General features: G+C 44.0%; 7 protein-coding genes and 3 pseudogenes across 13 annotated transcripts in view; 6 read left to right on the forward strand and 4 right to left on the reverse strand.

Moving 5' to 3' along the window:
- The window catches only part of LOC115107107 (pleiotrophin-A-like), a 61,745-nt gene extending 46,227 nt beyond the window's left edge, over positions 1-15,518 (reverse strand). The window contains exons 1-2 of one of the 3 annotated variants that reach the window (XM_065008349.1): positions 1,479-1,682; positions 410-556 (exon numbers count right to left, since the gene is read on the reverse strand). The gene's annotated coding sequence lies outside the window, so the exon portion shown is untranslated. Of the gene's footprint in view, positions 1-409; positions 557-1,478; positions 1,683-15,382 lie in introns of those variants that run through there. The other 2 variants (XM_029630497.2, XM_029630496.2) reach the window with 2 other exon arrangements.
- Positions 15,519-30,784: 15,266 nt separating this feature from the next.
- LOC115107108 (zinc-binding protein A33-like) lies at positions 30,785-37,554 on the forward strand. 2 transcript variants are annotated; one of them, XM_029630498.2, is made up of 6 exons: positions 30,785-31,341; positions 31,520-31,606; positions 35,367-35,597; positions 35,787-35,809; positions 35,887-36,017; positions 36,115-37,554. In XM_029630498.2, the coding sequence occupies exons 1-6, from the start codon at positions 30,943-30,945 to the stop codon at positions 36,645-36,647; spliced, it is 1,404 nt and encodes a 467-aa protein (XP_029486358.2). In that variant the 5' UTR covers positions 30,785-30,942; the 3' UTR covers positions 36,648-37,554. The 2 variants fall into 2 exon arrangements, with proteins under 2 accessions (XP_029486358.2, XP_029486359.2); XM_029630499.2 differs by lacking the exon at positions 31,520-31,606.
- On the forward strand, positions 37,476-40,927 carry LOC135564009 (nuclear factor 7, brain-like; annotated as a pseudogene).
- Positions 40,928-41,758: 831 nt separating this feature from the next.
- On the forward strand, positions 41,759-44,343 carry LOC115106277 (E3 ubiquitin-protein ligase TRIM35-like). Of its 2 annotated transcripts, none has more exons than XM_029628845.2 (6): positions 41,759-41,916; positions 42,066-42,546; positions 42,756-42,851; positions 42,937-43,190; positions 43,272-43,393; positions 43,574-44,343. In XM_029628845.2, exons 2-6 carry the CDS (start codon positions 42,130-42,132, stop codon positions 44,116-44,118), a joined length of 1,434 nt encoding a protein of 477 aa, XP_029484705.1. In that variant the 5' UTR covers positions 41,759-41,916; positions 42,066-42,129; the 3' UTR covers positions 44,119-44,343. The 2 variants fall into 2 exon arrangements, with proteins under 2 accessions (XP_029484705.1, XP_029484704.1); XM_029628844.2 differs by having other exon boundaries at positions 42,101-42,546.
- Positions 44,344-44,799: 456 nt separating this feature from the next.
- LOC135563983 (protein mono-ADP-ribosyltransferase TIPARP-like) lies at positions 44,800-53,747 on the forward strand. The gene is made up of 5 exons (XM_065008351.1): positions 44,800-45,821; positions 47,926-48,094; positions 48,243-48,430; positions 52,076-52,354; positions 52,671-53,747. The coding sequence occupies exons 1-5, from the start codon at positions 44,944-44,946 to the stop codon at positions 53,122-53,124; spliced, it is 1,968 nt and encodes a 655-aa protein (XP_064864423.1). The 5' UTR covers positions 44,800-44,943; the 3' UTR covers positions 53,125-53,747.
- Positions 53,748-55,576: 1,829 nt separating this feature from the next.
- On the reverse strand, positions 55,577-100,123 carry LOC115107109 (tubby-related protein 3-like). 3 transcript variants are annotated; one of them, XM_029630503.2, is made up of 12 exons: positions 100,037-100,123; positions 79,772-79,813; positions 73,638-73,689; positions 65,198-65,360; positions 63,653-63,859; positions 58,844-58,977; positions 58,394-58,585; positions 58,049-58,161; positions 57,749-57,866; positions 57,539-57,637; positions 56,941-57,112; positions 55,577-56,787 (listed from the first exon to the last, which is right to left on the reverse strand). In XM_029630503.2, the coding sequence occupies exons 1-12, from the start codon at positions 100,054-100,056 to the stop codon at positions 56,654-56,656; spliced, it is 1,446 nt and encodes a 481-aa protein (XP_029486363.1). In that variant the 5' UTR covers positions 100,057-100,123; the 3' UTR covers positions 55,577-56,653. The 3 variants fall into 3 exon arrangements, with proteins under 3 accessions (XP_029486363.1, XP_029486362.1, XP_029486364.1); XM_029630502.2 differs by lacking the exon at positions 100,037-100,123 and adding an exon at positions 99,010-99,970; XM_029630504.2 differs by lacking the exons at positions 73,638-73,689; positions 79,772-79,813; positions 100,037-100,123 and adding an exon at positions 71,976-72,268.
- Positions 100,124-102,858: 2,735 nt separating this feature from the next.
- Positions 102,859-104,992, reverse strand: LOC115107112 (RAD9, HUS1, RAD1-interacting nuclear orphan protein 1-like; annotated as a pseudogene).
- A 61-nt stretch (positions 104,993-105,053) lies between these two features.
- On the forward strand, positions 105,054-110,648 carry LOC115107110 (forkhead box protein M1-like). Its single transcript, XM_029630505.2, is given in 10 exon segments — positions 105,054-105,214; positions 105,896-106,168; positions 106,171-106,410; positions 106,521-106,669; positions 106,896-107,090; positions 107,277-107,405; positions 107,574-107,630; positions 107,944-107,995; positions 108,120-108,289; positions 108,396-110,648. Coding segments are annotated over 9 exon segments (2,028 nt in total). The 5' UTR covers positions 105,054-105,214; positions 105,896-105,939; the 3' UTR covers positions 109,203-110,648.
- On the reverse strand, positions 109,960-115,710 carry LOC115107111 (cystine/glutamate transporter-like). The gene is made up of 12 exons (XM_029630507.2): positions 115,091-115,710; positions 113,300-113,426; positions 113,065-113,180; positions 112,844-112,969; positions 112,636-112,735; positions 112,494-112,538; positions 112,279-112,402; positions 112,073-112,176; positions 111,882-111,978; positions 111,573-111,722; positions 111,272-111,449; positions 109,960-111,129 (listed from the first exon to the last, which is right to left on the reverse strand). The coding sequence occupies exons 1-12, from the start codon at positions 115,323-115,325 to the stop codon at positions 111,065-111,067; spliced, it is 1,467 nt and encodes a 488-aa protein (XP_029486367.1). The 5' UTR covers positions 115,326-115,710; the 3' UTR covers positions 109,960-111,064.
- Positions 115,711-117,296: 1,586 nt separating this feature from the next.
- Positions 117,297-119,706, forward strand: LOC115106278 (peroxisome assembly protein 26-like; annotated as a pseudogene).
- Positions 119,707-136,694: the final 16,988 nt, after the last annotated feature.

Below are 136,694 nucleotides of genomic sequence, written 5' to 3' on the forward strand. Positions count from 1 at the left end.
TCCCACTGACCAAAGCTGGTTTCTCAAGCTCATCTCTCCACCTATTGCCTCATGTTTAATCTCCCAGCTCTTTCATTAGGAACACACCATGTGTTACTTCTAAAGCAATGAAGTGGCCAAAGCTCATTTAAATCTAGATCGAGACCAATGCTCTTTTGTACACAGTAGGAATGCTAGAGATGTTGGTTGAAGTTGGGGTTCCTATACCAGGGGTGAACATAACTATGGCAACACAGGCACAAGGTCTGCTCAACCATAGGAGTGCTACAATACCGATGCCCTCGGTTTCTCATTCCAGTCAGGCCTGACCCAAATTACAATATCCTGGGAAAAACACTGTCCCCGACAACACACATGCGCACGAACATGCACGGCCACGCAAAGAATACGCTCTGTCAAACACACTCACATACACTGCAAGCATAGGTCTTTATAAGAGGACACCAAACGAAGCCAATAAAATGATATCCTTGGAGAATGAAGGGTTATGTTCTGGTGGGCGTGCACCTCTGTAGAATTGGGAAGCTTGACTGATGGAGTGATTCAAGCAGTTGTGCTACAATATGAAGAAAAACAAAATATCATTTTAGACTAGAGGAAACATAGATGTTCTTAGAAGTCTTGAAGTTTGCAATGAGTCCTACAGCATGCTAAGTAGTTGGATAAATGCTACTTTTGGAGTTAATCCCTTACTGTAATGCAAACACTAAATATTACAGGGAGATGGTCAACACAAAGCCCTGCAGCTCTCTCTACTATTGTTATTTCCTCATGAGCTTGTTTTGAGCTTCTTGTTCTTTACCGTTTTATTTGTCTCACATACGAAGCCTGAAAGCGAAATATATCCAGTTTAAATGATAAATCCTTTGTAATTGAAAAAACAAGAGCTTTTATGTTCATATACCTGAGCCTCTGAGCCTTCCACCTTCAGAACTGAATAAACCATAGAAAACACATGGACAATCGAGATGGTTTACAGCAAAAGGGGATACAAAAACAACACCCATTACTTGTGGTGATTAGTATCTGCAACCATAAATTATAATCGAGATATCCAAGGAAAAAAACTCTCGAGCGATACTTTGGTTTGTCGCAGTGTTTAGTGTATTATTAGCCTGGGACGTGGCACGACATCCAAAACAAAGCAAGCCAGAGAACACTTACTACACAGAGAGTTAATAATGATGCTGCCAACTCAAAGACACCAGTTCCACTATCCCACAACACAAACATTCCCCCTACGCTCCTTCCGCTATCACTAATTGTCCATATCTGTCTAGGCTACAGTTGGACTCATCTGATTGAGTCTCGGCCCATTCATACTCCACAGCCTCCCAGCATTGCTAGTCCCTGTCTGCCTCTCACAGTTCTGAAATCTCCCTCCTCATCTCAGCCCCAATAGCTTCACACGCCACATCTCTCCTGGTCACCCAACTACCACCACACATGTGCACCTTGCTCCGGTTATAAGTACTTACTTTGAACTGGAGGTCTGGTGGTTGTTCCAACGCTTTGCAATAGTTTGTGAACTCTCCTCTTATCTGCTCCTCACCCCTGCTGTCAGTCACTCTCTAATTCTCTCTCTCTTCCTCCCTCTCTTTCTTTCACTTACTCTCTCACTCTTGTCTCTCCACAAAGCTGTTTTCTCTCTCTCTCTCTCTCTCTCTCTCTCTCTCTCTCCCCCTCTCTCTCTCCCTCTCATTTCTGTTGCTGAGAGAGGAGGGCGTTCTTAAAAGCTTGGTTTCCTGACTCGTGATCAGGATCTCATTGCCACAAGGTCACTCCAGGGACGGCCCGCTTGGCAGGGGAGCAGCACTCAGAGAGAGAGCGAGAGAGAGAAGAGAGAAAGAGGGGGTAGAGAGGGAGGCAGGAGGGAGGAGAGGGAGCACTTAGAGCCAGAACTGGAGCTATGGAGTCACACTGGGGACAGAGATAGAGCGAGAGAGAGAGAGAGAGAGAGAGAGGGAGAGAGAGGTTGGGTTGGGTTGGGTTGGGTTGGGGTGGGGTGGGGCTAGCTACAGATGGGCTCTGACAGGATAGCCCCAGTCATCTAATATACAGTAGTTATATAAACAACATAAAGAACAACATGGACAACAGCATGGAGAACAGTACCCATACAGGAAGAAATACATTTCAATATATTTAACGTCACATAAAATGTATTTCAAATACACTAACGGTTAAAAGTTTGGACACACCTACTCATTCAAGGGTTTTTCTTTATTTTACTATTTTCTACATTGTAGAATAATGGCGAAGACATCAAAACTATGAAATAACACATTTGGAATCATGTAGTAACCAAAAAGTGTTCAACAAATCAAAATATATTTTACATTTGAGATTATTCAAATAGCCACCCTTTGCCTTGATGACACAGCTTTGCACACTCTCTCAACCAGCTTCATGAGGCAGTCACCTGGAATGAATTTCAATTAACAGGTGTGCCTTCTTAAAAGTTCATTTGTGGAATTTCTTTCCTTCTTAATGCATTTGAGCCAATCAGTTGTGTTGTGACAAGGTAGGGATGGTATCTTTTGATCGGTAGTGTACATGTACATACATTTGCATCTTTGCTCAAATGCATGTAATGACTGACAATATTCCAGAAATGAATGACAGTGACACCTAGTCTACAGGGTGGTCAAAGTGGTTCCTATGTCAGCTTCTTAAATTACTGATTACGTATTGATCAATGGTGATAATTATTTTTGGTCCACTAAGCCCAAAATTGTTATGGTAAGTAATATAAGTTTGATTTCACCTAAATTTAACATTCTGTCATAAAGAGCACGTTCAACTTTATAAAATGTTCCCATCTCAAAAGAAAACATGTATTACTGTAGTAAGAGCCTCTCTTCAGCTTAATTAAATAATGACAAAAAAGCGAAGCTATTTTTATAATTTTTGTATTTGAGTTATCGGTTTAATTAAATAAAAACGATTCTTCGTACAACACTCCACAATATGTCAAAATGTTGGTGTAAGTCTTGTGCTTCCAATGAGTGGTATTATATGGATCTACAGTGGATGATTAGCTAGGTTATGTTGTGTTTGTATCCAAGTGGGGAGTGGGAATTTACCACATTTGGGGAAAATCCACTTGAACGGCCCTCAAACTGGTAATTACTAGTTAAATCAGCCACGAATCCCTTTGTGACAGGGGGAAAGGAAGCTCGTTGACTGCAGCAGGGAGAGGCAATTGAATGGGTAACAGGATTGATTTGTTATGTTCAACTCACTCAGTTTTTTTTACCATAAAGCACCAGAAAATGGCCAAAAAGAGTAGAACCAGCTCACCTGCTTTTACACTATGATTTGACCCATACCTTTTAAAAAGGAATAGTTTCTTAAAACAATTCAGTTCATGTAACAGTGTTGACCTTAAAATGAGGGACAGATGTAAATTAATCACTAATCACTTGAAATAAATACAAATCTTCAGAAATAACTTTCTGTCAAAGCAACGAAATAACTAGGGCTTTACAATGATGGTGAAAACTATTTTGTATTTTGTGGGGTTCGTGGGCTAAAATCTTCCTAAAAGTCTGAGGGTCCACGGAGAGACATGTCAAAATTCAGAATTTTGTCACTTTAGCCTTTATTGAAAATCATTGAAATATTTCCCGATGTATTTAACATATATTGTGATATAGACTTTACATACATACATATACATATATATATATATATATATATATATACATTTTAAATACATTCCATAATATATTTTGGAATGCATTTCTACTGTGTTAAATAAAATACAAATTATAAATTATTTGGCCAATTTTTTATATTTAATGTATCCTTAAAAGGTATATAAAAATATATTTTAGATGTATTGTTATTTCGATATGATTATAGTCAAAATACTATTGAGTAATAGGAGTTTGGATCAGGTAGACTTTAACTGGTATCATTCTCAATCAACAGCACTGTACTTCTATCGACTACAACTGCATTCGACAAAGTAACTTTCTGAAAACTCTCCCTCTTCTCAACTAATTTCAGTTCTAATTTGCTGTGGGATCCTCTTAATGGTGGCACTTTAACAAGTTGTAGGAGGATAATCACGTCCGCTGCAGAGCAGATGGCTCCAGATGACCTTATAGGAAGCGTCGCCCCCTGTTGCAGCTGGTTCCGACCGGTTTCGACAGATTACAGCACACTGAATCAATAACGTGTCATTAACACTGGATATTCCACAGCCCATGTACAATACTGACGTCAGACTAACACTGCCTATACAGACAGGCATGCGGGCACAAATAGACACACACACACACACGTTGAAAAAAGGCCTTTGATGCTGGTTTCGAAGTATTTATCAGAATGTTTGTTGAATGTCTGTTGTATCAATCCACGTTCTCATTTGAAATCAAATATCTGCTTGAAAAGATCTAATCTCTTTATGGAATTTATTTAGATTGCTGGAAAGTGCCTTTCTCTACGTCATTAGACAAAGGGAAAGGACTGAGTATTGTCCAATCTATAGAGGAGGACCCACCCTGTGTTGCTGGTAGAGGAAGAGGAAGCTATGCACTGCATTACATGCTTAAAATACCAATTTGAAGCATCAGCTCACATGCAGCCTCTTCTATCGGTGTCCCACTATAGTTAAAGTAACTCTTTAATTTGAGACATTCATCAGGAGAACATCATCAGTGGTCATTCGCCAGTATGAGTCATGGTCCCAGGTGGTAATATGCCACTCCACCATCCCCTTCCTTCCTTCTCATATTCCTCTCATCAATAATGAACTCACTCCATTTGGTCCCCTCCCCTAAGTGTGTTATATGTCCCATTATGTCCCTCTTGAGCTCTTTTAATGGTGCCATTTTCATCAACTTATTGAATGAGAAATGAGACTCGATGAATTTGAGACGCGATGAAAAAGGTCTCGGTCAACACCAGCCGTTTTATTCTATTCATTCAACCCAGAACAACTGTGGATTCACCATTATCTCAGGGCACCGCTCTCAAAAACACAATTCACAAGCAGAGGACGTTGAAAATTGCTCTCTCCGGCAGGACCAGTTCCTACCTCATTGTTTTTCATCAGTTTAAAGTGGTTGTTGGCCCTATGAACCTGGCAGAGTATAAGGGCTTTTTGTACCATTAAGTTAGCCCCATCCCATCCCTGTGTCACGACTTCCGCCGAAGTTGGCTCCCCTGCCTGTTCGGGCGGTGCTCGGCGGTAGTCGTCACCGGCCTACTAGCCGCCATCGATCCCTTTTTCGTTTTCTGTTTGTTTTGTCTTATTAGTTGCACCTGTGTCTATTTGTGTTTGCTTGATGGGCTTCCTTATTTAAAGTTAGTATACCCGCCCTTGTTTTGTGCGGGATTATTCTTGTGTTACGTGTGTGTTTTATTAGGTGTGTTCGTGCTCTGGACCTGGTACCCTGTGTTTTGGGTTGGTCCATATTCTTCCGCGCCCTGTGTTGTGGGCATTACTTTTGGTGCCGTATTAAAGTGCACTTCTTCCTGTGGAACTCTCTGCTCTCTGCGCCTGATTCTTCCTCACACACCTAGTCCCGCGTGACACCCTGTTTCTACCATTGGGTTAGCCCCATCCCACCACATCCCTGTTTCTACCATTAGGTTAGCCCCATCCCACCACATCCCTGTTTCTACCATTAGGTTAGCCCCATCACACCACATCCCTGTTTCTACCATTGGGTTAGCCCCATCCCACCACATCCCTGTTTCTACCATTGGGTTAGCCCCATCCCACCCCATCCCTGTTTCTACCATTAGGTTAGCCCCATCCCACCCCATCCCTGTTTCTACCATTGGGTTAGCCCCAACCCACCACATCCCTGTTTCTACCATTAGGTTAGCCCCATCCCACCCCATCCCTGTTTCTACCATTGGGTTAGCCCCATCCCACCACATCCCTGTTTCTACCATTGGGTTAGCCCCATCCCACCACATCCCTGTTTCTACCATTGGGTTAGCCCCATCCCACCACATCCCTGTTTCTACCATTAGGTTAGCCCCATCCCATCCCATCCCTGTTTCTACCATTGGGTTAGCCCCATCCCACCCCATCCCTGTTTCTACCATTAGGTTAGCCCCATCCCACCACATCCCTGTTTCTACCATTAGGTTAGCCCCATCCCACCACATCCCTGTTTCTACCATTAGGTTAGCCCCATCCCACCACATCCCTCCCACCACATCCCTGTTTCTACCATTGGGTTAGCCCCATCCCACCACATCCCTGTTTCTACCATTGGGTTAGCCCCATCCCACCACATCCCTGTTTCTATCATTAGGTTAACCCCATCCGACCCCATCCCTGTTTCTACCATTGGGTTAGCCCCATCGCACCCCATCCCTGTTTCTACCATTAGGTTAGCCCCATCCCACCACATCCCTGTTTCTACCATTAGGTTAGCCCCATCCCACCACATCCCTGTTTCTACCATTGGGTTAGCCCCATCCCACCACATCCCTGTTTCTACCATTGGGTTAGCCCCATCCCACCACATCCCTGTTTCTACCATTGGGTTAGCCCCATCCCACCACATCCCTGTTTCTACCATTAGGTTAGCCCCATCCCACCACATCCCTGTTTCTACCATTAGGTTAGCCCCATCCCACCACATCCCTGTTTCTACCATTAGGTTAGCCCCATCCCACCCCATCCCTGTTTCTACCATTAGGTTAGCCCCATCCCACCACATCCCTGTTTCTACCATTAGGTTAGCCCCATCCCACCACATCCCTGTTTCTACCATTGGGTTAGCCCCATCCCACCACATCCCTGTTTCTATCATTAGGTTAACCCCATCCGACCCCATCCCTGTTTCTACCATTGGGTTAGCCCCATCGCACCCCATCCCTGTTTCTACCGTTAGGTTAGCCCCATCTCATCCCTGATTCTACCATTAGGTTAGCCCCATCCCAACCCTGTTTCTACCATTAGGTTAGCCCCATCCCATCCCATCCCTGTTTCTACCATTGGGTTAGCCCCATCCCATCCCTGTTTCTACCATTAGGTTAACCCCATCCCACCACATCCCTGTTTCTACCATTAGGTTAGCCCCATCCCACCACATCCCTGTTTCTACCATTGGGTTAGCCCCATCCCACCACATCCCTGTTTCTACCATTGGGTTAGCCCCATCCCACCCCATCCCTGTTTCTACCATTGGGTTAGCCCCATCCCACCCCATCCCTGTTTCTACCATTAGGTTAGCCCCATCCCACCACATCCCTGTGTCTACCATTGGGTTAGCCCCATCCCACCCCATCCCTGTTTCTACCATTAGGTTAGCCCCATCCCACCCCATCCCTGTTTCTACCATTGGGTTAGCCCCATCCCACCACATCCCTGTTTCTACCATTGGGTTAGCCCCATCCCACCCCATCCCTGTTTCTACCATTAGGTTAGCCCCATCCCACCACATCCCTGTTTCTACCATTAGGTTAGCCCCATCCCACCACATCCCTGTTTCTACCATTAGGTTAGCCCCATCACACCACATCCCTGTTTCTACCATTGGGTTAGCCCCATCCCACCACATCCCTGTTTCTACCATTGGGTTAGCCCCATCACACCACATCCCTGTTTCTACCATTAGGTTAGCCCCATCCCACCCCATCCCTGTTTCTACCATTGGGTTAGCCCCATCCCACCCCATCCCTGTTTCTACCATTAGGTTAGCCCCATCCCACCACATCCCTGTTTCTACCATTGGGTTAGCCCCATCGCACCACATCCCTGTTTCTACCATTAGGTTAGCCCCATCCCACCCCATCCCTGTTTCTACCATTGGGTTAGCCCCATCCCACCACATCCCTGTTTCTACCATTGGGTTAGCCCTATCCCACCCCATCCCTGTTTCTACCATTAGGTTAGCCCCATCCCACCACATCCCTGTTTCTACCATTAGGTTAGCCCCATCCCACAACATCCCTGTTTCTACCATTAGGTTAGCCCCATCCCACCACATCCCTGTTTCTACCATTGGGTTAACCCCATCCCAACCCTGTTTCTACCATTAGGTTAGCCCCATCCCATCCCTGTTTCTACCATTAGGTTAGCCCCATCCCACCACATCCCTGTTTCTACCATTGGGTTAACCCCATCCCATCCCTGTTTCTACCATTAGGTTAACCCCATCCCATCCCTGTTTCTACCATTGGGTTAGCCCCATCCCACCACATCCCTGTTTCTATCATTAGGTTAACCCCATCCGACCCCATCCCTGTTTCTACCATTGGGTTAGCCCCATCGCACCCCATCCCTGTTTCTACCATTAGGTTAGCCCCATCTCATCCCTGATTCTACCATTAGGTTAGCCCCATCCCAACCCTGTTTCTACAATTAGGTTAGCCCCATCCCATCCCATCCCTGTTTCTACCATTGGGTTAGCCCCATCCCATCCCTGTTTCTACCATTAGGTTAACCCCATCCCACCACATCCCTGTTTCTACCATTGGGTTAGCCTCATCGCACCCCATCCCTGTTTCTACCATTAGGTTAGCCCCATCCCACCACATCCCTGTTTCTACCATTGGGTTAGCCGCATCCCACCCCATCCCTGTTTCTACCATTGGGTTAGCCCCATCCCACCCCATCCCTGTTTCTACCATTAGGTTAGCCCCATCCCACCACATCCCTGTGTCTACCATTGGGTTAGCCCCATCCCACCCCATCCCTGTTTCTACCATTAGGTTAGCCCCATCCCACCACATCCCTGTTTCTACCATTGGGTTAGCCCCATCCCACCACATCCCTGTTTCTACCATTAGGTTAGCCCCGTCCCACCACATCCCTGTTTCTACCATTAGGTTAGCCCCATCCCACCACATCCCTGTTTCTACCATTGGGTTGACCCCATCCCAACCCTGTTTCTACCATTAGGTTAGCCCCATCCCACCCCATCCCTGTTTCTACCATTAGGTTAGCCCCATCCCACCACATCCCTGTTTCTACCATTGGGTTAACCCCATCCCATCCCTGTTTCTACCATTAGGTTAACCCCATCCCATCCCTGTTTCTACCATTGGGTTAGCCCCATCCCATCCCTGTTTCTACCATTAGGTTATCCCCATCCCACCCCATCCCTGTTTCTACCATTGGGTTAGCCCCATCGCACCCCATCCCTATTTCTACCATTAGGTTAGCCCCATCCCACCACATCCCTGTTTCTACCATTGGGTTAGCCCCATCCCACCACATCCCTGTTTCTACCATTGGGTTAGCCCCATCCCACCCCATCCCTGTTTCTACCATTAGGTTAGCCCCATCTCATCCCTGATTCTACCATTAGGTTAGCCCCATCCCAACCCTGTTTCTACCATTAGGTTAGCCCCATCCCATCCCATCCCTGTTTCTACCATTGGGTTAGCCCCATCCCATCCCTGTTTCTACCATTAGGTTAACCCCATCCCACCACATCCCTGTTTCTACCATTGGGTTAGCCTCATCGCACCCCATCCCTGTTTCTACCATTAGGTTAGCCCCATCCCACCACATCCCTGTTTCTACCATTGGGTTAGCCGCATCCCACCCCATCCCTGTTTCTACCATTGGGTTAGCCCCATCCCACCCCATCCCTGTTTCTACCATTAGGTTAGCCCCATCCCACCACATCCCTGTGTCTACCATTGGGTTAGCCCCATCCCACCCCATCCCTGTTTCTACCATTAGGTTAGCCCCATCCCACCACATCCCTGTTTCTACCATTGGGTTAGCCCCATCCCACCACATCCCTGTTTCTACCATTAGGTTAGCCCCGTCCCACCACATCCCTGTTTCTACCATTAGGTTAGCCCCATCCCACCACATCCCTGTTTCTACCATTGGGTTGACCCCATCCCAACCCTGTTTCTACCATTAGGTTAGCCCCATCCCACCCCATCCCTGTTTCTACCATTAGGTTAGCCCCATCCCACCACATCCCTGTTTCTACCATTGGGTTAACCCCATCCCATCCCTGTTTCTACCATTAGGTTAACCCCATCCCATCCCTGTTTCTACCATTGGGTTTGCCCCATCCCATCCCTGTTTCTACCATTAGGTTAACCCCATCCCACCCCATCCCTGTTTCTACCATTGGGTTAGCCCCATCGCACCCCATCCCTATTTCTACCATTAGGTTAGCCCCATCCCACCACATCCCTGTTTCTACCATTGGGTTAGCCCCATCCCACCACATCCCTGTTTCTACCATTGGGTTGGCCCCATCCCACCCCATCCCTGTTTCTACCATTAGGTTAGCCCCATCCCACCCCATCCCTGTTTCTACCATTAGGTTAGCCCCATCCCACCACATCCCTGTTTCTACCATTGGGTTAGCATCCCACATCCCTGTTTCTACCATTGGGTTAGCCCCATCCCACCCCATCCCTGTTTCTACCATTAGGTTAGCCCCATCCCACCCCATCCCTGTTTCCCCATACCATTGGGTTAGCCCCACCCCATCCCTGTTTCTACCATTGGGTTAGCCCCATCCCACCCCATCCCTGTTTCTACCATTAGGTTAGCCCCATCCCACCCCATCCCTGTTTCTACCATTGGGTTAGCCCCATCCCACCACATCCCTGTTTCTACCATTAGGTTAGCCCCATCCCACCCCATCCCTGTTTCTACCATTAGGTTAGCCCCATCCCACCACATCCCTGTTTCTACCATTAGGTTAGCCCCATCCCACCACATCCCTGTTCCTACCATTAGGTTAGCCCCATCCCACCACATCCCTGTTCCTACCATTAGGTTAGCCCCATCCCACAACATCCCTGTTTCTACCATTAGGTTAGCCCCATCCCACCACATCCCTGTTTCTACCATTGGGTTAACCCCATCCCAACCCTGTTTCTACCATTAGGTTAGCCCCATCCCACCCCATCCCTGTTTCTACCATTAGGTTAGCCCCATCCCACCACATTCCTGTTTCTACCATTGGGTTAACCCCATTCCATCCCTGTTTCTACCATTAGGTTAACCCCATCCCATCCCTGTTTCTACCATTGGGTTAGCCCCATCCCATCCCTGTTTCTACCATTAGGTTAACCCCATCCCACCCCATCCCTGTTTCTACCATTAGGTTAGCACCATCGCACCCCATCCCTGTTTCTACCATTAGGTTAGCCCCATCCCATCCCTGTTTCTACCATTAGGTTAGCCCCATCACAACCCTGTTTCTACCATTGGGTTAGCCCCATCCCATCCCTGTTTCTACCATTAGGTTAGCCCCATCCCAACCCTGTTTCTACAATTGTGTTAGCCCCATCCCATCCCTGTTTCTACCATTGGGTTAGCCCAATCCCAAATCTGTTTTTACCATTAGGTTAGCCCCATCCCATCCCTGTTTCTACCATTGGGTTAGCCCCATCCCATATCTGTTTTTACCATTGGGTTAACCCCATCCCATCCCTGTTTCTACCATTGGGTTAGCCCCACCCCATCCCTGTTTTTACCATTATGTTAGCCCCATCCCATATCTGTTTTTACCATTAGGTTAGCCCCATCCCATATCTGTTTTTACCATTGGGTTAGCCCCATCCCATATCTGTTTTTTCCATTGGGTTAGCCCCATCCCATATCTGTTTTTACCATTGGGTTAGCCCCATCCCATCCCTGTTTCTACCATTAGGTTAGCCCCATCCCATCCCTGTTTCTACCATTAGGTTAGCCCCATCACATCCCTGTTTCTACCATTAGGTTAGCCCCATCCCACCACATCCCTGTTTCTACCATTGGGTTAGCCCCATCCCACCACATCCCTGTTTCTACCATTGGGTTAGCCCCATCCCACCACATCCCTGTTTCTACAATTGGGTTAGCCCCATCCCACCACATCCCTGTTTCTACCATTAGGTTAGCCCCATCCCACCACATCCCAGTTTCTACCATTGGGTTAGCCCCATCCCACCACATCCCTGTTTCTACCATTAGGTTAGCCCCATCCCACCCCATCCCTGTTTCTACCATTGGGTTAGCCCCATCCCACCACATCCCTGTTTCTACCATTGGGTTAGCCCCATCCCACCCCATCCCTGTTTCTACCATTAGGTTAGCCCCATCCCACCACATCCCTGTTTCTACCATTGGGTTAGCCCCATCCCACCCCATCCCTGTTTCTACCATTGGGTTAGCCCCATCCCACCACATCCCTGTTTCTACCATTAGGTTAGCCCCATCCCACCACATCCCTGTTTCTACCATTAGGTTAGCCCCATCCCACCACATCCCTGTTTCTACCATTGGGTTAGCCCCATCCCACCACATCCCTGTTTCTACCATTAGGTTAGCCCTGTCCCACCACATCCCTGTTTCTACCATTAGTTTAGCCCCATCCCACCACATCCCTGTTTCTACCATTGGGTTGACCCCATCCCAACCCTGTTTCTACCATTAGGTTAGCCCCATCCCACCCCATCCCTGTTTCTACCATTAGGTTAGCCCCATCCCACCACATCCCTGTTTCTACCATTGGGTTAACCCCATCCCATCCCTGTTTCTACCATTAGGTTAACCCCATCCCATCCCTGTTTCTACCATTGGGTTAGCCCCATCCCATCCGTGTTCCTACCATTAGGTTAGCCCCATCCCATCCCTGTTTCTACCATTGGGTTAACCCCATCCCATCCCTGTTTCTACCATTAGGTTAGCCCCATCGCACCCCATCCCTGTTTCTACCATTAGGTTAGCCCCATCCCATATCTGTTTCTACCATTAGGTTAGCCCCATCCCACTCCATCCCTGTTTTTACCATTAGGTTAGCCCCATCCCATATCTGTATGTATGTGTGTGTGTGTGTGTGTGTGTGTGTGTGTGTGTGTGTGTGTGCGTGCGCGTGCGTGCGTGCGTGCGTGCGTGCGTGCGTGCGTGCGTGCGTGCGTGTGTGAGCGTCTATCTGATGAAACCAAACGAAATCCCCCGTTAACCCCGTTGTGCCGCTCCCTCTTTGACATATGGAACACCTACCTACCCGAGGCCCAGAGACCCGGCTGTCATTCGCTCTGTCATCTCCCAGACACAAATACGTTGGCTGGGAGAAAATTGCTGAGCAGAGAGCAATATTGTTGGGGAAACATCGCTAAAATGGAGCATACGGCAGAAAGGGAGAATAACTTTTTTGTTTTCTTCATTCTTGTAAATGTTCCATTTCTGCTATGTGTCTGAATGGAAATTGAGATTGAACTTATTTCTGGGTCGAAAGGAGTCTAAACTCCTCTACCTTGATGGAAGGAAGAGTCCATTCCGAGTGGAGTGGAAATGACATAAATCAGCCACGCAAACAGAGCCATGCTGACAGCTAACACTCTGGCCATTGCGGACAGGTAACTGCATGCCTCTCGATCAGACTAGCACAGAGACAGGCTGGGTTGCCACTGTCTGGCAAGCTAGTCCTCTCCAGTGTCACACAGCACAGTAGAACAGCAACACACTGTGTTTAGATAGAACACATGAGATCCATCTCTTCTGTCTGGATCCATACTACACAGTGGCCCTCATCCAATTCATCTTTTCAACTTTAGGTCCAACAGACAGCAAGAGAACAAATGGAGACAATGTCTAGACCAGTCTCTGACCGTCTGCATGATTGAAAGTTTTGACCTAAAATGTATGGTCCAACTTCAGCATGTGGACGTCATGCCCCCCCACACCCCCATCTAAGTTCTCTTACACACACACAAACAGGCTGACTTCATACAAACACATTTGGAGCACCTCTGGGGCACTGGCAGAGACTGAGATCGAACAAAACCAAGAGGGGAGTGGCCTAGGGAATGGAACCCATCAATACAGGTGAAAGTGATGGCAATCTGTTGACCCAATCATTGAGGAGTTCTCAGGGGGTAACTCTGTTCTTCACTACATGTCACCGTGGAGCGTCTAAAATCTATCAGCCTGGTGATTAAATGTCAGTGTCCTTCGGTGCTCTTTGGATCCATTTATTTTTTATCTATTAAGACGCTCAGAATCCAAAGACATCTGCTCTTCACTTCATAATTGCCTCCAGGACAATGGCCAAATGAGTATCTGGCTGACTACGTTAATCGCCAGCTACGGTGAGCTCCAAAAGTATTGGGACAGTGACACATTTATGTTGTTGTGGCTCTGTACTTCAGCACTTTGGATTTGAAATGATACAATGACTATGATGTTAAAGTGCAGACTGTCAGCTTTAATTTGTGGGTATTTTTATCCATCTTGGATACACTGTTTAGAAATGACAACACTTTTTGTACATAGTTCCCCCATTTTAGGGGACCAAAAGTATTGGGACAAATTCACTTATATGTAAATAGTTAAGTGTTTGGTCCCATATTTACTAAATTTAATGACTACATCAAGATTGCGACTCATTTGCTGTTTGTTTTGGATGTTTCAGATTATTTTGTGCCCAATAGAAATTAATGGTAGATAATGTATTGTGTCATTTTAGAGTCACCTTTATTGTAAATAAGAATAAAATATGTTTGTAAACACGTCTACATTAATATGGATGCAACCATGATTACGCATAATCCTGAATGAAATGTGAATAATGATGAGTGAGAAAGTTAGAGGCATAAATATCATACCCCCCCCCCCAAAAAAAAAAAATGCTAACCTCCCCTGTTATTGTATTGTAATGGTGAGAGGTTGTCTTGGGATATGGTATTTGTGGGTCTTTAACTTTCTCCCTCATCATTACTTTGGAGCACACTGTATGTGATTTGAGGGTCTGTTGGCTAGCAACCAGGCTGGATGTGTCACAGGATCCAATCCTGAAAAACCACACACAATCTGACAGGTTGGCAAACATGTCAAAGACGAGGCCACTCAGTTCCATGTTGTTGGATGTTTCACTGTCTGGAAAACAAATAGGTTCACAATACAGTCTTTTCTTATCGGGATCAAGTCCTCTCCAACGCAGTTTAAAATCCAACATTTTTTTATGGCCCTTATTAATTCAAAATGAAGTAATGAAAGAAATTCTATTATGCCAATTTAATTTCAAAAGATTCTCAGCTGCATAAAAAAATCATGAGCTCTCGGCTGAGTATGAATATTTATGCGTCTGTGCCACTGCTTATAAAAGTAAAGAGGGTTTTTCTAAGCCACCCAAGACAACCCTTATCAGCATGATGTTTCCCTATAATGAAAGCCTTCGCAATGCACTTTCTGAGGAACAATTCATCGTTCTATATTATGCAAAAGTCTTTCAGGTCGACGTGTACTCTTTCTTGAATATACTACTACTACCACAACTACTACTAATATACGTACTACTACTATCACAACTACTACTACTGCTGCCTCATTGTATCATATGAATAGGATGCCCAGTTCAAAGTGAATTTCTCCCTGTGTCAAGGGATTTTACTACACAATGTATTACAGTTTGAACTAAATATTCCTAACTGAATGTACCTCTGATACTGATCCAACTGAAGCCTTCTCTCTTGTACCCACTCAGACAGCAGACACCATGAATCCTGGTCTAGTGCACCCAGTGAACTGATTCCTGATGCTTCTGACAGCTCCTGATGTGCTGCCCTTCTCCCCTGTCTCGAGAACCCAGAGCCTCGAAAGCCCTGGCTGTTTCAGGTTGCAATTGGATGGAAGGAAAGTTAATTTAGCCCTGACAATTAATCTGCAGGAGCCAAACACCCTGTCTGGCTGTTGAAGTGTGACAGCGCTGGGAAGCAGCAGCAACAGCCAGCCTGGACGGGTGCGATCTGTCTCTCAGCTCGACACTCTCACCCAGTCGCCATGCGCTTTCCCACCTACAGACACTTCACATCAGAAACTCATGCATTTTTAATGGCTTATTTCAATGTGCAAGGATGCCATGTGTTTGTTCTTATTAATGGGTTTTCAATCATATGCAGCAGAACTATAATTCTAAATGTTTTATTTGAGGGTCAATTTTGTAAACAAAAATGTATTTTGCAGTCAAACAAAGTTAAACAATAGCTTCCTGCAAGAAAAGAGGTTGTATTAATTAAATCCTCCAGTTCTTTGTTTTTTGGCATTCGAATACAAGTTCTACTTCAGTCTTCTGGGATCGGGAGGATGATGTACCTACACTAAAATAATGACTAGAGCTGCACGCACCGCAGGACTGGGTGTGAGAGGGAGAGAGGGAGAGGGGAGAGAGGCAGAGTGTGAAAAGAGAGAGGGTCAGAAAGTGAGAGGGGGGGGGCAGGTCTTGCAGTATTGTATCACTGCTTATAATTGAAATCTATACCCTGAGGTGACGAAAAACCTCTGTTAGATATGTGATTTATATGTGTTCTATCTTCCAGACTTTTCTTGATCACACTCGAAGATTTCTCCCCCAAAAATCTCAAAATAATCTGGTGAAATATTGAAAACAACTCATATTTTGTTTGTGTGCTCTGATTATGAATCCTCTGTTTAGAACAAACTTCAGACATGTTTGTGCATTATTCTGTCCTATCACAATGTCATATCTCGCTCTTTCTCTTCTTTCAAAGTACATTGTAAACATGACAAATCCAGTGAAGAAGAAGAATTTTCCTTTTCACATGTATCTGCAGTGTTGTGTTCTCGGGCTCAAGCTAGATTTAAATACATACATCTAATTACTGTGGAAGTCTGAACTGGAGCCATGTGGTAGAAATGCTTCTCTCTGTCATTCTAATAAGAAGATAATGGTTACACCTCCTACAGTGTAAATTGTAACTAATGTACAGTATGCACCCTACACATCCCTATGTCATCTTGGAATGCCCTTGATTGGCCCATGTGACTATACCAGTCCCTTCATAGCAACAGAGGAAGTGAGCCATTCATAGAGAATAGGGTTAAAAGTGCTCCCAGTTGTCTGCTGCACGTCACACGGACACAGACAGACAGTAGCATTAAACCGTGGAGGAGGGAAACCTCTCTGTGTTTCTCTGAGCGAACTGTCAGTGATCTTGGCAGCAGACTGAACACTGAGATTAGTGCCAGTGAACACTGAACAGAGAGTTAAGGTGGATCAAGCCTGATTAGGGCTGCTACAGATGATGGAACCTTGGGCCCTCGGGAGCATTCCACAAGCTCTGTGTTTGGTTTGGTCAGTTTGCTCTTTCTTTGTCATTTTTGTCTGTTGCCACTGGGTTTGTCTGCTTGCTCTCAGGTCTAGCCTTTTATCTTGCCTATGTAAAGTGCTGGAGAGCGAGACAGAGATGGGGCTGTGACCAGGAAATGAACCCCTCTATTCAGTATCACCTGAGGACATTGAGGAACTGTCTCTCTCCGAAACATTCATGTTGATAGCTGCTACGTGGCAGAAGATGCAGATTAGACATTACCCTCCTCACCCCACCCTTCCCCCTCCATTCCTGCCACAGAGGGAGACAGAACAGTGACCGGTAAATGGTGTGATACACTCCTTTCCATGAAGTTTATATTGAGAGCAATACCCCCAAAATAAAACACTTCTGTCTCACTCCAGCTGATCACTGGACATCAGTGATAGGAGAGAGGGGCCTGTAGTGGAAATCGATTGGAAAATAAATTACCACAGGCAGCATAGACCTCGCCAGAGGCCTGAGGAGAAAGAGGATGAATCTCCATTCCTTCTAAACTCCTTTGTGAGACAAATGTAAAAAACTATTTAGAAAATAATACTAATAAAGTTATAAGAATCCAAACCTAGCTAACGTTAATAATCAGATGGGGACGACATCAAGCACTGGCGTTGTTTATGGCTTTTTTTTCACTACTAGGGCATGCTGCTTCTTCAGCAGGCACTGAATTGTTTTTGATTGGCACGGGGCATCAGGCCCTCATTCGGGGTGGCAGGGTAGCCTAGTGGTTAGAGCGTTGGACTAGTAACCGGAAGGTTGCGAGTTCAAACCCCTGAGCTGACAAGGTGCAAATCTGTTGTTCTGCCCCTGAACAGGCAGTTAACCCATTGTTCCTAGGCTGTCATTGAAAATAAGAATTTGTTCTTAACTGACTTGCCTAGTAAAATAAAGCTTCTTTTTTTTATTCTCCTCTCCCAGCCTCCTCTCTAAATCAATGGAGTGTATAAACAGATCAGTTTAGTGGGCTGGTGCCTCGCTGTTCACAGGTGCTCACTGTCAATCCTGCCAGTACAAAAGTAAATACAAATCCATAGCATTGACACACAGCAATGCCTCGGTAATCTGTAATCAGTCTTCCTCAACCAGCAGTTTGGGTTAGATTCAAGACCGGACTCGAGCAGATTCATGGTAATGGATACTGTAACATCAAACCATTACAATGGAAATTAACATTATTGGTGGATTGTGTTTGCATTCAGATGTCAGAGTTTAATTTGACCTACACTACTATTCAAAAGTGTGATCTGTTTCACCTGCCCTTGCAATTGTCTCCACCTCCTCCATGTGTCGCTTATTTACCCCGGTGTATTTATCCCTGTGTTTCCGGTCTCTCTGTGCCAGTTCGTTTTGTATGTTTCCAAGTCAACCAGCTTTTTTTCCCGTTCTCCTGCTTTTTACATTCTCCTTTTTCTAGTCCTCTCGGTTTTGACCCTGGCCTGTTTCTGGACTTTGTACCCGCCTGCCTGACCATTCTGCCTGCCTAGACCACGAGCCTGTCTGCCACTCTGTACCTCCTGGACTCTGATCTGGTTTTGACCTTTTTGCCTGTCCACAACCATTCTCTTGCCTACCCCTTTGGATTAATAAACATTTTAATACTCCAACCATCTGCCTGCTGTTTCTGCATTTGGGCCTTGCTTTGTGCCTTGATAGAAATGTCCTTGTTTTTGAAAGAAAAGCACATTTTTGGTCCATTAAAATAACCACAAATTGATCAGAAATACAGTGTAGACATGGTTAATGTTGTAAATGACTATTGTAGCTGAAAACGGCATATTTTTAATGGAATATCTACATAGGGTACAGAGGCCCATTATCAGCAACCATCACTCCTGTGTTCCAATGGCACGTTAGCCAATGGCACGTGTTAGCTAATCCAAGTTTATCATTTTAAAAGGCAAATTTATCATTAGAAAACCCTTTTGGAATTATGTTAGCACAGCTGAAAACTGTTGAAAACTGTTGTTTGGATGAAAGAAGCAGCCTTATTAAATAGTACCCACAAAACACCAGTCTCAACGTCAACAGTATAGAGGCGACTCCGGGATGCTGGCCTTCTAGGGAGAGTTTCAAAGAAAAATCCATATCTCAGACTGGCCAATAAAAATAAAAGATTAAGATGGGCAAAAGAACACAGACACTCGACAGAGGGACTCTGCCTGGAAGGCCAGCATCCCAGAGTCCTCTTCGTTGCTGACTTTGAGACTGGTGTTTTGAGGGTACTATTTAATGAAGCTGCCAGTTGAGGACTTGTGAGGCATCTGTTTCTCAAACTAGACACTCTAATGTACTTGTCCTCTTGCTCAGTTGTGCACCGAGGCCTCCCACTCCTCTTTCTATTCTGTTTAGAGCCAGTTTGCGCTGTTCTGTGAAGGGAGTAGTACACAGCGTTGTACCAGATCTTCAGTTTCTTGGCAATTTCACGCATGGAATAGCCTTAATTTCTCAGAACAAGAATAGACTGATGCGTTTCAGAAGAAAGTCCTTTGTTTCTGGCCATTTTGAGCCTGTAATCGAACCCACAAATGCTGATGCTCCAGATACTCAACTAGTCTAAAGAATAACAGTTGTATTGCTTCTTTAATCAGAACAACAGTTTTCAGGTGTGCTAACATAATTGCAAAAGGGTTTTCTAATGATCAATTAGCCTTTTAAAATGATAAACTTGGATTAGCTAACACAACGTGCCATTGGAACACAGGAGTGATGGTTGCTGATAATGGGCCTCTGTACGCCTATGTAGATATTCCATTAAAAATCAGCCATTTCCAGCAACAATAGTCATTTACAACATTTTTTTTTTTTTTACCTTTATTTTACTAGGCAAGTCAGTTAAGAACAAATTCTTATTTTCAATGACGGCCTAGGAACAGTGGGTTAACTGCCTGTTCAGGAGCAGAACGACAGATTTTGTACCTTGTCAGATCGGGGATTTGAACTTGCAACCTTTCGGTTACTAGTCCAATGCTCTAACCACTAGGCTACCCTGCAACATTAACAATGTCTACACTGTATTTCTGATCAATTTGATGTTATTTTAATGGACAAAAACTGTGATTTTCTTTCAAAAACAAGGACATTTCTAAGTGACTCAACTTTTGAACGGTGATGTATATTGTCACAGCAAAATATTCCTTCAGCAACAGGATTGGAAAGTTTAGTCAATATTGTTGCTTGATCGGTGGTTAAAACTATTAGCTGGACAAAAAAGTAGGATACAGGAAAAGTACAATACTGTTAATATAACCATGTGTTAGTGTGAGTTTTCAGTGAATTAATGGAAATCACAGAAGCTCATCTGCATATCTGGCGGCTGAGAAAAATTCTCAGCAACAGAAGAGTGATCAAATTAAGATCCTATCTCTGTAGTTGTGTTATCTATAGGTACATGTATGGAGGTGGATGTATAGCATCTGGTGAGTGATGTCATCACTCAGAACACCTCTGGTAGGACTAAGAAAAACAAAGGTTATGAAACAACCTGGGACGTCAGAGTGAGTGACATAATCTCTAATCTAATGGCACTGCTTCCCAGCTAATCCCACATAATCCATTGTAATTACGGACAATAAAAAGGCAACTCTTTAAACACGGATTTTAACTTTGATCACAATATTCAGAGCTCATTTCGATTATTAATGAAAATCTATTCACAACTCAAATTTGAACGCTTTGAAGTGCGCTGGGTGTGCATTAATTTCCATGGCAATATGGAATATTGTAAAGATTACACATGATTGTACAATAGAACTAAATAAAGGCAGATTTAGCTTTAATCAGTTTGATGAGAATGAAGTACCACAGAATTGCTTTATTTCATTTCATTTGAAACTTCTCTCAGGGCTGAAATATACTGTAACTACTGTTATTAATATATCTAGTATTATTACTAGAGTTAATATCCGTGCAGGATACTGGAACTTGACGTGTTCCCATCAAATTTCAGTGGGGTCACCCGTGGTCAAAGAGGGTGGCCATTTCGATTTCACTACGCCTTTCTTCCTCTGGTTTTCAATTTGCAGGTGTTGTTAGAATGATACACTGTTTGTGTTCAGTAACAGCTTTAATAAGTGATTTTTGCATACTGGGGGTCAGACAAGGCAGCGTTCCAGACACATTGACATGTTTATTAGTCTGTTAGCATACAGATGAGGTCGTCTGGTGCTGGCGGTTCTGTGCTCTTCTCTAATGAGGTTGAGAGGAGGTCTGCTCTGGGCAGGGGAGTTCAACACCGCGTTGACCTTTACACCCCACACAAAAACCCATCACAAGGGTATGTGTCTGACGGCAAACAACCATCCCACCATCCACCCAGCGGACGCCATACATCAATCACCCTGTAAGTGACGAGACTGTATCAGAGAGGGAGGTCACTATGTGTGTCAGAGACTAGCCTGGTGCCACATCTGTTTGTGCTGTGTAGCCTACTATGGTGGTTGTTATGCCTGCTATGCTTGCAACACCTGGCATATCAACAACCATAGGAGTTGGCTATAGAGCACAAACAGATCTGGGACCAGGGCTAGGCAGAGACAGAGAGAGCAGTTGCAGCAGTCCTCTCTCTACAGGCACTGATAACCCAAAGAGATTTGCATCACTGTTGTCACGATGATCATGTCACCTCCCTCTCTGCTCCACTGTCTGAGCAGCAGTCAACTGCATCCCCCAGAGCTGCCTCACAGCAATGAAACATCATCCTCTGATGTCCATAACTACAAATGGAATGCCACTTACCTGACACCTATAGGGCCTACTACCGTTTCTGTAAACCATTGCATATGTATATTTTACTCCCCCTCAATGGCATTGCATTAGAAATAGAACAGCCTCCAATTCCTCTTGGCTAATGGACAGGTTTTTTTGTCACCTTGAATGGAGAAATGTATTTTGCATCTTTATGGGCCGCGTTGAAGACTCGTAAAATATACGATTCCGGCGATCGCTAGACTCAACAGTGCCATTATCCATAGTTTTGTTTTTCAAGTATGGTTATGGATAAAAACGCTGCCAAACTCTCAATAACGCATGACCTTCTCTGGGCACCATGGACACCAACAAAACAATTATCTCGCTTCGTTTCCCCCGTCTCTCCGCATCGGCTCATACATCATTGTTTCTCAAAATTGAAACCCTAGCATTAATTTGAGCTGCTGCAGGGCTGGCTCACGCTCCCCCCCTTCCCCCCCAGATCAATGGTTGATTGCACTGCTACTATTTTAAACAACAACCCGCCTCTCCTATCTCTGCTCCTCTCAGGGCCAGTCCACTCCTCCAGTCCCAGCCCCAGTCGATACAGATGGCAGTCAGATTATGGCCGTCGTTTATCACGTTACAGAGGGTAAAATAGGAGACTATCTTTAATAACCAGCTATTAGAATGATGAAAGGGGACTTTGTTGTTTTATGAACGGTGCAGACACACGAATACACACCTGATGTGTAGGTACTTCGGCATCTTCCATCTGTGACAGTCACAGACTGGAGCCGTCACATGCTGGATGGTCGATGGTCTGTTATGAGCAAGAGAATGAGGGACTACAAACCAGGATTTAAGACTATAGCCCCAATTCTATTTTCTTGTCATTTTCCTCAAATACAATTATTACGAAGCCTTCTAACTTCCTCGAAAACTCAATTTATGTCCCTCTGAAAGGCACTGGGCGATAAAAAATAGACCTTATTAGTTTCTCTCCACTCTCTGCCATCTTCTCTTTAATGGACTGGTTCCTCGCTACTTTTATGGACACATTAAAACATGTCAACAACTAAAAATCATTAGGTCTTAGAGTTGACATTTACTGGCAGCAGTTCTGCAAGTCATTCAGAGACACATCCCCGGTCCCCCTCGGTAGAAATGTCAGATGAATAAGGTACAAAACTAGGGACATCATCCGCACGGTTGTTAAATGACACAATGAAGCGATGCATTCCCCTGCCGTAGCCTGGCAACGGGACCATGTCTGTCCAGCGTCCACCCACAGAGAAGGAGTAAGGGGATGGGCTGGTTGCCGTGAGTGACGGCATCCCGTTTCATTCATCAGCTCCACTTTGGCTCCTTGCATGACAAAGAGGATGTAGGCTACTGTACACTGATGACTGAAACTCTAAATGGACTTGAGCTATGAGTAACTGTCGGTTATACCAGGGCACCACAGTGACGCACCTGTTATGTCACCTGCATGCCTAATCCTCGTTATCTATAGGTTAAAACTCCCTGATGACTCACTCCAACCTTCTACTTCCTCATTGTTTACTGAATGGTACTTTCTCTGCCCTCAGCAGCTCAAAGTATCCTGGGATTTCCTACGCTAACACACTAGTATGACGGGTCAGTGCTTAAAGACTGGGCTGATGCACTTTGGGGAGCTAATTTACTGAATGTTACTTTCTCTGCCATCTCCACTCAGTAGGAGGCCAGCGCACCAACTGATCAAATTTAAAACCACTAAGAAATGACTAATAAAAAGCATTAGAACCCCACAATGGCTACGAGCCTGAAGCATTTGACATGGGACAAAGGGTTGTTGGGACCAATGTGAGCTGTATGAGTTGTAATGTGATGAGGGATGCAGGAGAGCGGCTGTGAGGCTGGGACCGACTGCTAAGATTAAAGGATTATTTGCATTCTCGGTCCTGCAAGCAAATCAAAGAGGTTTTATTAATTAAATCTCCCCCCATGATCAGGATGGGAAAACGACATATGCAGAGGCCTCACGTCATCTCTTACTCTCAATGTAATCACATATAACAGTGATGTCTCAGAGGAAGGTTCATGTATTGTTACTGAACGGCACCATCTACTATCCACGGTCTCCAAGGACCCCATCCTGTCATGAATCAACCCCACCCAAGTCACGCTATTTCCAGCCAGCGGCAGCGGATGTGTCCCTGAACTCCAGCTCTGAGACGGATGCACGTGGCTGGTAGAGGTCAATGGAGGATTATATAGCGCCTTATAACCATTCCCATCTTGTATATGCCCCGCTAGCACACAGTTAATGAGGGCAGGATCCTTTCTCCCAGGGCAGCTCTTAATATCCCCTATCATTGGGACAGAGGCCCTGTTGTGCCATGATGGAGCATCACAACCATCCATCTTGGCTCTAAAAAGACTCCCAGTTTCCTCTAGCTACTACCTCCTTATCTGCCTGTGGTGTGAAGCTGGTCCTCTTCTCTTCACTGTGTGGCCCAGAGCTTAGAGCCTATCCCAGCAAACCACAGTGGATTAGGCCCCTCACCATTGACAATTACCATTTCTGCACTGTAGGCCATGTGACCTACTTGGAGACGGTCAATCTGTGACATTGGTTTGGCACCAACCTTTCAGATCAGCCCTAATAGAATGGATGCTACCCTAAACACCGTATTCTGGAGATGTCTACGGGATGTGATGTAGTGCCTGCGTCTGTGATCTGAATCACATTGTAACGTTTCTTATCTCTCCAGAGTGGGTGTTTCCATAATTGTCCCCAGTCACCATTTCAGGACATTGATGAAAGAAAAAAAATCCATAACATGAAACACAATTTCAGGAAGATGATTGTGAAAACCTTCCTTACACCAGGAGCGCTTTCCTCGCTCGCACCATCACGAAGCCAGAGAAAAAACTAAGAACGATTTGACAACCTTGTAATCACTCTCTCCCTCAGCTAGAGTTTAAAGGAAAGCTTGGGAATAAAAAATGAAAAGAAGAATGAGATTGGGGAGGGGAGAGTGGGTGTTGTATTGACCCGTCAGGTGTGGGTTATTGAATTGATGTTGCTCCTTTAAACTCTATTTGCAGTGGTGGAGGTGGAGGTATGCAGGGCTGCACACCCAATAACAGCTGGGCTCCCAGTGAATCCTGGAGATCTGGAATGTGAGGCCTGGCGACCTTCCAGAGCTCCAAGGAGGATAAAGTCTGAGTCCCAGGCTTCTTACCATTCTCTCCAAATAAGATTGACCTCACCTCTCATTCGTCCCCATGCAAGCCGTGGGCAAGACGTGTGTCTGTGTGTGTGTGTGTGTGTGTGTGTGTGTGTGTGTGTGTGTGTGTGTGTGTGTGTGTGTGTGTGTGTGTGTGTGTGTGTGTGTGTGTGTGTGTGTGTGTGTGTGTGTGTGTGTGTGTGTGTGTGTGTGTGTGTGTGTGTATTCCAGTGGTCAACACACATTTGGCCTCTGAGTAAGAATCCATAAATAAAATGGCTTCTGGGGAAACTTTCTAAACTGAATATTTTTTTCTTGTTTTTTTTCCCCATTGGTTTCATGTCTGTCTGAGATTGTTGTCAAGAGTCCCTCCACCAATACAGAGAAGGGAGAAAAGAATCAATATGACCGAAAAGGTAACTGGTACTTGGTAAGCAGCCAGCCTGGCCAGTCTGGTGATATTGTGCATTTCATCCAATTTATACGGAGGTCTCAATTCATATGTGAAAAGCAGAAATGAAATTCTCCTCTGATTAAATGGATGTGCTTGAGGTTTATTTCCTTTGACGCCCGTGGTCCTCTACTACTCAGAACGTGAAGGGAATGGAAATGATTGGTCGACACGTCACACAACAATTTCTTTCTGAATAGGAAATATTGATAAAGCATGACATACAGACCAAGCACCATGGTCTTCTTCCATCTCGGGGCTGTAACAATTACAGTTGTGTTTCAACTTGAGGATATTCATCTGCTAATGTCTTCCACTATTTACCCAAGGACTACTCTACAGGCCTGTTCCGTTGGTAGTTATTCACTGTGATCATTTGAGGAGCTCTCTCCCTTCATCTCCATCTCTCTCGCTCTTCCTTCCCCTCTACACTTTGCTCTCTTCAGTCCATAAGCACCCTAATAACTAATGGTCCCTCTTCTCACTAGTTACCGTCCACCATTACTGCGTAGCACAGCAGATTAATAGCCTATTGAATCGGTTTACACGAGGCTGCAATAAATGTGACACCGTTATACTATATTGATAACAACATTTAATATGCTCTCAGAGCCATCGGCATCAATACCTTCTGTCTCTCCAGAGGACAAGCTACAGGAAGGAGATCCACAGCAGAGTGGCATTGAGACATCGAACCCAGAGGAGGTGGGCATTTAGGGACAGACACTGGGCCCCAGCACCCTGTTCTCTCCCAGGACACGTGGGAGCAGTGCCTGTGTTATAGTACTCAGTCCAGGTTAGAGACTTGACTACAACGCTGGGCAGTGCTCAGCACACTGTCATACTGTGCTGTCAGCTTAAGAGAAAGAGGACATTTTGGGACAGGCACGGGGAACCACGAACCTCTCCTCTCCCCAGGATCCTTGGCGGAAGTGCGCCGCACACTCACACTTTGTACCGTGGAGAAACACTCTTTTCACCATTTGATCAGGAAATGACTTTTTCGCTGCAGGTTAGAAGAACTTGCGCAGCAGGTTAGGGTGATTAATGTAGCAGGTTAGGAGACAGAAATCCTGTCTTAACCTGCTACGAAAATCCCTTCGTATCCAAGGGGTATGAAAAGAGTCTGTCCTATGTACTATCAGCTCTGTAACACCCTGATAGAGGTGTGAGACTGGTGGAGGGGTCCTGATACTCTCCAGAAGGCATCTGTCACTGAGACGAGTCCCAGGGAGGATAGTAAGAGGGAACACTGCATGTCAAACTGCCCAAGCTCATTAGAACCTAGAGGGATTGACAGCCATTCTCAGACCCAATGAGGCTCCTAGTTGCCTGGCTGCCTGGGAAAACATTGAACGGTATGAGAGAAATAATGAATCCCTAAGCCTGCGTCCGTCGCACCGCCTCCCTGCCACTCTCCATCTGAGAGAGAGAGAGAGAGAGAGAGAGAGAGAGAGAGAGAGAGAGAGAGAGAGAGAGAGAGAGAGAGAGTCAGGAGACAATATTTAGTTGAGGCTGTTGAAATTGCTTGCTAATAAAATGACAGTAACCCTTGGTGTCTCACATATTTGAAGCAAATTGGATTAACTTTAAGACAATTTTCCATCTAGATTTAAAAGTATGTAACACATAATAACAGCACATCTCATCGGGTGACCTGTTTGTATACTTATACACGACTAAGTAACAGTACAATGTACGTAGTTTGGAATGTGTTTCAAAGTAACAACTGTTACTGACATCTAGTGGTAATGTATTGTTCTCACAACACAGGTACAGCAGGTACTTCACTAGTTTAATTAGAAGTTTTATTATTGTTGTTTTATGTCACTCTAGTCTGTACAATATATTTCCTAATAGATATTACAAAGGTGACAGCTACATATTCACTGTATATACAGATACCAGTTGGTTTGACAAGAAAATACTTATTGTCTGACTGTTAGATTGTCATAATGTGGGTTGGTAGCACAGGAGGTTGGTGGCATTTTAATTGGGGAGGAAGGGCTTGTGGTAATGACTGGAGCGGAATGGGTGGAATGGTATCAAATACATCAAACACATGGTCTGATGACATTACATCCGCTCCATTCCAGCTATTATTAAGAGTCATTCCTCCTCTCAGCAGCCTCCACTGGTTGGTAATATTGTGCATATACCCCTGAGTCAGAGCCTTAGTTTCTGTCTGGAGCAAGCACAGTGAAATGTGACTGTAAGTTTTGGTTTTGTTGCCTAGCAACTCTCCATAATGAGAATGACATATAGAAACTGCTGGTCATTGTGGGTGGAGTCCATTTCAACACTATCAACCTGCACTTTGATCCAGCAAGCCACCACAACTTACATTGCCAAGTTGATCGATCCTAACATCGAACCAGGAGGGCATTTTGGGGCAGACACTGGGCCCCAGCACCCTGTTCTCTCACAGGACACTTGGAGTCAGTGCCAGTGTTGTAGTACCCGAGTCCAGGTTAGGGACTTGACTACAACGCTGGGCTGTGATCAGCACACTGTCATACTGTGCTGCTTAAGAGCTTAAGAGGAAGAGGACATTTTGGACTAGGCACTGGGAATCAGCACCCTCTCCTCTCCCCAGGACCCTTGGGAAGTGCACTGCACACTCACATTCTGTACAGTGGAGAAACACTCTTTTCACCACTTCGATCAGGAAGTGACATTTTTGCTGCAGGTTAGGAGAACTTACGCAGCAGATTTGGAGAACTAACGTAGCAGGTTAGGAGACTGAGTTAAGGTTAGGAAAAGGGTTAAGGTTAGGGTTAGCAAAAATGCTCTCCTAACCTGCTACGAAAATGACTTCGTATCGAAGTTGCGTGAAAAGAGTCTGTCCCCTGTACTATCAACTTGGATCCCAGATAAGGCTCCAAGTTGCCTGGCTAACTGGAAGAATGGAGGACAGTATGAGTGAAATAATCACTAAGCTTGCGTCCATCGTGCCGCCTGCCTGCCACTCTCCATCTTAGAGAGAGAGAGACATACAGACGGGAGACAATATTTAGTTGAGGCTGTTGGAATTGCTTGCTAATAAAATGACAGTAACCCTTGGTGTCTGACATATTTTAAACAAATTGGATTTACTTTAAGACAATTTCTCATCTAGATTTACATGTAATAACAGCATATCTCATTGGATGACCATGTCTGTATACTTATACTGTTACGACTTCCGCCGAAGTTGGTCCCTCTCCTTGTTCGGGCGGAGTTCGGCGGTTGACGTCACCGACCTTCTAGCCATCACCGATCCACTTTTAATTTTCCATTTGTTTTGTCTTTGTTTCCTACACACCTGGTTTCAATTCCCCCATTACATGTTCATTATTTAACCCTCTGGTTTCCCCCATGTTTGTGTGTGTGTTTGTTTTATTGTAAGGCTGTATTCTGACTGCTGGTATTATAGTTGCCGGGTTTTGTTGTTACGCCCGTTTATTTCGTGGTACCGGTATTTTTCCAGCACCATAGTATTGTGTTTTGTACTGGTGTTTTCCTGAATGAAATACCTTGTCCACGCATCTCAGCTCTCCTGCGCCTGACTCCTTTCACCAGTTACCCACAGCCTTGACATATACACTATTAAGTAATACTACCATGTCTTCACCAGGAGTAAGTAACAGTCTACAATGTAGTTTTGCTCATTGCAATGTCTGGATTCTTACTGATATCTGGGCTCTGGCTGGGCCACTCAAGGACATTGAGACACTCTTGCGTTGTCTTGGCTGTGTGCTTACGGTTGTTGTCCTGTTAGAGGGTGAACCGTCGCCCAGTCTGAGGTCCGGAGCGCTCTGGAGCAGGTTTTCATCAAGGATCTGTCTGTACTATGCTCTGTTCATCTTTCCCTCGAACCGGACTAATCTCCCAGTCCCTGCCGCTGAAAAACATCCCCACAGCATGATGCTGCCACCAACAATCTTCACCAAGGGATGGTGCGAGGTTTTCTCCAGATGCGACGCTTGGCATTCAGGTCAAAGAGTTTAATTTTGGTTTCATCAGACCAGAGAATCTTGTTTCTCATAGACTGAGAGTCCTTTTGGTGCCCTTTGGGAAACTCCAAGCTGGCTGTCATGTGCCTTTTACTGAAGAGTGGCGTCCGTCTGGCCACTCTACCATAAAGGCCTGATTGGTAGAGTGCTGCAGAAATGGTTGTCCTTCTGTAAGGTTCGCCCATGTCCACAGATGAACTCTGGATCTCCTTTAGAGTGACCATTGGGTTCTTGATCACCTCCCTGACCAAGGCCCTTCTCCCCTGATTGCTCATTTTGGCCCGGGTTGCCAGCTCTAGGAAGAGTCTTGGTGGTTCCAAACTTCTTCCATTTAAGAATGATGGAGGACACTGTGTTCTTGGGCACCTTCAATGCTGCCGAAATGTGTTGGTATCCTTCCCCAGATCTGTGCCTCGACACAATCCTGTCTCGGAGCTCTACGGACAATTCCTTCGAACTCTTGGCTTGGTTTTTGCTCTGACATGACTTGTCAACTGTGGGACCTTATATAGACAGGTTTGTGCCTTCACAAATCATGTCCAATCAACTGAATTTACCACAGGTGGACTCCAATCAAGTTGTAGAAACATCTCAAGGAGGATCAATGGAAACAGGATGCACCTGAGCTCAATTTCAGGTATCATAGCAAAGGGTCTGAAAACTTATAAATATTGTTTTCTTCCAACTTGTTCAAGTGAATTGAACTCCCTTTAAACGTTGTTGATTGACAGATTATACATTTTTTGTCATCTACTGCCATTTCAAGTTCTCACAACTAGATGAGGATATCATTCTACACAGAGTATATATAGTACACAGTAGTTTATACAGAATATCTATACAGAGACAGACAAACTGAACACTTGCAAACTTGAAATGACATCATTTTGATCTGAAACACCAGAGTCCAGATTGAAGAATTCACTTCAATACATAATGCGAGAGAGAGAAAGACTGCAATAGCATTTAGTTGGGGAATTGTTTGTTAGTAAGATGACCTGTACCTTGGTGTGTTGAAAGACAGGTTCAAAGTAAATTGGCTATTTTCCGACTAGATTTGAAAGTGCACTACATATAATAGCAGCATATCTCATTGGCTGACCATGTCTGTATACTTATACACTATTAAGCAACACTGCTATGTCTTCACCAGCAGTCTACAATGTAGTCTTGCAATGCTTTTCACAGTAATAACCGTTACTCTTTGCAATGGCTAGACATCTAGTGGTAAAGTCCTTGTTTGATTTAACATATTTTTTATTGTTGTTTTATATCCCTCTAGTGTGTGTTATATTACTCATTATTTCTGGTTGGTACATTACACACACCTGAGTTTCTGCCAGGATGCAGAGGGAAATGTGATAGTTCTGGTTTTGGTTTCATTTCCTGGAATATGAAAACGTAACTGTGGGTGGAGTTTTAGTCTGTATCATGTCTTTATAACCAGTATAACCTGCCCCCTGCGCTACAACTCAGTTAACCTGCTTTATGGATTCTAGCCTTAACCAAGACAGAATAGCACACAGAGTGATACATTATAATGGAAGCCAGCTTGTCTCTCCTGGAGGAACACCTCTCTTGTCCCGTGTGTTGTGACATATTCAGAAACCCCGTCGTCCTCAAATGCAGCCACAGCTTCTGTGAGGAGTGTCTCCGGAAATACTGGAAGGACTTGGAGATTTTCCTGTGTCCTGTATGCAGGAGAGAGTGTTCTCCTGAGGAACCGAGCCAAAGTTTGTCCTTAAAGAGTCTCTGTGAATCGTTCCAGAGAGGAAGTGAAAAGGAGAAAGGATCTCAGGATATCTGCCAGCTGCATGGAGAGAAACTCAAACTCTTCTGTTTTGATGACAAACAGCTCATCTGTGTTGTCTGTCACATATCAAAGAAACATAAAGGCCATGACTGCTATCCCATTGAGGAGGCTCTGCCTGATTTGAAGGTGAGACAGATTTCAACATGTTTGCCTTTATTTAACTGATAATTGTGTGATTTGATTTGTTAACTTTGCCCTTGTTTAAAGAAAAATGGATCCCTCTGTGACTGAATAAAGACATGACTAGCTGAATACTGTACAATGAACGCCTGGTTGATCAATTTCACTTTTTATGTCATTCTAGAGTGAAATCAAGGCTCCTCTGCAGAACAAATTGGGAAAAATGACCACCGCCAAACTGGAAGAGGAAAACTGTGTGGAACACTTAATGGTAGTTCACAGTAATACATTATTTCTAGTAAACGGAACGACTTGATTAGTGTAGTGTCAACAACGCAGCCAATGCCAACTAGCCTACTTAGTCAACAACGCAGCCTCTGCCAGCTAGCCTACTTCAGCAGTACTGTATCATTTTAATCATTTTAGTCAATAAGATTCTTGCTACGTAAGCTTAACTCTCTGAACACTCGTGACGTGTAGTCCACTTGTCATTCCAATCTCCTTTGCATTAGCGTAGCCTCTTGTGTAGCCTGTCAACTATGTGTCTGTCTATCCCTGTTCTCTCCTCTCTGCACAGACCATACAAACGCTCCACACCGCGTGGCCGCGGCCACCCTAATCTGGTGGTCCCAGCGCGCACGACCCACGTGGAGTTCCAGGTCTCCGGTAGCCTCTGGAACTGCCGATCTGCGGCCAACAAGGCAGAGTTCATCTCCGCCTATGTCTCCCTCCAGTCCCTCGACTTCTTGGCACTGACGGAAACATGGATCACCACAGACAACACTGCTACTCCTACTGCTCTCTCTTCGTCTGCCCACGTGTTCTCGCACACCCCGAGAGCTTCTGGTCAGCGGGGTGGTGGCACCGGGATCCTCATCTCTCCCAAGTGGTCATTCTCTCTTTCTCCCCTTACCCATCTGTCTATCGCCTCCTTTGAATTCCATGCTGTCACAGTTACCAGCCCTTTCAAGCTTAACATCCTTATCATTTATCGCCCTCCAGGTTCCTCGGAGAGTTCATCAATGAGCTTGATGCCTTGATAAGCTCCTTTCCTGAGGACGGCTCACCTCTCACAGTTCTGGGCGACTTTAACCTCCCCACGCCTACCTTTGACTCATTCCTCTCTGCCTCCTTCTTTCCACTCCTCTCCTCTTTTGACCTCACCCTCTCACCTTCCCCCCTACTCACAAGGCAGGAAATACGCTCGACCTCATCTTTACTAGATGCTGTTCTTCCACTAACCTCGTTGCAACTCCCCTCCAAGTCTCCGACCACTACCTTGTATCCTTTTCCCTCTCGCTCTCATCCAACACTTCCCACACTGCCCCTACTCGGATGGTATCGCGCCGTCCCAACCTTCGCTCTCTCTCCCCCGCTACTCTCTCCTCTTCCATCCTATCATCTCTTCCCTCTGCTCAAACCTTCTCCAACCTATCTCCTGATTCTGCCTCCTCAACCCTCCTCTCCTCCCTTTCTGCATCCTTTGACTCTCTATGTCCCCTATCCTCCAGGCCGGCTCGGTCCTCCCCTCCCGCTCCGTGGCTCGACGACTCATTGCGAGCTCACAGAACAGGGCTCCGGGCAGCCGAGCGGAAATGGAGGAAAACTCGCCTCCCCTGCGGACCTGACATCCTTTCACTCCCTCCTCTCTACATTTTCCTCTTCTCTCTCTGCTGCTAAAGCCACTTTCTACCACTCTAAATTCCAAGCATCTGCCTCTAACCCTAGGAAGCTCTTTGCAACCTTCTCCTCCCTCCTGAATCCTCCTCCCCCCTCCCCCCTCCTCCCTCTCTGCAGATGACTTCGTCAACCATTTTGAAAAGAAGGTCGACGACATCCGATCCTCGTTTGCTAAGTCAAACGACACCGCTGGTTCTGCTCACACTGCCCTACCCTGTGCTCTGACCTCTTTCTCCCCCTCTCTCCAGATGAAATCTCGCGTCTTGTGACGGCCGGCCGCCCTACAACCTGCCCGCTTGACCCTATCCCCTCCTCTCTTCTCCAGACCATTTCCGGAGACCTCCTCCCTTACCTCACCTCGCTCATCAACTCATCCCTGACCGCTGGCTACGTCCCTTCCGTCTTCAAGAGAGCGAGAGTTGCACCCTTTCTGAAAAAACCTACACTCGATCCCTCCGATGTCAACAACTACAGACCAGTATCCCTTCTTTCTTTTCTCTCCAAAACTCTTGAACGTGCCGTCCTTGGCCAGCTCTCCCGCTATCTCTCTCAGAATGACCTTCTTGATCCAAATCAGTCAGGTTTCAAGACTAGTCATTCAACTGAGACTGCTCTTCTCTGTATCACGGAGGCGCTCCGCACTGCTAAAGCTAACTCTCTCTCCTCTGCTCTCATCCTTCTAGACCTATCGGCTGCCTTCGATACTGTGAACCATCAGATCCTCCTCTCCACCCTCTCCGAGTTGGGCATCTCCGGCGCGGCCCACGCTTGGATTGCGTCCTACCTGACAGGTCGCTCCTACCAGGTGGCGTGGCGAGAATCCGTCTCCACACCACGTGCTCTCACCACTGGTGTCCCCCAGGGCTCTGTTCTAGGCCCTCTCCTATTCTCGCTATACACCAAGTCACTTGGCTCTGTCATAACCTCACATGGTCTCTCCTATCATTGCTATGCAGACGACACACAATTAATCTTCTCCTTTCCCCCTTCTGATGACCAGGTGGCGAATCGCATCTCTGCATGTCTGGCAGACATATCCGTGTGGATGACGGATCACCACCTCAAGCTGAACCTCGGCAAGACGGAACTGCTCTTCCTCCCGGGAAGGACTGCCCGTTCCATGATCTCGCCATCACGGTTGACAACTCCATTGTGTCCTCCTCCCAGAGCGCTAAGAACCTTGGCGTGATCCTGGACAACACCCTGTCGTTCTCAACTAACATCAAGGCGGTGGCCCGTTCCTGTAGGTTCATGCTCTACAACATCCGCAGAGTACGACCCTGCCTCACACAGGAAGCGGCGCAGGTCCTAATCCAGGCACTTGTCATCTCCCGTCTGGATTACTGCAACTCGCTGTTGGCTGGGCTCCCTGCCTGTGCCATTAAACCCCTACAACTCATCCAGAACGCCGCAGCCCGTCTGGTGTTCAACCTTCCCAAGTTCTCTCACGTCACCCCGCTCCTCCGCTCCCTCCACTGGCTTCCAGTTGAAGCTCGCATCCGCTACAAGACCATGGTGCTTGCCTACGGAGCTGTGAGGGGAACGGCACCTCAGTACCTCCAGGCTCTGATCAGGCCCTACACCCAAACAAGGGCACTGCGTTCATCCACCTCTGGCCTGCTCGCCTCCCTACCACTGAGGAAGTACAGTTCCCGCTCAGCCCAGTCAAAACTGTTCGCTGCTCTGGCCCCCCAATGGTGGAACAAACTCCCTCACGACGCCAGGACAGCGGAGTCAATCACCACCTTCCGGAGACACCTGAAACCCCACCTCTTTAAGGAATACCTAGGATAGGATAAAGTTATCCCTCTCACCCCCCCCCCTGAAAAGATTTAGATGCACTACTGTTCCACTGGAGGTCATAAGGTGAATGCACCAATTTGTAAGTCGCTCTGGATAAGAGCGTCTGCTAAATGACTTAAATGTAAATGTAAATGTAAAGATGCAGTGCATTCAGAAAGTATTAAGACCCCTTGACTTTTTACAAATGTTGTTACGTTACAACCTTATTCTAAAATGAATTCAACAGTTTTTTTCCCTCATCAGTATTCAGACCCTTCACTCAGTACTTTGTTGAAGCACCTTTGGCAGCGATTACAGCCTCAAGTCTTATTGGGTATGACGCTACAAGCTTGGCATGCCTGTATTTGGGGAGTTTCTCCCATTCTTCTCTGCAGATCCTCTCAAGCTCTGTCAGGTTGGATGGGGAGCATCGCTGCACAGGGAAACTAAAACAAAACATGGATTGCTGTCATACTTTGTCCATAGACTGCTTCAGGGTATAGAAACCAATATGTAAATCTGTCATTTGGGTGAACTATCCTTTTAAGTTTCCTTCTTGTCTATGGTAGGTCCAGGGCCAACTTGGAGAGGAGCAGATAAGGGGGGTGTTTAAGAAATTTTACCAGTTCCTAGAAGAAGAAGAGGCTGCCAGGATAGCTGCTCTGAAAAAGGAACAACAGCTGAAATATGAAGTGATGAGAGAAAGAATGGAGAAGTTGACCAAGAATATCTCAATGCTTTCTGAGACTATTGAAGTTATCAAAAAGGACATGGAGACAGATGATATCACATTCCTGCAGGTATGTGGGCCAGTATTATTTAATTTATGTCAATTGGTGGTGAATACAACTGTTTCACAACTGTCAATGGACACACCTGTAAGCTATGAGGCAAATAAGCATATTTACAATGATTGACAGGTTTATGGACTTTTATTTCACAGCCACCTCATACTGTAACAGTGTCATTTGTCCTTGTTGTTTTTATAGAACTACGAGGCCATTCTTGTCAGGTAAGTCCCATTTTATTTGATCTCCATACTTTTCCATTCCATTGAATGGAATCACTAAAGTTTAGTTATTACCCTAGAGCCAAGTGCACACCTCCAGACACTGCTGCAAATGCTGAGATGGGGCCAGGAGCATTCATTGACATGGCCAAGCATGTTGGATGTCTGACGTTCAAAGTCTGGAACAGTCTGATTAAGATTGTTGACTACTGTAAGTCTAGGGTATTTCACAATTCAATTCGCCAACATTTGTGAACAGAATATATCTTTCAATAGTTCTGTGAAATGATTTATCTGTATCTCCTTAGATCCTGTAACCATGGATCCAAACACAGTGTCCACAAAGCTCATCCTCACTGATGACCTCACCACTGTGACGTGCTGTGAGGAAAAGCAGAGTCTTCCAGACAATCCTGAAAGGTTTCATGTAGGAGTGTTGGGGTCTGAGGGCTTCATTAAAGGCAAACATTTCTGGGACGTTGAGGTAGGAGACAGCGATAACTGGTCTCTGGGAGTAGCCAAAGAGTCCATCGTGCGGAAGAAGCTAGTAAAACTGGATCCTGTGAGTGGATTGTGGACCATCAGATATATTAATGGGAAATACAGAGCAGGTGTGAAATCACGCCAAGAGATCAAGGTAGATGAATGCCCACAAGTGATCCGAGTATGTCTGGACTGTGACAAGGGGGAGGTCACATTCTCCGACCCCACTATGAGCAATACTCTGTACACCTTCAAACACACATTTACTGAAAAGCTGTTCCCATACTTTAGTATAGGCAGTCTTAAAAGCCCACTGCGCCTTTGTAAGAGACCCCTCACTAAGGTAACTGTGACGTGAGCTGGGGCACGAGGCAAATCTGCTCATTGGCCGCTGCACTGCGGATTCCCTCGGCTCCAGCTTCTCCAACCTAATGTGTGTTTGTGTATGTGTGTGTGTATATCGGAGGGGTTGTGGGGAAAAGCAGAAGATACTAAAAAGCAGAAAGGACAGATTAAAAGTAAATGGGATTTACTGTAGGACTATTTTCAGACTAGAGTTGAAATGATGTAACATATAATAGCAGCATATCTCATTGGACGACCATGTCTGTATACTTATAAACTGTTAAGCAATACTACGATATCTTCACCATCAGTAAGTAACAGTCTACAATGTAGTTTTACAATTCGTTTCACAGTAATAACTGTTTCTCTTTGCAATGTCTGGACACTTACTGACATATAGTGGTAGTGTATTGTTCTCACAACACAGGTACTAATTGGCACATCACTAGTTTGATTAAATAACAAAAAGGTCACTAGTCTGTACAGTGTATTTCCTAATAGATATTGGAAAGGGGACAGCTGCATATTTACTTTACTATGTATTATATGATATGTGTAAAAGCTGCTATGACAAGATAAGACGTATTAATACATGGCTGTGTTAGATCACTCATTATTGTTGGTTGGAACACTACACACATCTGGGTTCCTGCCAGGACACAGAGGGAAATGTGGTAGTTTAGTTTCCTGGAATATGAAAACTTAACTGTGGGTGGAGTTTTAGTCTGTATCATGTCTTTATAACCAGTATAACCTGCCCCCTGCGCTACAACTCAGTTAACCTGCTTGATGGATTCTAGCCTTAACCAAGACAGAATAGCACACAGAGTGATTCATTAAATTGGCAGCCAGCTTGTCTCTCCTGGAGGAACACCTCTCTTGTCCTGTGTGTTGTGACATAAATAAAACTCTTACTGATAGTTGTGGCTGCATTTCGTGATGTATTGTTGTCTCTACCTTCTTGCCCTTTGTGTTGTTGTCTGTGCCCAATAATGTTTGTACCATGTTTTGTGCTTTTACCATGTTGTGTTGCTACCATGTTGTATTGTCATGTTGTGTTGCTGCCTTGATATGTTTTTGTCTTAGGTCTCTCTTTATGTACTGTTATGTTGTCTCTCTTATTGTGATGTGTGTTTTGTCCTATATATATATACACTGCTCAAAAAAATAAAGGGAACACTAAAATAACACACCCTAGATCTGAATGAATGAAATATTCTTATTAAATACTTTTTTCTTTACATAGTTGAATGTGCTGACAGCAAAATCACACAAAAATTATCAATGGAAATCAAATTTATCAACCCATGGAGGTCTGGATTTGGAGTCACACTCAAAATTAAAGTGGAAAACCACACTACAGGCTGATCCAACTTTGATGTAATGTCCTTAAAACAAGTCAAAATGAGGCTCAGTAGTGTGTGTGGCCTCCACGTGCCTGTATGACCTCCCTACAACGCCTGGGCATGCTCCTGATGAGGTGGCGGATGGTCTCCTGAGGGATCTCCTCCCAGACCTGGACTAAAGAAACCGCCAACTCCTGGACAGTCTGTGGTGCAACGTGGCGTTGGTGGATGTAGCGAGACATGATGTCCCTAATGTGCTCAATTGGATTCAGGTCTGGGGAACGGGCGGGCCAGTCCATAGCATCAATGCCTTCCCCTTGCAGGAACTGCTGACACACTCCAGCCACATGAGGTCTAGCATTGTCTTGCATTAGGAGGAACCCAGGGCCAACCACACCAGCATATGGTCTCACAAGGGGTCTGAGGATCTCATCTCGGTACCTAATGGCAGTCAGGCTACCTCTGGCGAGCACATGGAGGGCTGTGCAGCCCCCCAAAGAAATGCCACCCCACACCATGACTGACCCACAGCCAAACCGGTCATGCTGGAGGATGTTGCAGGCAGCAGAACGTTCTCCACGGCGTCTCCAGACTGTCACAAACTGTCACATGTGCTCAGTGTGAACCTGCTTTCATCTGTGAAGAGCACAGGGTGCCAGTGGCGAATTTGCCAATCTTGGTGTTCTCTGGCAAATGCCAAACGTCCTACACGGTGTTGGGCTGTAAGCACAACCCCCACCTGTGGACGTCGGGCCCTCATACCACCCTCATGGAGTCTGTTTCTGACCATTTGAGCAGACACTGACTTAACTGACTTGCCTAGTTAAATGAATTTTAAATAAAAAATAAATATACATCACCCTTGTCGTCCTCAAATGCAGCCATGGCTTCTGTGAGGAGTGTCTATAGAACTACTGGAAGGATATGGACAATCTGCTGTGTCCTGTATGCAGGAACGAGTGTTCTATTGATGAACCTAGCCTAAGTTGTGCCTTAAAGAGTCTCTGAGAATCGTTGCAGAGAGGGAGTGAAAAGGAGAAAGTATCTCAGGACAATTGCCAGCAACATGGAACTCTTCTGTTTTGATGACAAGCCGTTCATCTGTGTTGTCTGTCACACATCAAAGAAACGTAAAGGCCATGACTGCTGTCCCACTGAGGAGGCTCTGCCTGATTTGAAGGTCCGTTTGTGAAAGTATCTGTTCCCTTTGCTTTTATTTGAACTGATCATTTAAATCACATTCTGTGACTGAGTAGAGAGTGACTGGCTGGATTAAAAGACTGGTCTGTGTAACATACATTTACCATGTTTACAAGAATCACTTTTCATTTATTTTTAGAGAGAAATCCAGCGTGTGAGTTCCACTTTGAAGAAGGAATTAGAAAGCATGAACACAGCCGGTATCTACCATTTTTTTTTTTAAGTTTTGAAATGTAGAAACATTTGAGCAGTGTTCAAGTTTGGTCAAGTCCATTATGGTCAAGTCCAGTGTGGAGAGGAGCAGATAAGGGGGGAGTTTAAGACACCACCAGTTCCTGGAAGATGAAGAGACAGCCAGGACAGCTGCCCTGAGAAAGGAAGAGCAACAGAAATGTCAAGCGATGCGAGAAAGAGCTGAGCCGTTGACCAAGCAGATTTCAACCCTAAAAGAGACTATTCAAATGATCAAGGAAATGGAAGTTGACAATATCACATTCCTTCAGGTAAGGGTAAAGATGTTTTAAATAACAAAGATGTAAATTCCCAACATGAGCTCATGAACTCACTGCAAAAACGAATGTTCGTCTAAAGGACGCAAGTGTCACACTGCTAGTCTACAGTCAAATGTCGTATAACGCCTTGAAATTATCAACCAGGTCGGAAATTACTGGTGAATGAGTTCACAACTGTAAATTAGTTATTTCTCTGTGAGTTTTTTCTCAATTATCTCAGTGTCATCTGATATAACATAGTGAAATATGTCCTTCTTTTGTACAATTACAAGGCCATAATAAATAGGTAAGTCGTAAATGAAGTCCCCTTTCATCCCTACTAAATACATGTTACACTCCATTTACAACAGCACTGATGTTTTCTTATTCCCATAGAGCCGAATCCACAGCAACAGACACTGCAGATGCTGAGGTAGTGTCCGGAGCATTCATTGACATGGCCAAGCATGTGGGATCTCTGAAATCCAAGGTCTGGAAGAAGATGCTTCGGATCGTTTACTATAGAAAGTCCAAGTTTTTCACAAATGTTGGTTTTTAATATCTTACTGTAGCAAATAAGGCCACAATACTTTGGAAATAAATGTATTTTTTCAATAGTTATTTGAAATAGTTTTATCTCCCATTACACCCACACACTTCAATATTAAAGTACAATATGAAAGTAAAATAAACTTTCCCCTTAAAGCTTCAGTGACCATTGATCCAAACAGCGTCTGCAAGGCTCATACTGACTCATCACCTGACCACTGTGACATACAGTGAGGAGAAGCAGAACATTCCAGAAAATCCTGAGAGGCTTAAAATGGGAGTGTTGGGTTCTGAAGGGTACAGTAAAGGCAGACATTTTTGGGATGTAGAGGTAGGATAAAGTGATAACTGGACCCTGGGAGTAGGCAAAGAGTCCATTGTGTGCAACAAGTCACTCAAAATGTAGATTGTGGAGCATCAGATATATTAGTGGGACATATAGAGTATGTGTAAACCCAGACATCCAGATCAAGTTGGATGAGAGCCCACCAGTGATCAGAGCACGTCTGGACTGTGACAAGGGGGAGCTGACATTCTGCGATCCCACTAAGAGCACTACTCTGTACACCTTCAATGATACATTCACTGAAAAAGTGTTCCCATACTTTTACAGTACCAATCAATTGGTCCCACTGCGCCTTTTGTCAGTTAGCCCCAACTTTGGGCAGAATATAAACATGAGTGGAGACAGGTTGCTAAGTTTATAATATGTGGGGACAAATATCTACTAACATGTTATTTAGTTGATGTATCAACTGTAGGGACCCCATTGTGTGAACTTTAGTTGAATCCAGTTCCATGTAAATAGCTGTAAGACTTGCCTCAACACAAAGCATAGTATGGGTATAAGTAGTGTAATCTAATTTATGCCAATGGAATGTGGTATGGTAACAACTGTCTATCTCATAATGCTTGTACAAGTGTTTAAAACAGTTGTTACAATATGTAAAATATGTAAAGTACAGTCAGCTATCTAAATAAATATTAAAAGTTTCTATTGCATTTCATGTTGTGCTTTTCTATTTAACTGAATGTACCTTCTTAATTATATAAGTGGGTTTAGCTCATTTAATTCATTAACACGTTATAAAATAAAGTTTCAATTTGCTACCATTGCAAATATTCACCACTAGATGGGGATCTCCAACTACCGGTATACAGTAGAGACCACTGTTGCTCAATGCCACACTGTAAAATGGGTCTATAGTCAGAGTGGGCCTACAACAAAAATGTTCATATCAATGGAGTAAATACATCCCACGGCAATGACATTAACATTCAAATAGTAGTTGATTTATATTATGTATGTGTAGTGCTCATGGCTTGACAACTCATTAGTGAAACATTACTTTTAATATGAATAAATAATTTGTTTACAAAGACAACAATGACAACAAACACAAACATTGGAGTAACAGTCTAGTACCACCAAATAATGAAACCAAAGTGAGCACAAAGTGGAACTGGTGGTAAAGTGTTAAAGAATGGTCTGCCTGGCTCCACCCCGATAAGGATGTGTCACACCATAACAGGAAGAAGGAAGTCAAAACAACTCTTGACGTCGCAGATAAAACAAGGAGCTAGTTACGTGTATTGGTTGCGTTCTGCTGTAGACGTGCCTTGGATATCAGGCGAGTGTCAATGTAACGTGTTCTATTAAAGCACTCCCAAACTAAACATCGACTTGTCCTAGGCAGTAAGTATGGCCATTTTGAAGTTCAGGCAGTATGTTGTTGAGCCCAAATATTTAGTTGGGTAAAGTTAAAGTAAATACTGTACCTTACAGAGGCCATTAGCTAACTAGAAAAAACAAGGGCCCACTCTGTGTTTGTCTAATGCCTGCAGCTCTGTGTGTCCCTTTGCCCTACATTCCCTTCCAGAGGAACAGTCACTTTCGTGTGAAGAAGGCATGGCCGCTCGATTCTCTGTCCCAGAGGAGGACCTCTGTTGCCCTGTGTGCTGTGACATCTTCAGGGACCCTGTGGTCCTCAAGTGCAGCCACAGTTTCTGTGCAGCCTGCCTACAGCAGTACTGGTCTGGGAAGGGCTCGGCCCGAGACTGCCCTCTCTGTAGAAGGGAGTTTGTGGACGAGCCGGTGGCCAGCCTCACCCTGAAGAACCTGTGTGACTCCTACATCCAGGAGAGTGGAGCGCTTGGGTCTACAGGAGAGCTGTGTGAACCGGGTGAGCTGTGCTCCCTGCACGGGGAGAGGCTGAAGCTGTTCTGTCTGCAGGACAAGGAGCCCATCTGTGTGGTCTGTCACACCTCCAGGAAGCATAAAAACCATGAGTGCTGCCCGGTGGGAGAGGCTATAGGCGACATGAAGGTAATCTGTTGTTGTGATAGGCAACCCTATAAATATAAATTGAGTTCTCTAGCTAGCATTTTATGAGTTCAGAGGTGAACATGAAGGTAAAGGGGAAAATGCTGTGATCTAATCTGTTTTATGCCTTCTGCAACTGTTTGCCTTTGAAGAACTGATATGTTTTGTTTACTCTATTCTTAGTCCAATTGTCTTTTTAATGTTCTTTGTAGGAGGATATGAAGTCTGTGCTTACTTGTTTGCAAGAGAAGACAGAGGCTTTTGACAAAATGAAGCAAAACTATGAAAATACAGTGACACACATTCAGGTAGTGTTGGTGGTTGGCCATAGTATGAAATAAATCAAACTCTCTCATATGTTAACACACAATCCTAACAAAGGTCTCATTTCAGGTCCAGGCCCGGTTTGTGGCAAAGAGGATTCATGAGGAGTTTGAGACACTCCACCATTTCCTCCAAGCTGAAGAGGCTGCTAGGCTTGCAGCTCTGAAAGAGGAGGAGGAGAGTAAGAGTGAGATGTTGAGGCAGAGTATGAGGGAGATGGACAGAACCCTGGCCTCCCTCTCTGACACAATCAGAGCCATGGAGGAGGAGATGGCTTTGGAGGATACTTTTTTTCTCCAGAAATGCAAGCAGACAATGAGAAGGTGAGTACATTACAACCCCTGGTGGGTTCACTGTCTACAGACAGTGATGAGTACTAACTCCTACTTGTTCTGGCTGTATAGTGCTCAGTGCAGCACACTGCAGGACCCAGATATGGTCTCTGGAGCACTCATCGATGTGGCCAAGTACCTGGGCTCACTTCAATACAAAGTGTGGGAGAAGATGCAAGGGATTGTTAAATACAGTGAGTACTAACTGCAGAGTGTTGAACATCACTCGGTGTCAAGACTAGTCTATTTCATTACATGATAGACTGAAACCTTAATTTTTTAAGCACTTAAAGTGCTTCTTAATGTGTATTGACACAGTAATTACAGTGGTGAGAACCACTACATCATGGTAACTGGATATACTTTCTCCTCAGCGCCAGTGACTCTGGACCCCAACACGGCTGCCCCCTGGCTCCTGCTGTCTGAAGACCTCACCAGTGTGAGGGACAGCGACGACAAACAGAAGCTTCCAGACAACCCCGAGAGGTTTGACCCTGACACAGGCGTACTGGGCTCTGAGGGCTTCAGCTCAGGAAAGCATGCCTGGGACGTGGAGGTTGGAGAGAACAGCGCCTGGGTCCTCGGTGTAGCCAAAGAGTCCATCCAGAGGAAAGACAAGGTCTCCTCCGTACTGAAGAATGGATACCTGTCCGTGTACTTTTACCACAAGATGTACTTTGCAGGGACCTCACCTCTGACACGACTCAATCTGAAGAAGAGCCCTCAGAGGATCAGAGTGCAGCTAGACTGGGAGAAGGGGAGAGTGTGCTTCTCTGACCCAGCTGACAACACGCAGATCTACACTTTCAAACACACCTTTTCTGAGAGGGTCTTCCCCTATTTCTGGGTTGGCTGTAAGCAGTTTCCTCTGAGGATTGAGCCATTAGAGGTCTCAGTGAAAGCTGTAGATCACACCTGAGAATGTGTTGGCGCATGGAATTATCTGTCTCTAGTGTCTTTCTTAATGTTGATTTTTATGTCATGAGAAACATCTAATGGATAAATAATATTTAAATATTTGCCACTCGTTGCCTTTAAATTAACACTTACATTTCATTTAATGGACACTTGTTGACATTTATTTTATTGTGTAGTATGGAATAAAAGTTTCGTTTTCTGTGTGGAATAAAAATGGAACATCAGACTTACTGTGGTGATATTTTATTATAAAATACTAAGATAAACTAGTATTTATATGCAGTCGTCATCAATTTCAAATAGTTGGGCTAAACCATTCCTGTAATAACACTGTCAAATGGTTTCCCCTGAAATCTATAAACAATCCTGTAAGAATATTGTTTGAAGACGACTTCCAGATCTTTTTTAGGATTCAATTTAAATGTATTTTAAGTTACTCACCAATCAATACATTTTTTCGCGTAAAACAAAACGTGGACAGATTCATTAGGCCTGAAACACTGCAAGTTAACAGGTAAAAAGTAAGTTCATGTTCTGTTTTTGCATTATGCGATGCTAGTAATTTAGCTAGTAAGAAACACGACGAAAAGCATCGGCAAAGTCTCAAGCATTCGTATTAATTAGTACCTTTATATTAATTCTACTTTATCTCTATACGCGTTTTTAGGATTCTAGCAAATTGGATTTTGGTTATGTTATGTGTTGCTTTTAAAAGTATTAGGCTTTTGTTTTGTCAGAGACTCGGGATATGATTGGGACATTTTAGTCCTTCATGTACCATGCTATGCCAACATAAACTGACCATTTACCCTCAAAAATATTGAAGATGACTGACCTTTCATCAATCAAAGGGAAGAAGAGGGGACCTACAACCGTGATCACAGAGGCCTGTCCAAAGTCTCCCAAGGTCAGTTTCCTCACTCCTTCTCTACTGCTCATGGAGGTCCCTTCTGACACCAACACCAGTCTGCCAGTGTGGGACGCCATTCACTCCCAACAAGTGGACGTTGTCTGGACTGTGACACCATACAGTATCAATGTCCGCTTCACTCCTCTCCCCTCCAAGTCAGGGCAGACTACTAGTGCCAGCAATACTCTTATCTGCTCTCCTGGCAAAAGCAGCAGCACCACCAGGATCATCCAGTTGTCGTCAGGCCCATCCTCAGCCCTAAGCCAGACCCAAATGATCATCCAACCTCTACCACAACAAATGACCCCAACCAAAATCCCCCCCAGTGTGCTCCTCACCTTTCCTCAAAGCACCCTCTTTCCTCAACCTGGAGCAATCACCATCTCACCTCACAAGCCCCAAAACATGACACCGGGCCCAGTCAAAACCACCTCTCTCATCCTCCCCCTGCCTGTCATCATCACCCAGCCACAGCCTGTCCACCAGCCTACCACCCAAGCCCAAACACAAGCCAAAGCCGCTAGCACTAATCGGCCCCCTGGTCCATCCAAGACGGCAGTCAGTCTGACCTTCCACACAAACACCTCCGGCGACATCCAGATCTGCGACCACTTTCTCACTTACTTCTGCAGGACGGGGAGCAACTGCAAGCAGCACCACACGCCATACCCCTTCCACTGGCAGCTGTGGGGCATCAACAGTCACCAGTGGGTAGACTTCACCCCCCGCGCCCAGGTTAATCTAGAGAGGGCCTACTGCAATGTCAACCGGGAGGAGATTGGAGTCAAGGAAGGGTGAGTAGTACAGGTAGTAGATGTTAATCATAAAACTGTCCATCAGTCCTCAAAATCTGTGATTTCCATACTTGTTGTCATTCATAGCTCCATAAGTACTGCTGAATTTTAATCACACAATAGTTTATCAATCAATGTATAAAATATTGCACATTTACAGAGTTTATGAAGAAGAAAAATACAGGAACTGAGACTCACCCACACACACACAGGGGAAGTGCCAGAGATGACATTAAGGATTTGATACCGTTTTTTTTAACGTAGCGCTACTTGCTACCCCACCATAACTCTTAACGTTATTTTGCTATGATTAGAGCTGGTTATTGGCAGATACCTCACGATACGATACTTAGGTGCCAATATGATATGTATTGCGTTTCGATACTGTGATTTCAAGCATATTGCTCACGATGTCTGCTGTAGAAGGGACAAGAGAAAACATGAGAGAACAAGTTCCGACCAGTCGTGAAAATAAAAGTGCTAAAAAAAATTGGTCTCCCTTTTTAAAAAGAAGATGGAGAACTATGAAGGAAAAATATTGAAATGTTGGTGCAGATACAGTGCCTTCAGAAAGTGACTTATTCTTTGACTTATTACACATTTTGTTGTGTTACAGCCTGAATTCAAAATGGATTCAACTGATATTTTTTCTCACCAATCTACACACAATACCCCATACTAACAAAAAGTGAAAACATGTTTTGAGATATTTTTGCATATGAAAAACAGAAATATCTCATTTACATAAGTATTCACATGAGTCAATACATGTTAGAGTCATCTTTGGCAGCGAATTACAGCAGTGAGTCTTTCTGGATAAGTCTTTAAGAGCTTTGCACAACTGGATTGTATATTTTTTTTATTCTTCAAGCTCTGTTGGTTGTTGATCATTGCTAGACAGCCATTTTCAAGTCTTGCCATAGATTTTCAAGCCGATTTAAGTCAAAACTGTAACTATGTCACTCAGGAGCATTCAATGTCATCTTGGTCAGCAACTCCAGTTTATATTTGGCCTTGTGTTTTAGGTTATTGTCCTGCTGAATGGTGAATTTGTCTCCCAGTGTCCCAGTAATTTTGCCTGTGCTTAGCTCTATTCCATTTCTTTTTTATCCCCAAAAACTCCCTAGACATTGCTGATGACAAGCATACCCATAACATGATGCAGCCACCACCATGCTTGAAAAATATGAAGAGTGATGTGTTGTTTTGGATTTGCCTGAAACATAATCCTTTGTATTCAGGACATAAAATTAATTTCTTTACATGCCACATTCTTTGCAGTTTTACTTTAGTGCCTTATTGCAAACAGGATGCATGTTTTGGAATACTTGTATTCTGTACAGGCTTCCTTCTTTTCAGTCTGTCGTTTAGGTTAGTATTGTGGAGTAACTACAATGTTGTTGACCCATCCTCAGTTTATGATCACAGCCATTATACTCAAACTATTTTAAAGTCACCTTTGGCCTCATGGTTTCCTTCCTCTCCAGCAACTGAGTTAGGAAGGACGCTTGTATCCTTGTAGTGACTGGGTGTATTGATACACCATCCAAAGTTTAATTAATATCTTCACCATGCTCAAAGGGATATCCAATGTCTGCTTTTTTAATTTGGACGCATCTACCAATTGGTTCTCTTCTTTGTGAGGCATTGAATCTGTGTTTGAAATTCACTGCTCGACTGAGGGACCTTGCAGATAATTGGATGTGTGGGGTACAGAGATGAGGTAGTCATTCAAAAAATAATGTAAAACACTATTATTGCACAGTGATTCCATGCAACTTATTATGTGACTTGTTAAGCAAATGCGTACTACTGAACTTATTTAGGCTTGCCATAACAAAGGGTTTGAATACATATTGACTCAAGACATTTCAGCTTTTTATTGTTGTTTAATTTATAAAACATAATTCCACTTTGATATTATGGGGTATTGTGTGTAGACCAGTGATACAAAATATCAATTTAATACATTTTGAATTCAGGCTGTAACACAACAAAATGTGGAAAAAGTCAAGGGGTGTGAATAAACTTCTGAAGGCACTGTATATTGTCAAAAAGTTCTATCCCGATACGTAACTGTATCTAATTCCCCCCCCATCACTAGTACGGATATGTTCACCCTGCACTTTGACAACATGACGTTGAAGGACGGGGAGAAATACGACCGGGTCAGAAGACTCCAGAACACCACAGACCCAACCAAGAACCCTCACCTCTACACCAGGTGGTGCTTCTTCTGGTGGAATAACCTCAGCTGGACAAAGTACAAAGACGTGAGTGCTTCAAACCCCTCTCTCCTACCTAATGAACTTTCGCTATGGCGGACTGGGTTTTGTTCATGACAAAAGATAATTCCCTCACAAATGGTTACCTCTGTTTCATGTTCATGTAGGCTTTGACTTACTGGGTTGTCTTGTTAAGGATGTGTCCAAGATCCTTCTGGACAAGAGGGATGCTGGGGAGCTGGAGTGTCGTTTGCACATCTTAGCGGTGGAATACAAGGTGGACTTCATCAGTATGATCCAGACCAACATCACCACAGGGTTTCAGCGGGCCATCCGACTCAGACCCTTCTACCGCTCCCTCAAGTCTCTGAGAGCACATTTGAGGTACGTATCCATGTTTTGTTTTAACCTTGAGCTGGTTGATTGGTTCAGTTACCTTACTTTCTAGGCTCTTTTTAACTGTGTTCAATTATCTTAAATCTAATTTACATGCACTTGTTTGTTATACACTACATGGCTACAAAAGTATGTGGATGCTCATCGAATCTCTCATTCCAAAATCATAGGTATTAAAATGGAGTTGATTCCCCCTGTCATGTAGTGTCATATGGCAGTCTCTATGGGGGTGCCACAGGGTTCAATTCTCGGGCCGACTCTTTTCTCTGTGTATATCAATGATGTTGCTCTTGCTGCGGGCGATTCCCTGATCCACCTCTACGTAGACGACACCATTCTATACACTTTCGGCCCGTCATTGGACACTGTGCTATCTAACCTCCAATCGAGCTTCAATGCCATACAACACTCCTTCCGTGGCCTCCAACTGCTCTTAAACGCTAGTAAAACCAAATGCATGCTTTTCAACCGATCGCTGCATGCACCCGCTTGCCCGACTAGCATCACCACACTGGATGGTTCCGACCTTGAATATGTGGACTCCTATAAGTACCTAGGTGTCTGGCTAGACTGCAAACTCTCCTTCCAGACACATATCAAACATCTCCAATCGAAAATCAAATCAAGAGTCGGCTTTCTATTCCGCAACAAAGCCTCCTTCACTCACGCTGCCAAGCTTACCCTAGTAAAACTGACTATCCTACCGATCCTCGACTTCGGCGATGTCATCTACAAAATGGCTTCCAACACTCTTCTCAGCAAACTGGATGCAGTTTATCACAGTGCCATCCGTTTTGTCACTAAAGCACCTTATACTACCCACCACTGCGACTTGTATGCTCTAGTCGGCTGGCCCTCGCTACATATTCGTCGCCAGACCCACTGGCTCCAGGTCATCTACAAGGCCATGCTAGGCAAAGCTCCGCCTTATCTCAGCTCACTGGTCACGATGGCAACACCCATCCGTAGCACGCGCTCCAGCAGGTGTATCTCATTGAGCATCCCCAAAGCCAACACCTCATTCGGCCGCCTTTCGTTCCAGTACTCTGCTGCCTGTGACTGGAACGAATTGCAAAATCGCTGAAGTTGGAGACTTTTATCTCCCTCACCAACTTCAAACATCAGCTATCTGAGCAGCTAACCGATCGCTGCAGCTGTACATAATCTATTGGTAAATAGCACACCCATTTTCACCTACCTCATCCCCACAGTTTTTATTTATTTACTTTTCTGCTCTTTTGCACACAAATATCTCTACCTGTACATGATCATCTGATCATTTATCACTCCAGTGTTAATCTGCAATATTGTAATTATTCGCCTACCTCCTCATGCCTTTTGCACACATTGTATATAGACTCCCCTTTTTTTTTCTCTACCGTGTTATTGACTTGTTAATTGTTTACTCCATGTGTAACTCTGTGTTGTCTGTTCACTCTGCTATGCTTTATCTTGGCCAGGTCGCAGTTGCAAATGAGAACCTGTTCTCAACTAGCCTACCTGGTTAAATAAAGGTGAAATAAAAAAATAAAAAAATATTATGTCTTGTTCCTGTTCTTTCTCTTCACTCTGTCTCCCTCTGCTGGTCGTATTAGGTTACCTTCTCTTTCACTCCTCCTCCAGCTGTTCCTCATATCCTCTAACTACCTCGTTCACCCTTTTCCCACCTGTTCCCTTTTTCCCTCTGATTAGGTCTCTATTTCTCTCTCTGTTCCTGCTTCTTTCTTTGTCAGATTCTCGTTTGAGTTTCTCATGCCAGAAACAAACTATCGTCTCGTTTGCTTCACCCTTATCCCGTCCCGTCGTGTCGGTATCTGCCTGGCAAGTGCATCCTGTACTCAGCTAACTGTCTTATCGTTTGTACTGTGTCCAGTTCATCTGATGCTACGTGAGATCAGGTACCACTGTTCCTCTACGACCCGCGCCTACCCAGAGAGATCTGCAGCCTGTCGCCGCTAACCCAGCTATTCTCCTCTGCTGCTAAGAAGGAGGCTCTTTTGTTATTATCAGAAGGACTTTTTGTTTCATTTGTCGCCCTCTTTGCGGGTTGTCTATTTTTCCATTATCTACATCTGAAGAGGATCTATGTCTTCCCTGTGTTTACATTAAAGGACTCTGTTTTTGTTAAACCGCTTTTGGGTCCTCACTCAAGTGCATAACACCCCCCCTTTGCTGCTATAACAGCCTCCACTCTTCTGGGAAGGCTTTCCACTAGATGTTGGAACATTGCTGCGGGTACTTGCTTCCATTCAGCCACAAAAGCTTTAGTGAGGTCAGGCTCAGATGTTGAGTGATTAGGCCTGACTCACAGTCAGCATTCCAATTCATACCAAAGGTGATTGGGTTGAGGTCAGGGCTCTGTGCAGGCCAGTCAAGTTCTTCCACACCGATCTCGACAAACCCTTTCTGTATGGACCTCGCTTTGTGCACAGAGGCATTGTTATGCTGAAACAGGAAAGGGCCTTCCCCAAACTGTTGCCGCAAAGTTGGAAGCACAGAATCGTCCAGAATGTCATTGTATGCTGTAGCGTTAAGATTTCCCTTCACTGGAACTAGGGTGCTAGCCCAAACCATGAAAAACAGCCCCAGACCATTATTCCTCCTCTACCAAACGAGTTGGCACTATGCATTTGGGCAGATAGCGCTCTCTTGGCATTGAACAAACCCAGATTCGTCCATCAGACTGTCAGATAGTGAAGCGTGATTCATCACTCCAGAAAACACATTTTTACACTGCTCCAGAGTCCAATGGCATTGCGCATGGTGATCTTAGGCTTGTGTGTGGCTGCTCCGCCATGGAAAGCCATTTTGTGAAGCTCCAGACGAACAGTTATTGTGCTGACGTTGCTTCCAGAGGCAGTTTGGAACTTGGTAGTAAGTGTTGCAACCGAGGACAGATGATTTTTACGCGCTTCAGTGGTCCCGTTCTGTGATCTTGTGTGGCCTACCACTTCGCTGAGCTGTTGTTGCTCCTAGAATTTTCCACCTCACAATAACAGCAGTTACAGTTGACCGGGGCAGTTCTAGCAGGGCAGAAATTTGACAAACTGACTTGTTGGAAAGGTGGCATCTTATGACAGTGCAACGTTGAATGTCACTGAGCTCTACAGTACGGGCCATTCTACTGCTTATGTTTGTCAATGGAGATTGCAAAATGTTATACACCTGTCAGCAACGGGTGTCGCTGAAATAGCCGAGTCCAAAGGGGTGTCCACATACTTTTGGTCATATAGTTTAACTCATAATTGGGGCCTGGAGAAATTCTCCACTCTTTTTAAAACCAGTAGTTTTGTCCTACAGCACCAAAAGGTTGATAGTGTCATCTCAAGCCACCTGTTGGCATTTAGACCCTGAAGGGGACGCATCTGTGTGGGAGGGGCTAGAAAGATACTCCTGACCTGTAAAATGACTAACCACGACTAACCATGTGTTCATTATGTTGAAATGTGTTTGGAAGAGGCTGTAGTGTCATCAGTAAAATGATTGATTGAACTGCAGGTTAATGTCATAGGTCAGGTGGTAGAGCATTTTTCCGGGTCCTACTCATAATGCTGGAATCACACCATATTAGTTGAGGTTCATCAATAATATGAACTACATTCACGAAAACAATAATCTACTTGATTTGTATAGGACAGGTATCCTGCTGGATGGTCTGGCCAGCACATCCACCGAGCCTTCCCCGGCCAACTTCAGTGTAGACCCTCTGGGGGAGTTCAGCACCTGGTACCCCCCAGTGTGGACCCCTAGCTCCGCCCCAGACCAGGACTACAGCATGGTGGATGTGCCGGCCAACACCCAAGCCTTCCAGAAGGTCCACAGCCTGTTCCACAAGACCCTGTCAGAGACCCGGGTGGAGATAGTCAGCCTCCACCAGATCCAGAATGTTCTCCACTGGGACAAGTTCCAAAGGTGTGGATGGGGACTCCCTCTGGCCCTCTTTGATATGTTTTCTATCCTTACGAGAATAGCCATTCATTTTCCTCATGTACTGTGTATATGACCGTCATGTGGGATAGGGATAAAGGATAGGGAAAAGGTAGATAACACGGTGCGACATTACATCACACAACAGATCAATTTCATTTTATTGATAAGGGTTATCCAAAGGAGATGAAGGCTTTTTATTTTCCTGCTCCATTTGACAATGAATAAATGTAATACTGATAAAAAAAACAATTGAATTTAAGATGAATTCATACATTAGGTGGCATTGTTTGTGTTGTAGGTACAAGGAGCACATGCGGAAGCGCGGTGACACCAAGGAAGACGGGGCTCTGGAGAGGCACCTGTTCCACGGGACCGTCGGGGACTTCATTGAGGACATCTGCCACAACAACTTTGACCCGCGCGTCTCGGGAGTCAACGGGTTCGTGTACGGCTACGGCTCCTACTTCGCCCGCGACGCCTCCTACTCCAACACATTCGCTGCAGTGTCACCTGACGCTGGGGTCCGTCACATGTTCCTGGCCAAGGTGCTGGTGGGAAAGGTGAGTGTGGGCAAGTGCAAATACCGCCGGCCGCCACCTGTCAGATCCACGAAGGAGGACTACAACCTATACGACACCTGTGTGGACCAGCTGGTCAACCCCACCATCTTTGTAGTTTTTGACCGGTGCCAGTGCTACCCCTACTACCTGATCAAATACAAAGAACTGCTAGTGGTGGACGTTAATGAGTAGGTTTGCCCTGGGAGAGCTATCGTTGCTGCCTGTGACGGTAACTGTTGTTGTTCACTGGATGTTCATTCCACACCAGACCGTAATGCAGCACCTTGCATTAAGGTGAAAGACAGCATTGAGAATAGATCAGTCAAAACTGCATCAAACTAAATGTTTGTGTATCCAGTCCAAAGGATAATGTTCAAAGCCTTCCAAAGACTTGGAATGTCTTTAGAATAAAAATGTGTTTTATGAAGTTTTACAATTACCGTTTTTACAGTAAGTTTCTACAACGTCCCATTTTAAAATGGAATTCTAAATGTAACACAAACAAGTTTGATATATTTTCGAAATGTTTTAATAATGGAAACAATTGTAATTTGATAATGTAGAAAGAAGAAATTATAAGTTCTAGATGTTGCTTTCAAAAAGGTTCGTTATAAACTGTAAAGTCGTTATGTTATTGACAATAAATGGGTTTACTGAATACATCAGGAGCAGTCGGTTCAGTTTATGATTACGGAGGACGATTTCTATTACAGAATATTGGATGACTGTCATTCATATTCCATTCACCCAGTTTAATGTAACATCGATAGGTTTAGGCTACTACATGATACTAACATTTTCCCTGTACCCATCATGAGGTTGCTACAACCTAGCCTACAAATGAAAGCAAAAATAAATTGCTAAAAGGCAACAAATTAGAAGTTTTGGAATGGCCTAGTCAAAGTCCAGACCTAATCACAACTCAGATGTTGAGGCAGGACATGAAACGAGCAGTACATGCTTGAAACCCCCCAAATGGCACTGAGTTACAGCAGTTCTGCATGCAAGAGTCAACCAAAATTCCTCCACAGTGACGTGAGAGACTGATCAACAACTACGGGAAGCGTTTGGTTGGAGTCATTGCAGCTAACTGGCACAACCAGTAATTGAGTTTAAGGGGGAACTTACTTTTTCCCACAGGGGCATTTGATGTTGCATAACTTTGTTTATGAAATAAATTAGACAAGTATGTAATTGTGTTATTTGTTCACTCAGGTTCCCTTTATCTAATATTAGGTTTTGGTTGAAGATCTGATAACATTTAGTATCAAAAATATGCAAAAGTAGAGAAAATCAGAAAGGGGGCAAATAATTTTTCACAGCACTGTAGGTGCAAATAAATGTATTTTACTGAATACATTAATTACTTAAGCTTACAGGGGGAGTCTTGTGCACTTTACAATATCTTCATTTATTCTATTTACAGTCATATTTCTGAAATTCAATCCCCCAAAAAAATGGTCAGAAAGTTAAATTATGAATGGAATGCAATTCCCCATAAGTATCTTGTAGTAAAACGTTATATTTCTCTCTTTTATATATTTTGTACAAACAAACCCTTTCCCTCTTTCTAACAGTACATCTTGTGAATTAACTTTGTTTCCCGACACTGTCACACATAATCAGTGTTAGTCTTGTTTGGACAGGAATCAAATGCATCCTGCAGGTTACCCAGGAATGTTCCTAATCCTCCAAGAACAAGAATCACACTACTGGACAGAAGCATCTCTATAGCACATCCATCCAGCTGAAACTTTAATCAAGGGTGACTTTTTCATGGTGCAAAATAGTTCAAACCTGTGCAAAAAATACTGTAAAAGTAATAATCTGGCATTGTGACTTTTCTTCAGCAACGAGCGCTGTAAAAGGCCACTATTTATGCATTTTTCAGTGTACTTAAAATTACTTTAAATAACTTGTTATGGTCATCTTTATATTTATTTTTGCACAGATTTGAACTATTTTGCACATTAAATGTCACCCCAAAAGTAATTTCCCACTGGGCATAGACCATCGTGAAATCAACCAAACATTTGACCCAGTCATTGGATTTAAACGTTGGGAAAAAAAAAAAAGACGCAATTCCTTTTTGCAAATCCAATCAGTGTTCCACGTTGATTCAAAGTCATCACCTCAAATGTTGGGGTTGAAATGACGTGGAAACAACATGGATTCAACCAGATTTCGCCCAGTGGGTTCTCAATGACTTCATGGTACAGTACAAGTGTAGTCTGCTGAACAGTTACAGTACATATAAATGTAGTATTATTATTCAATCTGGTATAATTTTAAATGTGTAGATACGTTTGGCATATAATGTAGACTGAGTACAGGGCGACCGTTGTCACTTCGAATCCAAACGGAATATTCCTCTATTGTTTGGATTCCAGGCTCTATTGTTTGGATTCCAGGCTCTATTGTTTGGATTCCAGGCTCTATTGTTTGGATTCCAGGCTCTATTGTTTGGATTCCAGGCTCTATTGTTTGGATTCCAGGCTCTATTGTTTGGATTCCAGGCTAACTCTTTTGGATTCCAGGCTAACTCTTTTGTATTCCACACATTGAAATGACATTTAGGCTGATATTTTATGATATTTGAAAATGAGCACTATGTCCAAACATTAAAACATATCTTACATAAAACTATAATAAAATCCTTTAATCGTGCTTGCTGGGCAACTCTATTGACTTTCCCGTGAGGTTTTAACTTGACATGGGGCTAAGACATCACAAAATGACATGTACAAAGGTATTGCAGTAAGAAATGTTCCCTTCCAAACTCCTCGGAATGCTACTGAGATACGTTAGTAAAAGTGTGTTTTTAAAACAAGAAAACAGATGAGGACACATTGGATGGATATGCAGGCAAATAAATTAGATTATGAGAAATGTATCTTCAAGAGGAAGAAAATTAAAAAAGGGTTGAAATAGTTTAACGTTAGAGTTATTGAACATCTTGATGCTGCAAAAAAAGAATCGCACAACAGTGATTGTGGAAGGCAACAGAATGTAAAATGGAGTAAAATGACACTTGGAATCAACATTAAAGGCAACTTTAAAAGCATCTGCTAAAAACTCAAGTTCATCAGACGTGTTGAGGCCTATAAAACATTCAAATCTGATATAAATCAAAGACACCATCTCCTGTGACCTGGTCTAGTCTGTGTTAGAAGTCCTGTCCCTAACAGGGAGTGTTTGGTCTATGATGCTTGGTGTCCTTTTTCCCTTTCAATCAATTTCAATACACATAAAATCACCAATATACAACAGCTAAAGCAACAAAAAGCAATACAAACTCATTGAAACAGAACTACAGATAAATACAAATAAAAACAAAGGCGCCTTGATGATTTGACAAGTTTCCCTTTGTGGACGGACGGTAATTTCATTTTTCTGCCAATAAGGAAAATCCTATATCCTCCACCCAAATCGACTTGCTTTTGTGCTCTCTCTCACACACCCAGTCTCTTCATCCGCTCTCCAAGTCAGCATGATTCGGGTGCCATGATTGGATGTACCACGTAGGGGTGGGAGGTCATAGTTCATGATTATTTCCATAGTGGCAGACTGCTGGCGAACTGACTGCTGACTGTACAAGGAAGGCGCTGAATCCTGTGACGGGGAGGGGCGGTGTTGTGGAGTTGGCGTTGTCCTGGAGGGGAGGGAGTAGGTTGAAAAGGCCATGGAGGGAATGGCGAGTTAGGAGTCGTGATGGGGTTGGTCACTCGCAGGCCAGTTTGCTGTCAAAACTGGACAGGCCAATGGCGAAGGCTTGCAGGGCACACATGGGGTAGTTGTAGTCTAAGGTGAATACGTCCTCGGCCACTCTGCCAAACTGCATTACGATGTAGTCCGCTGAGGGAAGAGAGAAGAGACGACTCAATAATGTGAAATCATTATTCCATTCTACCCAAGGAGAGGGAGTGAGAAATAGAGAGTGAAAAATAGCGAGAGAAAGAGAAAGAGAGGAGAGAAAGAGCCGAGGGAAGCACTGACGGATCGACTCACGATCGTTGTCATGGACGATCTGAAAGTTCTTGACGGAGGCCTGTGTGACGCGGCCGTGGAAATTGAGCACGTAGGACTGGGTGTCGTCATTCCACACAGGGGCCTTGTTGTGCAGCTCGATCAGGTTCTCCACTGAGTGGTTCTGCCACTTACTTAGAAGGCTGTCCTGCTCCTGGAAACACACAGACAACAGGGTTGTATTCATTAGGCACTAAACAGAAGAAATAGGACTGAAACAGGGAGTGACAACCTTGACTTACCCAATAAGAACGCTCTATTTAGTTTTCCGTTGCGTGCCCTAATGAATACGACCCAGACATCCAAACCATCTAATCTGACATCACTCCCCAGTGACCACATCTCACAGCCCTTAGTGGGTTAGCCTCAGTTTCCATTACATGATGTTGACTTCAATACTCACTCCATTATTCAGATTGTGCTAAATTATTTTCTATTTCAAGATGTAAGAATGCCAGAGTCTTAAATCAATCATGCCCTCTGACACGCCCCTCTGCCTTACTGTGCATAACAAGTACAGTGACTACAAATGTTAGAAGAAGTGATTGGAGTTGTACAGTCCCATGGGGCTGATACATACACTGTTTGGACGGACGGGAACCCTCTCAAAGTTCATGTTCATGCCTGGGATGATGACGGTCATCTTGCGGGGACCTTTGAACCCCAGAACGTTGGTCTCCTGCAGAGAGAACACAGGAGATCAGAATGTCACAGAATGTCACACAACCTTACAGGTTCAATTATATTTGTGTGCGTGTGTGTGTGCGTGTGTGTGTGTGTGTACACTCACATAGCAGATGGCTGCGAGTTCCTGTCGTGTGTTGCTCTCCTCCAGCAAAGCTCCAGGGTTCTTACAGGGGTTGGTGCCTTGGTCATATACCGTGAACTTGGTCCCCATCAGGTTAGACCTGCAGGATGACCAGACCAATCACATTAGAGTCTACAATGTCCCTCCAGCACTCACAATCCCACTTCACACCCAATAGGGTTATCAGATGCAGCCGAGGGCTCAAAACAATATGGAAAATGTTCATCAGCAAAGATTTAGAATTATATTTAGAGTTGTGAGACGAGTGAGATATGGTCCTACCTCAGTTTCCCCATGAAGCTCTCTCCCTCGCGTGACAGGTCCGTGGCGTCCACTGAGATCAGGTAGTTGGACGTCTTGCTCTTTTTTCTTTTCCTCCCAGCCAGAAGAAACAGCTGGGTGAAACAAAGAGAGTAAACTCAGGGTGAGAGGGAAACTCACAAACCATCATTTTAATCACCGCAATCAAAACAGGTGTTACTTTTACTTTATATTCTCACACCATTTCAAATGTAGCTATTGAGGAAAAGAAAATTAAACAGGCCTGTGAGAGAAGATGGTAAAATAAACCCATCTAGGTCTTGTCTCCATGTTAATCCACTATGACAGGATGTGAGGTCAATGTACCTTCCTGCCGTCCTCTCTCTCCATGTGCATAAAGTAGGTGGGGTACAGGCCGCGGTCCATTCCCTTCTTGTCCCGGGATATGCGGCACTTGACGGTGATGCCGCGGGGTGCGGGACGCACCACAAACTCCTCCAGGTTGTCCACTTCGATCAGGGTGCTCTCCGCCGTGGGCGACCCCGGTGCCACGTACTCCTGTGAGGGGGGGGGGGGACACACACACACTGCTACATCACAAAACATACCGGCCATTCGCCGTTATAAAGGAGATACGGTACAGGAGTAGGGAGGACAACATTCATCTGCCATCTTGTTGTTTCAGTGTCTTCAAGTAACAAGTTGATTTGCCATGTGTAATGAACACATTAGAAATCTCACAAGCCATAGCCACATAGCTATGTGTGTGCACCTAATGATATAACAGGACAGAGACAATTGTACGGTTGGACTCACTGTGTTGGACTTTGTGCTGGAGGCAGACGCAGGCCGGGTTGACTCTGGGTTGGGGGACAACGAGCGTGTCCGGTCTTCGTCACCGTGTTCCTCATCCTCACTGGCCTCTTCGTAGTTCATACTGCCTGACAGACCTGGTCAAGGGAGAAAGAGTGCACTATGGGAGATGTGGCCCACAGCTTATTGGTTGGGATCAGGAGTAGAGGTCGACCGATTAATCGGAATGGCCGATTTCAAGTTTTCATAACACTCGGAAATCGGTATTTTGGGACACCGATTTGCCAATTATTATTATTTTTTTATACCTTTATTTAACCAGGCAAGTTAGTTAAGAACACATTCTTATTTTCAATGACGGCCTAGGAACGGTGGGTTAACTGCCTCGTTCCGGGGCAGATCGACAGATTTTCACATTGTCAGCTCGGGGGATCCAATCTTGCAACCTTACATAGTCCAACGCAATAACGACCTGCCTCTCTCTCGTTGTACTCCACAAGGAGACTGACTGCCTGTTACGCGAATGCAGTAAGCCAAGGTAAGTTGCTAGCTAGCATTAAACTTATCTTATAAAAAACAATCAGTCATAATCACTAGTTGACTACACATGGTTGATGATATTACTAGATATTATCTAGCGTGTCCTGCGTTGCATATAATCTGGCTGAGCATACAAGCATCTAAGTATCTGACTGAGCAGTGGTAGGCAGAAGCAGGCACGTAAACATTCATTCAAACAGCACTTTTGTGCGTTTTGCCAGCAGCTCTTCGTTGTGCGTCAAGCATTGCGCTGTTTATGACTTCAAGCCTTTTTTTCCCCTCTTTATTTAACTAGGCAAGTCAGTTAATTAAGAACAAATTCTTATTTACAATGACGGCCTAGGAACAGTGGGTTAATTGCCTGTTCAGGGGCAGAACGACAGATTTGTACCTTGTCAGCTCGGGGGTTTGAACTTGCAACCTTCCGGTTACTAGTGCAACGCTCTAACCACTAGGCTACCCTGCCGCCCCTATCAACTCCCGAGATGAGGCTGGTGTAACCGAAGTGAAATGGCTAGCTAGTTAGAGCACGCTAATAGCGTTTCAAACGTCACTCGCTCTGAGCCTTCTAGTAGTTGTTCCCCTTGCTCTACATGGGTAACGCTGCTTCGATGGTGGCTGTTGTCGTTGTGTTCCTGGTTCGAGCCCAGGGAGGAGCGAGGAGAGGGACGGAAGCTATACTGTTACACTGGCAATACTAAAGTGCCTATAAAAACATCCAATAGTCAAAGGTTAATGAAATACAAATGGTATAGAGAGAAATAGTCCTATTATTCCTATAAAAACTACAACCTAAAACTACAACCTAAGACTCATGTTAAAAGGAACCACCAGCTTTCATATGTTCTCATGTTCTGAGCAAGGAACTGAAATGTTAGCTTAAAAAAGTGCAATATGTGCAATATGGATTATTTAAACCAAATTGAACATGTTTCATTATTTACTTGAGGCTAAATTTATTTTATTGATGTATTATATTAAGTTAAAATAAGTGTTCGTTCAATATTGTTGTAATTGTCATTATTACAAAAAATAATAATAATAATCGGACGATTAATCTGTATCTGCTTTTTTGGTCCCCCAATAATCGGTATCGGCGTTGAAAAATCATAATCGGTCGACCTCTAATCGGGAGGACCCATGGTTCTCTATGCAGACAGGAGAGATCATCTCAGATGCCCAGCCAAGATACAACTCCTCCATATCTCCTCAGTAATCCCATAGGTTCTTATTGCCATGACTTTTAGATTATTTTCTCCTGGGATCCAAAGGGATTAGCCTGCATGTAATGGATATGGGCAACGTATTTCTTCAAATGTATGCACATTTTGCTTTTGATCACATAGCCTTTAATTTGTTCCAACTAAGTCATCATACTACCTCAGTTGAAAATATGAACTGATGCAATATTTCTGCAATCGGAAAAGGCCACATATTACAATATGCAGCTAAAATTGCTCTTTGAAATATTTAGTAGTCCCGAAAAAATTTGAGGAGACAACCTAACCTCAAAACAGCTGGCAGAGGATAGGAAGGAAAGTGGAAGCGAAATAGTGCTGAGTAACTGTTGAGACCCATTGAGGAAGAACTTTTCTGGATAGACGAGACTACAGACGAGACTACCCAGTAACCAGGTTACGATAGAAGAGACCTGTTATGAACCTCTAGCCATCCCAGCAGCCTTCATTATCCCCAGACACCACTGTTAGTCCACTTCAGAGCCCTATACATTTCCACATTGGAAAGAATACTGTTGAAATACAAGACAATAGATTCTCCATCTTCAGTGTGTTTTATCCATCACTGAGAGCTGGTTTCCTGGACCCAGATTAAGCCAAGTCTTGTACTAAATGCACGTTAAGCATGCTTTTCAGTCCAGGAGTAATCTGTGTCCGCGAAACCGGCTCTGATTGTCCAATGTAAAGGGGTTAGTTAGTTAGGCAGAAATCCTATTGAGAGATACCAGCCAGACAGACACAACACGGTGTGGTCAGACAGGCCTCTGTGGGAGCTGCTCTGGACAGGTGTCAGTAATGCTGCTAATTGGATTTACCAGCCGTGACTCTGGCTGGTGCTGTGGAATATTTTAATGAGAAAGCATTTTTTTAGGTGTAAAAGCATAATTCAAAGTGAGAATGGGAAAAATGTCCGCTCTCAATGTGTTCCATTGTTGATGATACAAGAAATATGAAATGTTTTTCTTCGGTGTGGCTTGAGGCCAGAGTATAATACCTAGCACTTTACATCCAAAGACTAGGTTATTATCAGTAACTATAGAATTCACTGTTGTTGTATCCTCCCTCAGTTTCACCTCTGCTCCATAGAGTTAGTGCTACAGAGAGAGAGGAAAGGAGGGAGGGAGGCAGAGAGACAGAAACCCAGCAACCTTCACTTCAGCCCTGTCACCATGGGAACGGCAGGCTGCTCTCTACTACCTGACTGGAGTAGTTTCTCCCTGGCAGACAGTGGGCTCTCTGGCCCCTCCTCCGGCCCCTCCTCTGGGCCCTCATCCACTGCACCAACCAACTGGACCACCCTGTCGTTGGCGGGGTCAGAGAGGGGGAGGGGCTGAGAGAGATGTCCCACGCCTCTGCAGACAGACACATATGTATTGGCCAACGTGGCTAGAAACAATATGTACACAGTGGTGTTCACTCCATCTAGCCCCAGAGATGTCTAAATGTCAGGGTACTGACAAACATGAAATACAGACCGCAAATGTCAGCTACATTCTAATAGTGACTCAAAGGCATCAATTAAAACAGCACACAAAGTTTGGAAATGGAAATGTCAACGCTCAGGTTGCAAAACCAAAACTTGCCAGGTGATCATTTCAACGGCTTTCTCTGTCTCACAGCACATGGAGAACTTGGGAACTCACTGACCAGTTTTGATTGAATAGCGTCCCCAAGTCAAATCCAAATGGAGGCAGTAGGCTATTACTAATCTTTTGCCGTTTCCATTTCAATTCATTTCCACTGGGAAATAAGAAAGCATGGGCAGACAGATACTATCTAAAGGCACCTGAGGACAGGCTGTATCTCAGTAGCACTAAGCAGACCAGGCATTCATTCATGATGAAGGTTTGCATTATTGAGAGGGGAGTGTCACCTCTGCCCTCTTGTTGCTGTCCAGGAGAAGATCCTTAAAAACTGAGGCTAATGCAGTAATACACTGCCCTTAATCTGGGTCTCAGGTTTAACTAGGTAATACATCACTCTCCCGGATATAGACCTGGCTATCTTAATTTAGTTTGTCATTTAGCACAGTAACAGTACAGAAGGATATTGAATTAGTCTCAGGAAATGAAAGAGATTTCAACACTCTTCGTGGACCAGCCAGAAGGAGGGGAGGTGAGGTGGCATAAATAGGTACTGTGGTAGGTGGATGCTACTCTTGCCCTTTACACATGATAAAATGATCAAATTCTCACTGTGTCACAATCAACATTGCCCTCCGCCATCTCTCTAACTGCACACTGCAGCAACACAGCCCTGGGAGGAGAAAGTCTCCCAGAGCAGGGAAAAGGTTTTAGCACTGCGCAATGCCTTTTAATGAGGGTAACTGAAAGAACAGCAGCAACAGCTGCAACAATAAACCACAACCTTCATAGTTCTTGAAACTGTCCCCGAACAATGATGTCGACCAGATACGCTCCCATTTCTCATCTGTCCTCCTTTCATTAGCTTCTCGCCCCCTACCTCTCACTCTATCCTGCATTTCTCTCTCTCTCTCAGTTCAGCCTGTCCTCTCACGAGACTACAAAGTGCCTCTACCAGCCCAGAGGTGTGAAAGAGACACTTATATTGAGTGCCCTGTCGGTGTAGCCCGCCAGAGCAGCAGACGGGATGTGATCTCTGAAGCTGCTTGGTATTCGTGTGCTGAGGCGACCCAGAGGATGTATCAGGGTAGATGACGATGAGGATATAAATGACTGACTTGCATGTGTACACACTCTCCTAGGTCTTCTGTCTACAGCACTACTACGTATGAGACATTGTCTGTGCAGTGGAGGTCATAGGGCTAGGACTATTTCCTGGTCACATGGTCTGACCATAACTAGGCCCCGGTGTATTTCCTGGTCACATGGTCTGACCATTACTAGGTCCCGGAGTATTTCTTGGTCAGGTAAGGTGTTCAGGAACCCCCCCCAGCCTTACCTACTGACAGAGCTCTTTATAACACTGTACTTTAACACTCCAACCTTCTGTCCAAACTGGCTGTCCTGACTCCCTGTCCTGACTCCCTTCTCAAGCTCCCCCCCCGGCTCACCTCGTTTCTGCAGCAGCTCGTGGATGTCCGTCTTGGGCTCCAGCAGAGTCTCCGTGTCTCCGTCCCGGTCTGGCTCCTCTGCGGGGGGAGACTGGGGCAGCGGCTGGGACAGGGACAGGGGCTGGGACTTGCTCACCGACAGAATCTGGATCTTGGCACCCAGGTCTGGGGCCTCAGAGCCCATGAAGGCAGCAGGGCCGTCGATACCTGCAGGGTGGGGTGCATTCACAGACGTTTTAGAATTATGTTAATGACTTTGTCCTGCTTGTCTGTGTGTTTGAGCACCCAGCTGTTTACTTCTCCAAGAGCTGTTCTGTATTCCTGTCTATGCTTCCCTGAGGTGATTTGATTTGTACCTACTCCTTATTACTTAGCTGTCTGCTTGCAGCTGCGTTTCTCTGTAATACCTCTCCTCTATGTTCATGTCAGAGCTTAGCCTTGTGCCATGGAGTGATATGCTGCACTGAGCAGGTGGCCCTTTTCTTGCCTGGGAGTCTGAATGCTGCTCTGCCTCTCTGAATGTGAATCTCTCCTCCCCATCTGAAGGCCCCTCTGAGCATCAGAGAACAGCTTCCTGGGTGTCTCCTCCACTACCTTAAACAGTCGCTTCTCCACATGTCCCAAGACTGAGGGAGGCGTTATTAGACACACACACACGCACCACACACACACACGTCATCATATTAGCTTCCTGATTGTTTGTAGGAACATTGTATTGTATCTCAGTAAGTGAGAGACTAAAATATATTGCATGCCAATGTATAGGTGATTGGTATCAGAAGTGGGACACACCAATGTTTATGATCCTATTCTACCTACCAATTTTACCTACCTCTTCCCCATACTGTTTATATTTATTTACTTTTCTGCTCTTTTGCACACCAATATCTCTACCTGTACATGACCATCTGATCATTTATCACTCCAGTGTTAATCTGCAAAATTGTAATTATTCGCCTACCTCCTCATGCCTTTTGCACACATTGTATATAGACTCTTTATTTTCTTTTTTTTCCAACTGTGTTATTGACTTGTTAATTGTTTACTCTCTGTGTTGTTGTCTGTTCACACTGCTATGCTTTATCTTGGCCAGGTCGCAGTTGCAAATGAGAACTTGTTCTCAACTAGCCTACCTGGTTAAATAAAGGTGAAATAAATCAATCAAATATAAGCACCTTTTCTCTAGTCTTGTAATTCCTGACTGGTCTCCTCTACCTCGATCTGGAAAGCCACTCTGCTCCTCCAGAGTGAGCTCCATGACTAGCTCCTCTTCCTGCTTTCCTGGGCCCCACCTTCTCCCACCACTCCCTCTCACTGTCCTCACCTGATATACTGTCCTCACTCTGGACTGGAAAGCAAATTGATCATTAAAGTATTCTTCTTCACAGCCAACACCAACAACTGTCTATCTCTTGACTGTAGACTGGGGTTCAATCGCTCAGCACTGATCCTGCTTCCTCAGACCCATTACTTTATCCTGATGGTGAGAGCTGACCCCGGAAAAACTAGCTAATACAGTAGCTAACCCCAAGAACCAAGGCTCACCATCCATGATGACATCGCTGGTGATGCTGAGGCGTGACTCCACCAGCGGGGCCTGCTCCTCACTGCGCCGAGGCCTGGAGCGCCTGGGCCGGGCCTCTGGGTTGGGCTGCACCATCAGAGGCTCCTGCCGCTTCCGCCGCTGCTTCTGCTCCAACAGCGCCCTCTGTGGACGGGAGGGGAATTACGACAGTGAGAGTTTACCATGCAAATATTGTCTGTATGTCCCTACCTGCCCAAGACTGACAGCTGGACTGACAGCTGGTGATAAGGCTCTAGTGTTCCTCTCTCTCTGGACCCTATCTGTATCTGTCCAGGTATACCTGGCCTCTCTTCCCCACAGTCCATGAGGACTAGAGGTCGAACGATTAATTGGAAAGGCCGATTAATTAGGGCTGATTTCAAACTTTCATAACAATCGGAAATCGGTATTTTTGGACACCGTTTTGGACAACAAAAAAACATTTTTTTACACCTTTATTTAATCTTTATTTAACAAGGCAAGTCAGTTAAGAACGGTGGGTTAACTGCCTCGTTCAGGGGCAGAACGACAGATTTTTACCTTGTCAGCTCGGGGACTCAATCTTGCAACCTTACAGTTAACTAGTCCAATGCTCTAACCACCTGATTACATTGCACTCCACGAGGAGCCTGCCTGTTACGGGAATGCAATGGAAGCCAAGGTAAGTTGCTAGCTAGCATGAAACTTATCTTAGAAAAAATAATCAATCAATCATAATCACTAGTTAACTACACATGGTTGATGATATTACTAGTTTATCTAGTGTGTCCTGCGTTGCATATAATCGATGCGGTGCGTATCGTTGCTCCAATGTGTACCTAACCATAAACATCAATGCCTTTCTTAAAATCAATACACAGAAGTATATATTTTTAAACCTGCATATTTAGCTAAAAGAAATCCAGGTTAGCAGGTAATATTAACCAGGTGAAATTGTGTCACTTCTCTTGCGTTCATTGCACGCAGAGTCAGTGTATATGCAACAGTTTGGGCCGCCTAATTTTCCAGAATTTTAGGTAATTATGACATAACATTGAAGGTTGTGCAATGTAACAGGAATATTTAGACTAATGGATGCCACCCGTTAGATAAAATACGGAACGGTTCTGTATTTCACTGAAAGAAAAAACGTCTTGTTTTCGAGATGATAGTTTCCGGATTCGACCATATTAATGACCTACGGCTCGTATTTCTGTGTGTTATTATGTTATAACTAAGTCTATGATTTGATAGAGCAGTTTGACTGAGCGGTGGTAGGCACCAGCAGGCTCGTAAGCATTCATTCAAACAGCATTTTAGTGCGTTTTGCCAGCAGCTCTGCTTCAAGCCTATCAACTCAGATTAGGCTGGTGTAACCGATGTGAAATGGCTAGCTAGTTAGCGGGGTGCGCCCTATAGCGCTTCAAACATCACTCGCTCTGAGACTTGGAGTGGTTGTTCCCCTTGCTCTGCAAGGGCCACGGCTTTTGTGGAGCGATGGGTAACGCTGCTTCGAGGGTGGCTGCTGTTGATGTGTTCCTGGTTCGAGCCCAGGGAGGAGCGAAGAGAGGGACGGAAGCTATACTGTTACACTGGCAATACTAAAGTGCCTATAAGAACATCCAATAGTCAAAGGTTAATGAAATACAAATGGTATAGAGAGAAATAGTCCTATAATTCCTATAATAACTACAACCTAAAACTTCTTACCTGGGAATATTGAAGACTCATGTTAAAAGGAACCACCAGCTTTCATATGTTCTCATGTTCTGAGCAAGGAACTTAAACGTTAGCTTTTTTACATGGCACATATTGCACTTTTACTTTCTTCTCCAACACTTTGTTTTTGCATTATTTAAACCAAATTGAACATGTTTCATTATTTATTTGAGGCTAAATTGATTTTATTGATGTATTATATTAAGTTAAAATAAGTGTTCATTCAGTATTGTTTTTAATTGTCATTATTACAAAAAATAATACTAATAATAAATCGGCCAATTAATCTGTATCGGCTTTTTTGGTCCTCCAATAATCGGTATCGGCGTTGAAAAATCATAATCGGTCGACCTCTAATGAGGACACCATCCCTTTCCCTCATTAAAACAGATAGACTGTACTTCCTGTACTGTACTTCCAGTACTGTACTTCCAGTCATTGCTCAAACACTAGATAGCATTGGCTGGCGAAACTACCGCTAACTTCCTTCCTACTGGATGCAGAGACATAAAACTGGTATCCACGAGTTCATCTGACTGGGGAAGAATTACTTTATGATGACTTCCTCATCATCAAGCCAGACACTCATCTATATTCAACCTTATACAGACAGCCTTAGACCTTATCCAGATCACTCAAAATGCTGAGAACCAGACAATCAGTAACGACTCTGTCCTTATCAGACACTTTGTGGTGGTGGTGTTGTTTTGAAAAACAGTGCTCTCTCTCAGAGTTATCTTAAGCAATACGACAAAACAAATTAGCAAAAAAACTAATTATCGTGGCTTGCCAGCTTCCGTTTCAGGGGTGTCAAACAAGATGCATGTTCCTATGGTAACCGTGTCAGAGTGTCCTTGATAGACTCCACATTCTTTGTTGTTGTCTTTCACCACTCCCACTGTTGTTGAGGGAGAGGACAGAACATGATGGCCATTCAATGTGAATCACAAACCCCAGATGGCTTTGTAAACAACACACACACAAGCGTCATGACCCGACCTGGCAAATCATTCAGCCACAGTAAAATGTCATGTTTTCTTCCTTCAGAATCTTTGAGACTAAATTGGAAGGCAGAATAAGCAACTCGCATAGAAACAGGACAGGTGAGGTAAGGTTGGCTAGGCTATATTTATCTCATAGTAAAGGTCACAGAATAATGGACCTTTGTATCCTAGCAATACCACTAGAGGAAATGGGACATAAGAGAGTTAGCTACTCAGTGAAGGAACCTTCAGCAACAAATCCATTGAAATCAATTTAGAAAAACCTTTTACATGGGTCCTGGACAAGTAAGCCTAGACTGTTGTAAAAGATGCTGAGACAAAGTAACAGAGTGCTTGACATACAGTGCAAACAATTCAAACTACTTAGTAAACCTAGAGTTGGAAATGCTGGCTGAGGCTCTGTTCAGCACGGGGAAAGAGAGACTGGAGACAGTGACAAGGCAGTGGGATCATTAGAGCTGACATTGTCACAGCCATCACAAACACTCTGGGAAACTAGGGACAACAGCGACGAGGGTTGGTCCCCTTTAGATTTCTGGCTAAACAATACACAGCACAATGTCTCTATGAATAAAAAAAAAAAGCTTCACACTAGAGAAATGGTCCATTTCCATGAATTATGGTGACATTCATCAGTTGGCCCTGCAGTCCTGGTCTCTGGTCAAAGTAGGCGATGGGTTACGTAACTGCTTCAATTAGTGGGGAGCATCAAAACAACAAGCGGTGTTTAGTGACGAACTGGGCTGGAAAGAGACGAGAGGTCCTTGTCTCTCTGAAGCCTCATTGATTAATCACCACTACAGAAAGGTTTTATTACTCAGGGCTAACGCAACACACACATTCAGGGCCAATGCAACACAGGCGCACCCACAAAAGCACAGACACGCACGCTCATACATACACACACACACACACACACACACACATGCTCGTGCACACACACACTACCATGGCCTGCTTCTATTTGACACCTGAATCTCAAGGTGCACCTGAAAAATTATATTCATTAAATACCCAAACTTGGTCTTTGATTCAAATTAAAATAAGACCAGATGAAAGGCCTCTGGGAGCTTAATGGTTTCAACTTGGAGTCTGATGGTTTACATTTCGAACAGGCTTTGTTTTAAAGGGACACTTTGGGCTTTTGGCAATGAAGCCCTTTATTTACTTCCCCAGAGTCAGATGAACTCATAAATAGCATTTTTATGCCTCTGCATCCAGTATGAAGGAAGTCAGAGGTAGTTTCACGAGCCAATGCTAACTAGCGTTATCCCAATGACTGGACGTCTATGGCATCTACTAGCATGCTAGCAATTACCATAGACTTCCAGTCATTGCGTTAACACTAGCTATCAATTGCGATAATGCTAGTTAGCAACTTACATCAAACTGCACGTAGAGACATACAAATGGTATCCACAAGTTCATCTGACTCTGGGGAAGTAGATAAAATCCTAAAGTATCCCTTTAAGAGGGGAACTGGGTTCGCCTCTTCATTTTCTTCTAAGGCTAAAAATAGCAGACAAATGAATAAAACATCTGAATGGATTATCATAATGAAACAGACTGTTAATTTGGACACAGGATACAGATTCCATGTAAACAAGAAACAAAAGCCCCACAATGCTTCACGATGAGATCCTATTTAAAAATGTTATCAAGAGCCACACATCTGACCCAGGAACTGATTAAACTTTGAAACTCTTTTGTCTAGTTTCTTCGTCTTCCCTCTTTGCTCTGGCACGCAGTCGTCTTCCTGTGTAAACTGGCTAGCAGTCGCCTTCCAGTGTAAACTGACTAGCAGTCGTCTTCCTGTGTAAACTGGCTAGCAGTCGCCTTCCTGTGTAAACTGACTAGCAGTCGTCTTCCTGTGTAAACTGGCTAGCAGTCGTCTTCCTGTGTAAACTGACTAGCAGTCGTCTTCCTGTGTAAACTGGCTAGCAGTAGTCTTCCTGTGTAAACTGGCTAGCAGTAGTCTTCCTGTGTAAACTGACTAGCAGTCGTCTTCCTGTGTAAACTGGCTAGCAGTAGTCTTCCTGTGTAAACTGGCTAGCAGTAGTCTTCCTGTGTAAACTGGCTAGCAGTCGTCTTCCTGTGTAAACTGGCTAGCAGTCGTCTTCCTGTGTAAACTGGCTAGCAGTAGTCTTCCTGTGTAAACTGGCTAGCAGTAGTCTTCCTGTGTAAATTGGCTAGCAGTAGTCTTCCTGTGTAAACTGGCTAGCAGTAGTCTTCCTGTGTAAACTGGCTAGCAGTAGTCTTCCTGTGTAAACTGGCTAGCAGTCGTCTTCCTGTGTAAACTGGCTAGCAGTCGCCTTCCTGTGTAAACTGACTAGCAGTCGTCTTCCTGTGTAAACTGGCTAGCAGTCGTCTTCCTGTGTAAACTGGCTAGCAGTCGTCTTCCTGTGTAAACTGACTAGCAGTCGTCTTCCTGTGTAAACTGGCTAGCAGTCATCTTCCTGTGTAAACTGGCTAGCAGTCGTCTTCCTGTGTAAACTGGCTAGCAGTAGTCTTCCTGTGTAAACTGACTAGCAGTCGTCTTCCTGTGTAAACTGACTAGCAGTCGTCTTCCTGTGTAAACTGGCTAGCAGTCGTCTTCCTGTGTAAACTGGCTAGCAGTAGTCTTCCTGTGTAAACTGACTAGCAGTCGTCTTCCTGTGTAAACTGACTAGCAGTCGTCTTCCTGTGTAAACTGGCTAGCAGTCGTCTTCCTGTGTAAACTGACTAGCAGTCGTCTTCCTGTGTAAACTGGCTAGCAGTCGTCTTCCTGTGTAAACCGGCTAGCAGTAAACTGTCTGGGAAATTCTTGCCAGCCTTATCATGTTTTATATCATGTGTAAGCTGTTTTTCTCTCACTGGTGTGATATTGATCTGTAACTAAGATGATATTGCTGCTGGAATCTTAGCAATGGCCACTCCTGGATGTAACTAATAATAACGTTTTTACAGAACGGTTACCTCACAAAAACTCACAGCAGTAGAGCAGAAACGGAACTGTCTCACTCGCTGACAGAACTCATCAGTGGCCACGACACTTCACTTCACTGAATTAACCCTATCCAAACTGAACAGAACTCAAACCTAGTTCCTAGCTTGCTTGGACTACAGTCTTAGCACTTATTTTTCTAACTTGAACGTTGAACAGTTATACAGCTGTCCCCATAGGAGAACCCTTTAAATAACCCTTTTCGGTTCCAGGTAGAACCCATTGAGTTCCAGGTATAGAAGGATTCTATAGATAATCCTTTCTATAGAGGGTTCTACCTGTAACCCAAAAGGTTTCTACCTGTAACCAAATAAGGATGATCCTATGTAGACAGCCGAAGAACCCTTTTGGAACCCTTTTTTCTAAGAGTGTATAATCCGAACATAGAGTATGGCCGGAAAATGAGGAATAGTTATGCTTTAGGCTACTCATTGTTCAACTATTTGCATATTCAAACAGCAACATAATGAGTTGATATAATCTGTTGAATAGGCTATTTCTTCCCAGTACACCACCATTACACAGATCATACCTCTAAATTATAAAACATGAGAATCTTTTTTTTTAAACTGGAGAAAAGAACGTAGGCTACTAGAAACAAAACTGCCCTACAATTAAAACAATCCATTGTATTACTGTCAATTTAAAACAAAAGACTTAAGAGGATAGGATATGAGAAAAGGATATGACTCAATACACTGTTTCATTCACCGTCCTGAGGCTGTGGGAGCAAGACATTGTACAGGCCTAAAACAAGACACAGGAGGCTAATGAAAATAGCAGACTAGGAGATATCCCACATCCACGGAAGTGTGTCCCACCAGAGACAGGCTATAACAATGATATCACCAGGATGAGCTGAAATCAAATGCTCGCAGACATGCACAGTACACACACGCAAGCATGTACATATGCAAACACACACACACATACATACACACAGAAATATACACACCAAAATACACTCACGCAAGCATGTACCTGTGCACAGACAACTTCCCATGTTACTCTCAGATCAAAATAGTCAACCATAAATGACATAAACAGAACAGAGAATAAGAGGTGCTGACCCACCCTGTCCATTAGTGTCCGGAGTGAGACAGAGAGTAAAAGTGAAGTGCAGAAGTTTCTCTGTGGAGCTCAGGGTTCCATGCTCTGTGAGACCCCGTCACGTCTAAACTCTCTCCCACCGAGCAGCACTCGTGCCGGGCATGCCTCTGTCTCCCTGCCCTCCACTACCCCTGGATCAGGCTTTCAGATCAGACAACTAACACGAGGATAACCACGCAACACCAGCTTCCCTCTCACTCCGAGTCCGTGTCTCCTCCTCAGCCTGTGAGAGAGTGTGAGTGAGAGAGAACTAGAGTGTATGTGCGTGTCTGGGTGGTCACTGTAACTAACTGAATCAGCGGTGTTACTCACCCCAAGACAGAGTGGGGAAGAAAGAGAGAATGAGTGAGATGGAGAAAGGGAGGGAGGGGGATAGAGGTGCTGCAAGTGTCTGTGTTTGTGTGTGGGTTGGTGTTTCTGTCCTTGTGGGAACCTAAAATCCTCAAAAGTCCCCACAAGGATAGTAAAACAAGAAAAATTATCCTTTGTGGGAACATTTCCCACATCCTCATGAGGACAAAGGCTATTTTAAGCGTAGGGGTTAGGTTTAGAGTTAGGGTTAGAATTAAGGTTAAGGTAAGGGGTTAGTGGTTAGGGTTAGGTTTAGCGTTACAAACTTTATAAGTCTTTTTAAAACTCAAATACACTACAAGTGTGCATTTCCTGCTGTGCAGGAAAATCCTCAGCAACAAAAGCAACAAATTAAGATCCTACATCTGTAGGCATACAGCTCACTACACAGACTGTCTACTGAAACCCTTCTACGGTTATTCCCTACATAGTGCATTACTTCGTTAGTGCACTACTTCTGACCAAAGCCTATGTAGGGAACAGGTTCCATTTGGGACGCAGGCATCGAGTCAGTCTATGTGCCTACCAATCATCTCATCCATCTTTTACTCCATTGTGTGACTGTTGCTTAAGGCTGGTTTCTTAAACCAAATCAGTCAGTTTCACTTTAAAACAGCGTGGGTGGTGATAAGGATACTGCAGGCAGGAGGGATTGTAAGGAACAATCATCAGACACGCAGACCAGGAAGAGCTGTTCGCTGAGAAAGGAGCAGATTGGTGCTTTATCTCTACAATGAGTGCTAAAACAATTCACTTCCGGAAAAATATGTTTCTTTCTGCTAATTGGACAAATTGTACTGCCTTCGAAAATAAAAGAGTTCAAAGACACCCTGTTTTCCCTCTGTTTCATGACAATCAGCCGTACTGTGCTGATGGTCGGAAATACAAATGCTATTACAAAGCCAACTAAATTCATAGCCTGAGTGACACCGGAGGCAGAAAACCAGGTCATTTGTACACTCGCTGCCAGTCAAATGTTCAAGCTTGACAGGCTCACAGCTATAAACATGGACTGAGACCTCAAAAACAATTCTGACAAAAACATGAAAAGACACCAAAAACAACCAAAACGCAAAATGCCTCTAGATATAAATAATATGGACTAGTCTGGTCATTTCTGCATCATAAATAGAATACTCCTGACATATACCCTGAACAAGTCTATGGGAGCTGTAATGTCTATATGGGAGCTGTAATGTCTATAGAGTGGCTATGTGTGTTGAACAGGTGCTGTAACTAGTTAAATTAAATGTGTTTAATAAAGTTAGTCATTACCTGCTTTTCCAGCTTCTGCTGCCTGAGGCTGGTGCTGTCATCATCAAGGGCACTGAGAAGAGACGAAAGACAAAATGGTTACTATCCACTCATAACTCATATCTGACTGAGACATAATACAAGTGGTTCTGTGGTTAATACCAATCTGTTAGGGGAACGGCACCTCAGTACCTCCAGGCTCTGATCAGGCCCTACACCCAAACAAGGGCACTGCGTTCATCCACCTCTGGCCTGCTCGCCTCCCTACCACTGAGGAAGTACAGTTCCCGCTCAGCCCAGTCAAAACTGTTCGCTGCTCTGGCCCCCCAACGGTGGAACAAACTCCCTCACGACGCCAGGACAGCGGAGTCAATCACCACCTTCCGGAGACACCTGAAACCCCACCTCTTTAAGGAATACCTAGGATAGGATAAAGTAATCCTTCTCCCCCCTTAAAAGACCTAGATGCACTATTGTAAAGTGGCTGTTCCACTGGATGTCATAAGGTGAAAGCACCCATTTGTAAGTCGCTCTGGATAAGAGCGTCTGCTAAATGACTTAAATGTAATGTATGTAAATGTTATCTGGGTCTCATCTGTTATCTGTTATATTTACAATAAGAAACAATTTGCTACAGTGGTCACTAATGAATGCACCTCTGATCGAGGTTGGGTGGTATGCAGATTTCTATACCGCTTCTGTACCATACCGGGGTATTTGGTATTACCGGAAGTGCACACAGGGGGCCTTATTTATTTTTGAAAAAGGTATTGAAAATCATACCATCGGTATATCTACAGTTGTCAGTTGGAAGTTTACATACACCTGAGCAAAAAAAAACATTTCAACTCAGATTTTCACAATTCCTGACATTTGATCCTCGTAAAACAAATCCCTGTCAGTTAGGATCACCACTTTATTTTAAGAATGTGATATGTCAGAATAATAGTAGAAAGAATGATTTATTTCAGCTTTAATTTCTTTCATCACATTCCCAGTGGGTCAGAAGTTTACATACACTCAATTAGTATTTGGTAGCATTGCCTTTAAATTGTTTAACTTGGGTCAAACGCTTCGGGTAGCCTTTCACAAGCTTCCCACAATAAATTGGGTGAATTTTGGCCCATTCCTCCTGACAGAGCTGGTGTAACTGAGTCAGGTTTGTAGGCCTCCTTGCTCACACATGCTTTTTCAGTTCTGCCCACACATTTTCTATAGGATTGAGGTCAGGGCTTTGTGATGGCCACTCCAATACCTTGACTTTGTTGTCCTTAAGTCATTTTGCCACAACTTTGGAAGTATGCTTGGTGTCATTGTCCATTTGGAAGACCCATTTGCGACCAACCTTTAACTTCCTGACTGATGTCTTGAGATGTTGCTTCAATATATCCTCATAATTTTCCTTCTTCATGATGCCCTCTATTTTCTGAAGTGCACCAGTCCCTCCTGCAGCAAAGCACCCCCATAACATGATGCTGCCACCCCCATGCTTCATGGTTGGGATGGTGTTCTTCGGCTTGCAAGCCTTCCCCTTTTTCCTCCAAACATAACGATGGTCATTATGGCCAAACAGTTCTATTTTTGTTTCATCAGACCAGGCGACATTTCTCCAAAAAGTACGATCGTTGTCCCCATGTGCAGTTGCAAACTGTAGTCTGGCTTTTTTTATGGCGGTTTTGGAGCAGTGGCTTCTTCCTTGCTGAGCGGACTCTCAGGTTATGTCGATATAGGACTCGTTTTACTGTGGATATAGATACTTTTGTACCTGTTTTCCTCCAGCATCTTCACAAGGTCCTTTGTTGTTGTTCTGGGATTGATTTGCACTTTTCGCATCAAAGTACATTCATCTCCAGGAGACAGAACGTGTCTCCTTCTTGAGCCGTATGACGGCTGTGTGGTCCCATGGTGTTTATACTTGCATAATATTGTTTGTACAGATGAACGTGGTACCTGCAGGCGTTTGGAAATTGCTCCCAAGGATGAACCAGACTGTACAGCACTCTGAGGTCTTGTTGATTTCTTTATATTTTCCCATGATGTCAAGCATAGAGGCACGGCATTTGAAGGTAGGCCTTGAAATACATCCACAGGTACACCTGCAGTTGACTCAGATGATGTCAATTAGCCTATCAGAAGCTTCTAAGGCCATGACATCATTTTCTGGAATTTTCCAAGCTCTTTAAAGGCACAGTCAACTTAGTGTAAACTTCTGACCCACTGGAATTGTGATACAGTAAATTATAAGTAAAATAATCTGTCTGTAAACAATTGTTAGAAAAAATACTTGTGTCATGGACAAAGTAGATGTCCTAACCGACTTGCCAAAACTATAGTTTGTTAACAAGACATTTGTGGAGTGGTTGAAAAACGAGTTTAAATAACTCCAACCTAAGCATATGTAAACATCTGACAACTGTAAATTCCCCGGTATATGGTATATTGGCGCCCCCCCTTGGGTTGTGCCGTGGCGGAGATCTTTGTGGGCTATACTCGGCCTTGTCTCAGGATGGTACGTTGGTGGTTGAAGATATCCCTCTAGTGGTGTGGGGGCTGTGCTTTGGCAAAGTGGGCGGGGTTATATCCTTCCTGTTTGGCCCTGTCCGGGGGTATCATCGGATGCGGCCACAATGTCTCCTGACCCCTCCTGTCTCAGCCTCCAGTATTTATGCTGCAGTAGTTTATGTGTCGGGGCTAGGGTCAGTTTGTTATATCTAGAGTACTTATCCTGTCTTATCCGGTGTCCTGTGTGAATTTAAATATGCTCTCTCTAATTCTCTCTTTCTTTCTCTCTCTCGGAGGACCTGAGCCCTAGGACCATGCCTCAGGACTACCTGGCATGATGACTCCTTGCTGTCCCCAATCCACCTGGCCGTGCTGCTGCTCCAGTTTCAACTGTTCTGCCTGCGGCTATGGAATCCTGACCTGTTCACCCGACGTGCTACCTGTCCTAGACCTATTATCTGACCATGCTGGTCATTTATGAACATTTGAACATCTTGGCCATGTTCTGTTATAATCTCCACCCGGCACAGCCAGAAGAGGACTGGCCACCCCTCATAGCCTGGTTCCTCTCTAGGTTTCTTCCTAGGTTTTGGCCTTTCTAGGGAGTTTTTCCTAGCCAACGTGCTTCAACACCTGCATTGCTTGCTGTTTTGGGTATTAGGCTGGGTTTCTGTACAGCACTTTGAGATATCAGCTGATGTACGAAGGGCTATATAAATACATTTGATTTGATTTGAAAATGTGATATATTGCTCAAGCCTACCCTGTTGTCACTTACATCAATGACACTAATGATTTTCAATGGAATTCCACCAGGGGGCATCGCTACTGTGAATAATAACTGTGGACAAGGCACCGAAATGTCCTGGCAGAACTAGAATTGAACGTTACCAAGGTGTTCGCTTGAAAAAGCAGTTACACTGCTGCACATAACTAAGACTGACATACAGGATTACTGTCATACCTTAGGCTATAACTGTTTGAGCTTAGCCTGACTGCATGATCTGCACACTGTAAAAAAACATGTAGTTGTTAATAAATATAATTTTGTCCAGGAGTTGTTCATGACCACAGAGGCTAACTTGAAGAGAAAAGCTTAGGGCTCAAGCTACAAAACGCCTCACTTTCCTGGTGAGGTCAAAAATGATACTGTATCAGGACTGTATAATGCAATAGAACAACGCATCAGACAGCAGCACTACTGTGCTACAAAGCAACAGCAAGTCTAGATCTAAAACACAGTTCTCCATAGAGTCCTGTCTCTGGCCGTCATAGTGGTGGCTGTTGTTTGGGACTACTTTTCCTGGACTACTGTGAAAAGGCCCGCTGGGTACATGTTGCTAAGCTACAGTGGAGAAGGAGAAGAAGGTGGGAGTAGCAGTGGGAGTCTATTCAGAGGCACAGAGCGAGTTAGAGGAACCCACCGCTACTCTACCCAGCCACAGACATAACCTACAAGACACTCTCACTGACAGACATAATCTACAAGACACTCTCACTGCAAGAACACAGCGTATGTGGGGAGGGGGGGTGATGGAGGATGGGGAGTGTGTGATGGAGGGATGGGGGAGATTGTGATGTAGGATGGGGGAGTGTGTGATGGAGGGATGGGAGAGTGTGTGATGGAGGAGTGTGTAATGGAGGGATTGGGGTGATGGAGGATGGGGAGTGATGGGGGTGATGGAGGATGGGGAGGGATTGGGGTGATGGAGGATGGGGAGTGATGGGGGTGATGGAGGATGGTTGAAGATTGGGAGGGAAAAAAACAAGGTTCTGCCACCACCTGCTGAAATCTCTCAGAACAATTTAACATCTCTGGGCTTCACTAATTTCTCTGTCAGTCCACATGCTCACACCATCTGTTGCTGTCAAACAGCCTCGGCTGTATTATACCCTTTACATCTCCCATTCAGACAGAGCGTGTTACAGGAGCAGGACAAGAAGAACTTCATTAAGCACAACTATCTACAGTAAATAACAATCTCTCCATACCACTGATTCTCTCTCTATCTCCATGAGGATATAAGGGCCTCATTATGTCATCATCACCATTTCTGAAGGACCCGCACCAAATGCCAAGAGGAATAGAAAGCAGGATGATCATCTGCTGAGAGGCAAACATCATCCGTCTATTACGTGAACTCAGATTATTACAGACAACAACACCGATGACTTGGCCACGTCCTCCAACATCCTCAGAATGATGGATTCAAATCATTAGGCTAAGTAAGTAAGTAAATTACTACAGATTGAAATTCCACATTCTGTGGCAATAAGAAATACCAATGTCATCGAACCAATGAGTTTTGGACCTGACTTGGCGAGTTGCTTGTCTATTTATTCAACAACAACCCGTTTGGTCAGCTTAACATTAATGATCAGTCATCTCAGAGGCTGTAGAGCACTCTGTTTTAGTATACTGATTGTTACAGCCCTCTTTGAGTCTAATCAGCCCAGTGCAGCGCTATCCATACAGGCGTGCATATCTGTCCACAGGGAAACCATTACATGGCTCTGAGCAGGTGTTGGTGACGGTAGTGACGAGTGAAGGATGATGGGAGGTGTTAATTACACATCCGGGATGGTCATTACACTCAGAATAAAAAGGTGCTATCTAGAACCTTAAAGGGTTCTTTGGCTGTCCCCATAGGAGAACCCGTTGAAGAACCCTTTTTGGTTCCATGTTGAACCTTTGCTATAGACGGTTCTTAATGGAACCAAAAAGGGAAGAACCCTTTTAACCCTTTTTTCTAAAAGTGTAGGGTGTCCAGAGGAGGAGCGGAGGAAGAGCAGGGGAATCTTTCTTTTCAACAGCTGTCCAGCTAGGGACCTGGGTGGAGACGCAATGGGAATACTCTCCACTGGGGAAAGGCTGGAGGCTTGGTGGGTATGGTTACTATCAAAGGGTGTTTGACCTCTTTTGGACTGGGGGAAAAAACATAGTTGGGATACTGTCATTAAATGTGCCGGCCTGTAAAACTGACCCTTTTTAGGTGGCTCTAACACCCGAAAAGTGTCCCCATTCAACCCTAGAGGTAGAAGAGTGACTGTGTGTGGCCACTGTGGACATTCCTTGATTCCATTCATCTACTTGACACCACAATCAATATGGCTATCCATCTCCCAACACTCAACCTAGTCTCTCTGACAACACAACAGCTCTTTCTAGTAGACCCTTATCCAGACTGTTCTGCACAAATTTCACTTCACCGGTTGCACTACAGGGCCTTTACCTGGCACTCACAAAAACAGAGCATTTCTGAAGTAGTCTGTCAACTGACCTATTGGACAATACTATTGAGTAAAAAAAATATTCTTTGACCATGAAATGACTAGTTGATGGAAGCTGTGGGTGCCTGGGTGGGTGGTTAATCACAGGTATTTTAATTGATGAGTGCTAAAGATGTAGGATCTTAATTTGAGCCAGTTTGCTACAGCAGTATAATAATATTGCAGCAACAGGAAATGTTCATTCTTATGTGGTTTATAGTTATTGGACATTTTTTGTAGGGGTGATGCATTTTTCGTAAGGGAAAATAAAGTCTGAAATTTCAAAGTGGAAATTACAAACTTCAGCAGCCTCAAATATACTCCAAGTTTTAAATCTCCTGCATTGGGTGATCAAGTTAAGATCCAACATCGGTGCTGCTTACCTTGCTGTTGAGGTAGAGGAGAAGCTGGCGGAGCTGGAGGGTCTTCAGAGCCATGGGGTTTTCAAACAGGAACACAGGACACAGAGAAGAATAGAGTTAGCAAGAGATCAGTGACACCAAAAAGAACCATGCTAAAACGGGATGCTTTGGTACTGTTCTGACAGTACTGTTCTGACAGTCTCTACACGTGTGTAGTCCTTCAGCTTGAGAAGCACATGATCTTTCAAGCTTACAGGGAAATGGAAATCGATCCCCAGTCCATAACACATAATAAGCTATATATTTTTCATTTATCTAAAATAGGCCTACCTGAGCTAGCAGACATAGAACAGACAGTGGCCTGTACAGTAGTACTACAAATTAACACCTATATGACTGTGGCGTGGTCACAGCCCCCCAGACAGTGAATGAACACCTATATAACTGTGGCGTGGTCACAGCCCCCCAGACAGTGAATGAACACCTATATGACTGTGGCGTGGTCACAGCCCCCCAGACAGTGAATGAACACCTATATAACTGTGGCGGGGTCACAGCCCCCCAGACAGTGAATGAACACCTATATGACTGTGGAGTGGTCACAGCCCCCCAGACAGTGAATGAACACCTATATGACTGTGGCGTGGTCACAGTCCCCCAGACAGTGAATGAACACCTATATGACTGTGGAGTGGTCACAGCCCCCCAGACAGTGAATGAACACCTATATGACTGTGGAGTGGTCACAGCCCCCCAGACAGTGAATGAACACCTATATGACTGTGGCGTGGTCACAGTCCCCCAGACAGTGAATGAACACCTATATGACTGTGGCGTGGTCACAGCCCCCCAGACAGTGAATGAACACCTATATAACTGTGGCGTGGTCACAGCCCCCCAGACAGTGAATGAACACCTATATGACTGTGGAGTGGTCACAGTCCCCCAGACAGTGAATGAACACCTATATGACTGTGGCGTGGTCACAGCCCCCCAGACAGTGAATGAACACCTATATGACTGTGGCGTGGTCACAGCCCCCAGACAGTGAATGAACACCTATATGACTGTGGCGTGGTCACAGCCCCCAGACAGTGAATGAACACCTATATGACTGTGGCGTGGTCACAGTCCCCCAGACAGTGAATGAACACCTATATGACTGTGGCGTGGTCACAGTCCCCCAGACAGTGAATGAACACCTATATGACTGTGGCGTGGTCACAGCCCCCAGACAGTGAATGAACACCTATATGACTGTGGAGTGGTCACAGCCCCCCAGACAGTGAATGAACACCTATATGACTGTGGAGTGGTCACAGCCCCCCAGACAGTGAATGAACACCTATATGACTGTGGCGTGGTCACAGCCCCCCAGACAGTGAATGAACACCTATATGACTGTGGCGTGGTCACAGTCCCCAAGACAGTGAATGAACACCTATATGACTGTGGCGTGGTCACAGCCCCCCAGACAGTGATTGAACACCTATATAACTGTGGCGTGGTCACAGCCCCCCAGACAGTGAATGAACACCTATATGACTGTGGCGTGGTCACAGCCCCCCAGACAGTGAATGAACACCTATATGACTGTGGCGTGGTCACAGTCCCCAAGACAGTGAATGAACACCTATATGACTGTGGCGTGGTCACAGCCCCCCAGACAGTGAATGAACACCTATATGACTGTGGCGTAGTCACAGCCCCCCAGACAGTGAATGAACACCTATATAACTGTGGCGTGGTCACAGTCCCCAAGACAGTGAATGAACACCTATATAACTGTGGCGTGGTCACAGCCCCCCAGACAGTGAATGAACACCTATATGACTGTGGCGTGGTCACAGCCCCCCAGACAGTGAATGAACACCTATATGACTGTGGCGTGGTCACAGCCCCCAGACAGTGAATGAACACCTATATGACTGTGGCGTGGTCACAGCCCCCCAGACAGTGAATGAACACCTATATGACTGTGGCGTGGTCACAGCCCCCAGACAGTGAATGAACACCTATATGACTGTGGCGTGGTCACAGCCCCCATACAGTGAATGAACACCTATATGACTGTGGCGTAGTCACAGCCCCCAGACAGTGAATGAACACCTATATGACTGTGGCGTGGTCACAGCCCCCCAGACAGTGAATGAACACCTATATGACTGTGGCGTGGTCACAGCCCCCATACAGTGAATGAACACCTATATGCCTGTGGCGTGGTCACAGCCCCCCAGACAGTGAATGAACACCTATATGACTGTGGCGTGGTCACAGCCCCTATAAAGTGAATGAACACCTATATGACTGTGGCGTGGTCACAGCCCCCCAGACAGTGAATAAACACCTATATGACTGTGGAGTGGTCACAGCCCCCCAGACAGTGAATGAACACCTATATGACTGTGGCGTGGTCACAGCCCCCATACAGTGAATGAACACCTATATGACTGTGGAGTGGTCACAGCCCCCCAGACAGTGAATGAACACCTATATGACTGTGGCATGGTCACAGTCCCCAAGACAGTGAATGAACACCTATATGACTGTGGAGTGGTCACAGTCCCCAAGACAGTGAATGAACACCTATATGACTGTGGCGTGGTCACAGCCCCCCAGACAGTGAATGAACACCTATATAACTGTGGCGTGGTCACAGTCCCCAAGACAGTGAATGAACACCTTTATGACTGTGGCGTGGTCACAGCCCCCCAGATAGTGAATGAACACCTATATAACTGTGGCGTGGTCACAGCCCCCCAGACAGTGAATGAACACCTATATAACTGTGGCGTGGTCACAGCCCCCCAGACAGTGAATGAACACCTATATGACTGTGGCGTGGTCACAGCCCCCCAGACAGTGAATGAACACCTATATGACTGTGGCGTGGTCACAGCCCCCCAGACAGTGAATGAACACCTATATAACTGTGGCGTGGTCACAGCCCCCCAGACAGTGAATGAACACCTATATGACTGTGGCGTGGTCACAGCCCCCCAGACAGTGAATGAACACCTATATAACTGTGGCGTGGTCACAGCCCCCCAGATAGTGAATGAACACCTATATAACTGTGGCGTGGTCACAGCCCCCCAGACAGTGAATGAACACCTATATGACTGTGGCGTGGTCACAGCCCCCCAGACAGTGAATGAACACCTATATAACTGTGGCGTGGTCACAGCCCCCCAGACAGTGAATGAACACCTATATAACTGTGGCGTGGTCACAGCCCCCCAGACAGTGAATGAACACCTATATGACTGTGGCGTGGTCACAGCCCCCATACAGTGAATGAACACCTATATGACTGTGGCGTGGTCACAGCCCCCATACAGTGAATGAACACCTATATGACTGTGGAGTGGTCACAGCCCCCCAGACAGTGAATGAACACCTATATGACTGTGGCGTGGTCACAGCCCCCCAGACAGTGAATGAACACCTATATGACTGTGGCGTGGTCACAGCCCCCCAGACAGTGAATGAACACCTATATGACTGTGGCGTGGTCACAGCCCCCCAGACAGTGAATGAACACCTATATGACTGTGGAGTGGTCACAGCCCCCCAGACAGTGAATGAACACCTATATGACTGTGGCGTGGTCACAGCCCCCCAGACAGTGAATGAACACCTATATGACTGTGGCGTAGTCACAGCCCCCCAGACAGTGAATGAACACCTATATAACTGTGGCGTGGTCACAGCCCCCCAGACAGTGAATGAACACCTATATAACTGTGGCGTGGTCACAGCCCCCCAGACAGTGAATGAACACCTATATGACTGTGGCGTGGTCACAGCCCCCCAGACAGTGAATGAACACCTATATAACTGTGGCGTGGTCACAGTCCCCAAGACAGTGAATGAACACCTATATAACTGTGGAGTGGTCACAGCCCCCCAGACAGTGAATGAACACCTATATGACTGTGGCGTAGTCACAGCCCCCCAGACAGTGAATGAACACCTATATGACTGTGGCGTGGTCACAGCCCCCCAGACAGTGAATGAACACCTATATGACTGTGGAGTGGTCACAGCCCCCCATACAGTGAATGAACACCTATATGACTGTGGCGTGGTCACAGCCCCCATACAGTGAATGAACACCTATATGACTGTGGCGTGGTCACAGCCCCCCAGACAGTGAATGAACACCTATATGACTGTGGAGTGGTCACAGCCCCCCAGACAGTGAATGAACACCTATATAACTGTGGCGTGGTCACAGCCCCCCAGACAGTGAATGAACACCTATATAACTGTGGCGTGGTCACAGCCCCCCAGACAGTGAATGAACACCTATATAACTGTGGCGTGGTCACAGCCCCCCAGACAGTGAATGAACACCTATATGACTGTGGCGTAGTCACAGCCCCCCAGACAGTGAATGAACACCTATTTAACTGTGGCGTGGTCACAGTCCCCGAGACAGTGAATGAACACCTATATAACTGTGGCGTGGTCACAGTCCCCCAGACAGTGAATGAACAGCTATATGACTGTGGCGTGGTCACAGCCCACATACAGTGAATGAACACCTATATGACTGTGGCGTGGTCACAGCCCCCCAGACAGTGAATGAACACCTATATGACTGTGGAGTGGTCACAGCCCCACAGACAGTGAATGAACACCTATATAACTGTGGAGTGGTCACAGCCCCCCAGACAGTGAATGAACACCTACCTATATGACTGTGGCGTGGTCACAGCCCCCATACAGTGAATGAACACCTATATGACTGTGGAGTGGTCACAGCCCCCCAGACAGTGAATGAACACCTATATGACTGTGGCGTGGTCACAGCCCCCCAGACAGTGAATGAACACCTATATGACTGTGGAGTGGTCACAGCCCCCCAGACAGTGAATGAACACCTATATGACTGTGGCGTGGTCACAGCCCCCCAGACAGTGAATGAACACCTATATGACTGTGGCGTAGTCACAGCCCCCAGACAGTGAATGAACACCTATATAACTGTGGCGTGGTCACAGTCCCCCAGACAGTGAATGAACACCTATATGACTGTGGCGTGGTCACAGTCCCCCAGACAGTGAATGAACACCTATATGACTGTGCCGTGGTCACAGCCCCCCAGACAGTGAATGAACACCTATATGACTGTGGAGTGGTCACAGCCCCCCAGACAGTGAATGAACACCTATATAACTGTGGCGTGGTCACAGCCCCCCAGACAGTGAATGAACACCTATATGACTGTGGCGTGGTCACAGTCCCCAAGACAGTGAATGAACACCTATATGACTGTGGCGTAGTCACAGCCCCCAGACAGTGAATGAACACCTATATGACTGTGGCGTGGTCACAGCCCCCCAGACAGTGAATGAACACCTATATGACTGTGGCGTGGTCACAGTCCCCCAGACAGTGAATGAACACCTATATGACTGTGGCGTGGTCACAGTCCCCCAGACAGTGAATGAACACCTATATGACTGTGGCGTAGTCACAGCCCCCCAGACAGTGAATGAACACCTATATGACTGTGGCGTAGTCACAGCCCCCCAGACAGTGAATGAACACCTATTTAACTGTGGCGTGGTCACAGTCCCCCAGACAGTGAATGAACACCTATATGACTGTGGCGTGGTCACAGTCCCCCAGACAGTGAATGAACACCTATATGACTGTGGCGTGGTCACAGTCCCCCAGACAGTGAATGAACACCTATATGACTGTGGCGTGGTCACAGTCCCCCAGACAGTGAATGAACACCTATATGACTGTGGCGTAGTCACAGCCCCCCAGACAGTGAATGAACACCTATATGACTGTGGCGTGGTCACAGTCCCCCAGACAGTGAATGAACACCTATATGACTGTGGCGTGGTCACAGTCCCCCAGACAGTGAATGAACACCTATATGACTGTGGCGTAGTCACAGCCCCCAGACAGTGAATGAACACCTATATGACTGAAGCCCCCAGACAGTGAATGAACACCTATATGACTGTGGCGTGGTCACAGCCCCAGACAGTGAATGAACACCTATATGACTGTGGCGTGGTCACAGTCCCCCAGACAGTGAATGAACACCTATATGACTGTGGCGTGGTCACAGCCCCCAGACAGTGAATGAACACCTATATGACTGTGGCGTGGTCACAGCCCCCAGACAGTGAATGAACACCTATATGACTGTGGCGTGGTCACAGTCCTGAATGAACACCTGACTGTGGCGTGGTCACAGTCCCCCAGACAGTGAATGAACACCTATATGACTGTGGCGTGGTCACAGTCCCCCAGACAGTGAATGAACACCTATATGACTGTGGCGTGGTCACAGCCCCCAGACAGTGAATGAACACCTATATGACTGTGGCGTAGTCACAGTCCCCCAGACAGTGAATGAACACCTATATGACTGTGGCGTAGTCACAGTCCCCCAGACAGTGAATGAACACCTATATGACTGTGGCGTAGTCACAGCCCCCAGACAGTGAATGAACATTGATCAAGTGCTGTGTATTTGCTTAATCCGCCACAGGGTATCATCATTCTATACTTTAATCTGAGAATACACTGTGTCCTCCACCTCTATCAAACTTGGAGGACACAGTCTTTCTGTCCACTTCACAGGTATCTACGCGGTAATCAATGTTTCATAACACTGACACTATGCTGTAAAAGACTTAATGACTGACAAGCAAACAAGACGCAGGCCAGTAATAGCCTATTACTTTGTCACGAACAAGATTTAGGATACCCTCCATGTCATGGCATTGTCCTCGGTCTGTTGGTGAAAAAGCTTGAGAATAGGATGAGACTCCTGCATTCAGATGACAATATGATGCAGTTCCAAACGTGTCTCTGGAACTGAGCATAAAATGAGAGACTTTATTATCAGGCGAGAGACAAGGGAGAAGCGTATTATCAAACTGCAATAAAATTATTCTCATTCATATATTTCACAGCTTTGGACTAATTTAAATCATGTTTTAAAGTTCATCGAATAAAGTACATTTAATTTCCCCTTCGGCAAATGACTTTCCGGGGTTAAAAAGAAAGACTGAACGAAGTCTAATTAAACTTCTATTTCCCCGGAGGTTGGAGAGAATGGCTTCAGTTCCAGTTCAGCGAGTGAAATCACAAGAGAGAGGGATTATTCAAAACAGGGTGATGACATGGGTGAGATTAGACTGTTTTTGATTCCCTGGCAGTCAGATCAGCTCTGCGTCAAGTTAAAGCTAGAATTTGGGATTCATTTTTTTTGTGTGAAACAGCAGCCCTGCTATATACCAAGAATTGAAATGACCATTAAAACAGATTTCCAGATTGCAGATTGTGCCTTTAAGGAAGCCAGACGAAAAGACACCAGCTGAATAAATGATCAACGCATGGTGAGGTATAGAGCATGAATAACACTGTTTAACTAGGCCTAGGATATTATAGGACTCATACAAGCAAAACGACAGTTTTCTCAACACAAGCAACTTCAATCAAATTCTTTCATGTCAGGTACTTGGTCAAATATTCTTAGCACGTCCTTAGAACAAACAGCTGTAAAACAAAACCTCACAATATAACATGTTAGAAAGAAACTTGTTACAGTACAAGAGGTGGAGCTCTGAATAAGTAACGACAATGCACCAGACACAACATGAGAGTGGGAGAGACCCTTAAAGGTAAACTTTCTTTTTATTAGCCCACTGTTGACACTGCATTTGGCCGGTGACACTTTGCTTCTTGAAATTCCAATATCTTTAAAACTTCACTGCTGACATACAAAACATTTTGGGGCTGTATCAACAGTGGGCTCATGAAAAACCACTCAAAAACAACCTTTTGGTGTTTGTTTCCCTTTAACAACAGGTAAGCCATTCAGCCCAAGGAGAACAGAGAACCGGGGTGTGGGTAGGAGGTAAGATCAGTGGGAACAGGAGGAAGAGATGCTCAAAGCCTATCTGTCTGTCACAGGCACGACAAACACCTGACTCACAGGACACAGACCCCTCTCAGTTCCTCTATCACCCTACAGTACACATTTATGAGATATCAAGCACAGTGTGTGTGTGTGTGTGTGTGTGTGTGTGTGTGTGTGTGTGTGTGTGTGTGCGTGTGTGCGTGCGTTCGTGCGTGCGTTCGTGCGTGCGTGCGTGTGTGTACAATATGATCATGTCTAGGCACGAGCGTGTGCCTACATAGGTAGTGGCTGTAGACAGGCTGGGAGACACCACTCTTTACACGGTCCATGATGCTGTTTCAGTCAGTCTAGGTGTATGATAGTCCAGCAGCAGCTCCGGTAATGTATGGTGCTCCCAACCCGGTCCAGAGTCAGTCTGAAGGTCTACCTGAAGCTCCAACTACAACCCTGCTACCCTGCACGCTAAACTTGGTCCTCTGACTTAGTTACATGCCCATCTTTCTTCAGTTTCTAAGATGTATCAGATATATAGACTGATAGGCCACGTGCTAAAACTGGACATGACTGTATCGTAGTAGCTAAAAATTCTTTCAGCAGAACTCCACAGACGCCATTTCCTCTGACTCACAGGGAGATATTACACATATCAAAACCGCAGACCATTTACACAAACTGAATTTAACACCAATTAGGAAAGTTTACGTTTTGTGAGCTTTAGCCTAGGCCCAGTATCTTAAGTAAAATATTCCAACACTTTTATTTTGACAGAAAATGCCAGAACATTGAATTTGCTTAGTCATAGCAAAATGAACCAAACGGTTTCTTGTCAATGTGAAACCACATTATTCTGGTTTTCTGCCTTTCTACATAGGCTTTTCATACATGCTCCTTGAATCCGTGTAAGTAGAGCGGTTTCTGGATGACAACCACAGTTACTCCCAATTACCAGAAGTATAAACAAACAACCCTCTCATTCCTTAAACTGGCAAGAAGTGGGGGACCTTGATCCTGTTGCTAGGAGACCACAGGACCTTTAAGTCATATCGTCTTCTGTTTGTGTACGTGTGTTTGCATGCGCGTGCCAGCGAAGGGAAAATGGCATTCTCCTCAGCTGAGGGCAATCTGGGGAATGATTCACCTGAGAGTAATTAAACACTGTCAAAACAAATGATGGAAACAAGAGCTAAGTGTAGACTGGTCAGCACTCGAAGCCCCGCCTTACATCCATATAACAATGACGAAAACCCAAAGACCGGAACTACAGAAGCTCGTTATCTCATGCATCCCATTGAGTCACGGCAGATTCTTCGGTCTACACGCAGAATCGGCCCACGGGAGATTAGGTAGGCTAAAATGATGTAGCCTACATGATACAGTTGAGAACCAGCCTACCTATTGCAAATACCAGATTTGTTTCTCTTTCTGTCAGTCCCTGAGTAAAATGGGTGGATTGTCCAAGCCACTGAGGAGGCATGTGTTTGGAAAACAGGAAGTAAATTTCACTTCATTTTCTACCCTGTTGAAACGGCTTTCTCACCCACAGGTCTTGTACAGTTAGATACTTGAGGTCCAGCTGGTTTGTTATAGGTCTGCTGAGCCATTGTGAAATAGGGATACAACAACCACACCTTTATGGAAAGGGAATTACTGATACTGATTTAAGACACATTGAATTAAACCAGGAACAATTTTCCTACAGCAGACTGAATGGTAACTGATTTTGAGTGAGACTGTGAGTGCATGATTATCTTTGGTCACTGACCACGATAATCATGTGCACTATACCTTACAGACACCCTGATTTTCATTTGTCCATCCATGCGCTTGTTCAGTAGTTTCATGTGCTGCATTTTTCCCTCCACTCTGAGGTTTGTGGTATCAGCCTCAGATGCTGCTGTGTTAAGGTCCCTTTCCACCCCTCTGTTCAGCTCTTAAAACAGACACTCGCATCCTCTGCCAACTGAGTCACCCAAGCATGAAACCCACAGCAGAGAGAGAAGGGAGCCTCAGTTGCCCTTACAGAGAAAGAGAGAAGGATAGGCTACTGGAAAGGGCTTGAGAGAGGGGTGAGATGTTTTACATGCCAGGATTGCATCTGTGCTATCTTTGTGCATGCCTGCTGGACACAAACAAACAGTGTCTGGGTGTTTGGGGAGCTATAGGACAGGTCGTTTGCAAATTATATTATACAAATATTACATTTTGAAGTTGTGTTTTATTACTTCTTGTAGGCTAAATGTTTTTTTGTTTTTTTTTATGATATTCATTTACGATTTACGAGCAGGGATGAAGACGCAATGGGCAATGTTTTGCTTTTCGATAAACCCGTCTTGCTGATATAAGAACATCCAATGCATATGGATGGTTCCAACCTAGAATATGTGGACATCTATAAGTACCTAGGTGTCTGGCTAGACTGTAAACTTTCCATCCAGACTCATATCAAACATCTCCGATCCAAAATCAAATCTAGAGTCGGCTTTCTATTTCGCAACAAAGTCTCCTTCACTCACGCCGCCAAACTTACCCTAGTAAAACTGACTATCCTACCGATCCTCGACTTCGGCGATGTCATCTACAAAATAGCTTCCAATACTCTACTCAACAAACTAGATGCAGTTTATCACAGTGCCATCCGTTTTGTTACTAAAGCACCTTATACCACCCACCACTGCGACCTGTATGCTCTAGTCGGCTGGCCCTCGCTACATATTCGTCACCAGACCCACTGGCCCCAGATCATCTACAAGTCCATGCTAGGTAAAGCTCCGCCTTATCTCAGTTCACTGGTCACGATGGCAACACCCACCCGTAGCACACGCTCCAGCAGGTGTATCTCACTGATCATCCTTAAAGCCAACACCTCATTTGGCCGCCTTTCCTTCCAGTTCTCTGCTGCCTGTGACTGGAACAAATTGCAAAAATCGCTGAAGTTGGAGACTTTTATTTCCCTCACCAACTTTAAACATCAACTATCTGAGCAGCTAACCGATCGCTGCAGCTGTACATAGTCCATCTGTAAATAGCCCACCTAATTTACCTACCTCATCCCCATATGTTTTTATTTATTTACTTTTCTGCTCTTGTGCACACCAGTATATCTACTTGCACATGATCATCTGATCATTTATCACTCCAGTGTTAATCTGCTAAATTGTAATTATTCGCCTACCTCTTCATGCCTTTTGCACACAATGTACTTTGACTTTTTTTTCTACTGTGTTATTGACTTGTTTATTGTTTACTCTATGTGTAACTATGTGTTGTTATCTGTTCACACTGCTTTGCTTTATCTTGGCCAGGTCGCAGTTGTAAATGAGAACTTGTTCTCAACTAGCCTACCTAGTTAAATAAAGGTGAATGAAATAAATAACTTTTTTTTAAATATAATAATAATAAATAAATATGGATGTCCGGTAAATTTCTCAAACATCCGGTAAATTAAAATCTTGCCGGTCACGGTGTCCACCGCCTAATTTTCCTAATGGAAACCCTGCCCAGGCTACATGTCTGTTCCTTACACTAATCCTCTACACACATCCTCTGAAAGAATACACAAGCAGATTACATCAAATAATCACAGTCCACATTGCAGCAATAGAACAGGAAAGGGTGGGAACTGCCCTCTGATTTTATTCTCCTCTCAGGGTAAAAATGGACCTATGGATTTCACATTTTTTTCTGCAGAGTTAACAGTAGAGGTCGAACGATAATGATTTTTCAATACCGATACCGATTATTGGAGGAACAAAAAAAAGCTGATACCGATCAATCGGCCAATTTTTTTTACATTTATTTGTAATATTGACAATTACAACAATACTGAATGAACACTTATTTTAACTTAATATAATACATCAATAAATTCAATTTAGCCTCATATAAAAAATGAAACATGTCCAATTTGGTTTAAATAATGCAAAAACAAAGTGTTGGAGAAGAAAGTAAAAGTCCAATATGTGCCATGTAAGAAAGCTAACGTTTAAGTTCCTTGCTCAGAACATGAGAACATATGAAAGCTGGTGGTTCCATTTAACATGAGTCTTCAATATTCCCAGGTAAGAAGTTTTAGGTTGTAGTTATTATAGGAATTATAGGACTATTTCCCTCTATACCATTTGTATTTCATTAACCTTTGACTATTGGATGTTCTTATAGGCACTTTAGTATTGCCAGTGTAACAGTATAGCTTCCGTCCCTCTCCTCACTCCTCCCTGGGCTCGAACCAGGAACACAACGACAACAGACACCCTCGAAGCAGCGTTACCCATGCAGAGCAAGGGGAACAACCACTCCAAGTCTCAGAGCGAGTGACGTTTGAAACGCTATTAGCGCGCACCCCACTAACTAGCTAGCCCTTTCACATCGGTTACACCAGCCTAATCTCGGGAGTTGATAGGCTTGAAGTCATAAACAGCGCAATGCTTGACGCACAATGCAGAGCTTCTGGCAAAACGCATGACAGTGCTGTTTGAATGAATGCTTACGAGCCTGCTGGTGCCTACCACCGCTCAGTCAGACTGCTCTATCAAATCATAGACTTAGTTATGATAACATAATAACACACAGAAATTCGAGCCTTAGGTCATTAATATGGTCGAATCCGGAAACTATCATCTCGAAAACAAAACGTTTTTTCTTTCAGTGAAATACGGAACAGTTCCGTATTTTATCTAACGGGTGGCATCCATTAGTCTAAATATTCCTGTTACATTGCACAACCTTCAATGTTATGTCATAATTACATAAAATTCTGTCAAATTGGGCGGCCCAAACTGTTGCATACACTGACTCTGCGTGCAATGAACGCAAGAGATGTGACACAATTTCACCTGGTTAATATTGCCTGCTAACCTGGATTTATTTTAGCTAAATATGCAGGTTTAAAAATATATACTTCTGTGTATTGATTTTAAGAAAGTTATTGATGTTCATGGTTAGGTACACATTGGAGCAACGATACGCACCGCATCGATTATATGCAACGCAGGACACGCTAGATAATCTAGTAATATCATCAACCATGTGTAGTTAACTAGTGATTATGATTGATTGATTGTTTTTTGTAATATAAGTTTAATGCTAGCTAGCAACTTACCTTGGCTTACTGCATTTGCATAACAGGCAGTCTCCTCGTGGAGTGCAACGAGAGGCAGGTGGTTAGAGCGTTGGACTAGTTAACTGTAAGGTTGCAAGATTGAATCCCCGAGCTGACAAGGTGAAAATCTGTCATTCTGCCCCTGAACGAGGCAGTTAACCCACCGTTCCTAGGCCGTCATTGAAAATAAGAATGTGTTCTTAACTGACTTGCCTTGTTAAATAAAGATTAAATAAAGGAGTAAAAAAAAATTGGCGTCCAGATTTCCGATTGTTATGAAAACTTGATATCGACCCTAATTAATTGGCCATTCCGATTAATCGGTTGACCTCTAGGTAACAGTAACCTCTTACGCACACAGCACCATGCTCTACTCTCAGGGCACCTCTGGTCAGCACAGTCCTAATGCACAGACATCAAACAGACATCAATAGGAGTGCTGGGGGACCATAGGGAGAGTTGATTTCCCTCAGACAAGCCATTACATTAAGCACAGTTCTGAAACTGATTGAAAAGCTAGAGTAAGACGAGGCAGGGAGAGGCATGCTCCAACATGTCATGTCAGTGTTTCCCCTGTATTCATAAAATGTTTTCAGTGTAAACTTAAACAACTAAAACCAGATATAAAGTATGCAGAAAAGATAATGAGGGTACATATTTTTAAATAAGATAATCATTGAACTATTGATTTTGTTATAATGTTTGAGTCACTCAGATAGCATAAGAACACAGCATAAGCCATGGCAAAATGTGTAGAATTGCATGAAATTTGCTTAAAGGTAGCTGTCCAGTATTTCCAGATTAATATGACCTATAATGAATTACAATATGAGTAAAATAGTTTTCCTTCCAAAAAAAATGTAATTAAGTATGCACAGCAGCTTTTCTGTGTTGGAATGGTTTAGGCGTACCCCAACAACAGAATGGCGTGGGCATATACCGGTCATTAAAAAAATGTAATACGAGTAGACCGCTGATTGGTCAGCTCAACCTCGTTAGGAGTATTACATCATACTCCACGAGGAAATAGCAAGCTCCAATTTGTGGTTTGGCCACAAATACGAGTATAGGATGAGTCAACAACATTATTTCAATATGAGAATAGTATATAACAGAATATTACATTTTAAAAGTGAGATTTTCACTGGACAGTTACTTTAAAACTGCACATTTTCCCTCAGTCCCATGGCAAAATGTGTAGAATTGTAGGAAAGGATTAGCAAGTTACTAGAGTAAAGTCAGCATAAATATGGAAAACATCAGATCATGATAGAAATTTAATTTGGTGTTAACAGGTTACGCTAGCTAGCTAACACTACTTTAATTTGCTCATCAAAAGAACCATCAACTCGGGTAGAAAGTTGTCAGCACCTGATTCGTCATCAGCTCAACAGTATAGCTATCATTTAGCCATTATAGCTAACCATCTTTTTCTGCCCCCGGTGGGAAAATGTCGATGTGGCTGTAATTTATGCTTTGGCCACAAATTCAAGTACAGGACGAGTCAACAACATTATTTTGTAGTTAACAGAATATAAACTTTTTAAAGTGAGATTTTATGTGGCCAGTTACCATAAAACTGCTAATGTTATCTCATCCCAATGGCAAAATGTTTAGAATAGCATGAAACTAGCTATAAAACTGTCAAATGTTTTCTCTGCCATATGGCAAAATGTGTAGAATTGCAGGAAATTAGCTTTAAAACTGCAAGATTTTGTCTCAGCGTCCAACATCTAAAATGTTTGGTGGAAATCCTAGAGGAAACACTGTATTTATTTATTTTATTTCACCTTCATTTAACCAGGTAGGCCAGTTGAGAACAAGTTCTCATTTATAACTGAGACCTGGCCAAGATAAACGCAAAGCAGTGCGACAAAAACAACACAGAGTTACACATAAACAACAGTACAGTCAATAACAGAAAATAAAATAAAAATAGAAAAATCTATGTACCGTGTGTGCAAATATAGAAGAGTAGGGAGGTAGAGGCGAAAATAATTACAATTTAGCATTAATACTGTAGTGATAGATGTGCAGATGATGATGTGCAAGTAGAGATACTGGGGTGCAAGAGGGTAAGTAAAAATATGGGGATGAGGTAGTCGGGTGTGCCATTTACATACTGGCTGTGTACAGGTACAGTGATCGGTACGCTGCTATGACAGCTGAGGTTTAAAGTTAGAGAGGGAGATATAAGACTCCAGCTTCAGAGATTTTTGAAATTTGTTCCAGTCATTGGCAACAGAGAACTGGAAGGAAAGGCGGCCAAAGCAAGTGTTGGCTTTGGGGATGATCAGTGGAATATACCTGCTGGAGCGCGTGCTATGGGTGGGTGTTGCTATGGTGACCAGTGAGCTGAGATAAGGTGGGTCTTTACCTAGCAAAGACCTATAAGCTGACTACACCGCTTGTGTCGCGTGCATGAGCTTTGCAAAATAAATGTATAAATCTATATTATTCAATCATTGCACCCACACTGCTCACGCATCTGCGTTGCCAAGGGTTAAAATAGAAGTTCTATTTGTAACACAGATCGCACTGCAAGTCCTGCCTCTCCCATCTACTCATTGGTTTATAGAAGCAGGTACCAACGTGCCATTTCCTCATTGTTTATACCCACGTGGGTGACTGAAAGACGAACAAGGTTAGTGGCGGTAATGCACCTAATTTATGAAAGTTGCCAATCGCAATATAATGTCAAGAGAAGAAAAGGCCTAGGAAAGATGACTAGAAACAATTCGACTGACAGTTTTGTGTGTGGATTAATTGTCAGAGTAGAGGACCTTGTGCATTTCAGGTAAAATAACAACTCAATGTTTATATCCCAGGACAAATTAGCTAGCAACAGCAAGCTAGCTAAATAGGTCAAATTAGCTAGCAAGTGTAAGCTAGCTAGCTAAATTGCCATAAATGTTTAATGCTTTTCGACCTGTCCCCAAATTAATGTAATTGGTTCAGTTTGTTTTGATATTTTAACCTGCGTGTCGTGATCGCGTTTGGTGTTGGGGACAAAATAAATGTATGCACGATGGCACACGTGCTCGGACGGTTTGGGTTCCATGTTATAGATGACCTGGAGCCAGTGGGTTTGGCGACGGATATGTAGTGAGGGCCAGCCAGCGAGAGCATGCAGGTCACAGTGGTGGGTAGTAAATGGGGCTTTGGTAATAAAAACGGATGGCACTGTGATAGACTACATCCAGTTTGCTGAGTAGAGTGTTGGGGGCTATTTTGTAAATGACATCGCCAAAGTCGAGGATCGGGAGTATAGTCGGTTTTACAAGGGTATGTTTGGCGGCATGAGTGAAGGAGGCTTTGTTGAGAAATAGGAAGCCGATTCTAGGTTTCATTTTGGATTGGAGATGCTTAATGTGAGTCTGGAAGGAGAGTTTACAGTCTAACCAGACTCCTAGGTATTTGTAGTTGTCCACATATTCTAGGTCAGAACCGTCCAGAGTAGTGATGCTAGTCTGGCGGGAGGGTGCGGGCAGCAATCGGTTGAAGCGCATATACTTAGTTTTACTAGCATTTATAAGCAGTTGGAGGCCACAGAAGGAGTGTTGTATGGCATTGAAGCTCGTTTGGAGGTTTGTTACCACAGTGTCCAAGAAACAAGCTGAAGTTATACCTCTGTATAAGAAGGGGATAAAGTCTGACCCTGGGAATTATAGGCCTGTATCTATCCAATGTGTAACATCAAAGATCCTGGAGAGAATTGTACATGAGCAAATGTATGAATATGTTAACAAACAGGGTCTAATGTATGATTTTCAATCGGGTTTAAAAAAAAACATACTCCACTGATTCATGTCTACTTTACTTGACTCACTTCACAGGAAAGAGATTGATGAGGGAAATCTGTGTGCAATGGTACTGCTTGACCTACAGAAGGCCTTTGATACAGTTAACCACTGTCTCCTAATCTCCAAACTGGAGGCACTGGGGTTAAGCAGTATCCCTCTAGGCTGGGTAAAGTCCTATTTATCAGGAAGGGAGCAAGTAGTAGAGGTTAATGGTTCACTGTCAAAACCAATGAGTTGTGGCGTTCCTCAGGGGAGGGTGCTTGGGCCTCTGCTGTTTTTATTGTATATTAACGATACGAAAGATGCTTGTTCTTTCCGTCTTTTTCTTTATGCGGATGACTCTACACTTCTGGTGTCTCATAAAAAAGTTAAACTATGTTGGAGAGCATACTTAGCACAGAGCTTACTAACATTAGCAAATGGCTTGGAGATAATAAGCTATCTCTGCATTTAGGGAATACTGAAGCAATTATTTGGGGATCCAGACCTAAATTGTGTAGGTCGTCTGAAATCAGAGTGGAGTTAGGGGGTGAGGTGCTGACTACTAAAACCTCTGTTAGCTACTTGGGATGTATCCTTGATGGCAGCTTGGGAGGTGTGAGCATGGCCAATAAGGTGCTAGGGAAGGTTAATGCCAGGACTAAGTTTTTGGCTAGAAAGTCCAAGCTGCTTGATAAGGACTCCATGAAAGTGCTAGCTATTGCCCTCATTCAATGCCATTTCGACCATGCTAGTACTTCCTGGGTTGGGGGCTTATCTAAACTTATGAAGGGGAAGCTCCAGATAGCCCAGAATAAGCTGATCATGGTAGTATTGAAGGTGAGTCCACGTACTCACATAGGCAGGAGCTGCTTTCAGGAACTAAACTGGCTGCCTGTTGAGGCTGGGGTGTCCCAGATTAGACTAGGTTTGGTTTACAGGAGTATTTATGGTCCTGCGCCCAGATATCTAAGTGATTACTTTCCTCGTGTTAGGGATGCACACAATCACAGCACCAGATCAGGTGTTGCTGATGTGTGCTTATACAGGTTCAGGAGTAATGCTGGGAAAAGTACTTTCTTATTTACTGGAGCCTCAGAATGGAATGAGTTGCCTCTGTCTATAAAAACATAGTCCTCTCTGGACAGCTTTAAAAAGAAAGTAAAAATATGTTTGATGTCTTCTGTGCCCATATGAATATGATGTAACTGGAATGATGAGATAGGTGTTCTTCTTCTATGTTTTTGTTTTATTATTTCAATGACGTACTGTGTTTGATCTTGTCTAGCCATCTTGTCTCAAAAGGACCACAATGGAAATAAGTCCCAGACTTTATTGTGTGTTATCCTCGATGATTTTATTCATGTGCATGTAAGGCTTTTAAGTTTTATATGTGCTTGTTTTTTTAAATGGTCAAATTAATAAACTAAACTAAACTAAAAAGGGCCAGATGTATACAGAATGGTGTCGTCTGCATTGAGGTGGATCAGAAAATCACCAGCAGCAAGAGCGACATCATTGATATATACAGAGAAAAGAGTCGGCCCGAGAATTGAACCCTGTGGCACCCTCATAGAGACTGCCAGAGGTCCGGACAACAGGCCCTCCGATTTCACACACTGAACTCTGAGAAGTAGTTGGTGAACCAGACGAGGCAGTCATTTGAGAAGCCAAGGCTATTGAGTCTGCCATAAGAATGTGGTGATTGACAGAGTCAAAAGCCTTGGCCAGGATGATGAAGACGGCTACACAGTACTGTCTTTAATCAATGGCGGTTATGATATCGTTTAGGACCTTGAGCGTGGCTGAGGTGCACCCATGACCAGCTCGGAAACCAGATTGCATAGTTCTTGTGTCAACATGTTTGCCTATTAATTGTCCTGAGCCCTTTTCAACAGTGTGCATTAATGTCACAAAGGGAATAGCCAATAATATTGTTTGTTGTGGGTGCAATGGTATTGCAACATTCGTAGGCACTCTTTAAAAAGCAAAGACTGTGGAATTCTCTATAGCCTCCAGATAGTCACATAACATTCAGCCATACTACATTCCAATCCACAATAATATGGGGGAGGAGTGTCATTATTTTGACCAGAAATGCACAGCATAAGGAAAATGATTGCTTGTGAAATAAGCATTAAGAATCCCTAAATGACACTCAACTTAACAGGGTGAAATGAAGTTGAAAAAAGCAGGGTCATAAACAGTATAAAGTCAATTGTAATTTTAATGAAAAGTTGTCATGACTGTGTTTATGACAGCTGATTCTGTTATGCAGAAGGGTTCAGGTAGTGTTAAATAATAATCATACTCTGACTGACATATTGTAATTTGTCTATTGCCTCCATGTAGCATATCACATAACTATCACATCCTTAACCACGAACTGAACCATCCAACACCCTATTCAACATCGGATTGTCCCCATGTTGGCCACAGAGCCATACAATCATTATCCTATGACATTAGCTTGATTCACCTGCTTTTGTTGATGTTGTTCATCCTGTCACTTCTTCCGTTTCGGGAGACTTCTTTGGTGGTGACCGTGCCGAGTGATGTTGCCAAGATTGCCCCCCTCATAGGCCCTAATACTGTATTTTTTAGCAAGCAGCATGCTATAGTACCCACATTTATGCGGTGCCGTCTCCAAGGACAATGTCGCAAGCTCCTATGACAAAGCCACAGTAACTCGAGAAATCGAGTGTAATATATTCCCCATCTGATGGCTTTCGTGACGCAATAATGTAACGTTAGCAACCCAACATATTCAAGACTTGAGCCTTGCCAGATGTTTATAACGTCGTTATAGCTCCGTTGTCAACATGCATGTTCATACAATTTTGACATTTTTCAGATGGAACGTTGTAGCTAGCTAACAAGTTAACATTTTAAAAATACTCTCTCATTTTCAAACACATTACTGTTACAAAACATGAATCAAAAAGTTTACGAGCAATCCATGAAGAATTGTGTGCTTTCTGCTTAAACCGTTAACACGCACGCTAACGTTAGCTAGCTAACAATCGATGGAGTTTTCCTAGCTACAATTCACTGACCAGCTCATGCTTCCTTTTCGTGATAAAACGATGCCCAAATCGTTAAAAATAAGCGTTTAACTCTGCTTGATTCCTGACAAGAAAAATAGAATAGTTAGCTACATTTAAAGTTGTGAAAAATATGTATTTTAGTTTGTGCTTGGTATTATCTTCCATGATTGATTTACCACTCAGCCTCTGTTCTAGTCTCTTCACGGAGCACGCTATCTTCAGGCAAGCAAGAAACGTTAGCTAGCTAGCCTAACATTAGCCAAACTAGCATCAGTCTTCTCGAGCAGCAGTGCCTTCTGAAAAAGTTAAGTGACAGACCAGTCTCGCGCACCACCCACCAGACACACTTCGCCCATCACATTTGGTCACCGCATGTCTACATAATATCATGGGCAAAGAACTATAAGAACTATCTATATAAGAACTATCTCTATATATATATATTTTTTTAAAACTTACCTTATGCTGTAGTAACTCATGTTTATCCACGGTTACTATGGATCCCAGCTGGTGGTGGCCTCCTGGTGCAGCAGACAACTTTCCTTGACACGCCCACAGCCCTAGTTACCGCACATGACTACAACACAGTGTTGCCAACTCCTCAGTAAGGAAAGTAGCTATTGGCTGTCCTAGAAGTCGCTAAATGACGCCATCGACTAATTTGCATAATTGGCCATGTGCATGTAATTGTGATGGATGCTGTATGAGAGAGGAATAAAGTCGTGGGAGAGACAAAAAGTTAGTAAAAAACACCCTGAATATGTTTAGAACTACAAATTAACTTTCTAAGAAGCAGTGCGGCTTGGTTGGGTAGTGATGAGACAAGACAGTCACTACTAACAATTGGATACCACGAAATTTGGGAGAAAAAGGGTGTAGAAAAAAAAGAAAAAGATTAAAGTCACAATTCCAACCCTCCTCCTTTATCTGGACTTGGGACCGGCAAAAGTGACCCAAAAGAGACACTGGCGGAGTTACTTCTTTGTTTATTTAATTTTTTGTTTTTGTTTTTTTATTTTAGTTTTCTTAATTTGATTTGGTTTTTAACCTCAGGGTCCATTTAGGAGGCTACAACAAGTCACAGTAAAACATGAACATTTTTTAACATTTTTTACATTTTTAATTGTATACAATCTACATTATCAATCTAAATGGACCAAAAAGAGACAATAGAAAAAACTGTCAATGTGAGAAAATTATGGTAACTAGTCTGGCCCTAATTCAGGTTAATAGTTGTTTTTTTTACAGACCCGCCTCCACACACACACAGGCTGTGCTGGCTCACAGAAAGAGTGGGTCATTGTCATTTTGGTCAGGGCTCTCTATGGCAGGTTCAGCAACTGAGGGAGCTGACTTAAATAAGTAAGCAGCTGATGTGCCAAAAAGCTGCAAAACATTATCAGGCAGCTGGTGCTCATAGCAAGCCTCACCAGACAGCTTCAGTCCATATCGACTGTACAGGATGGAGTTAAGGGTCTGCAAGGACATCCGATTTCTAAGTTAGCTTTTTACCACACTCATCTGGCTGAATACACTCTCGACTTCAGCATTCGTGTTTGGCAAGGACAAACACAGACACAGCAGCCAAGGCAAGTTCTTGAAACGGGTTGATATCAGCTGCATCCCTGAACTTCCAAATCTCACTCCAGAAGCCCAGTGTGTTTTTTGTCTCATTCCATTTACTAAGATGGATGGCACGCCATTGCTGGACAATCTTGTCTATCTCTGCAGGGGAGTCGCCAAGGAGCTTGGCTATTTTTTTTTCTCCAGGACTCTTATTGTGCTTTATAGTTTCCTCCACATTGAAAACTGACATGTACTGCAATGCTTCGATGTTGTCTGGCAGTCTCACCCTCAACTCATTAGTGAGGGAGATGGTGAAGGCTACACACCGCTTTCTGACATTGTTTTTATCCTCAGGTGCAAGGTGGAACTCAGCTGCCTTTGACTCAAAAAGGTAACCAAGGTACGGTTTGGGACAGATGTATCCATCTATTGGCCCTTTGAGTACATCAACATTTGCCAGTGGAATCAGCACACTACTACTCACAGACTTGATCAGGCGAACCAAGCTGTCAAGTAGCTTAAGAGGATCTACTTGCTCTCCTCTTTGAGGATCACTGTACATAGAGTAGAAAACCTCAGCCATGTAGCAGTGTTCACTGGACTTGGTGACTGTGAAATGCAGCCTACGCTCCTCCCACTGGTCATAAATGTGTGAAACCGTGGGTTCAATGGAGAGCCAACATGTGGCACACACCTTGGTTATCTGTAAAGGTTTCCACCCACAATTGATGGTCTCATATATGGCCTTGTAGGCCTCCCTGCGCTTTGGAGACACTGAAAACCAGTTATAAGTATCTCGTACCAAGTACTCCACACTACGGGGATGGTGTTATTGGAAGCATGACTTACAGCAAGCTGCAGAGTGGCACACACAGCGAATAAGAAACAGATATTTGAGGCCATACTCCTCCTTCAGCACTTTATGGACCCCATTGTTAATCCCCATCATAACAGAGGCATTGCCAGTTCCTATCCCCAGGAGTTTCTATTTTTTAAGACAACACTTCTTGAGGAAAGCCACAACAGCACAGGCTATAGATTTAGCATCTCCTCCCTCCAACTCAACAAGCCCCAGAAATGCTGATACAGTTGTCTGCTTGGTGTCACTAAAGTACCTTATCACAACCCCCAGGTACGTAGAAACACTTGCATCCGTGTACTCATCGAGGAGGCTGAAACGCAGGTCACCCACATCTGTGACCAACTTTTTGAGAAAGTATGGTGCTAGAACACCATTAATAATTTCTGTGCACTTTGCCATGTGCATTTTGAAGTGGGTAGCAGCGGAGTCTGAGAAAGCAGCTCTACATGCTTCTCCAATGTGATCACATGCCAGCATGGAACAGTGCTCAGCGATAGCTAATGCTATGGTGCCTCAGCCTTTTTTGCAGTCAATTATTTTAATCATAAATGGCAGCTTGTTTTGGGTGGAACTGTTATAAGGCTTTGCCTTTTGAGTATGTTTTTGTCATGTGTTTTTTACATCACTAAATTTGGCGTAGAAATCAGCCTTACAATACAGGCAGTATGCCCGTGTATCATCTCCAATAAACAGCTTCAACCAACCTTTGAATTCAGGTTTTAATTCCCACTTTCTGTATTTTTGAGTGTACAGTTTAGACTGAGACATGATGAGCTAGCCAGCTAGATGTTTAGCTTATGTCACAGAGAGGCACACACACAGTGGACAAGGTGAGTAAGTGACTGAGGCAGTGTGAGTCAAATGCAGTGATTTATTTTTGTGCAGTGATTTTATTTTAGACAAAGAGCATTTTACATTTGCATCCCGCCCTGAATGTAAGCCAGGGCAGGATCAGCCAGCGGCAGCTTCCCGCATGCGCAATCCATTTGCAGTCTGGACGGGGAGGGGTGAACATCTCCTGCTCTGACTGCAGCTGGGAGGGACTGCTGCGCGAGGACTGGGCCACCTGTGAGTGCTTTGGGACAGTCTCCAATAACACCAGAAAGTCGCTAGATTTGTCGCTAGTCGAATTTTTGAAAATGTGACGATAGAGGGGTCTGAATACTCGCCAAAATATAGCAACAAAGTCACTAAGTTGGCAACACTGACAATAATATTGGATGGCAAATTATATAGGCTGAGTGATTGGACAGGTTTCTTTGCTTCTGCATGACATGTTACCACACATGTAGCTAGTAAATAGACCCCTCTACTTATACCCAAGTTACTAGCTAGTGTTGTAACACTCACACAACAGAAATTCATTATGTATTTATGTTAAATTGAAAAACAACCAATTTAAAAAATAAAAAAGATTTCATGTGGACCCAGGGTACAAAGAAAACAAGAACCTAGACAGAGCCACATCCATAATGGGCTGAACTACCAACTGCACATGGACAACATGCCAAGTTATCTCAAGCAGCAAAACAATTGAGTGGACTCGATAATATCCCGAGTAGCAAAACAATTGAGTGGACTCTATATTTACAGTTATATTGATTAGATGCTAATCAGTGCCTCTGCACTTGAAAGATAACCTCGGTCCCTCAGCAACCTCATCAGCCCTTTCCTCCTCCTCCATGTAACCTTGACTCCATAGTCCCTCTCTGGCATGTCTGTTGCTAAAATCTCTGAAATCACGGTGTGTGGCGGGGTCATCGGCTGTGACGCAGGCAACAGGAGGCAAAGAAAGGAGGAACTACCATCATGGTGTAATTCTGGAGTCTCTACATCAGGTGGGGACAAAACATTGTCCGTGCCAGGGGTGTGGTGTGTTGCTGAGGCAGGAGTCCGAGCAGAGCATGACGCTGGGCTCTTGCAATGTCTGGCAACATTGGCAGCTGACGTTCTAAGAACCCCCACACATCTGCTGGAGGTTGATGCTGCATCTTCCGGTGTTACCTCTGACAACCGTCTCCTCTCAGCTGTCCCTTTCCTGGGAGAAGTTATCAGTGTTGGTGTCTACGTTTCATCTTGATTACTTAGGTACTCTGTACTTAGAGAACCAACCTTATGCGCTTGCAAGGAGAGATTGGACTGTTGACCTTCTCTGAAAAGATAAGGCTTGGAACTTGCAAATACAACTTTTTTTCTGGATAACTGAGAACTCCTGTCAAGAATTCTTGTTGCAGAGAGGCACTTCTTCTTCCCTCGCCTTCCTCTGCGTGCAGGGGGCGGTAGTTAATCAAACTGTGGACTCACCTGAAATTGAGTGAGAGACGAGACATCTTTGAACATGTTAGTTATACATTATTTATAGTTTGAACGGACAACATTCAGAAGATAGTAAATAATTACATTAAAAACATGATTGATTATCATCATACACATGATCAGTTATCCTAAACTGTGATTACCCAAGAACTACAGGCTGTGCTGTGCAGCTGTTCTGTCTCTGCTCCTCAAACAGAAATGACTTGGGATTGAGTACGCCTCTCACTTGAGGCACGTTGTGGTATCTGGCGTCATCAAGTGGTGGATCAAAAAACAACAGCGACGGCTTCTGTGAGTTTGGAAAAGATGTCTTTCTTGTTTTACGTGGCATCAGAGATCATGGCTGAGGAGCTGATGGGATCAAAAGAAGGTGAAATATAAGGTGACGTATCAAAGTAATGCAGTATGGAACAGATGTGGTATATAAGAAACGTTATAACGCTATAGCTTGCTTTGGGTTAAGTAGCTAGTTAGCTACAACAAAATTAAGAGTGAAGTACCCTTCCATGAACACAGTACGGCTTCGTATATCACAAGACGTACCTGGGTGTATACTGCATGTCAGAAGTAGCTAGTTATCAATGTTTTGAATAAATAATGTCAGAATCAGAAAGGACACAGATTTGGCATTTGCTCCGCTGTCCTCCAAGTCTTGTGGTTAACATAATGGCTAAAGCTGATTGGTTTTCACATCCACTGGGTTCAGCCCATTGGATATGCAAAGACCACATGACCGGATTTGCAAATACTGCGCCAAAATTCAAACCCCCTTTCACACTGAATGAAAGGAGGTAGAGATCTAAAAACTACCTATCAACTTTCATTTTCGATTGTCATTGTTTAATTAAGGAGTCAAGTAACCCAGAACAAAAGCGCTTCACCATAATATGAAGGTTTGTTATCTTAAACATGGTTAAAGTTGCTAGTTAGCTGGCTAAATAACTGGATTAAAGTTAGCTGACAAACTAAACGCGCTAACTACTACCGCTAGCTAGCTAACTCCTAGTTTACGTTATTTTGGGGAATATTTTTCTACCTTGGTATGTTAGCTAGCTAACTATAAACCCGTCGATTAGCTAATTTAGCTAACGCCATCATGTTCTAGAAGACTGCGTCATAACCATAGCTGATATTTGAAAGACTGGTATTTCTATTCTAAAATCGTTAGCTAGCTAGCTATAGTAACAATTAGCTGGCTGCTTTATTTTTAATTGAAACAATCCAAAATATTTTCGTATAGTTAAGTTAGCAAGTTACTAGAGTAACGTCAGCGCAAATATGGGAAACATAAATTCATGATGTTACCAGGTTACCCAAGCTAGCTAACGCCACTTTAATTTAACCATCAAAAGAACCTTGTATTTTTTTTTTGAACTAACAGCTTTTGCATCGACAGTCTTGCTTGCTTAGTTGCAGCATATCAACTCAGGTAAAAAGTTGTCAGCACCTGATTCGACATGAGATCAGTTTCGCTATCATTTAACCATTATAACTAACTAGCTCTAATCTAACCAGCTTTTTCTGCCCCATGGGAAATGTTGTTGTGACTTTAACGTTACCTGTTATCTCTTCAGACATCAAGTGAAGTCAAAGGGCCAGCCTCTGTAATCTGAGCAAAATGAAACAGAGCCCAAGAAGGCCCCTGATCCTTAGGAGGAGGAAGCTTCCTTTCCAGCTAAATGAACCAACACTTGATGGCTCAATTGAGGAGCCGGATGGACTACGACACAAGGAACCATCCACATCCAAACCCTCAGGTGGCCAGTGCTTTCCTGATGGCATCCGCATCATGGACCATCCCACTATGCCTGGCACACAAGTGGTTGTCATCCCCAAAACTGCAGACCTCAGAGTGTAATTGGGGCCCTCACTGCCAAGGGGAAGGAGTGTGGCTCTCAAGGACCAAACAAATTCATCCTTCTAAGTGGTGGCGGCTGTATCGAGGATGGTGCAGATTCTTTCTGTCAACCTAGCTATATGAGAGGACGCAACTCTGGTAGGGGTAGCATGGCTCTTGTCACACAGCTAGAGAAGGCAACACCAATGGACTGCCTAAAGGATACTAGGACTTTGACTACAATTAAACCATGTATGTTTATTTTCTTTCATGATTTTGGGTTAAATTACCCTCCACTTTTTAGGTGTAATTTAACTGTTTGATGAACATTGTTGATGCGCACAGTTTTTATTATTTCACAGTGAATAGGGACCTTGATTGCAGTCCTCTAGATGACAGCCTTACTAACATCCAGTGGCTTGGGAGGATGAATACAGACGGTCTTGACCCAGATCCTGCTAAGAAAGCTGCCAACAAAGAGAATCATGACACTTGCCAACAGATTCTCCAGGTTTGGCTCCTCTTTTAGCTTCTGGGTGTGATTGTCAACGGACGTATGTAAACAGTGATGCTCAAGGAGGGTGTCACCGGCAACGTGTTATATGTTTCTCTAGAATGTTTCAAGTGTTGCACTCAAGTGTGATATTAGTTCTGTGTGCATTTGTTGAGTCTTCAAAGAGTAGTATCTAAATAGGCCAAACAAAGCCAACCTCTCTTTTGTTCTGTTTTGCACACAGTCACAAAGTGAGCGAATGGAAGCACACATGGTTGTCAAAGACCCCTTGTCAGAGAGACCACCCTACTCGTACATGGCAATGATTCAGTTTGCCATCAACAGTAAGAAGAGCAGGAGGATGACATTGAAAGAGATCTACACTTGGATTGAGGATCACTTTCCATATTTCAGAAAGGTGGCCAAGCCAGGCTGGAAGGTAAACATCCACAATAAGCCCTTGGTCACAGATAGATTTGATTGGTGTCACTGTAATAGTTGAGGACAAGATCGTGTTACAATAGAAGCAGAAGAATACCCCTTAAGCACCCAACAAAAACTTGTATAATTGCCAATGGCATGAGCCACATCCTTTTAGTTTGATATTGTCTATGCTCCTTGACAGAATTCCATCCGCCACAATCTTTCCCTGCATGACATGTTCATCCGTGAGACAACACAAGATGGCAAGATCTCCTACTGGACCATCCGCCCAGAGGCCAATCGCTGCCTTACTCTTGACCAGGTTTACAAGGTCAGCATGATACCCACTTTTCTGTTCTAGGTCATATTTTGTCGCTGGCCAATTACAACTATGGGACTCCACAAAATGACAAATCCCTGCATATAACAGTCTTAACTCTGATATTTACTCATCTCTATGATAACTCTGTCCCTTTTGACCAATTGTCCACCCCCACAGACTGAGTCTGATCCAACTTCCATCTGGTCTCGGACCATGCAGGTCTGTGAACAACATGTAAGCTTGTTTTTACCCTTCTTTTCATCTGTGGCAGTCAGTCAGGGAGGACAGGACAGTCAGAGAGAGGACAGGACATGCTTTCCATCTGCTCTTGTTTAGCTCATTAAGCTGACAATTCATTTCAGGGGAGATGCGAGGTGTAGGCAGAGAGGCAGACATCACAGGACCACCGTACATAGTCAGTAACTTCTTCTACACAGGTCTAACTCATGCCGTCTTCATATGTTGTCTTTGAGAAGAGAAAGGGACCATTTCAATTAGAATAGTTGTGTTGAGAATAAGAAGTTAACATCTCAATTGTCTCCCGCAGCAACAAAAGAGAATTGCTCCGGAAATCAAGAAAACATCTGCCAGTGTCCCTGGTGAGTGAGGGAAAGACGTGGGGGGAAACAAGCAGCTGGACGATTACCAAACCTTTGAGAGTTGGAAATGATTGATGTGTAGCTGTTGCCTCATTACATTTTTTTCTGCCATCCATATGTTCAGAGAGGAAGATGAAGCCCCTTCTTCCTCGTACAGACTCCTACCTGGTCCCCATCCAGCTTCCTTTCACTCAGTCACTCTTCCTGTCCTCATCCACACAGCTCCCCCTCTCTGCCCCCCAACAGAAATCTAGCTCCTCAGGAGGGGGCAAGAGGGTCCGTATAGCTCCTAAGGTAAAGTCTCACCATCACCATACGTTTTTTTTATTGTGAAGTCCCGGGAGGTTACTTGATTCTCTATAGTTATTAAATGAATACTCTGGGACTGTGTGTTTGGCAGGTTACGTACAGTGATGCCTCCACAGTGATGCTGTATGCTCCTCCAGTTGAGGAGATGAAGGAGGAGCAGGTCTGTGTGCCCCTGACCTCCGTTGCCCCTAAGGCTGTTCTGACCAACACCAGGAAGGAAGTCAGTAGCTCCCGTCGCAAGCAGCGCCTCGTCCTCCCTTCCAATGAGGAGCCCATGCTCCTCTTCCCCGACAGCACCTTCTTCGACTCGGGCCTGGCCTCCGACGGCTCCGCCTTCCAGGACGCCGAGCTCGATCCCCAGCCGGAGCCTGACAGCCCCTGCAGGGAGTTCTCTTTCAAGACCCCCATCAAGAGCAGCCACCCAGCCTCCTCCACCCCCAGCAAGCCACCCACTGTGCTGTTAGAGCCCTGGAGGGTGACCCCGCTGGGCAAGGAGAGAGGCGGCATGCTGGACTTCAGCCCCATCCGCACCCCCGGCCCCAACTTCACCCCGCACCGCCATGACCACACCCCCTTCAGCTTCAGTAGCACTCCCTTTAAGGACCTGCCCTTGTTCAACTCCCCTCGCGAGCTGCTCACCTCTGCACGCTCCTCATCTGCGGCTGACACCACCGACACCTGCTCCCCGGGGGCGAAGCGTCTGCAGGGCTGCTCCAGAGTGCTCCAGATCGGGGGTCCCTCCACAGCTAACCGCTCCCTTACGGAGGGCTTGGTCCTGGACACCATGAACGACAGCCTGAGCAAGATCTTGGTGGATATCAGCTTCTCTGGCCTGGAGGATGATGATCTGGGTATGGGGAACATCAGCTGGTCTCAGCTCATCCCTGAACTCAAGTAGCCACTGCCGAGCAGAGAGCACGACCCTTTCAAAGTTCTTTGCTAGATGATGAGACTATGGCATCCTCATTACCCAAGCTGCTCACATCATCTTCCAATCTGTAAATGTGGGAGTTTTTCTAACTTAGATTTTTTTTTCTTTGTCGTTGGTTGCTTTTGTCAAAACTAACCAGTCTTTTTCCTCTCTCTTGGTTGTGTTTCATGCCACAAGCTTAAGCGACCATATTTTGATTACAATTCACTGCCTCCCACGATAGTCTTGAAGGAACTACTAGAGAACCGAAAAGTATGTTGATGTGTAGCCTGCATAGAATATGTATGTTAATTTGCACATTTTGTAATAAGTTTTGCTCTTTAAAATGTACATTTATACATAGATAAATCATCAAACTATCCAGTGAGACCGACACTACCATGCTAGAATATAAGATGTGGTGCCTGAGCGAGTCTCCATTTGATTGGACCTCTGAAAGGACGTAACATGATGTACAGATGATCAACCACCAATGAGAGAAAGTAATAAACAAGGACTGTCTACACCCAAAGGAGATGCCATTTTTGATTGACCAAGTCAACACTTATTCTAGTGCACTTTTGTAACTTATTCTAGGCATGACAATGTCTAATCTGCTTTGTGAATTTTAAAGAGTGGTAGTAGTTTCTTACTCACTATGTAAAAGCATAAAGTAGTATGGTGATTGTCTTATATTCCTGTGTTACTCCGTCTGGGTAGAAGGGAAATATATTTGAATAAAAAAAATGTTTTAATTGTCATTGGAAGTTTTTTGGCTAGAAGGTTTAAACATTTAATGCATGAGTTTATGGTTTTATCTTGATCAAAGGGTCATAGTTGTTACTTTGTTATGGGAAAGGAAGACGGCATTATTTGTATATGACCAATTCTGAATGATGTATGGCTTTTTATAGTTCTTCTCAGTTCCTTTGTTAGCTGTGCTTGTGGACACATTCAGGTTAAAGTTTGAGGAGCATCCTGTCTGCTAGTGTTTAATATCATGGCATGGGCTTGCTGGTGATTGACTTGGTTTCTTATCTTTACAGTATTGGTGTCTTGGAAACTGTAGCTAATGTAAATGTTTAAAGTGCCTTTTTTCTTTTTGGGTGGGTATGCTGACTACAGTGAAACCCGCTGACTTTGCTGCTCCTTTTCACATTGGTTGGGTTTAGATGTCTTAACTTGACTAGATTCACACAGTCCTGGGTTTCTTGTCCCATATCATTTAAAAGTATGATAAACTGGAAGAGGCATGAACACCACATAATATTCAAGAACTTTTACATTCTGGTTCAGTATTTATTACATGACCAGTACAACAGACCCCAGAGGGAGGTTTGGGGAGAAACTGACATGGGTAAATTTGGGGATGTTTAAGAAAAGCATGTCTGTTTTATGAATCCTATGTAAATGGAATAAATTAATGTCACAGTTTCTCTTTTTGTTTTATTTGAGTATCAAATCAAATGTATTTATAAAACCCTTCGTACGTCAGCTGATATCTCAAAGTGCTGTACAGAAACCCAGCCTAAAACCCCAAACAGCAAGCAATGCAGGTGAGTACCAAATACCAGTATGTCAACATTTGCTGATGAGCGTCATTTTAAATGTAAATAATCCACACAAAACATCTATCGTATTCAAAGCGTAAAATTACATCTCATTAATTCAAGTAAACCAAAACAAGTGGGGTTTTTTTCTGCAGAACTACCTTTCCCAGCAGTGAATGTTGTAGAGTTAACGGCTCATTTTCCAAATCTAACATGGCTTGGTATTTACATCCATATACAATATGGAGGGCACAGCAATGGGTGTCTGTCCGTCCAGTCAGTGTGTGAGTAGAGGTGTCTTTAGTAGGTCTGAACTTCCTGCTGAGCCACCTCCAGCAGTATCTGGAGCTGCTTACTGCAGTAGTCTGGAGAATAGAGAGGCAGTCCTGTCAGTGACTCGCAACAGCCATAACTATCCCACACAACACCCTCATCTGACATTTCTGCTATCAGTAATTCAGTATGATGACAACGACATTATAGTGGCATGATAAGGATGTGACTTACTGAATATTTTTCTCCATCGAGTGGGCAGGTGTGAGCGGTGCACGGTCAGGTAGTAGACAGGGATTCCAGACAGGGTGAGAGCACAGCTGCCCCCTGTGTTCCAGGGGTCTGAGTACAGAGACAGCCCAACGATGAAGAAGCACACCACTGTGAAGGTGACTGCAATGGCCAGCGGCACCTAGTAGACATAGAATAGAATTATGAGCTGATCATAGGAATAAAACTAGGTAAACAGTCAAGAAACTGCCAACTAGTAAGTACCAAACAAGTGACATTAGTTAATTATAGTAGCCATAGCAACCTTGAAGGGTCTTGGGTGAAGGGGGAAGCGGTAGCGATGGATGAGCATCCCCATGGTCGCCATGGCAATGAAGAGCCACCGAGAGAAGGAGGCAAAGTTGATCAGCTGGAATATCTCTCCTCTTGCCACCATCACTACCACCAACGGATACTGCAGGAAGGACAACACAAACATCTCAACTGGACCATGAAAGCAAAGCATAGACCTACCTCATCAACCCAATAAGGACATCCCCACAATACAGATGTCTGTAAAGAGACTCTAATAGGGTTAGCAAGGATGACTATGGGCAGTAGTAGTAGACTATACCAGTAGCAGAATAGCAGGCAGAGGCGTGTTTCTACGGATATGGATCATTGAGAAGAGGACTGGCCAGTGTCCCTCCCTGGCCCCCACGAACAGCATCCTGCACCACGGACAGACAGACGTCTCGTGAATAAAACCAGCCAAGCGTACATCAAGGGGTACATTTCTGAATTACGAGAGTGCAGCATTATTACCTGGGTGCTCCAAAGAAGCCACCGTTCAGCGCACCAAGACAGGATACAGCTACCAGTACAGGAATCACAGAGGCCAAGCCGTGAAGCGCACGATTGGCAAACGTCTGCGATAAACAGACAGCATATATGAGACTGACATGCAGTTTACTTCATATGCAGTTATTTTCCGTCTCTTGGCTTTGACCATCTGATGCCACAGTACTGACCACAGCCACAGCGTCAGACACAAGAAGCTCCTCTGCTGTCATCATGGTGTAATAGGCCACGTTGACAAGAACGTAGCACACAGTCACCGTCACCATGGAGAAGATGATTGCCCGTGGGATGTTTCTGACAAAATAGAGCAGACAAACTAAGACATGAGGTTACTTGATTTTTTGTGTGGAAATAATTGGTAAATTGTTTTTTTTATATAAAATACCTATTTGGGTTAATGACCTCCTCTGTGACAAAATTCAGATAAAACCTGCGGAGAAAGTAAAAGATGTTAATTTATCAGTTAACAGTTCTTTATGGATAACACAACAATGGTATGATATGGGAATTTCTTGTGCACTGTTTACCATCCACCATAGGCATATAGACCAGAATAAAAGGCCAATGGTAGCTTATCCAGTGTTAATGTATCAATCTCAAAGCCATTCTGAAAGTTCTCTGTCTGTCCTGGGGAGGGGAGAGAGGAAAATGAGTTAGCAGGGTTTGATTGATTAGGGTCCTGTGTATATTGTGTACATTGTGTATCATGTAACTCTACCAAAACCACTACCCCACCTCTGGCTAATGCCGTGATGCCAGGAACGATGATTAGGACCAGGGCAAACATCTTGATGAATGTCAGCGTGACCTGGGTGCGAGATGCCAGGGTCACACTCCAGCAGTTTATCGCCACCACAAATGCTACAGTGAGAGGAGGAAGATAAACCTTGTTGAAATAGTATACCATAGTAATCAAACAATTCACAAAGTCTTATCGGTTGTATTTTATCACTCACTCACTCCAAGGATGCTGACCAGTTTAATCAGTGCTGTGGGAGGAGCACAAGGGCTGTAAAAGGGATCCACCACATAGCGTCCGAACGCCAGGGACACGTAGGATGCTACAGCTGGCCTTTACAGTCCACATGGAGTACAGTATTAAAGTATTAGAAAAACTTGTAGTAAACTATACTGTCTCCTAAACTATTCTAAGAGTGTATGCACAGAGACACAGAGATACAGGCTGCTGACCTGATGAATAAAAACTCTGCCCAGAGACGCAGGAACGCAGGCAAGGGTCCTAATGTTTCAAGCAGATAGGTGTAGTGGCCCCCTGACTTTGTAAAGGTGGTTCCCAGCTCAGCATAGCACAAGGCCCCTGGACAAAGGGCAGAGACAGATGACACATCTCCCACAGGGCATAGGCATCAGTTCAAAGTAAAGTTTTGATTTACATTTGGCTGAGTTGTCAACTAACGTGAATTCAATGTGAAATCACAAAAAATGTCACCAAGTCATTGGATTCCTTGGGTGAAAAAAATACAAAATTCCCTTAGTTGATTACAAGTTTTTGCTCAGTGGGCTGGGATATTTTCTATTGTATAACGATCTCTATACATTCAGGAAACAGATATTTTTTTAAATATTAATTATTCAGTGCATATCATTAGTTATAGCTGTGCTTATAGCTGTGGTATAATAAAGTTAAAAACTGGGTAATACCTGGGAAAGGTCAGGCATACATCCACCCCATGCTACCCTTTGATCTGTTTATTTGGTCAGCCATAGGCTATTACCCTATAAACAGCCGTAATGAATAGTACAGATCTTCATTTTATCACTTTTATTCCTAAGAATTTTCCTGCACAGCAGTAAATTCAAACTTGTAGTGTATTTGAGGTTTAAAAAGGCTTCTGAAGTTTGTAATTTCCACTGAAATTTCTATTTCAGACTTGATTTGCATCAACCCCTACACAAATGGCCATTAATTATAATCCACAGGCTCATTTTCCTGCTGTAGCAAACTGGCTCAAATTAAGATCCAACATCTGTATATTAACCCATCAGTTTAATAGTAAACATTTGGACATCTGTGCAAGGACTCATATACTTGAAGGATAATAAATGTTTTAAATTATGTTAATGGTACATGTATGACAATAACTGGTACAGTGAATGATCTGGCCAAGGTCCACAATCCTCTGGTATTTGCACATGCGAACAAACCTTTGTACCTATAAAGTAACTTTGACTTATCTTATTTAATTAAGGTAACCTAATAATTAAATAAGATAAGTCAAAGTTACTTTATAGGTACAAAGGTTTGTTCGCATGTGCAAATACCAGAGGATTGTGGACCTTGACCAGATCATTCAACTAAGTGAATACATCCAGCACAGTTTACTGCCAGCGAAAATACAGTGAGTACTAGATTACACCTCTGAGGTGGCCTACATTTCCATTAGAAGAGTGAATGTTGTGTGCTGTCTGTGAATTAAAGGGGCAGTGCAGTCAAATGCATGATTTACCTGTGTTTTATATATATTTCCACACTATGAGGTTGGAATAAGCTGTTTGAAAAGACTGCCTGAAATTTCAGCTTGTTTTGCCCTGCCTGGCTACATCACCGGGCAGTGTAAATTAATAGACCAATAACAGCTAGTTTTCAGGTTACATTCCCTCCCATTAGGCTCCTCCAATTAGGCTCCTCATTCAGACCTTTCCCATACAGTCCAAGCAAAATTCTTGCGAGATAAATTGCTTTTTGCTAAGAAGCTATTTTTGTATCTTTTTAACCATTTTAATTGGGAAAAAAATCACAGTAAGGTGCTTCACTGTTACCTAGAAATGTTTTAATATTGAGATAAAAACGGCTGCATTGGACCTTTAACAATACTGAATCAGACTGATGTGTGAATATCTAATACAAATGTTTCAAGACGGATATTGTGTTAGCAACTGCCACTCTCAAACATCACAATTATGCTCCTCTTGCTCTCATAGGTACCCAGTACCTCTTTTAAAATGACAGTTGGTGCTTACCGAAGGTGGAGAGGACCCCACACAGTGCCCAAACCACCAGTGACAGCCCCACACTACCACTGTTCATCAGAACCCCTTTTGGTGCAATGAAGATGCCGCTGCCCACCACGGTACCGATGATGAAAGAGATAGCCGGAAGCAGACCTATTGTCCTCCTCAGGTGGATCACTTCATCTTCTTTCTTCTCCTTCACCTCATCCCCCTCTTCCTTCGACTGAATTCCATCTATGCCCATGCCTAAGCAGCCTTGAAGGTGTGAACACACACCTTGTTTAGATAGCCAGCCTTACACCAACACGTTCCAGTGAATAAATCAAATACCAAAGAATTACGTTTAAGCAGCAAAAATCCCTTCACATTCCAGTTTAAAGAAAACACAGAAGTAGTTCATTTAAGTGAACAAAAAAGTATACTCTCTTTATGAACTCAAAAATATAGTAATTCCCTTTATGGATAAACTATAAAATTAACATATCCCTTTTCTTATACTGAAACTGCTTGTATTTATCCAATGAAGATTGCTTGATGTAGAGGATGAGTGTGAAAGACGAGACAAGCTAGGGGAGGGTGACAAGCCGAGTGGAGCTGTATGAGCTGAACGGGTAGACTAGTATTCCCCTCACACTTGCACAAGGCCCTTTCCCCTGAACTTGTTTTTTATCCCCTCATTGGCTCTTGCAAATCAGCACAGCCAGTAACCATAGAAACTCACCAATCCTGCACAAGCAGAAAACAAAGCCAGCAGTCTTCCCAAGCTTCAACAACATGAGTAATTAAGGTAGTTTAGACGGTCAAAGCCATGGTGCATTCATTGTACTGTGTGTGTGTGTGTGTGTGTGTGTGTGTGTGTGTGTGTGTGTGTGTGTGTGTGTGTGTGTGTGTGTGTGTGTGTGTCTGTGGGGGCGTGCGTGCGCGTGTGTGTGTGTGTGTGTGTGCGCATGCACTAAACACGGAATACCATGGGTGAGAGAAGTTTTGCAAACAGCTATAAACACGGAATACCATGGGGAGAGAACACAAACACCCCTTGTAGCGGCAGCTGTACAAATAACAGGGGGTCGCTTACAACAACAACTTCACAACAGAGAAACTATACATGCTATAGGAGCAGATGGCCTAGTTGATGTTCTCACTAATATCCACAAAATATCAGTATAATTAATTCAGAACCAAATCAGAACCAAATAACATCCAATTTGACAAAAATGTCAACACTATAAAATGGGGTTGAATGCAACATCAAACAATTGGCATGTCATTTCTGTCTCTCTGCACACACGCCTGATGAATAAAACCAAGGTCATGGAGTTTGTCCCTGTGTGTGAACTGTGAAGTATTTCTGACATGAGCAAAGAAACTTCAGCTTGAGATCACATGTGAGGGATCAAACAGCAAACTGTAAAAAAATTATCTGGCCTCTCTTTCCTTAATGCTTGGGAGACTGTGGCTGCCCATTTCAGTTAATCCATCGCTTGGCTCCCTATTGTTAAAAATCTTTCAACACAGCAGTTAACAAAGGCATTATAGCTGCTTTATTTTCATTTGACATGTTTGTTGTAATTGCATGTGTTGACAATGGTTGTCAGCATTTCCGGAAAACTAAGTATCACAATATTTTACCACTCTACACCATCACATTATGTGATTTGAATAGTACAGAAAGGCAAAGTATGCCATTTATTTGTTTATTGAGCTGAAAGTTGTGAGGATGTTTGAGAGAGATCCCTACTGCTATGAAAAATAAGTATTTCAAACATCAAGTCTAATATTTAGAACCTTCTAAATCTGTCTCTCAACAGAAAATTAGTAAATGAAAGTCTCTTAACACGCAAACCTTACTTTGCACAGTATAATCAGCTCATGGCATAGAGTTATTTTGAGTTTTTCCAACTTCATTGCTTTCTGTCCTTGTCTTACAAAACACTGACGCAAATGTATGTGCAAATGCGCCATTGTTCCAGAGATACCACAAATCAATTATCATATTCAGTGGTTATATTTATGAATTAACTAATAATTGAATATCGCATAGCGAAATCTGCTTGACAACATTCATTTTTTGGGGAATTGCAAGCATCTTTTGGAGGATGTCAAAAGAGGTCCCAAACGATCATCTGGAACCCCACCATTCCGGCACGCCGGGCGAGCTAAATCAGCACACCTGGAGGTTCACGCATGAATAAGAACGCAAGTGATTGGCTGCCTTGTGTTCATGACTAATCTCCGAAAATGATTGTTGGTGAATGCGGAAGCAAAATAAGAGCATGTAGATTGCCTCAGAATGTAAACAAATTGGTACAAGGCAGGTACCACCGTTTTTTGCAATTAAACTTACCACCACCACATAATTGACGGCACGTTTCACATATTGGTAAAAACGTTACTAATGTTTGTTTGACAGTCGGTGATCCATATTTCCATTTTGTCGGCACAAACAACTTAAAGAGAAGAAACGTTAGTTACAGTAAAATGAGGAGCAACTCATCCATCTCAATGGCTCAGACTCTCAGTTTCGGGTCTGTCCGTCAAAGCCCCCGGCTGAGTTAAAATGTTGCGCTGACACATGGACTGTTGGACTCAGCTGTCCAGCTGCTAATGGTTCGGGGGGATTTCCAAGCTGCTTTCGACACATGTGAGAGAGGTCTGGAGAGCATTTTAAACGCGGAGCAAAAGGACAGCAGGTGGGTACTAATTCTTAGAATGTGCTCTGCTTTTATGACATGGTCGTTGTTGCATTGCATTATTGGACTAAACCGTTGTCCAGCTGACTTTCAGGTATAGGGAGTTGACGGCTGCACTCAGCATTGTGGGGATTCAACCATTGGCTGAACTCAATCAGTGACCTGGTGCACTGGCATGGATTATGCAGCATTATGCGTGCCCTGAGAAAATACCTGCCAAAGTAATGCAGATGTGGTGAGGAAAATGTAACATGGTTAATTTGCAGGTTCTCATTTCTTCCACCCCATTTATAACAGTGCTATACACTGTAGACACTGGACATTGTGGTGAGGTCAGAGGTATTGCATTCACAGAGGACCAGAAACAAACAGCACTGGATATCATGGAGAATAAAGAGAACCTCAGCCAAGAACAATCCCCAAGCCCTAATCCCAACACCAGTCTTGTGGTGGAGCTGCTGGACTTAACACACCTCAAGGTGCATCTCACTTACAGTTGCATTAACCCTTTGTATTGACGTTAATGCTGCCAGACAGTGTGACTGACTGTGTGTTTGTGCTTTATAGGTGCTGTGATTCAGAAACTTGAGGCCTTGCTTAGACTTTTGAACAGAGGACTATCGGTAGCCAGTGCTGGGTCATTCCCTATTCTGAGAGTCTTTCTGGCTGTGGTCCTTCTCTACATGCTTTTTGTCCGGATGGATCCAGGTAAATAAATACAAAAAATTTGAACATCAAATAATGTGGTTGCTTTAGTTAATACTAGTCTAGCACTTAGCATACAGCTTTTGTCTAGCTTTTGATTGCAGCCAACCTACCTATAGTATTTAAGCAACTAAGCACTGAACAGCGACTAGATATCAGAACAAAAAGCAGAAATGTTATGATGATTCTTGGATATGGTTTCTCCACAGCTCATCCCTCATCTTTCCCCTGGATCTCACAGATGCTGCAGATGCTGAAGCAGATGTGGGACGCCATGTTTGCTCCTTACTATCGAGACTGAGCTCAGAGCTAACTGTAAAACCATACAGCCTGGTGCTGGGATATCAGGTTTAAATTTGACTGAGACTGAAGAGCTCACCATTGACCATCTAATCATGTAAATATTAATAAGGGACTGAGATAAATAGAGAAATTCAGGGGGGCTTTTGTTGGCAAAAACACCTGTGAAGGCAGAATGTGAACAACATGGAGACCTGTGAAGGCAGAATGTGAACGTAATAGGCAGAATTTATTTCCCTGGTGTTGCAGATTCAGTTGCTCCCATATAGGTGTGTGTGTGAGCGAGCGAGAAAGCGATTGAGTGTGTGTGGTGACACACATTTTGTGTTGATATGAATGGCCCAGTCCAAAACAACTGTTAAATGTAGGCAATATAATTATAATCAGATGCATGTCAGACAAAACTTTTACATGACAGTAAAATATTTAATTGGTCAAATTAGAATTTGGGGATGCGTGTTTGGAACAATACTGGCTGTATCCAAGGCTGCGAATGAGTGATTGGTATCTGGACCAATACTGGGTCTATCCAAGGCTCAGCCAATCGTTCACATAACTATAGCAGAATTAAGACATGTGAAGCTACTGATTCCTCACCAAGTCATCGAAAGTCTTCCTTGCGCCATAAAATAACGCCATGAATTAAAGCCATGAATTAACAAGGACTGTCAATGGAGACACGTATTTAAGGCGTCAAACTGCCGACGCATTCACGTCATGTGACACGTACACGTCATGTAGACTAGTGTTCATGTCGTGTAACGTGTCAGTTTGTGTGTAGGTTTATTTTGAATGATCTTACCATGAACGCCTTAACGTCTACATGTGTTACGTGTAATTTTAAGTGTCTGTTTAGTTTATTATTCTCACCATGATCTCACCTTACAAAAGTCTACATGTAAATGTTTTTATAAAAATATATTTTTTTAATTTGTCAATTTCATTTGTCGATTTAGCTAAAAATAGGCCTATCACCTCAATAGAAGACTTATTAGGCAAGTTGATATCACAACCAGCCACCATTACTGTGTAGATATGCCTATTTATCGTGCAAACGAAAGGGCTTCTTGATAGCTTAGTGGGTAGAGTGTTGGGCCAATTAACCGAAAGGTTGCAGGATCGAATCACTAGCTGACAAGGTAAAAATGTATCATTTTGCCCAAGCAAGGCAGTTTAACCCACTGTTCCCCGGGCGATGAAGATGTGGATTTAGATTAAGGCAGCTCCCCGCACCTCTCTGATTCAGAGGCTAAGAGGTAGCCTCGGTCTTTACTGGTGCATTCAAAACAACTCGGAAGTTGGCAATCTCTGACTTCCGACTTCAGTGCATTCAAGACAACTGGGAACTTTGAAAAAAACAATCTCAGACTGGGATTTTTGTTTTGTGTTGAACAGTCATCCAACTCGAAATTCCAATTCAGAAACTCTGGCATCTTTCACTGACCTGAAAATCACTGATGTCATGATGTGACCTCGTTTTTTCCCACTTCCCAGTTTACTGGATTAACAGACACAATCACTGTCACCAAGCAATCTTTAGTCTATACATTTCTGTTGAGATGTCTTATGGTTAAAAGCAGGGTTCTAATTGAGGGGGTAGGGGGTATGTGAGAATATAGGCCTTGTTATAGAGATGGGCAAAAAGCATATGCTACATAAACATATGTCTTCTTATCCATAGGAAAAGCAACAGTCCAGATTATATAAAGTGATCTAGGCTATAACAATGATTAGCTCCACGATTATTTATACATAGTCTACTCTCAGCCTAAACATCATAGGAACATGTGGTTGGCTTATTAAATGCTCTGCAATTTAGAGCTATGCCTACCGCAAAATACAAAAACGTTAGGCTCGGTATGGGTCTATGCATAGACCAAAAAGTTTAACATATAAAAACATGTGTTATTCAGGAGAATCCCATTGAATCAGGCTATTTATTTCAGTGTAGTTGTGTTCTTACGCATATCCTTAGACTAAACGGAACCGAAAACACCCCAGCCTGTTTTAATCACAGATCATGATAAAACCTGAACATTTCAGCTGTTTGTCATTGACTTAGTCCACAATCGCCTACAGGTTTGATAGACATGAAGACCTATATTTAATCTGGATTTGACAAACAAAAGCCTGACTAGGATCTCGACTTTCCCCCACGTCATATTTATTACCAATTAGGCTAAATGTATTTCTATTAGTTGCATAGGCTAACCATTGTGATTAATGTTATTTACCATCTTCTGCTTTTTATGAATAAACAGGCATCAGGGTAAAAAATAATATAACCCCCCCCCACACCAACATTAATGTTACTTACCTTACAGATCACAAAGTGAGCTAATTTCCACTCCATTCATATGCAGATATACTTCATTCATACACTGGCTTGTCTGGCTGGCATGTTATCATTTTAAGCAGGCCTTCCCTTATCAACACTGAAATAATATTAGTCCTCTATTTTGATTTTTTTTTAATAATAGCTCATTAGTACACCTTTGTGGTTTAATATTTATTTTTTATTTCACCTTTATTTAATCAGGTAGGCAGGTTGAGAACAAGTTCTCATTTACAACTGTGACCTGGCCAAGATAAAGCAAAGCAGTTCGACACATACAACAACAGTTACACATGGAATAAACAAACATACAGTCAATAATACAGTGGAAAAACAAGTCTATATACAATGTGTGCAAATGAGGTGAGATAAGGGAGGTAAGGCAATAAATAGGCAATGGTGGCGAAGTAAATACAATATAGCAATTAAACACTGGAATGGTAGATGTGCAGGAGATGAATGTGCAAAGTAGAAATATTGGGGTGCAAAGGAGCAAGATAAATAAATAAATACAGTAGGGGATGAGGTAGTTGTATGGGCTATTTACAGATGGGCTATGTACAGGTGCAGCGATCTGTGAGCTAGTGAGGGAGATAAGTGTCTCCAGTTTCAGTGATTTTTGAAGTTCGTTCCAGTCATTGGCAGCAGAGAACTGGAAGGAGAGGCAGCCGAAGGAGGAATGGGCTTTGGGGGTGACCAGTGAGATATACCTGCTGGAGCGCATGCTACGGGTGCGTGCTGCTACTAAATTATGGTGTGTGGAATAGAGAGGAGGTGGGTGCTGTGTGGATGGGAGGTTCTGCCTGTCACTTGTTTTTAACAGGTAGTCAGTCTTGGAAGGTGAACTCGAAGAGGGAAACTGCAAAGTCCAGGCACTGCTGACCTCTTTGTTCTGAGTGTTTGTAGTGCTAGTGTTTTTAGCTAATCTTGTGCAGCTCACATTATGTGCCCAGTATGTTGTTTTCTTGCTCTATCTTAGCAGATAATGACAACTTGACAATAACAGTAGCTATTGTATTGAAAAGTTGGAGGGTGGTTGGTAATGGAGGACATCAGGTGGATCCATGTCTGGGTGTTAGGCAGAACCCCTAGGTCCTGAAGAACAGGAGCAGAGTAAAGGGTAGGACACAGACGTAAACAAGCAAACACACAGGTTAAATGATTATCAGGTATTTAAAAATACTAGGGATGCACGATATATCGGTGAACATATCGGAATCGGCCGATATTAGCTAAAAATGCCAACATCTGTATCGGCCCGAAGTCTAGTTTAATCCCTATGTTAAAAACCGATGTCAAAGCTACCGTGCATACCTTTATAACTGCAGTCTTGACGTAATAATGCCACGTAAGCCCACACAATGTCTGCTGTGTGGATCGAGCAGTCAACAAGTTGAGCACTCATTTGAAAGAGTAAGAAAATTTCAGCTAGACAACTCAAAGGCGAAATCCATTAAAGCCAAGATAATGGAATTCATTGCCCTTGACAATCAACCTTTCTGTCGTGGGTGATGTTGGCTTTCCCCGACTGGTCAAGCACCGGTACACACTACCAAGTGCAGTATTTTTCAGATGTTGCCCTACAAGAGTTACACAGTAATAGCGACACTGCTATTAGCTTCACAATATACATACTATGGAACGCCGTTTGAGTCTTTGCATGTCAAATAATATACAGTAGCATTGTCAAAGCTGTACAAAAAATCTGCAAACAAGCAAACGCCGGCCACGAACGATGTGTTTACAATACCGCGTTGGTAAGAAGCATAAGTTGTTCGACCAGAACTTCTGGGGTAGCTAGCTTTAGCTTGGTACCTAGCTAGCACCAATACAACCAGCCTGAAAATAATGACCAGTAGAAACTGCAGTCATTTTCATTATTCTTAACAATGATTTAGGAATCTTTGTAAGTATTAGCTAGTTTGCCACTTGTTGTTCGCCTATTGAAATTGAACTTCAGTTCATGAAAATAAATTGCTAGCCAGCTAATTAACCCTGTTGCCCAAAGCTAACGTTATAAGCAGCCAGCTAGCTTCATCTGGCTAGTGAGGCTCAACCGGACTGGGTTATGTGCTGTGAAGCTAGCCACAATAAGGATTAACCACAAATAGTGGTTTGTATGTCATTGACAGTGTTGCAAATGAATACAAATAGAATTATGCCATACTTTTAATTTTAAGGCTAGCCACGAAGTCCATTATTGTGGCTAGCTTCACATAGATTGGTCCGACCACCATTAATCAAATAAGAACTGTCTTATAAATTAGGGTTATTTCAGATGACACCTAGCTATATAGATAGCTAGCTAACTAGCTACTGAAACAGATTATGTCAGGTTATTTGACACGTCAAATAGTGTTATTTGACGTGTATCTTTTTTGACACGCAAAGACCCAAATGCCTTTCCATAGAAATCCTGGTTGAGAATTAAATGACTGAACAACGAAACAGCACAGCAAGTAAGTGAAAGAAATAGTCTGGTCGTTGATGGGCATCATACAAAATAATTTAAAAAATTGGTTCCAAGCACCCTTTTTAAATGGGTTTACAGAAGGGAATTCAGAGTTAAGCACGTTCCCTTCCTTTACAGAACTTCATGGGTATTGCCTCCACCCACTTGGTAAAATAATCGGTCGCCATCAGGCTAGACAAGTACTCACCTTTAAGCACAAGGTGACACATTGAAACATTGTGTTCTCTGTGATATGCCATTCATTGAAATCATAATACGGTGGGGAGAACAAATATTTGATACACTCCCGATGCACGTTTTCCTACTTACAAAACATGTAGAGGTCTGTCATTTTTATCATAGGTACACTTCAACTGTGAGAGATGGAATCTAAAACAAAAATCCAGAAAATCACATTGTATGATTTTTAAGTAATTCATTTGCATTTTATTGCATGACATAAGTATTTGATCACCTACCAACCAGTAAGAATTCCGGCTCTCACAGACCTGTTAGTTTTTCTTTAAGAAGCCCTCCTGTTCTCCACTCATTACCTGTATTAACTGCACCTGTTTGAACTCGTTACCTGTATAAAAGACACCTGTCCACACACTCAATCAAACAGACTCCAACCTCTCCACAATGGCCAAGACCAGAGAGCTGTGTAAGGACATCGGGGTAAAATTGTAGACCTGCACAAGGCTGGGATGGGCTACAGGACAATAGGCAAGCAGCTTGGTGAGAAGTTCAAGATGACGGTCAATCAATCTCGGTCTGGGGCTCCATGCAAGATCTCACCTCGTGGGGCATCAATGATCATGAGGAAGGTGAGGGATCAGCCCAGAACTACACGGCAGGACCTGGTCAGTGACCTAAAGAGAGCTGGGACCACAGTCTCAAAGAAAACCTTTAGTAACACACTACGCCATCATGGATTAAAATCCTGCAGCGCACGCAAGGTCCCCCTGCTCAAGCCAGCACATGTCCAGGCCTGTCTGAAGTTTGCCAATGACCATCTGGATGATCCAGAGGAGGAATGGGAGAAGGTCATGTGGTCTGATGAGACAAAAATAGAGCTTTTTGGTCTAAACTCCACTCGCCGTGTTTGGAGGAAGAAGAAGGATGAGTACAACCCCAAGAACACCATCCCAACCGTGAAGCATGGAGGTGGAAACATCCTTCTTTGGGGATGCTTTTCTGCAAAGGGGACAGGACAACTACTCCGTATTGAGGGGAGGATGGATGGGTCCATGTATTGCGAGATCTTGGCCAACAACCTCCTTCCCTCAGTAAGAGCATTGAAGATGGGTCGTGGCTGGGTCTTCCAGCATGACAACGACCTGAAACACACAACCAGGGCAACTAAGGAGTGGCTCCGTACGAAGCATCTCAAGGTCCTGGAGTGGCCTAGCCAGTCTCCAGACCTGAACCTACATACGGGGTCTTCTTCTTTGATACTATGGCAGTCTGCAAACAAGTGCATACCCCCAGCCATTCTTGTGATTGTTATGAATTTGCCATTGTAATTGTTTGTAGGCTTATGTAGTCTAAATTGAATCTATTATTGTATGCTATCCATTTGGTTTTTGTATTTTGTTCTTTGTATGTAATTGTAATATTTGATAATTAACCAATGATATTAGGCCATACTTGGCCATGATTACAGACACCCGTGTGTGTCTTTTGACACTATATAAACGAGTCCCCCTGCAGTGTTTGTGATTATACCCTGATGAAAACAGCTTGCCTGCGGAAACGTTGGACATTCAATTTTTGCATCTGAGCTCTTAGAGTGTGAGGCTCTCCTTTATTTTCAACTGTCACAAGGTTCAAACATACCGTATCTGTGGAAATCTCTAAGAAGAGACATTCTCACAGAAGTCCTTGGGTCACTGACGCCAGGGGAGGTGTGAGGACAGATGAAAACGTGAATAAACTAAATTAATGTTACTGTGTAAATTATATTGTCATGTTTGAATTTTTCAAGAGTTCACAAAGAGCTACGAATTTGTATATCTTTTATTGTACTGTAAGTGCTATGGATTTATTGTTATACAAAGTGTTATTATGTTAGTCGGGAAGCCGATAGTTCAAAGAGGGAGAGATACAAGGATGCGTGCCTATCATTTACATTGAGCTGATTAGATTCGAATCTGGCTGTTTTCCTGTCTTTTGTTATAACTAGCCAAGTGCCAAGAAACGTTAATTCATGTTGGGCGTCAGTTTCTGCTTGAATTTGGTTACAGTAGTCATTTAAAAGGACAGTGAATTTGTTCATACTTTGAGAACTTGCTACCAAGCTCATTTTTAAAATTATTATTATTTTCTATTTCACCTTTATTTAACCAGGTAGGCTAGTTGAGAACAACTTCTCATTTACAACTTGGACACAGTGTCCAAGATAAAGCAAAGCAGTGCGGCACAAACAACAACACAGAGTTACACATGGAATAAACAAACACACAGTCAATAATACAATAGAAAAAAAGGATATATACAGTGTGTGCAAATGAGGTAAGATAAGGGAGGTAAGACAATAAATAGGCCATTGTGGCGAAATAATTACAATATAGCAATTATACACTGGCGTGATAGATGTGCTTTACCTAGCAAAAACTTAGATGACCTGGAGCCAGTGGGTTTGGCAAAGAATATGTAATGAGGGCCAGCCAACGAGAGCATACAGGTCGCAGTGGTGGGTCATATATGGGGCTTTGGTGACAAAACGGATGGCACTGTGATAGACTGCATCCAATTTCCTGAGTGGAGTGTTGGAGGCTATTTTGTAAATGACACCGCCGAAGTCAAGGATCGGTAGGATAGTCAGTTTCACAAGGGTATGTTTGGCAGCATGAGTGAAAGATGCTTTGTTTGCGAAATAGGAAGCCAATTCTATATTTAATTTTGGATTGGAGATGCTTAATGTGAGTCTGGAAGGAGAGTTTACAGTCTAACCAGACACCTAGGTATTTGTAGTTCTAGGTATTTGCTGTTCCACATATTCTAAGTCAGAACCGTCCAGAGTAGTGATGCTGGACGTGCGGGCAGGTGCAGGCAACGATTGGTTGAAGAGCATGCATTAAGTTTTACTTGCATTTAAGAACAGTTGGAGGCCACGGAAGGAGAGTTGTATAGCATTGAAGCTCATCTGGAGGTTAGTTAGCACAGTGTCCAAAGAAGGGCCAGAAGTATACAAAATTGTATCATCTGCGTAGAGGTGGATCAGAGAATAATCAGCAGCAAGAGCGACATCATTGATGAATACAAAGAAGAGAGTCGCCCCGAGAATTGAACCCTGTGGCACCCTCATAGAGACTGCCAGAGGTCCGGACAACAGGCCCTCCGACTTCACACACTAAACTATGTCTGAGAAGTAGTTGGTGAACCAGGCGAGACAGTCATTTGAGAAACCAAGGCTGTTGAGTCTGTCGATAAGAATGTGGTGATTGACAGAGTCGAAAGCCTTAACCAGGTCGATGAATACAGCTGCACAGTATTGTCTCTTATCGATGGCGGTTATGATATCGTTTAGGACCTTGAGCGTGGCTGAGGTGCACCCATGACCAGCTCGGAATCCAGATTGCATAGTGGAGAAGATACGGTGGGATTCGAAATGGTGGATGATCTGTTTGTTAACTTGGCTTTCGAAGACCTTAGAAAGGCAGGGTAGGATGGATATAGGTCTGTAGCAGTTTGGGTCTAGAGTGTCTCCCCCTTTGAAGAGGGGGATGACCGCGGCAGCTTTCCAATCTTTGGGGATCTCAGACGATACAAAAGAGGTTTAACAGGCTAGTAATAGGGGTTGCAACAATTTCGGCTGATAATTTTAGAGAGAGAGGGTCCAGATTGTGCAGCCCGGCTGATTTGAAGGGGTACAGATTTTGCAGCTCTTTCAGAACATCAGCTATCTGGATTTGGGTGAAGGAGAAATGGGGGAGGCTTGGGCAATTTGCTGTGGGGGGTGCAGGGCTGTTGACCGGGCTAGGGGTAGCCAGGTGGAAAGCATGGCCAGCTGTAGAAAAATGCTTATTGAAATTCTCAATTATCATGAATTTATCGGTGGTGACAGTGTTCCCTTGCCTCGGTGCAGCTGGGAGGAGGTGCTCTTATTCTCCATGGACTTTACAGTGTCCCAGAAAATGTTTGAGTTTGTGCTACAGGATGCAAATTTCTGTTTGAAAAAAGCTAGCCTTTGCTTTCCTAACTGCCTGTGTATATTGGTTCCTAACTTCCCTGAAAAGTCGCGGGGGCTATTTGATGCTAATGTAGTACGCCATGGTATGTTTTTGTGCTGGTCAAGGGCTGCCAGGTCTGGAGAGAACCAAGGGCTGTTCCTGGTTCTCAATTTTTTTGAATGGGGCATGCTTATTTAAGGGTGCGCTCTCATCATTTAAATATAGCTGATTAGATTAGATTAATTTACTTTTAAAGAACATTTAACATACATTAACATTAACATTAACAACCTAGGGGTCCATTTTTAAGAACAACCTAGGCATCCTCTACTGATGGAATGAGGTCAATATCCTTCCAGGATACCCGGGCCAGGTCGATTAGAAAGGCCTGTGGTTACATTTGCTTCTCTCTGGCAGCTGGCTGTGATTCGCTGCAGATCCTTACACAGGAGTATCATTTTTGAGGCTGTCACATAGCTGAAAAGAGAGAACAGTAACTTATTAGTTCAGGTTCATGTTTTGTCTACTGATACTACATTTTCATCTACTGATCATACACATATACAATACTGGATTAAATAATGATGTAGTAATAATTGCTTACTGTACCTCTCTCCACTGATCTCCACAGTGACCAGCTCAAAGGGTTCCAGGACTCTGCACACCTCCTCCACCACCTCCCATACTTCTTGGGTCAGAGCATCAACAGGTGCATTGACAATGGCCAGGGTAGAGATGATGGCATCCCTTGACTTAAGAAACTGCTTCAACATATAAAATGTTTAATTCCACCTTGTAGTGCAGTCTTGTTTAGGCCTCAGTTCAGGCATCCCCATCTGGCATTGTGTAGACTTTAGTTGTTCAGCACCTACTGCGCTCCTGTGGAAGTATTCCACAGCCGCTTTCACTTTGTCCACAGTGGGCTTCGTCACCTTCAGAGCATCTCTTACAATCAGGTTGATTGTGTGGGTACGACGTGGATGATGGGTCCATTTTTAAATTTTCATGGCTTTGGTTATGTTAGCTGCATTGTCGGTAACACAACAGACCACTTTTCCATCTACTTGCCATTCTCTGGCTCTCAACAATTCCTCTGCCAAGTTCTCTGAAGGTTGTCTGTCGCTGAACTCAAAGCAGTCCAGAAGACAGCTAGAATCGAAAAATCTTCAATGAAGTGACATGTAAACTGACCTGTAAGAAGTGGTTATCCCTGATGTCCAGCAGTCAGTGGTAAGGCAAACTGCAGTAGCTTTTTGGACTCTTTCCCGCACTGAAGCCTGTGTGCTCTCGTACAGTTGTGGAATAAGTGATTTTGAAAGGGTTTTCCTGCTTGGAATTGTGTACATTTGATTTAGACTATTGCTATAATTTCTAAAAACCTATGTCCTCCACAATAGAAAATGGCTGGAAATTGGTGGCAATCATTTTAGCCAATACAATATCAATTTGGCCTTGTTTTTCTACAGACATAGACTTTGCCATAAACTGGTCCATAGAAGACTGCGTTGCTGTGGGTCGCTGAGTAGGCCTACTTGACGTGTGGAGGTGCTGGCTCCACTACAGCTAGCTTCACAGTTGGGTGCACAGTTCGCATATGCCGGTGTAGGTTGTGCGTAGAACTGGCTTTATATGAGATTTTGTTTTGGCAAATTCTACACAGTGCTCTAACATTGTCTACATTATTCAAATGCATCTAAATGCTACTGTGCCTCCGAATCATTTTCGAGCTTCCTCTCTGTCCTCGGTTGCTAAGTGTGTGACTGAGTGAGTTGGCTCGGCCCTCCCTCACGGATCTTTGGTTCACTGGTTGACACTGCGTGTCTGATTAACAGGTGAGGCTGTTAGTCTGAGCAGACAGTCAGAATGAATATGTGCGCTTGAGCATTTATGTCTATATTATTATTTTTTTTATTTTTTTTTTGTTCGTTCTTTGAATTAGTTAATTCTATTAATTTAAATCTTATTCATATCTTATTTTTTTTAAATATATTTGTCTCTTCTGACATGCGAGCCGGCTCCCAACGTTCACCTACAAGAGTAATTTACCAGCTACACCAGCGTGTCCCTTGAATGATAACGAAGAGGTAGGTGAGAAGCCTGACCACGGAGACAGGTGTGAGGAAGGTGATGAAGCATACTTCATGAGCTTTAACCGAAAAACAACTGGCATTTGGAAGGTTTGAGGCAGGGATCCAAATCGACAGCATCCGGTGAAGCTGGAGCGCGCCAAATTCAAATTACAAAATTGTAATATTAAACATTCATGAACATACAAGTGTCTGTGAGGATTGAAAATATGCTTGGCCTATCATGAGGGTGTCTGTGTATGTTAAAAGCAACATTTTGCAACATATGGTGTGACTAGCGGAAAGGCTGTGGCTGGCCTTGGGGGTAGGCAGCTATCATGAGTTGTGGGAGACACGTACAGAACGTAGGCAGTTAAACAGACGGTCTTTTGTTAGAACTCAAACTTAGCAATAACAGGAACCAAATAACGGTATCTAGGGTATGAGCGCATAGATATTCTACACAGCAACAGTTACATCTATCAACTGGAGCGCCCGGGGGCTGGGACCAGCCTGTGCACCAACAATCAACGATAGGCTGGGTGAGTTTAAACCACGCCCAGTCTCTACTCTGTGACAGGCCGGCTCGGAACCAGGAACTACTTCTGTCAGAGTATATTATTATATCTTTGTCAGGAACAAGTCAGTTCTCTGTTTGCCCTGCGAGGTGTGACAGAGAGCCCGTATATACGAAAATTGCATTTACCACTTATTGCTTAGCTAATAAAAAGTACATAGTATACAATCGGTGACTCATTGTCATATTTATCCTGATACCAGATTCGATTGACGCAACCCTTAAAATGTTTTACATAATTTAAAAAGCTTAACTTCTTGTTAATCCAACCACATTGTCAGATTTCAAAAAGGCTTTACGGCGAAAGCATACCATGCGATTATCTGAGGACAGCGCCCCACATCAAAATACTTTTTCAACCAGCACCGGCTTCACAAAAATCACAAATAGCGATAAAATACATCACATACCTTTGAGGATCTTCCTCTGTTTGGAATCCCAAGGGTCCCAGCTACACAATGAATGTTTGTTTTATTTGATAAAGTCCTTCTTTATATCCAAAAAGTCTGTTTAGTTGGTGCCATTGATTTCAGTAATCCACTCCTTCAACATGAATACAAAAAGCTACCAGTAAACTTCGTCCAAACAAGTCAAACAATGTTTCTAATCAATCCTCAGGTACCCTAATATGTAAATAAACAATAATATTTCAGACGGAAAGAACAGTGTTCAATAGAAAAGGAAAATAACGAAGAGCGCGCCCTCGTTCACGCACGCCAAAAGTCTACCTGTCCTGATGAGAACACCTTGGATAAACTACAACTACTTGTTAGTTTTTCAAGAAACAAGCCTGAAACCCTTTCTAAAGACTGTTGACATCTGGTGGAAGCCATAGGAACTGCAATCTGGGGCCTATTTATTTGTATATCCCATACGCTAGCATTGAAAAGGCCTGTGACCTCAAAAAAGAGATGTACCGGAATGATTTTCCTCTGGTTTTCGCCTGCCATATCAGTTCTGTTATACTCACAGACATTATTTTAACAGTTTTAAAAACTTCAGAGTGTTTTCTACCCAATACTACCAATTATGCATATTCTAGCTTCTGGGCCTGAGTAACAGGCAGTTTTCTTTGGGCACGTCAGTCATCCGGAAATTCAGGATACTGCCCCTAGCCCTAAGAAGTGTCTTACTAGTTGGATCGAATTCTCTGCTAGCTAGCCAGAGAAATATTGAGCAACATTAGCCAACTTAACTGATCAAATAATTGAGTTTATGGTGTGAAAATGAGCTGGCTAATAAAGTCAAACAGCTAACGTTATCTAACTAACATTACAACATCATGAGCAAATGTTAGTAGCCTAACCAATACGCTATAGTATTAACTGGTATACGACTCCTTGCCGTTCCTCAAGCTATAATGCGTTAGTTGCTTACTGGACCCTGGCAATCTGTGAAATGTTAATGAGTTAACTAGCTAACGAACTACCTACTATCTGTGAACTAATGTTTTCCCTCTACAGTACAATATGTGGTTAATTTTCAGAATGAGAGAATTAGGTGAAAATGAGGCGTTGCTTGTTAAGCAAGTGGATTCAAGTGTAGCTGGGCCGGGCTTTGGTTTAAGCTGGATGCCACTATAGAGTTGAAAGGAACAGCACACACTTTCCCTCTTTCTCAATACAGTTCATAAATAGGGGTATGCCATGTGTACTCTGTCTGAAAGATATCAATTATGCCAAAAAAGGGTATCATGTTCTGCTGGCACATTGTAGAACAGATGTCCACAGGCAGAAAGTGTATAATGTAATACTGTGCAGTGTAGCCAAAATATTGTTTTTGTTGTGTTGAACTTGACAGTAACATTTGTGTGAGTGAGGGGGGATTATCTATTTTTTTACTCAGTGAATGTTATTTTTGCACATGTAGCCTTGTGCACCTGATCAATGTCTACTATAGTGGCCACTATAACAGAGTATAAATATGATGCCTGTTTGTTTCATTCTATTTCTAAATTTAAATATGTTTTTTCCCCCCAAGTGCAATATTTAGATGTGTGTGGTCACAAGCGTTATATTATAAAGGCTGTCATGGCTAACTGCAATATTAGTGTATTGTTTTCTCAAGACTTAAGTGTCATTTGCAGTAAAGTCTAGGCAACAAATAACATTGGATTGCTTACTTTACATTTTTTAGCTGTGAGTTGGGTTCACATTAACCACTTTATTTTACACACAGAGACTGATCGTGTAGATCATATTCTTTGTTGTGTAATTAGTTAAAAGCTGCATGTTTCAGTGCCAAAAAAAACTGTTACCCTTTTGTCCCCTCATCAGTTTGTATCCCTGTACATTAGAGCCTTGTTCTAAAACCGATTCAATTGTTTTTCCCCCTCAATCTACACACAATACCCCATAATGGCAAAAACTGGTTTTAGACATTTTTGCAAATGTATTAAAAATAAAAAACTGAACTATCCAATTTTCATAAGTATTCAGACCCTTTACTCAGTACTTTGTTAAAGCACCTTTGGCAGCGATTACAGCCTCGAGTCTTCTTGGACATGACACTACAAGCTTGGCACACCTGTATTTTGGGAGTTTCTCCCATTCTTCTCTGCAGATCCTCAAGCTCAGTCAGGTTGTATGGGGAGCGTCACTGCACAGCTATTTTCAGATCTCTCTAGAGATGTATGATCGATCGGGTTTAAGTCCGGGCTCTGGCTCACACGGGAGACCCAGTGAGCAGAGCCGACGCAGGATATCCTGGCCCGAGGAGACGCACTGGCTGTCTGGAGAGCAGGGCTGACACCATCCGTCCTGGCTGGATGCTCACCCTAGCCCGGCAGATGCAGGGAGCTGGGATGTAACGCTCCACCGCATAACACGGTGCCTGACCAGTACAACGCCCGCCACGGTAAGCATGGGGAGTTGCCTCAGGTCTCCAACCTGACTCTGCCACACTCCCTGTCTGCCCCCCAATTTTTTTGGGGGGGGCTGCCTCTTGGGCTTCCTTGCCAGCCGCGTTTGTGTCGCCAACTCCATTCTCCGGTACCCCTCCTCGCACTGTTCTAGAGAATCCCAGGCGGGCTCCGGCACTCTCCCTGGGTCGACCGACCACCTCTCTATCTCCTCCCAGGTTGTCTCATACTCCAGATAGCGCTGCTCACCTGTCCAGGAGTCCCTTTCACCACGCTGCTTGGTCCTTTGGTAGTGGGTAGTTCTGTGACGGTTTTCCTCCTCTTCTGAGGAGGAGTAGGAAGGATCGGACCAATATGCAGCGTGGTACGTGTTCATGTTAATATTAATTTAAACTGAACACAAAACAACAAGAGAATGACCGAAAATGAAACAGTTCTGTCGGGTGCAGACACAGAGACAGAAAACAACTACCCACAACCCATAGTGGGAAAACAGGCTGCCTAAGTATGGTTCCCAATCAGAGACAACGATTGCCAGCTGCCTCTGATTGGGAACCATACCAGGCCAAACACACAGAAATAGAAAACATAGAATAGAAAACATAGAATGCCCACCCCAACTCACGCCCTGACCAAACTAAAATAAAGACATACAAAAGGAACTAAGGTCAGGACGTGACACAACCAGACAAGCCCTAACCTAAATTTTTCAAAGTCATTAAATGCACTATGCGTTATGTGGGTTGAATGCTCTAACAACACAGAATAATACTTTTTAAAATGATGGTAGTGACTGCCCATTACTGCTTATCACTTATTAACCATAATTTATTCACATTACTATATTTCAGACGTTGTGTATATTACATTTGTTTTATTGGATGACTGTTATTTCATTCCAAGTCATCATCTCATCTCTATAGAGCTGATGCCTATGCTGTCTGACAAAATCACAATTTTAATATTTCTTCAAAGTAAATACGGAATACTTTTATCACTGATGAATACCAACTATCAGTCACTTAGATAAAGTATTTTCAGGTAGAGATACCTAGCAAAGCAACTGTTCTCTATCCCTGTCAATCATGCATTCTTCTATATCTTCTCCCCATGTCTGCACCATAGACATTAAAACCAGGTCTGCCCGACCTACTTCAGTGTGCCCAACACTAAACTAATATGGAAGGCATAAAATAATCACACAGACCAGGTAAGTAGGTGCGCAATGGATTATAATCATTGTAGTTAAGTACCACGCTTTCTGCTCTAAACTATGAAGAATATTGGCCTGTTGGAAACTTCCACTCTCTACTACATCTTACTACATCTCGATCTTGGCTTGATCTGATTTCTAGCAAAAGGTAGGCTTACTGCAGAATGTTGGCATTGACCTCAGAAAAAGAAAGAACAATATGGAATTCAAATATTGAACCAATGTCGGTCAATTACACTGAACAAAAATATAAACGCAACATATAAAGTGTTGGTCCCATGTTTCATGAGCTGAAATAAAAGATCCCAGAAATGTTCCAGACGCACAAAAAGCTTTTCTCTCAAATGTTGTGCACGCATTTGTTTACATTCTTATTAGTGAGCATTTCCCCTTTGCTGACATAATCCATCCACCTGACAGGTGTGACATATTAAGAAGCTGATTAAACAGCACGATCATTATACAGGTGCACCTTGTGTTGGGGGACAATAAAAGGCCACTCTGCAGTCTATGTGCAGTTTTACATTCACATTTACATTTAAGTCATTTAGCAGACGCTCTTATCCAGAGCGACTTACAAATTGGTGCATTCACCTTATGACATCCAGTGGAGCAGCCACTTTACAATAGTGCATCTAAATCTTTTAAGGGGGGGGGGATGAGAAGGATTACTTTATCCTATCCTAGGTATTCCTGAAAGAGGTGGGGTTTCAGGTGTCTCCGGAAGGTGGTGATTGACTCCGCTGTCCTGGCGTCGTGAGGGAGTTTGTTCCACCATTGGGGGCCAGAGCAGCGAACAGTTTTGACTGGGCTGAGCGGGAACTGTACTTCCTCAGTGGTAGGGAGGCGAGCAGGCCAGAGGTGGATGAACGCAGTGCCCTTGTTTGGGTGTAGGGCCTGATCAGAGCCTGGAGGTACTGAGGTGCCGTTCCCCTCACAGCTCCATAGGCAAGCACCATGGTCTTGTAGCGGATGCGAGCTTCACCTGGAAGCCAGTGGAGAGAGCGGAGGAGCGGGGTGACGTGAGAGAACTTGGGAAGGTTGAACACCAGACGGGCTGCGGCGTTCTGGATGAGTTGTAGGGGTTTAATGGCACAGGCAGGGAGCCCAGCCAACAGCGAGTTGCAGTAATCCAGACGGGAGATGACAAGTGCCTGGATTAGGACCTGCGCCGCTTCCTGTGTGAGGCAGGGTCGTACTCTGCGGATGTTGTAGAGCATGAACCTACAGGAACGGGCCACCGCCTTGATGTTAGTTGAGAACGACAGGGTGTTGTCCAGGATCACGCCAAGGTTCTTAGCACTCTGGGAGGAGGACACAGTGGAGTTGTCAACCGTGATGGCGAGATCATGGAACGGGCAGTCCTTCCCGGGAGGAAGAGCAGCTCCGTCTTGCCGAGGTTCAGCTTGAGGTGGTGATCCGTCATCCACACTGATATGTCTGCCAGACATGCAGAGATGCGATTCGCCACCTGGTCATCAGAAGGGGGAAAGGAGAAGATTAATTGTGTGTCGTCTGCATAGCAATGATAGGAGAGACCATGTGAGGTTATGACAGAGCCAAGTGACTTGGTGTATAGCGAGAATAGGAGAGGGCCTAGAACAGAGCCCTGGGGACACCAGTGGTGAGAGCACGTGGTGAGGAGACGGATTCTCGCCACGCCACCTGGTAGGAGCGACCTGTCAGGTAGGACGCAATCAAGCGTGGGCCGCGCCGGAGATGCCCAACTCGGAGAGGGTGGAGAGGAGGATCTGATGGTTCACAGTATCGAAGGCAGCCGATAGGTCTAGAAGGATGAGAGCAGAGGAGAGAGAGTTAGCTTTAGCAGTGCGGAGTGCCTCCGTGATACAGAGAAGAGCAGTCTCAGTTGAATGACTAGTCTTGAAACCTGACTGATTTGGATCAAGAAGGTCATTCTGAGAGAGATAGCGGGAGAGCTGGCCAAGGACGGCACGTTCAAGGGTTTTGGAGAGAAAAGAAAGAAGGGATACTTGTCTGTAGTTGTTGACATCGGAGGGATCGAGTGTAGGTTTTTTCAGAAGGGGTGCAACTCTCGCTCTCTTGAAGACGGAAGGGACGTAGCCAGCGGTCAGGGATGAGTTGATGAGCGAGGTGAGGTAAGGGAGAAGGTCTCCGGAAATGGTCTAGAGAAGAGAGGAGGGGATAGGGTCAAGCGGGCAGGTTGTTGGGCGGCCGGCCGTCACAAGACGCGAGATTTCATCTGGAGAGAGAGGGGAGAA

The sequence above is a fragment of the Oncorhynchus nerka genome, linkage group LG23 (assembly GCF_034236695.1).
Source record: "Oncorhynchus nerka isolate Pitt River linkage group LG23, Oner_Uvic_2.0, whole genome shotgun sequence".
Taxonomy (NCBI): Eukaryota; Metazoa; Chordata; class Actinopteri; order Salmoniformes; family Salmonidae; genus Oncorhynchus; species Oncorhynchus nerka.

Bases quoted from the DNA above. Each gene is read 5' to 3' on its own strand.
- LOC115107108 (XM_029630498.2), top strand. From the start codon at position 30,943: ATGGAAGCCAGCTTGTCTCTCCTGGAGGAACACCTCTCTTGTCCCGTG. The intron at 31,607-35,366 runs GTAGTTCACAGT...TGTCTATGGTAG, and splicing joins ACTGTGTGGAACACTTAATG to GTCCAGGGCCAACTTGGAGA. The intron at 35,810-35,886 runs GTAAGTCCCATT...TTATTACCCTAG, and splicing joins TACGAGGCCATTCTTGTCAG to AGCCAAGTGCACACCTCCAG.
- LOC115106277 (XM_029628845.2), top strand. From the start codon at position 42,130: ATGGCCGCTCGATTCTCTGTCCCAGAGGAGGACCTCTGTTGCCCTGTG. The intron at 42,547-42,755 runs GTAATCTGTTGT...TGTTCTTTGTAG, and splicing joins AGGCTATAGGCGACATGAAG to GAGGATATGAAGTCTGTGCT. The intron at 43,191-43,271 runs GTGAGTACATTA...CTGGCTGTATAG, and splicing joins TGCAAGCAGACAATGAGAAG to TGCTCAGTGCAGCACACTGC.
- LOC135563983 (XM_065008351.1), top strand. From the start codon at position 44,944: ATGACTGACCTTTCATCAATCAAAGGGAAGAAGAGGGGACCTACAACC. The intron at 45,822-47,925 runs GTGAGTAGTACA...CCCCATCACTAG, and splicing joins GAGATTGGAGTCAAGGAAGG to TACGGATATGTTCACCCTGC. The intron at 48,095-48,242 runs GTGAGTGCTTCA...TGTCTTGTTAAG, and splicing joins GCTGGACAAAGTACAAAGAC to GATGTGTCCAAGATCCTTCT.
- LOC115107109 (XM_029630502.2), bottom strand. From the start codon at position 99,110: ATGAGGGGGGCAATCTTGGCAACATCACTCGGCACGGTCACCACCAAA. The intron at 57,867-58,048 runs GTAGGACCATAT...GTCATCCTGCAG, and splicing joins AGCTTCATGGGGAAACTGAG to GTCTAACCTGATGGGGACCA. The intron at 56,788-56,940 runs GTGAGTCGATCC...CTCTTCCCTCAG, and splicing joins GATCGTCCATGACAACGATC to CGGACTACATCGTAATGCAG.
- LOC115107111 (XM_029630507.2), bottom strand. From the start codon at position 115,325: ATGGGCATAGATGGAATTCAGTCGAAGGAAGAGGGGGATGAGGTGAAG. The intron at 113,181-113,299 runs GTCAGCAGCCTG...TGGACTGTAAAG, and splicing joins GCAGAGTTTTTATTCATCAG to GCCAGCTGTAGCATCCTACG. The intron at 111,979-112,072 runs GTAATAATGCTG...TCCGTGGTGCAG, and splicing joins GGCTTCTTTGGAGCACCCAG to GATGCTGTTCGTGGGGGCCA.